The following is a 134,706-nucleotide window of genomic DNA, read 5'->3' as shown; positions in this document are numbered from 1 at the left end:
TACTTGATACTTTGACAGCTTCTTGGTTCTCTTTCCCATCACACTGAGCCTGAGCTGAGCTATCAGTCTACCACTGCAGCCTCTGAATGCCAGATAGCATGCACATCTCCCTCTGACCCACCATGCATACGGGGTCAGAGAGGTGGAATGTTAGCTGGTGATGTAGAAGGCTGGGCTTCAGGGCACCAGGGAGATGGGACAGACAGGCCAAGGACAGACTTCAGGAATATAGGCGGGCTTCTGGAATCAGTAGTGTGCATAAGCCAAGGCTCTAAACCTGTGGTACATACCCCAGTTTCCCACTGCAGCCTCTCCTCTACAACATAGTTCCAGAGTTATCATCAGGAAGTTCAAGGCAGTGGCTATGGAGACGTTAAACTGCGGGTGCAGTTTCTGATTGCCTGGTGGCTTTCTGAGCATGAGCCTGGGGACGGTAGACCAGACACATCCACAATGCTGACCTTCAATACATCCCATAGTCCCAAGTTACTGCACCTGAAGCAAGAAGACATGCACACTTCATATCTGAATAAGCTTAGAGCTTCAGATGCCTAGGTCAAAGGTACAATTCACATCTCACCCCCGGCAAAGCTGACAGACACCTTCATCCCAGACTTCGAAATGCCCCAGAAACTGTCAAGACAGGTGGACTACAACTTGACTTCTGAGCATAATTTGGGATTTATTCCAAAGTTAACAGTGTATAACCCTCTTAGCTATTCAAAGCTAGGAAAGGACTGCAGAGGAAGATGACACCCCACCCCCACCCCAGGTCCCTTTGTCCAAATGACTCCGACTTTGAAGACTCTGCAGTCTAGCCCAGGCTCCCCGTCCCGGAGCCTCATGTAAAGAACTTTCTGCTGGTGTTGTCTCCAAACAGAATCCCTCGTATCTCTGGCATCTTCTGCATGGCCGCGAGATTCAGCCGACTTTCCAGGGTGTTGGAAACCTTTATTTTCTGATCGCTGCTGTAGACCTCCACCCCTCCAGCAGCATTGGAAGGCAAGTGTTCAGTTTGGTCAACCTGTACCTCCAAATGCTTCTGGCAGAGCCTCATGTACTGAGGGATGGCTCTTACCACCGCATATTCCACCAAGTGGAGGTCCTGTGGCCGGCAGCGGACAATCATCACAGGCTCCAGCAGCCGGAGCAAGGCTTGGAGCACGAGCTTATCCAGCAGGTCCTGGTAGATTTCTTCATCGGACACAATTCTGCTGAGCCTCATCTTGGCATCCTTGAGCAATTCTAAGATGAGATTGTCTCGGGCTCTCAGGACCGTGATGCGAGCCTGGTTTCTCATGGTGGACAGCTGGATCTTTTTCTGCTGCTCGATCTGTTTCTCCTTCTTCTCAAAATAATCCATGATCTTCAGCCGCTGGGTCTGCACCAGGCGGCCCTTCTCAATGTTGAACTCTTCCTCCGCCTTGGCGTCTATCTCCTCCGCCTTCTCGTTGGCTTCCTGCTCGATGAACGCCATCATGTGCTTGATCTGCTTCTGCACATCTGTGTCCGTCAGGGCCATGGCTCCTCTCAGACACGGGGGCACAGGGAGGGCCTGGGGACCTCCTGGTGTCCTCAATGTAGAACAGAGTCTTCAGGGTATTTCTAATGTCTGCTCCCTCCCTGTGCAGAACACAGAGGAGAAAAGGAGAAATCAGAGTCTGAAGGGAAGGAGACCGGAAACTGTCTCGATAGCCCTCCGTTTGTAGATCCGTTAACCAATGTCCTGAGATGGGACGTGATTTGTAGGAAGTCAATCCTGAGAAACCCAAGCTTCACCCTCTGCCGTTCTGTTTCTGTTCACTCACTGTCACCCAATAGCCGCAAGTCAGGGCCATTCTAGTCCAGAGATCTCTCTAGGCAGCGATGACCTAAGACTCGGGTAGGAAGGCAATGGAGTGGAAATACCAAATCAAAACCTAAGCATAAAGAATGTCTCAGCATGGGGCTGGAGAGAAGGCTCAGCCATTAAGACCTGAGTTCGAGTCCTGGTATTCACATGGAAGCTTACAACCAACTACCTGTAACTCTCGTCCTAGGGGACCTGTCACCTTCTTACAGCCTCCGCAGGCACTGCCACACAGACATATATACAGACAAGTCCCCCATACATACAAAATAAAAATACCCAACGACTTAAAAAAAAATCAATGAACACATTAGAGGATGAGAAGGACGGAGGGGAATCATGAGAACCTGGTAACGCAGGACTCAATCCAGGAAGACTGCTTGGAGGCAGGAGGCTTCACAAAACCTGTTATGACCTGAGAGTATGGCTAAGTGAGAAAAAAGCACTCTGGGGAGAGGCGTGGGGTTGAAGAGGCTGAAAGGCGGTCTTTCACCAGGAATGGTGTCCAAGTTTCTGTATATATTTCAATCAGCGGGTAGACCTTTAAGAAGTCTGTGTTTGAAGGTCTCACTCGGTACCTGCTGCTCCTCATACACTGTTGTCATCAAAGTCTCTGCCAGTGTCACCTGGGATTCTACATGTTAAAAAGACTGCAAGGCTAGGGTAAGAGTGCTTGCAAACAATCCTGAGAACCTGCTTTTGATCCCTAGGACCCTAATAAAGGTGGAAGGACAGAACCAAGTCTGTGGTGTTGACCTCTGACCTCTGTGAATGTGTGGCAATGATAATCAGTGCACATCCTCCTCATTCACAGACCCTTGTCATATACACATCCTCCTCCAATGGTAATGGAGCAGGAGGAGGGGCAGGAGGAGGAGGAGGACCAGGAGGAGGGGCAGGAGGAGGACCAGGAGGAGGGGCAGGAGGAGGGGCAGGAGGAGGAGCAGGAGGAGGGGCAGGAGGGGGGGCAGGAAGAGAAGGAAGAGCAGGAGGAAAGAGAGAAAGAGGAGGAGGGGCAGGAGGAGGAGCAGGAGGAGGAGCAGGAGGGGGAGCAGGAGGAGGAGCAGGAGGAGGAGCAGGAGGGGGAGCAGGAGGAGGAACAGGAGGAAGACCAGGAGGAAGGAGAGAAAGAGGAGGAGGAGGGAAAGGAGGAGGGGCAGGAGGAGGAGCAGGAGGAAGGAAAGGAAGAGGAGGAGGAAAATCCTGGTAGAGCATTTGCTTAATAAGCACTTGACCCTGGCTTTTATCCTTGCACACCAAAAACAAACAAAACCCACCAAAAAACCCCATAAAACCAAATAACCAAAAACCAAAAATGAAAACAGAAGAAGTTAAAAGATCTTCCCTACTCGGGCCCATAAAATGCTGTCCCACGGGCATGATACGGCCATGGCACTAGTGAGCTTACAACCGCTGTAGTCGCCTGCATGGGGCCCACAGAAGACTGAACTCGCGAGCATTCGCTCTTAGACAGAGGAAGGGTCAGTGGGGTCCCACACACCCAGGGAAGCTAGCGGAAGCCTGAGCTGCTGCAGGACAGAAAGTCATTTCTTTAGTGATGTGGCCACCCACGAGTGACATCACTCCATCCACACCCACGTGAGTGATCTGGTTAAACCCAGTGGGTCACAAAACAAAAAACAAAACAAAACAAAACAAAACAAAACAAAAACAAAGTAAAATCAACAAAACTAAAAGTCAAGAAAATATGGTGACGCTTTGGTGAGAGGACAGGAGGCACAGTGGGAGGTGTGGGAGAGCGTAAGGAGGGTGAGCAGAATGTATTATATACACATATGAAATTATCAAAGAAGAAATTGATTAAAAAAAAACTCAAAAAAAATCTCATCAGACTCAGGAAAATATATGAACAAAATGAGAATATCCAAAATATAAATGGACTAAATAAATTTTTAGAGCTAAAGAACAATTGAATTAAAAAGATATTCAAGGCATAAGCAGGACTAAGATGGCTCCATAGGTAACAGCACTCGCCACCAAGCCTGAGGACCTGAGTTCAATCCACGGGACGCACATGGTGGAAGAGCCCAGCTCTGGTCAGTTTTCCGTTAGCTTCACACCTGTGCCCTGACACACATTCACGTAATTTTAAATTCTCAAAACAGCCAGGCGTGGCAACTCATCCCTCTGATCTCAGCTCCTGGTGGGCAGAGGCAGGCAGATCTCTGTGAATCTAATACCAGCCTTTCTACAGAGTAAGTCCCAGGCTGAGTAGAGCCAAGTAGCAAGTTCCTAAATAAAATAATCTTTCTGAAAAGCATATTGTTTATCTTATGTTATTTGGAGGTATACTTTTGAAAACTAAGCTTTTTTTTGTCAATAGAACAAAAACACTCCCTGCTCCCACAGAAGACATGTCAATGAAATAAGTTTTAAAAGGCTCCCCAAGATGGGCATGGTGGTGCACACCTTTAATCCTAGCACTCGGGAGGCAGAGGCAGGCAGATTTCTGTGTTCGAGGCCAGCCTGGTCTACAAAGTGAGTTCCAGGACAGCCAGGGCTATACAGAGAAACCCTGTCTTAAAAAAAAAAAAAAAAAAAAAAAAAAGAGGCTCCCCGAGTAACTCCAATCAATGGTCACCAGCTTTGGGAGCCACCATAGATGAAGGGTAAGGGGTGTGAAATGTCGGACACCTGGCCATGTGTGGAGGAATAGACACCCTAGGTGAGCCCTTACCACTTCCATGCCAGGAGCTGCTTTTGGTCTGGCGCCGGGAGTCTGATAGAATGTGGAATTTGGAACGCTCACTGGAACCTGGCACTGCGGACCCTTCTGAACAGATGATTAAGGCTGTCTGACCAGGCAGCTCGAATTCACAGAGCCAGTCTACCCCTTCGGAGGGCTGGCCAGCTCTGCCAAAAAGAGTCCAAGAGAGGGTTCCTTGGCACCTGAACTGTGGCTGGGCTTGTCTTTGCACGCTCAGAATCTCAATTAAGTAGGCACAGAGTTGGCCCCACTCTGGGGTGGGCTTCCCTTAACTGACATGTGTACAGACCCAGTCAGCCAGTTTATTAATTTACTAACGAAAAATACAGCTGCCATGCTGGTGGGTCACGGCCTCTCTTATTTGGCCTGTGGAGACAAATCGGAAGGCTGTTTAATGAGAAAGCCGTCTAACGACAATTCACCAGATGGTCAAGAGAGCCACTCCTATCACAGGCTGCTGGGCTTCTTTTCATGGTGGAGGCACTTCTCCATGCCCAGACAGAGCCAGCTTCCACCGTGCAGGCTCCACAGTGAGGCTGCCTGAAGATCCCACCCCTGCTCTTCACTGACCACACATGTGATTTTGCTGAAGCAGCCCGATCGCCCCCCCTGCCCCCCCCCAGCTTCCTCAGGAATATAATGGAACGTGACAGCATCTACATAGCGTGGCCTTAAATGAAAGGGAGGGTTTATCATAGCGGTGCGCAGAGTCTGTCTTCGTGGACGCTAATTGTCTCGGACAACCCTATTTGCCGCTCCACATCGCAGCCCCTGTTTGAACATAAAGGATCTAGAGCAGATCTGATTCTTCTAACATGTCTCGGTGTCCTTGTACCCAGTCTAGACACAGCCAGACTCTCAGAAATAGTGGGTAAAGTTCTGAATTCCGAGGCCCTGGTCTGGGGGGGTGAGGGTGGACCATCTCATAGCTAGTTGCAATTCTCCCTTCCTGATGCTGCAGTCTACAAGTCTTGTGGCTCCCTCCCTGGGCACCAGCATTTGTTGGTATTGGACTTGGAAGCAGCTGTGGGGTGAACTGGGCTGAAATTCAGGTCTGGATGGGCCAGGCTGAAATCTGGGGCTGGAGCAAATGTGTCTACAGGAACTCGGTATCCATGTCACGTGTCTGGCAGATGTGACTTTCTGCCCGTCTGGGACAGAGATTATGAGCTCACACTGGCCTGCGATTTAAGCAAAACAGCAAACCAAACTGAGGAGCCTCCTGATTGCTTTTGCACAGGCCTTGGAAGTGGCATGACCCACATGTGGGGCTGGGGCAGCAGATCAGGTCTCTAAGGCACACATACCTCCCAGCATCTACCCCACACAGTAGCAGGGTCTCTTTGCTGCTTCAGACCCCAAATGCACAAGTCCAGTTCCAATGTTTGTTCACACTGCTCCCTCAAGTAAAATGTCCACTTGTCTAAATCTCACCTTTACTTTCGGATCTAGTTTGAGTCATGCTGCTTCTTGGGCCTCTGGGCTCCTCTTTAAAATTTAGACACCCACGAATTCTGAAATGTGCCCTCCACGGTCAGTCACAGCAAGGACAACTGCAGTGCGGTCAACATTCCTTGTTTAAAAATTAACTTACTTTGTGTGGAAGTATTTGTGTCTCAGTTGGGGACAGTGACAACTCAGAGCTGAGCCCAGGTCCGGGGACCCCATCGAGGCAGGTGCAGACGGATGCTTCTTCACTGATTGGACTTGGAGTCAGGAAAAAATGTTTCTCTCTCTCTCTCTCTCTCTCTCTCTCTCTCTCTCTCTCTCTCTCTCTCTCTCTCTCGTCTTCCTACATTGCAAATTACAACACACATTCAGAAAAAGTACACAGAATGCAAATGTGCAGTTTATTGAATTATTACCAGGCAAATACTTGGAAACTATCGCTCAGGTCAAGAAATGAAATGTCGCACATTATCTGAAGGCAGGGGACAAGTTGTGGGGGGTCTGCTCTCTGCTTCCATCATGTGGCTCCTAGGGACTGAACTCAGGTCATCAGGTTTGGTGGCAAGCACTACTGAGGGATCTTGGAGGCCCTTGACACATTTGCATTTTTTCCTGACTCCAAGTCCAATCAGTGAAGAAGCATCCGTCTGCACCTGCCTCGATGGGGTCCCCGGAATACATGGTGGGGGGGCATCCCCTTCTCTGTCTTTCAGCAAATACTGGCTGAGCAGTGTGCGAGCCACTGTGTGAGCCACTGTGCAGGGATAGTCAACAGAACAGGCAATAGAGCAGATGCCAGCTCTAGTTCCCAAAGCCTTGGTGTGATGGGAGACTCAATTTGTAAGCTGGAAATCCCAGACCAGAGGGCTGGGCCCCCCACAATGTCATAGAGCTGCATGAATGAAGGGCCCTAGGCTCAGTTCCCACCCAAGCCCATCCCAGGCTCTGTTAGTGTGAGGCCCTGCAGACAGCTCAGCCTTCAAGCACATGGTTTCAAACGTTTGGGTGTTGGCAGTAAAATACAACTGGGGGAGGCAAGAGGAGGAGTGTAAATGGAAGGATGCGCAGACCTTTAGAGACAGACACTCAGACCCCTATCCCCCAAGATGAGGTTTCGGGGGATCCAGCACAGTGCCTTAATTTGGAGTAAGTCACCTGGAAAAGATAGGACATGGGTAGAAGTCACAATTGAGAATGTATCCAAATTGATAGGAATGGTCAAGACTTCATAGACACCCAGTTCTCTCTCTCTCTCTCTCTCTCTCTCTCTCTCTCTCTCTCTCTCTCTCTCTCTCGTTCTCTCTCTCAACTTTCCGAAATTGGTTCTTTGTGACTTTCACATCATGCATCCCAATTCTATTCATCTCTCTGTCCCCCCATATCTGCCCTCTGCGCTTGCAACCTCCCCTCCCCCAAAAGAAAACACAAAGAAATATAAATAATAATAATAAAACAAAAACAAAAACCATCTCGAATGGAAGCTGTGGTGTGCCCACAATACATTCTTTTGCTTCACTGCAAACGTTCGTTGTAATGGAGTCATTGGTCAAGTCATTGTGCTGGGCTTCCACACTCACACTGGGTCCTCCCCTCGGATGATACTCTGTTGTTGCCCGTGTCATGGAGATCCTGCAGCTTTGGATCTGTGGAACCAGCAGTGTCTGCATTCGCTCCAGCAGTTCATAGATGGGGTATATGTTGGGGTGGGCCATCTCAAAGCCCTGGATCTAGACCCGGGTGGTGGCTGAGTTAGTCAGCCCATCAATTCTCCTGCACCCATGCCACCAGGGCTGGGCTCTTCTGCACTGCCCAGACAAGGGGCAGGGGCAAGTCTATGCAGTCTTGGGACATCAATATGGCCCAGACAGCAGTCCAGACCAGGGGTATCCACATGGCCTTTGGTGGGTGGGTCAGGAGCCACCAACATTGACACAGACTCTTGATGCTGCTGCAGGGCCACAGATCCAGACATAACAGCAGCAGGGATTGGGACATCACAGCTTCAGGTGACAGTGCAGGCTACTCACATCTGGCTATTCCTCAGTACCCTCTTGGAAGACCCAGTTTTTAGGAGTGACTTGAACTGCCCAGAAAGGTATCTGCCACTCAAGGTGAGAAAGGAGATAGGGAAAGGTGAAGCACAGACAACACAGCTATAGGTTTCAGTTGAGTGACAGACCCTGCGGCTTCCAAATAGGATTATAATTTGCCCAAACACTGGTCTAGGAAGATCCCCCCAGGTAGTGGCAGAGGCAGAAGGTGATAAAGCAGTTAGGCGGTGTATACAGATGAGGCCAGGAATGAGAAACAAGCTATCAGGAATGAGAGGGGAAGAGAGCTACAAACTATCAGATTTGACACTTGGATGCAGCCCTCACATGGGAGAGCAGCTAAGCTGCAGGTGTGGCTGGGGGACAGCAGGAACCACATGCCATGATGTTCTCTCTCAGGAGCAAGCTGGGAGGAGGGAAAGTAGGAGAGCACACTCATTAGATCCGGAAGTAAAAGTCCACTCCCGGAGAGAAAGAGTCTGAAAAGCATCGACTTCTTCAGTGTTGATGGTGAGTCTTGGAGACTTCAGCCCAACGGCTATGCAAGCTCTGATCCAGGCTGCAGGAAGTGAAATGCCTATAGGGGCCATGCAGAAAAGGGAAGAGTGCGCCAGCCAAGGACAGGAAACATTTCTGCTAAAATAATTTACATTAAGAATCCACAATGTAGCTTCTTCTAAAAAACATCTGAGGATTGGTAGTTGAGATGCCTCTTTCTAGGCGACTGCAGTTTGTGTCGTGACAGCACAGGGTCAGATGTCCCATCTGTAAGAGAGATGCTGATGAATAGTCTGCCACCCTCACAATGGAACTGAAAAAAAAAAAAAACACCAAAAAAAAAAAAAAAAACATTTAAAAAAAGCAAACTTTGAACAAGCTTTGGAGAGTGCCGTGTGAGTTTGATATTGCAAAGCGTAGCTTCCCAGGCCTTGGCCCCAAGGTCCCTCCCTCTGACCGTCACAGAACCAGACTCCTCTAACCACCTGTGGGGAAGTGGACCTGGGTCATGAGGAAGTCCCTAGGGCACTTCTGAGAGTCTAGTCTGCAAGCTGAGAATGGCGTTGGGAAGGAACACAAGTATTTAGCCTCAGAGGCACATGGCAGCCACGCCTGTTATTAGCCCACAGCCTTAAGTGGCACTGCTCTGTCACCAAATTCACTCCCCTCATTTGTCTTTTCAGAGACACAGCTCAACCTCCGGCACAGGGGGAGTTCTGGTTTGCAAGGAAGAGAATATAAATGTCTATTCCACATTGTCCCAAGCATGTCCAAGGTCTCTTCAGGTAGTGCGAGCAGAGATATTTCGCTATTTCCCCTTTTCTTCTTTCCTTCCTTCCTTCCTTCCTTCCTTCCTTCCTTCCTTCCTTCCTTCCTTCCTTCCTTCCTCCCTTTCTCTCCCTTCCCCTCCTGCCCCGCCCCCCCCCCCCCCCCCCGTGTATGTGAGTACATGGTCACTCTCCTCAGACACACCAGAAGAGGGCATCAGATCCCATTACAGATGGTTGTGAGCCACCATGTGGTTGCTGGGAATTGAACTCAGAACCTCTAGAAGAGCAGTCAGTGCTCTTAACCGCTAAGTCATCTCTCCAGCCCCCTCCCCTTTTCTTTCCTCATTTCTTTGCTTCCCATGGAGGTCAGCATGATGCAGCAATGGCTACTCACGGGGTACACACATGAATAGCTGGCTGGTGAAGACATAGTGCCCCCTATAAATTGCCAACAGCCTTGGGGGGGTTTCAGCCCTTTGTCAGAATGAGAGAGGACCTAAGGCAATGGGGCATGGGGAGAGGGACACAGTGGCCTACCCATGCAGGGCTCCTCTTACACAGCCTAGATTGCTGGAGCACAGAGCTCCAAGAGAATTTGTAGAGTATGAGGGAGTTATATGGATCCGTCTGGGCGGCCTCTAAGACTGTTCTACTCAAAGTGATAACTATAAGGTTGTCACCATTCTAACCTGTACTCAAGTAAAAGATAAGACCAACCAGAGTGGTCTTTCGGCAACTGTGTCCCAAAGTCCCCTATATAAGACCTCCAGAAACAGAATCAGGAGGTCAGAGGGAGCCAAACACAGGCTTGTGATAACTTCCCTAAGGGAGCAGTTTAACCAAGCAAGGCAAAATTATCTTAGTACTTGTATACCCTGTTTAGCCATGAAATGTGGGATGTTATAAGCTGTAAGTTAGCTTTGGATCTATGCAACCTTCTAGAAGTCCCCACACTTAGTTAAAAGTCTTCCCATACTGTGCAGCCTGATACCAGCAATATCCAGCACCCTCTGACCTGTGGGGCCAGGACACCTGGACGTGGGAGAGACCAAGATAGTGGCAGAGAAGCAGACAGGACTGAAGAGAAGCTGATGGTGTGCTGAGGATGCTCTGCAGGAGCAGGTTGACGGGGTGTGCTCCTAGTCGGGCATTTGTTTGCTTCCTTATGTCTTAGGAACCCAGAATCCACTTTCCCCATTTACCAAGCCTCACTCAGGTCCTGAAACACAAAGGTTCGCATGTCTATGTCCCCATTTATGTGGACAATACTCCAGTCGCCTTGAATTGTCCCTTGTTGTTCTTAGACATGTGCTATTATACATGACGTGATTTTGAAGGGCAAAGAACATGTGGCCGCAGCAGGTGCTCTTATAAGGTCTGTGAGTTATATACACCCCACCTTTTCCCATTCTCTTTCTGCCCTTCTGTTCCCCCAGAGCGGATGCAGTGACACTGACTTGGTGGCAGAGACTGTCCCTTTCTAGACAGTGAAGTCCGCCATGTCTTGATCCTGAGCTTCCCAAAATATCCGTAGGAGCAGTGCACGCTGCTCTTTATAAAATCGGCCAATGTAGCACCTTTTCTTTTAAAATCAAGAATAGACTGATGGAGGCAACACTCAAATCACACTGTGCTGTCTCGGTTACTTGCCTATCGATGTGATAAAACACCACAACCAAGGCAGCTTGTAGACAAGCGTGTATTGGGGGCTTATGGTTCCAGAGGGTTAGGATTCATGACGGCAGAGGGGAGGAGCAGAAGCCAGAGATGAGTGGGAACGGTGTGTGCTGAGGATGAAGTGCCTTGTGGGTGAAGTGCATTGTGGGTGAAGTCACTAAAGGTGAAGTGCATTGTGGGTGAAGTCACTGTGGGTGAAGCAGAGGTTTTTGAAGCCTCAAAGCCCACCTAGGTTACACACTACCTCCAACAAGGCCACACCTACTAATCCTTCTCAAACAGTTCTACCAACTGGGGACAAAGTATTCAAACATATGACCAATGGGGACCATTCTCATTCAAACTGCCAAAATGTTACTTAATGCACGATATAGGATACTTTATGAAAATGTACTTCTGTTTCTGTCTTTCTTTTGGTGTGTTATTTTTAATCATAATTTTATTTCTGTAGATGTTATACACCACACAAAATCTTTTATTTTGGTTTAGATAGTCATTTACCTTGTAAAATTGTTTTAATGACAAAGAAAAGTGTCATATATTTGCCTACATATTTTACCACCTTTGGGCTCTTAATTTCATTGTATAGATCTGACTTTTCATCTGGTTACAAGCTCAGATAGATGGCTCAGTTTAGACATTGTCTGCTCTTCCAGAGGACCCAGGTTCAATTTCCAGTCCCCGGGAATCTGATGCCTGCTGCTGGCTTCCTTGGGTACCAGACCTGAAAGTGGTACACAGACATAGACATAGGCAGAACACCCATACACATGAAAAGCAATAACACAATTTTAATTAGAAATATTTAAGCCTTTTGTTATCTGAAAAAACAAGTTACTTTTGCCTTGCACTTTGGAGGGTGGCTTTTGCTGACTGTAGAATCTAAACCATGGTGCTTTCGTTTCCTTCTCTTCAACATTATAAAGACCCTCATACACGGAACTCAGGTTTGCAGACGAGAAGTTGCTTCTTGTTCTCTTTTTTCCTTTTGCTCTCCCTTTTTTTTTCCTTTTATTATCGATTTTTAGTGATTCCATTATGAAGTGCTTGTATGATGTGCTTGTATGAAACTTTATGGTTTCCCTTGCTTTGCATATGTGGAAATTCTTGATTAATAATTTTCATAAAACTGGGATGACTTGAAATCATTACCCCCTTTTTAGATTCCAAATTTATGTACACATAAAATCATTTAATGTTGCCATGTGTGAGGTGTGGGTGCATGTGTGTGCACATATGTGCACACACGTGTGTGCATGCACGCATGTGTGTGTTTCTCTATGTGCGTGTTCTTTAGTTTGGATGGTTTCTATTGCTAAGTCTCCAGTGTCAACTGTTGTTTTCTTTTCAATGTCCAGTGAATTACTCCCTTCAAGTAGTGAACACTTCAGGTCTAAAACCTCTATGTGGTTCTAAAAATAACTTTTCTATTTTCCTCCTCATTACGTTCATGCTTTCCTTTAGATCTTTGTGCACATTGTAAACTTGTCTGCTCGTTGCCTGTGTTGCCATTCCTGGTTTGTTTCTGTTAACTGCGCGTTTCCTGTGGTTGCTGCAGCATCCCACATGTAAGTGCCATCACTTATAACATTCAGAATCTGGTTGTTTTTTGTTTTTTGGTTTTGTTTTGGTGTTTTGTTTGTTTGTTTGTCTTGCTGGACACCTGAATTTTGTTATCTAAGAATACAGATTTCTTTTACCCAGCAGTGTTGATAGTGAACTTGCTCCTTCTGAGGCTTGTTTCTGAACCTTGTTGGGGAAATCTCTAAAGTCTCATTGACACTAGAGCTATATATAACCCATCTACTGAAGCTGCCATTGAATTCCTTGGACTCTTGAATTCACTAAGGTCTCTTTATACTGGCTTAGTTGAAACCCGAACATCTCCTGGAGTATTGTGAACCTTTGCCCTTTGCTGACAGTACAATAGCCACCTTGGTAGTCAGTAACAGACCAGGGGACAAGGGGCCCCTCCTATAGAAAGTTAGGGAGGCAGCAGGGCTTACACGACTCTGCCCCTTTCTCCAGGAACTTAACCCTGGACTACATATAGCTTAGTATTTGAGAAACAACACTTTTATGCAATTGGTACCATTTTCACGTTACTTACATTAAGAACAGTCTGGTTCTGTTGCTTGCTATGGTAGAAGTGAACAAGGCTACATTGCTTACATGGAGGACATTCAGTGGGGTTATCTGCTTGCCCACCCCTTCTCAGGAGGCTGGTTGCAAGCCACAGAAACCATGGCTGATTAAACAAAAAAAGGTGTGGGAGACTCCCAAGTAAGCCAGAGAGAGCATACGGGGTTGCAGAAAGACTAGAGGAACTGTTGAAGATTGATTTGATGTCCAGCACACACCGCAGAGCTTTTCCCGTAAGAAAACCACTCCCAGCACCATCACTGTCCCCCGGCTGTCCACAGTCTGTGTGTACACCTGTCACTTTGAACCAGGAACGTAAGCATACCAACCACATCTACAACCACCGCCTGCTCTGAGGTGCCACTTCCCATGTCAGGAACTGCCTTACATAGCCACCACTGAAGCTGGGCCTCCAGGGGGTGGGGCTTATAGTTAACCCAAGTTTCACTAACTTCCCAATGCTGCAGACCCTGTAATACAGTGACTCATGTTGTGGTGAGCCCGAACCATAAAATTATTTTCATTGCTACTTCATACCTGAAATTTTGCTACTGTTATGAATCGGAATATAAATATCTGATATGCGGGATATCTGAAATTTGACCCCCAAAGGTGTTGCAACCCACAGGTTGAGAGCCACTGAACTAGAAGATGCTTAACATTCAAAATGTGTTTCTGATGTTCACTGACCAAAACGTCCACTGTGACAGAATAGGGACAAATGAGTTTGGCTGGTATATGTCATTGCCACCACCTATATCTAAATACCTCAAGTATCTGTCATTTCTGAGCCAGAAACTCAATTACTGCACTCTCAGTACTGAAGCATGGGATAAAACACTGATTTCATTTCTCAGGCAAATCTGTGACCCATCTTTCTTTGAAGTTTATGGGAGGGAACAATTTCCAAATTATATTTCCAGCAATCTCCAAGGAAGTGCCCTCTCCTCCAGCTGAGCAGTGGATGGTTGATAACACGGGTCACAATGACTGCTTTCCTATGCTTAGGCATAGTGGAAGGCAGAAGACTGAAAAAAAAAAGTCCCTAAGGACACATGAGCTTGGTATAGGGTATAGCCTGAATTTCTGGGAGGTGCTAAACTGGAAAGGGGAATCTAGTTACATTCATTTGGAAATGAAAGCCAAGTGAGGTGATTTTATTAGATTTGCTCATTAAGGTCCAATGACTTTTAAGAACTTGACACCATGTTTAAGCCATTAGTACCTCAGCTCAAAATACGGTACAATGTATGTTACCAGAAAAAGGGATGCAGACAGGAAGGGAAGAGTGTGTAGGAAGGGGAAGCACAGGTCTGATACATGGTTAGAGGCCGTGACGTCAGTAGAGTGCGGGTGGCAGGAGACACCTCCGTGCTTATGTGGCTCCATCTGAAGACAGGGACAGTGTGGAAGGGGACAATCGTTTTACTTCCTTATTGATCACTTCTCAGAATGAGCTTCAGGGAGGGAGGGGAGACACCACAGAGGCTTGAAGTGAGCCTGGGCTCCATCTTGTCTACCTCCACACTGGACCTGACACACACATCTCCCATGGAAACTGTCATTTCCACTGCACCTTTTGGAAGACCTAGGGACTCGGCTAAGCAGCAACCAAGATGTGATGGATGTCACTGGCTGCCTCTCCGGCAGAGATTCTCCTTCTTAACTGTTGTCTATCACATCAGAAGTACAGAATCTAGTCAGAATGAAGGCTGTGCCTTGGAAGTAAAGGCTGAAGACATCCAAAGGGCCCCAACCCCTTCTCATGATGATGGTTTTACGAATTGAGTATATAGCCCCGGTGTTAGGTAAAAGCCACCCAGCGTTTCACTGGCTACCCTGACTGGCTTAAGGATGAAGTGAATTTAAATTATTAGATGAAGTCTAAGGCTTTAGTTTAATTAGTCAGTCAAGGAAAACCTGCTGGTCAGAGTGACAAGCAGAAGATGTCAACCCTCCTCAGGCTGTTACCAAACTCCATGGATACTGTCATGTGACCATTCTTGAACCTCACTCTCTTCTTCATGCTCGTGGCAATCCATTGTTTGCTCTTACACACTCCCCAACTCTGTCTGACCTTAGCTCTATTCTCCAAACCCATACCCTAGTCCCTGAGTGGCCTCAAGTGACAGGCCTAGATCTGTCGTTTTCCTTATCTGCTATCTTTGCTGTTTTGTCATGGAACACACAGCAAGTAGTATGAGCTTGGAAGAGCACCTTTCAAACCCTAGCCCTGCTACTCAGCTGGGAAACTGAGCAAGTCTCTGACTGTCTTTGCGTGTTTCTTACCTTGGCTATCATGTGAACATGATAAGAGTCAGAATTCCTTTGGTTATCAGAGGCTAAAAACTAACTTCAACTCATTAGGCAAAAAGGAGAGCTGAAATAGTTCAATCTGCCGATCTGAAGGAGCCAGTAAGGACTCAGGGACAGCAGGGTCATGAACTTAAAAGGGGGGGGGGTGGGGACTCAGGCAGGATGGGTAAGAGGAAAGCCTCCAGTCAAAGCACCTGATGGCAGATGTGAAGCAAGTGGTGCTGACCTAGGCCGTTGGACTAATAGCTGTCTACGAGTCCACGAGTCTTATCTTGCACAGTCATTTCAGAGATAAAGTAAGATTATCTCCATCGCTGACCACCAAGTACTCAGGGACACACAGGTACCGCACGCAGCAGCACGTGGCCAATCTCTCCCTTGTTCACCATGCCCTTGCTTTTAGGACCTCTGCTCACCTAGATGGTGCCTTTGTCTCTTGCTATCAAGATGGAGATGCATTCTCTGAATGGACGCAGCCCAGCGGGATAAGGTTTGACAAATAACCTGTCCACTTCAGATGATCCGCATGCCCGAGAAGTTCTGTGCAGCCCTTCCTCGGCCAGCATGCACTGTCTGCTTTCCCCAGGCCTCTTCCTATTACCTCAGAGCCCCAGGCCAATCATACCACTTTGCAAATCCTTCCACAGCACACCCACAGCTATGCACTGCTGCTGCTGCCGCCTCCCCGGCCCCTCCAGAAGCCTGTTCTTTATTTCCTCCCACAGTACTGATTACATTATGTAGCAACTATCTGTTTTCCCATCAGCTCCTTCCCGCTCCCCCTCTAGTGACTGTGACTTGCCAGCTCGATGTCCCCTGCCTAGGAAGAAAGCCTGGCTTCTAGTCGACCTCAATTCATGCTTGTTAAGTGGAATATTGAATGAGGAGGAGGAAGGAAGGAGTAGAGGAAAAAGAGAAGGCGGCCTAGACGGGCTCACTGTTCTCACACAGACCTGTGTCTGTTTCAGTGTTCACAGTTCGAACAAAAGGAAAAGAGCAGAGGCCTCTGGGATGCCCAGAAACAAAGTTGTTTCCTGTGCCCGAGTCCTTGACATTTGAGAACTGGTTTTGGTTTTGTTCTGTTTTACCACTTGGGCATTCTCTTTTTTGCCCATGGGAAACTGAGGGTCTTGCAGAGGTCTAACTATTCCAGTTGAAGGGTGCAGGGACTGTCAAGGCAGTGTTCTAGTGTGGGCCCGCCCCGCCCCCACATCCACCAGGTGTGACTGTCCCCAGAGCTCTAATATTCTTGGCCGTCTGTCTGGCATCACTGTGGGCCAAGGGAATGAGGTCACTGTCGCCAATGAAGTCACCACCACATGATTCATCCCACATCAGTCCTCAACTCGGAGTGTGCTCGGAGAGTCTCAGAGCTTCTCACAAGCCATCCAGGACCCGGGGTCCCTGTAAGATGAGCTCACATTTTTTTTTTAAAGCAGAAAACAGGCCTAGAGAGAGGCAGCCAGCCATACTACTAACTTATGGTGCTTGGACCCAGTTCAGCTTTCAGGCAGAGCTGGCTCCTACAGCTCTCTAACCTTTCCACAGTTCCTCCTTTCAGAATACTAGTCGTCTTCCGCAAACACAGCCAGAGCTAATGGTGATGCAAGCAGCAAACCTTCCTCTCTTCTCCTTCACGGGAAAGTGTCAAGACCTGACTTCAAGATAGCGTGATGCCTTTCTTAACCTTTCAGAATGTATGAAGTAACTTTCAGATTTATTAGTGTAGTCAATGCAAGTACGTCCACTCGAATGCAATGGACAGGGTATGGAGAGATGTTCCCCTACGTTCACAAGGAACTTTAAATACTATTCGACTTCCTGGTCGAATTGAAATCAGGGTTATGACTTGAAAACTGGTGTCCAGGGCTCGTGAAAGCGAAATGAGGGCATCACAGTAGGCATCTCCCCAGGTGGCCCTTGAACACCGGGAGTAACAGGGGACCTTTTGGTAACCACTTCACACGTCCCAGTTTCCCCCACCTAAACCCCGGGGGCAAGGGTATGAGTGACCCACGCACCTCTCAACACAGCATTTTCTACCACGATGAATTGGTGAGAGGAAAGGACTTCCCTGTCAGCAAGCTTGGGGGTAGGCTGCGGTGTGGGGTCAGTCAGCACAGAGTGAGCCTTCGCACCAGGACCGTACATTTAAAGCAGCACTCGGCCACACAACTAACTGGCTCTGGCCAGACAAGTGTTTCCGGACTTGCCAGACAGAGGCGCAGGGTTGGTGCCGAATCACTGGCCAAGTCTCAGAGCGCGAGGCTACATCATACCTCAAGGATCACAACTGAATACTTTTGGAGAGACACTTGGAAGCGAAAGGAAGCCTCGGACGATGTCGCCTCCAGGGGGAGCACAAATAACATCTGCGCTCTCCTGACAAGGGCTCGCCCCTTTGTGGCTGGTTGGGGGTGCAATATGCTGCATCTCTTAGTCACCGATTTCATAGAAAATGACTCAAGCTCGTGCTGCGAAAAGCGTGGGGTAGTGATGCTGAGGAGCAAGCAATAAGCCAGAAGTCTCAGTTTTCCAGTTCCGAGACCCACCACCCTCCCAGCTTCCGCACACCTTTCTAATTATTGTTATTAATTATCTTTATAACCCTCTTGGCCGCTGTTCCTGATTTCTAGTTGCGTGGAGCACTTGCAGGCCGACGAGATGGCTCCTGCCTTCCAGGCAGAATTTAAATATATACATCTGTATAATGTTGCAGAATTGCGTCACCGTGGAAGTCGTCGTGATTCCCCGAAAGGCCTTCACGTCTCCTCCGGGCACCGGGGCCTGCGGACGCTTCCGGGCTTTGGCCGCACTTTCGCGAGGAGCCCTGGGCTCCTTCCTAGCGGCTGCCCAAGAGCCCCTCCCCCAGCCCCCATCCTCCCGGATACGGGGCGCCTCCTCCTCGGCCTCCGCGCCCGACTCGCTGGGAGTCAAGCTAGGGTGAGCCGCAGGAGCGCACGGCAGGCGCGGGCGCGGGCGCGGGGCGCGCCGCACTCCGGAGCCGCCGGGACCGCCCTCCCCCACCCCCCTTCACCGGCCCAGGAGGGCGGGGGCCGGAGCGGCGCGGGGCGGGCAGAGCCGCCTGGCCCCTCCCCTCCGCCGCCCTCCCCAAAGTTGCCGACTCCCCTGGGGCCGGACGGTCTTATGATCCGGCGGATCCTCCTGGGGAGGCCGGGCCGGGGAGCGGGTTTGGGCGCCGAGCGGCGGGGCCAGCAGGCGGGCGCGGCGAGCCGGGCCAGGGCGGGGAGCGGGGCAGAGATCGAAGCGGCGGCGGCTGCGCCCCGGGCCCGCCGCACCTTCCCCTCCGGTCAGGGGAACCGCTGCATGGGGCCGGGAGGGCGGCCCTGCTGCGCCGAGCGGCGGCGACGGCGGACCCCCCAGGCGGGCTGGGGCTGAGCCCGGGGCCAGGGCGGGGGCTCCGGGGGGACCATGCCCCGAGGCCGGCCGGCCGCAGCATGGCTCACGGGCCCGGCGCGCTGATGCTGAAGTGCGTGGTGGTCGGCGACGGGGCGGTGGGCAAGACGTGCCTGCTCATGAGCTATGCCAACGACGCCTTCCCCGAGGAGTACGTGCCCACTGTCTTCGACCACTACGCAGGTACGCCTCTGCCCTGCTGACTAAGGGGCTGATCCCGGGCTGGGAACTTTGGAGCAACTTTAGCTGAGCCCCCTGGCTTGCCTCCCCTGAGCGTGCTCCCCTCCACCGCCGTGCCCTCTGCCTGACGGCTTCACCCCCCCCCCCCCACCAAGCTGTGCCTCTGGTCACCCCTCGCAGCAACTCCCACCCCATTCCTATCTCCCCCTTCGCCCCTTCTCCCACACTTTTCAGTCCCCTGAGCGCCCTTCTTGACCTTCCAGCTGTCTCTTCCCTTACTGCCCGAAACCCCTGTAGAGGAAACATCTGGGAACACTAGGGTAGACGTGGCTACAGGGTTTGGGAGAAGGGGGTGGGGGTGGATGGCAGGGGCCACATTACTCCTATATCTCATGCCACTTGGCAGTGAAGTGGACTCGGAGAAAAAGGGGATGTTGTCTCCTGGGGAGCACCCACATGCTTCCCAGTATTTGGGAAAGGAGCTTACTGTGGGGAACGAAAGTGCTAGACCTCAGAAAACTGTGAGCTTCTCTCCCTACCCCCACTTCTGTCCTTGCAGTCAGCGTCACCGTGGGGGGCAAGCAGTACCTCTTGGGACTCTATGACACAGCTGGACAGGTGAGTGTTTTGGCCTCTCGCCGGTTCCCTTACCCCCATCTCTCGCCAATTCTGCGTAGCTGTGAAGGGCCTTTGGAAACTGAGGTGTCTAGGTGGGAGGGTGTGTTTTCGGGGGGGGGGGCGCTGCCTCAAGATCAGGTTTTTTTTTTTCTTAAGTCGGCAAATTAAGGAAACAAACCCAAAAGAAAACGCAGACCAGCGTGAACCCCGCGATGTGAAAAGTTTTTGACTGTATGGGTCATTACGTGTGTTGCCTGGTGAGTGGGTCCCAACTCCTGTTGCAAAGTGGCAGCGGCCAATGGTAAAGCGTTCTTATTTTTAGTTGCTGATGACCAGGTCTCCCCCTCGCAGCCTCTGTCTGGGCCCTCATTGGTGAGTGGTCTGCCTGCCCGAGGAGCCTGATTGGTGGGAAATGGCATCATCTAAGAGGCTGGGAAGGCATTTGGTCCTGGTTATGTTTATTACAACATCATTGCACTCTGGGACTCCAGTCCCTGAAAACGTAATTTGTGGTGTTACCAGAGGAGCACAGGGAAAAAGAAAAGAAACAACAACCGTCAGCCACTCCCTGGGGTTGGGGCGGCAGGGTTAAGAGTTCAGCTGGAGTCTTGGAGGAAGAGCTTTCTTCCCCCTGGAGGGCCAGGTGACTTTGTGTTTTCTTTGGAGAGATTATGTGCAGAAAGGAAAGGACCGCTTCTCTCTGCAGCCTCTGGCTAGTGCTGGCAAACCAGAAGGGTCGGGCTGTTCTCCTGTAGGGTTAAGGGGTTTTCTGGGGGGGGGGGGTCCTGTCTCCCTAACCTAGCTCCACTGTCTTGCCAGACCCACTTTCTTCTGGGGCTGACTAAGGTGATGGTTTCGCAGAATTCAGCTCTGCAGTGTGCTCTGAAGTCTTTGGAAGTTGCTGTGTCTTATGCAGGCTTTAGAGTCCTGAGGATGCGCGAGCCATTGAACGGTGAACAGTGACTCCTGTCTTTGCGCTTTAGTTGTGAACAGGGGGCTGAACGGAGGCGGGGTGGGGTGGGGGCCAGGGGGAGAGAAATACCACCAGATACTATATGCTAAATATGTGTTTGATTAGATTTGCCTTTTAGCATCGTACGCTCTCAGATTCTTTACTCAAGTCTAGAAATATTTTGTGGGTTTGGGGGGAGGGGGAGGGGCTTGATTTGGCCCCGATTTCTCAACTGTTAGAGCAGTGGTTCTCAGCCTGTGGGGAAGGGATCACTATCAGCTATCCTATGCATCAAATGTTTACATTAAGAATCATAACAGTAGCAAAGTTACAGTTATGAAATAGCAACAAAATAACTTTATGGTTGGGGGTCACGGCAACAGGAGGAACTGTGTTAAAGGGGGAACAGAATAGGAAGGTTGAGGAGCACTGAGTTAGAGGGACGTCTGAGAATGGAGAGCTGCTGGCAGTGCAAAGGGTCAGAGGACACCCCTTTCACTGAAGTTGCTCAGGCCAGCGCTGGGTGTGTGTGTGTCTGATTCTCAGCTTCTAGGGCCTGTTTTGGTTAGTCTTTAGCCCCACCAACACCCCTTTCATCCGTTTTGGAGGGCAAGGAGTGGACAGCAGTCAAGTACCTCCAACTTCCGAGCAGTGCTGTTGATAGACAGGGAGTTGACAATAGTTGAAACAGTTTTTGGAGAAGAAAGTTCCCAATTTTAATTTCTTAATCTACCTCATCTTGTTGTGGCAATGGTCGTGTTTTAAACGTGCACTTCATTCAGCAAGCCCAGCTAATATTTGCCTTCTGTGTAGCAGAGACCGGGGCAACCACATGCACGTGTATGTACAGCTAAGCTCACACAGCTTACACAAGCTTGCTGCCGAGATAAAGGAGCCCGTGCCACTCCAGTTGGGTCCTGGGAAGTACCGAGGTGCCCCGGGTCAGTCAGATTGTTTGTATACCTGAAGTTTTACAGCCATTCTCTCGGTGGCAGTAGTCTGGGTGTGGATGGGGAGGGTGTGATCAGGGGTCACACATCACAGGATGGTAAGTACCACCGATGAATACTTAGGATTTGGGGCTAAAGTTATTGATACTTTCATTTGTAGTACGAAAAGGAAGCCATTATCAGACAAAATGGTAGGGCTGTTATATCATGCTAAGTAGCCATCTGGGGTATGCAAAAGAAAACATTTAAGTTATGGGATCACCGCTGCTGGTAGGAGTATATGTAAGAGTCTGAATCAAATGATGGCTCATGTGTCTCATGTATGTTTCTATGCTGATTGATAAGACTCTATCTCTCTATAAATATATATATATCAGATTCCTTTTATGATGATAATAATAATGGTAAACAAATATACATACATACATACATACATACATACATACACTCACATGTCAGGGATTTTAGGCCAGATAGAAAAAGAGGGACATCTGTAGACTTCGGGACTAAAACACCTTGGGGTCATATCTCTACCTATACTAGGCATGCAATTCTAATTGAATTTATTTACTTTCTCTGTAATAGTAAAATGTGGATAATCAGGATCTCCACGGCAGGGATGTAGGCTGCCTTAAATTCATTAACCTTTGCAAAAACAGTTGGCATGAACAGTTCTTTGTGTATAGTAGGCGTGCAAATGATATCACAAGAAATTACTGGGTTCTGCTATGGACGAGGTAATTTTGGGGGTTGGGGGTGGTCGAAAGCGGAGCACAATGTATCATGCCTGAAGTTGATCAACTCCGCAACCATGCCAGGTCCTAGAATTGTTAGCAGAGGTGTGGAGCCAGAGAAATCGTTTCAGGTTCTGTGTAGAAGTTGAGAAGCAAGGGGCATATGTAGGTTTCAGCTGGTTCTTTTTCCAGAGACAGTGGGATGAGGAGGAGGATTACAGCACTAGAAACTGTTTGACCACGTGTGGGGGTGCTTGGCATACCTACTTAAATAAATGTAGCAATGCCTCGCTCGGGTTGGCACCTCCAGTCCATGCCTTTACACTTGGCCTTCTCGACGATTCCAGTCAAGTCCATAGCCACAAGCATCACTTGCCCAGTTGACCTATTAGGAATCTACCAGTCAAGGGAGGATGGTTAGATGACCTTTGGCCTTCTTGAGCAGGCTCATGTCTATCTGACCTTTGCTGCTATCAGCAGAGAGACAGAGAGAATGGGGTACAAGAGTGTGTTGGACAGCAGGCCCCCCCATGTGCCTTGTCTAGAGACATCTCTTCGATGTTCCACTCACTCATAAGCACTGCTGCTTAAGGGAATCCCCCACCCCTTCTTGGCTGAACCTTAGATTGGTCCAAGGGCAGCGTGCCATTTTGGCTGCCAAGCGTTTTAGAGTGGAAGTCAACACAGGCACCTTTCTCTACTCTGGGGGCCTTGCAGGGAGGTCTGGCTTTCTGCCTAGGTCTCTGTGGAACTTCTCCTTTCGTGCCTGACTTTGGACCTTCAGTGAAGGCTCTGCATTAGCCCTCCGCCTGCCCTGGGAGGGAATTAGAAAGGTGGGGATTGCCTCACGGCCTCTACTCTTTTGAGAATGGAAGGAAATGGGATGAGCTTTCCCTGTGCCCAAACAAGCCAGTGGGGATCTGCTTGGCAGACTGCTGCTCTCTGCCTGCGCTCCAGGCCTGATCTCTTAATCCTTGGCAGGGAGGCAGAACCTGACACTCTGAAGAGGGAAGTGCCAAAGTCCAATTTATCCCAGGTCTCAGAATCCTGACACTCAGGAGGGTGTGTGGTGGGGTGAGTTTGGGATCCCTGAAGTTCTAGATTTAGCCACTGCCGCTGCGTCCAAGTTCACATGTATGCTGTGGGCATGTTGTTGCTCTATCTGGCAACTAAAGTTCAGGGTTGCACACATGAGAGCTATAAATATCCTTGCTCCAGTATCCCCTGGGGTAGCTTCTCAGTGACAAATGAGATTTATTTCACACTTGCCGTACCCAGCAGCTGTAGCTGCCCCCCCCCCCCCGCCCCCAGCTCTCTTCCTTCAACAAACCGAACCTCAACTGGAGGCAGCAGACAGGAGGTCCCTCCCCTCTTCTACATTTCATGGGACAGCACCCAAGAACCTAGCATAGTATGTGGGGGTGGGGTGGGGGTGGGGAGGGGCAACAGTACCGCCACCTCCTCAAATGCCTTTTAACGTTAGGTGGGGCTTGTTCAGAACACCTTTCCAGGTAGACTCTTCCCAGAGAGGAAACAGCAAGTGAGGGAGCTGGTGGGAAAGAGCCGGGTGAGTCAGAAAAACGGGTTTCTATCTACTTCAGGGTAGGTAGGTGTGCAGCACGCAGAAGTAGGTTGTAGGGCAGGACCACCCACATCCCACAGGCTTCAGGTTCCCTCGGCCTCACACTCTATCCTTGAGGGCACAGAGCATGAGAGGAACCCTGAGCCTCTTTCGGATGTGAGCTGCAACAGGTGAGATGTGTGTGGCGCTGGGCCTCCGGTCTCCCTTGGAAACACACCGTAGATTTCTTGTCTGCATTTTGCTAACCTCTGTAGAAGCTATTTATACCCTGGGCTGCACTGTATCACACAGGCATGCTTGGCTTCCTCCTCTGGATTGAGAAGGTGGTGGCCTGTCCATTCATAAGCTGTTGCTCTTTAAAGTACAGTGTGTTTTCCTGGGTGGGACTCTGGTGGTCCCTTAGGGGGTGGGGAGTGTCCTCCTGAGCCTTGTGTTGGGTCTCAACCTTTCTGGGTGCTTTGATCAGCTCCCAGCATGATTCTCCTGAGGTCTCATGACCTTTCTAGTCTTTAAACTAATATTTCCTGACTGGTATGCCAAGGATGAATGCTGCAGACAGAACAAGATGTTGTGTCAGCCTTGGGGGAGCTGGTGAAGTTGGGGACCTAGAGGGCTGAGCATGACTTGCAGTGTGTGCCACGGTATGGCCACAGAGCTAACTTTTTTTCTTAGATTTATATGTGAGTGCACTGTCACTGTCTTCAGACACCATACAGATGGTTGTGAGCCACCATGTGGTTGCTGGGAATTGAACTCAGGACCTCTGGATGAGCAGTCAGTGCTTTTAACCGCTGAATCATCTTTCCAGCTCCCCCTCCCCTTTTTAAATACTGGGCTTTGAACTTGTAGTGTCATGCCCTGGTCAGGATCTTTTTGGAGAACTGGACTTTTGTGGTTTTGTGGTGAAGTTTGGGGTTTCAGCCTAGCATCTCTCAAGGAGAGTATCAGTCTCTAGCGAGGAGGACATGTGTTAGCAGCAGCAGGTACCCCGGAGGCCTCAAACACTGCAGTGGTGCTTCAGAGAGGAAAAAGGCAGCAGGCAGAGAAACCAGGCAAAAAAACCAACCAAAGAAAAAACCTACAAATGCAGCTTAAAAAAAAAAAAACTGAACTATTTAAGACAGTGCTGGGCTGGATTTCCTTTCACACCCCAGGAGGTTGATTTTGCCCTAATTTGGCCCCTTTGGGTCGGGGAGTGGCTCTCTTTGCCCTCAGCACAGTGCTCTTCCTCTTTCAGTGCCTGTCACAGCTGGGGATGCCTGCAGGTCGCAGGTGGCCAGCTACCTCAGCTCTTCACGTGCCCCAGTGAGCGGTATGGGACCACTGCCGGCCATTGTCTCTGGGATGCTTCGTGCCTTCGATGAGCTCCAGGAGGGCAGGGCACTGAGGGTCCTCCACCACATCCCAGAGCCTAGCCCAGTGCCTCAGGATGCTAGGCACAGATGCCTTAAAATGAATTCTTTCTCATTGGCTCTCCTCAGCTAAAAGCTCTCCAGTGGCTAAGAGCACCAGGTACAGTTCCTTCCCTGGTGCTTCAGCTGTCATCCATCAGAGGATAGTGACGCAGGCATGTGGATGGTGCATCAAACTACCAATCTTGTCTCTGACTTGGCTCACTAGTCTTAACAGTTACCAGGCTCCGGCCTTTGCATCCTCAAGGTCCCCTGGTCACGAGGTAGTTTGGATGATGGGTTTTGGCTTCTGCTGCTGAACACCACCCCTTGTCTGTATTTCCCTCTGGCTATGGTCAGTTCGCCGGCCAGCTCTTCCCACAGCCTCTTTCCTTCCCTATGTGATGGGAGACAGTGGCTACCTTGCAGGTTGGCTGCACGGGTTGGGAATTACGTAGAGTTACCTCACTCTAGGAAGTGCCATACCTGCTGGGTTCTGGTGATGTCCATCTGGTGCCTGCTCTGTGACCCAGCCTTCTGTGGGGGAGAGGAAGGTGATGAGACCCTCGGAAGTGCATTGCACAGCCGGGAGGCTGAAGGAGAGGAGAGCAGCTGCAGGACCCCCGAGGGTGAGGGCTGCTGTTTTGGCTGATACAGAGAAAGGCAGGAGGTGAGAGAGCAGTGTCGGCCATCCTGGCCATCTTGCTGGCTGTGGCCATCTCCCTGGCCACCTCCCTGGCTGTGGCCATCTCCCTGGGCACTTCACTGGCTGTGGAGTCCTGGCTCTGCTGCTTCCCGCCAAAAAGCTTCCCTCTCCCAAACTGATGTCCACATCCACATAATGGGGTTATGACTACCTTCTGATAGGGTTTGGGAGCCAAGTCAGAGCTTCCTGTCTGCCAACAGAGGAATCTGCTCCCCTCTTAGGGTGGTCAGGAGGGGCTTGGGACATGTTGGGGTCCAGCCTTCCCTTCCAGTTGCTCACCCATACTCCCTGTCCCCACCCAGCTTGTGCTGGGCACAGCGGCTCCTTTCTCTCTGTGCCGCCAAGTGCAAGTCTGAGAAGCACAGCACTAAAAGGGGCCACGCAGAGGCAGAGAGCGTGTGAGAAAGCTCACACTTTGGCAGAGGTGCTGGGAAGTAGTGTGGCGAGGGCAGGCACAAGAGGCATCCTATGTGTGTCTTTGTGGTCCAGGGGTCCCCCCTCTCTCTGCCAGCTTGAGGTGTAGGCTTGATAACTAAATTAGAGACTTCCCTCTTTTGATTGACAACTTAGTAATTAGAGAGATACCAATCTGCTGTCTTGTTGCTTCTTGGTTTTAGCAGAAAAATAAGTGGAGGAGGAGGCCTTTATTGTTGCTGTTTCTTTTGTGGTGACTGGCCAGAGAGGTGAGCCAGGCTCCCCTCTAGGTCCCCAGATATCTGGAACCTCAGGGTAGATGTGGGGGCTCAGCCCTGAATGGTGATTTCCCACCATGCTAAGCTTTCCTTGCTGCCTGGGCTTTCTCATCTCTGCGTCATAGAGGAGGCTAAGTGGCGTTTGCCCCATTTTTTTTTTTTTTTTTTTTTTTTTTTTTTGCAGAGTCGGGAAGGTTAAGTGGTCTGCTCCAGGCCCAGATAGTTGGTGAAAGTTAAAAGTCTAGGATAGGACTTGGAATGACGAGCCCTGGATCCTTGCGTTAGCCGACACTAATCAGCTTGTCCTTAAGCAAATGTCTCGTCCCTGTCGCAGACTCCAGGGCTGACTGTTTTCTGCAGAAAATGCATTCACTTTTCTAGAGCCTGTGGGGTGGCTACTGGGTAGGACGTCAGGGCCTGGGACTGTAATTCTTCCAGCAAATGTTCCTGTGAACTTGAGACTTTGTCTTGCTGTTCACATGCCCCTGAACTTCCTTTAAAAGGGCACGCCTTGCGGGTGCTCAGGCCACACTGCTGATGCGTAAGTGAACAGAGCTGTCTGCCATTTGCCTCATGCCTCTCCGTGCCCACCTGACCTGCTGTCTGTCGGTCTGCGGCTTGGGCACTGGCCCGCCGTGACCTCTTAGGTGCCTCCTTTATCCCCCTTACGGTTTTCTTATTTAGGGGAAGTTGCCTCTTCACAAATGTCTGGGATGTGGAGTATACACAGTGGTAAAGAGCTCGCTAGTCACCTACACTGAACCATGTCTCGTTCATCAAGACACAGCTTCCCATGTCTTCATCGGCCACTTGCTGACCATACAGTTTACCTGCTTAAGCAGTCTGCCTGGGCACCTCCATCCGTGGGCTCCCAGATCCTCTAGCTTTGTGGTAGCTCTCTAGATGAGAGCATCTCTCCAGCTTCTCCCTCTAGCCAGCCAGTAAGCAATGTCCCTGAGAACCAAGTCTGGGCTGGGGCCTGTAATAGAAGGATAGAAGGCCAGGGTCTGCTCTTCTGTAATGAATTCCTATTGAGAGCTAAGTCAGAGCAGGACTTCCCAGGCAGACAGAGCCAGACGGCATCCCTGCATGTGCTGGCCTCTCCAAGTGTAGGCTTTTATGCCATAGCCTGTCTGGGAACTTGTTAGGCATCTCAAATCTTAGGATCCACCCCACCACCTAAATCACAAACTTGGGGAGATCACTGTTGGTCCAGACTGGATGAGGGATTCTGATACAGGCCAAAAAGTCAGAGCTGCACAAACGCGGTTTGTGAGACCTGGTGTCTTCTCTCAGCAAGCTGCCTTTGTCACCCACTGTACACACTGTCCCAGTGCCTGGGGAACATGACTGAAATTTATGCTTAATCTTCTCTCCTAAACATTCTCGTGGCCTCCTTCCTCATTTTGAACATGTGTTGGGACTCTCCACACTTGCTTAATGAATGGCCTCCTCCCAGCCTGCCTGTGGACACAGGAGGAAAATGGAGGTGAGATGGCATGTGCAAACCTTGGTTCCATGAGTGTGATGTCTGCCGGAAGGGTGTGCAAATAGTAGACTTCACAGTTATTCCTTGATTCATGCCAAGCCATGTTCTCTCATGCCTGTTAAGTAGCTCGACAGATACGGTCTCTTTAGCTGAGGCTTGTTCGTGGGGCCCAACCCTGTGTCCAGCCTGGATGTCAGCTTGCCTTTGTGTTGTCTTAGTTCCATAGATGGGAGGTGGCACCTTTCTGGTATTAAGGTCCAGGCAGATCCCAGTGGCGGAGGCAGGGGAAGTGCTGTGTTGCTCAGCACCCACCTTGGCAGTCTTCGCACGCTCTTTCATTGACTGAGCTCAGTGCTCTGTGGAGTGGCCTATCTTTCCACTCCTCTGCTCCCTTACTTTCAAATGTTATCTTTTTGTTTCCCTTAATTTTTTTTTTTTTTGGTTCCAGTCTAGAAGCACCATCCTTTGACTAGCATAATGGTGAGTAGTGTGAGCTGCTGGATCTGCAGGCCCCTTGTAAGAGCTGCCACTGAGGGTGCTTACTTCTGACTCGCCAGTTCAATGAAAGCCCCTGGTGTCTCCAGCTTAATGGCAAACAGCTGTCCTCCCTGGCCATCTGGCTCAGAGCTCACTCACTCTTATGACCTGAAGTTGTCTCTAGAAGCTTCCTTAGCCCTGAAAACTTGGGGACAGAGCTACATGTGGGGAGAGGACAAAGGAGGGGCAGAGGAGGGATGGAGACTTCTGTTCCCATACCATCCACTCTGTCCAACAAAGGAGTTACCCAGGCATCATCCAGAAAATCAAGAGAGTCATTCTGAGATGGCTCAGCTCGGTGGCTGCCTCCCATCTGAGGTTAACATAGACTCCATTTTTGACTTTTAACCAAATAACTGACTGCGCTACAACCTGGCACTTGGCTTTGTCCCTGGGTAGATCTTTATTACCCATGAAGATTGTTGAAGCCCCTAAGGGGCACTGTGTGTGATATCGCATTTTACACAAGGTTTGGAAATCGCCGTAGGAACCCGGTGAGTGTTGGATTTCAGAGAGTCTGTTAGTCAAATTATGATGGAAAAAACCGACTTTCATAAATGGCTCTGCCATTTGGAAGAGGATTCTGACCTGTCTAGACATTATCGAAGGCTTGTAAGTGGTGGTTTTAATGCATTGCCCATGAAGGCACAATGACACTCACTGCAGAGCCCAGAGCAGACAGACAGACTGCCAGATCTACTTACTGGCTGTGGGTTTGAACTGTTGTCTAGTGAGAATAGAACTGTGTGTTATGTCAGGTGTGCCTCCAGAGTGGCCTGTGCAGACCAGAGGGAGAGAGCTGTGTTGTTCAGGTGGGCCTCGACAGGCACAGACACCTCTGTGTGTCATGTGGCCACTTGGGTGACAGAGGGAGGGGTCAGTAACCAGGAAAGTGGGCAAATCTTCCTGTGGATCAAACTTTTTCACTGCAGATCAAACTGGTGATATACATATTTACTCTCACTTTAATATTTAAAGCTAAGATATTATAAATTGCAGATCATTTTTATCATCCCCTACCCCCCAAAAAACTTCACACCCATTATTGGTCACTCTCCGTACCCCCTTCCTCCCTAGCCACCACTGGTCCACTTCTGTTCTGTAGATTTGCTGGACGTTGTGTATTCAGATTTGCTCTTTTATCTTTGGCTCTTTCATTTGGCATGTTTTCAAGGTTTATCTGTATTGTAGAATGTCAATATTTCATTTCTTTTCAGCTGGATTGTCTCTCTTTGGGTCTTTTTCCACGGACATTCTTCTCCAGGCTTTGGGGGTCATACTTAGTATGGATGCAGAATGCAAAGTTCTCCTGGCCTTTGACTCCTAAAGGAATGGGGGTGCTCTGTCCTGTTCAGGCAGAGTCTCTGGAGAGCACCCCTGACTCAGAAAACGGCTTTATTGGGAACAGTCGTGGCTGGTTAAATCCATGGGTTTGATTATATCGTTCTGGAAGAGGTAAGAGTCTCGGTGGGGTTGCCAACAGGCATGAAGTAAGAAGAATACAAAGCCACGAACCAATAGGTCACAGAAGAAGAACAGCAAGCAGCCAATCAAAACTCACCGTGCAAAGATATACAAATAAAAAGATTTTTAATCTATTGGACTGGATCAAATAGGAAAAAGTGATATCCAAGAGACAGGAGAGTCTAACAGACATGGGCAACCTGTGACCTGTGGGCTACATGTACCTCAAGATAGCTATAAATGTGGACCAGGAAATATATATATATATATATATATATATATATATATATATATATAACGTATTTAAAACATCCTGAGATCTTTGTCTTCATGAGAGATTTTTGTTAACTCACAAAGTTCTTGAGTGTGAACTTTGTAGATGACATTGCTGATGCATCAAAGGCTAGACACAAGGGATGTAAAGTGAGTGAGTGAATGAATGAGTGAGTGAATGAATGAATGAAAAGGTTGGACGCACCAGGCTGTTGGGAGTAAAAACTGTCCCGCTAGCTTGAAGATATCTGACAAAGCCCCGGAATTAGCAGCGATCCTTTCCTCGGAATTTATAGCCAGAAAAAGATCAGAGTACACAGAGGTTTACATACAAATGGTCTTCACAGTGTTACTTGCGACAGTGATCAATTATGAACACATTGAAGACTGGCTTTAAAAAAAAACAATTATTAAGCACAGAATGACGTGTGTTAGGATAACAACAGCTATTAGAAACTGCTTTCACGCCGGGCGTGGTGGCGCACGCCTTTAATCCCAGCACTTGGGAGGCAGAGGCAGGCGGATTTCTGAGTTCGAGGCCAGCCTGGTCTACAGAGTGAGTTCCAGGACAGCCAGGGCCGCACAGAGAAACCCTGTCTCAAAAAACCAAAAAGAAAAAAGAAAAGAAAAGAAACCGCTTTCACAAATTCTTAAAGAAATGCAGGATGCTAATGAGGCATGCAGTGTGAAAGCATGAATGAATACTGCCAACAGCAGTGGCTCCAGCGGTGAATGTGTGTGCACGCTAAGCAGGGAGGTAGGAACAACAGAGTCTGAGCGGGGATACTGAATGATTTTAGACGGTTCTCCCCCAGGATTTTTAAAGGTCATTTTATTTGTATCAAAGTTTTTATGTGGATGCTTTAAGAGTCGGCCGTCCTTGGTAAAGGCGTTCCGACCGCTCCCTTCATGCTTCTCCTGTAGCAAGGCTGTGTCCCCTTTTCTGTGATCTCCACTGTCTGCTCCCGGGTGTTTAGTTCAGGAACAAACGTTTTGCCTTCACGCTCTGAAGGCCCCAGCTCTCTCAAGGCACTACCCACGTCCCAGGTACTAGCTTTGCAGCGGCTGTTTCATGATTTCAGGCTGACCAGTGGTGTGTTTCTGCTTGTGACTAGGTGGTCACAGGTGGGCCCGTGTACGGTGCCACACCCACTCCTGGCCTCCTCCTGTGTGGATGCAGAGGTGGGGATTGTCTTCTCTTGCTCAGCTCTCACTGCAGGCCCTCCCCCCACTCCCCACTGTGTCCCCTCCAGCCCGACCTTCACGCAGTCACCTAGTCCAACATCCTGTCAGCCTCTCCTTGAGAGTGTCCTTCATCCTTCCAGCTGCTCCTAGCAGCCTGGTGCCTCTCATGCTGTACACTTGTGAGTTTCCTGGTCACAGTCCCTTAGTTAAATCCCCACGTTCAGGGTTTCATGGCTTCTTCTGTTCCGCACTCTGCCAGAGGACATATTTTAAACAGTTTCCGGAGTGAAGAAGGTTTGTCACGGGCAAGTGTTTTGATACCAAATAGGTTTTTTTTTTTCTTTCTTTTGTCTCCTCTCAACCCTCCTTCACCAAAACAGGGTTTCTCTGTGTAGCCCTGGCTGTCCTGGAACTCACCGTGTAGACCAGGCTGGCCTCACCAGCTTTCTTGTTTGTTTCTTTCACACTTGATTGGCTTTTCTTTCTTCTTCAGAATTTCAAAGGCATAGCTTTTTCTTTTCTAGTTTCTGTTATGTTCTTTGAATCTCAAGCCAACTGGGTCTTGATCTGTCTTCAGGAACCTGGCTCTGGAAACGGTTAGGTCTTCAGTTTCACCCTCCTGAAAGGCAGCAGGCGTCTGCTGTCGGGTAGGGTCCGGCTGGCAGCTGGACACCCCCTGCAGTCTGAAAATTCATATTTTGCTTCTGGGAAACACTTTGATTCATTTCTTTTATTTCTCAACTTCCTCTCCCTTTCCTTCTCTTACCTAGGTTTAAAGGCCAGGCTTCCTGGAACATCTTCTTAATTTCCTTATATTTTACTTTCTCTGTTCATTTTGCTCTATCTTAGGGTTATTTCCTCAATCTTATTATTTGCTGGTATATCCCTATTTTGTTTTTTAAATGTGATTCTATTTTTAACATTGAACAGACTTGCTTGTTTTCTGGATGTTCCTTTTTTTCCTGCCGCTGTTGCTCAACGAGGGGTTTTTGTTCTTTTGAGACAGAGTCTCACTATGTGGCCCTGGTTGGCCTGAACTCACTATGTAGATCAGGCTGGCCTCAGACTCAGAGATCTACATGTCTCTTCCTCCTAAATGCTGGGATTAAAGGCATGCACCACCACACTCGGTTTTCATAACACACCTAGTGGTTTTTTGATGGAATATTCTCTGTAATTTCTCTAAGGATGTTAATGATAATTCCTTTGAAGTTTGATTAACTACAGTATATTGATCTAGCTTATTATTTGTTCTTGTTTTTTTTTATTATGTCTAATTTATAAACTGAATTTTATCATAGGTATGTGTATATAGGAAAAATACAGTATATTAGGCCCCACACTTCCGTGTGTTTGAAAGTCCAGGAGGATTATGCTACAGAGCGACTGGGTTTAGTGACTGTGGTATGTGTGCCTTTGGGAGTGGCTGAGTCTAGTTAAGGAAGCTTTTCCTCCATCAAGCCAATCGATGTCTGTGTCTCTGTGGGGTGCTTGCTGTAGATACAGCTTAGTCCTTTGAATGGACCTTGCTTTCTTGTGTCTGTTTTTTAGAAGTTTTTAGCCTCTCATCTCAACCCCTACCACTAAAAAAGTCTAACTTGGAATTTCTGAAGGTTCTACTCATATTTAGCACGCGGGAGATGGGTATGTGAGGGGGTTGTTTAACTCCGGTCTCCTTGTAGGTCAGGATTTTTCAACAAATGCTGCTGGTGTGGGCTGGGCTATTGTTCTTTATCGGGAGGAGGCTGTCTTGTGCACTCTGGGATGTGAGGAAGAACAACCCATGTCTGCTGTCCTCCCCACATGTGCTAATAGTACCCTCCTCCAGCTGTGCCAATCAAAATGTCTCCAGACAGTGAGTGGCATGTGTTCTCTCGGGGCACCACTACCTGTACTCACTTCCAGTGGGAAACCACGATTATTGCATGACCTGTCTAAACCTTTTCATTTTGGAATTCTATAAAGTCAATACGTTTTTGACTTTGCTCTAGAGCTAGCGCCATTGTCTTAGATTTCCATTGCTATGAACAGACATCATGACCAAGGCAACCCTTATAAAGAGAAACATTTCATTGGGCCTGGCTTACAGGTTTAGAGGTTCAGTCCATTATCATCAATAACAGGAAGCCTGGAAGCCTGCAGGCAGACATGGTGCTGGAGAAGGAGCTGAGAGTTCTGCATCTTGATTCAAAGGGAACCGGGAGAGACTGACATTCTCAGACAGCTAAGAGGAAGCTCTCTTCCACAGCGGGTAGAGCCTGAGCATAGGAGATGACCTCCCAAGCTCACCCACAGTGACACACTTCCTCTAACAAGGCCACACCTCCTAACAGTACCACTCTCTGTGGGCCAAGCATACTCAACTCACCACATCTATGTTTCCTAGAAAAGAATTATCCAACGGCTGTATGAGTTGGGACAGAATTACCAGTGTCCCGGGAATAGGTGGACGGAGCAACTGCGAGGGCTCGGTTTGAAGCACACATTCCCCACCCTTTGCAAGGTTAAAGAGTTTATTGTGGTAGAGAAGGGGATCAGAAATTAAACCATCCTCACCTTTGTCCTATATTCAGAAGAGCACACTGCCCCGGCCTCACCCCGCCAGGCCCTGGGGCCTGTGATGATGCAAACAGCCACCTGCCGGAGCCCCGCTCTGCGGGCCGCCTCAGGAGATGCAGCCCTGGATTTGCTGAGCTGCTCCAGTTTGTTCTTCTTGCCTCTAGATTCTAAAATTTTGTGCTGTTATCTCTTTCCAATTGGGCTTTTCTATGTAGTTTTATGCCTTAAGGAAATAACAACAACAACAAAACAAAACAACACCCCCCCCCAAAAAAAAAAACCTTGGTGGTACTTAGAGGGCTCTGGAGAGATAAGCGATAAATGTGTGTGTTCAGTCAGCTGGGATCTAGCTGAAGTTGTCCCCTTTATAATTAGAAACATAAATATGTTCTGGCAGCGGCTCCCTTCAGAGCTGCCTCAAGACACTGCGAAATGAATCTGTAAGAAGCTCACTTGGCATTCAGGCTTTGGAGCAAAAGTTATTGAGTGTCTCAGAGAATTTTGTCCTTTGAATCCTGCAACCGCAGCAAGGCCTTTCCCTTCCACACGAGAACCTGGCTTTCTGGTGACCAGAGTCTGTGTCCACCAAGTCCAGCCAGCTCTTGGCAATTGGAAGACTAATGTGTTCCAGCTCCGACGACGACTCTTTAGGGTCTGTATAGACCATGACTTTCTAGCGGACACATTTCCCATGCAATCCCAAATACTGTCTTTAGGTTGCAGCTGTCTGTGGTTGCCGCCGTAGAGTCACCTTGATAAGATTTGGTTGCTTTCACGTTCCCCTGTCACCTTAGTCACCAGCACTACCGATGACTGGTAAACACAGATTTCCATTCATCCAAGTATCAAAATGCATCCTGATTGCTGGTGGTTAAGTGACCTGCTGTGGCCCCTTTACGTGGACTGTCTGCAGTGTGGTTGATATTGGAAGGCTGGAAGGAGCACTTCTTTCTTTGGGGCAAGGGCAGACTGTCCTAGTTAGGGTTTCTGTTGCTATGATAAAACATCAGGACCAAAAGCAATTTGGGAAGAAAGGACTTATGTGGCTCACACTTCCACATCACTGTTCATCACTGGAGGAAGTTAGGACAGAAACCTCAAATAGGGCAGGAACCTGGAGGCAGGAGTTAATGCAGAGGCCACAGAGGAGTGTTGTTTACTGGCTTGCTCCCAATGGCTTGCTTAGTCTGCTTTTTATATAGAACCCAGGACCACCGGCCCAGGGGTGGCACCATTCACAATGGGCTGGACCCTCCCACACGAGCCACAAATTTAAAAATGCCCTCCAGGCTGGCCTGACCCCTTTCTCAACTGAGGTGCCCTCCTCACAGATAACTCTAGCTTGCATCACGTTGGCATGAAACTGTCCAGCACACAGACCTTTACACTTTCCTAGATGAGGAGACAGCATGAGCATGTGGGTTGGGGTGGAGAGGGGACACCCTGGGTGGAAGAAGTGTCCTAGGCTAAGAGGAAGGCAGTGGATTTGTGCAAGAGCATCCTGGATGGGTGAGGGCGTCAGGAGCATCCCGTGTCCATTTTGATGAGAATGGGCTCTTGAAGTGAAGCCTTGCAGAAGAGCTGTGGCAGGTCTGGAACACTCTGCTCAAGAATGTGAGTTTTCTAAAGGTCCAGGCAGGAGTTAGTGATGTGTGCAGCTCAGGGCTGTTCGCAGAGACAACAGGACTCATCTGGTGATTTCCTCCATGCCTTCTTCTAAGTCCTCCTGAGGGGACAGAGCTTCTGCCTTCTGATTTCCTGCGGTACCTAGCATGCCATGCCTCTGGTCACCAACCTGTCCCTGCACTCAGGGATTCAAGGTCTTTTTTTTTTCTTCTAGACATGTGTACTATTTAATCTCAATGGAGAACTTATCAGGTCTAACAAATATCTGTCCCTTGGCTTTTTTTTTTTAAATGGTGGATGATGAGGTCTGGTGAAATGGCTCAATCAGTAAGATGCTTGCTGTGTGAGCACGAGGACCTGAGCTTGGATTCCTAGCACCAGTCCATAAAGCACCGAGTGGGACATGTGCTGGGGAGGCAGTGGGACAGGTGCTGGGGAGGCAGTGGGACAGGTGCTGGGGAGGCAGTGGGACAGGTGCTGGGGAGGCAGTGGGACAGGTGCTGGGGAGGCAGTGGGACAGGTGCTGGGGAGGCAGTGGGACAGGTGCTGGGGAGGCAGAGAGGAGGCTTCCTGGAGGCTTGGTGACTTTAGCCAACTTGGTGAGCTCTAGGTTCAGAGATCCATCATGTCTCAAACACTAAGGTAAAGAGTGATGGGAAAATACCTGATGTTGACCTCTGGCTTCTGCACACATGTACACATGCACATATGTGCACATGCACACACAGCACACATGCACACACAGTAATAACACAGTAGCATAACTATCCACTGTGTCAGGCACTGTAAGAAACCCAGAGATGACAGAAAGCACACTGGGAATGCAGCTCCGTGAGTAGAGTGATTGCTTAGCATCCCAGAAGGCCTGGGGTACCTCACCAGTGTCATAAAATAATCCAGTGGCTTGTTAACAAGAGAACTCCATTTTCACTTTCCAGGCAGCACATGATACAACTTCCACAATGGACTGTGGGTTCTAAAGGGACTCACTGGGGGTGGGGGGGGGGAAGTGTCACAAAGCTGGGTATGGAGCCAGAACCCAAAGGCTCCTATATAATTCAGCCAGCTTATAGGGTGTGGTCTAGAATTTGGAATCTACCATGGGAACCCTTTGCTTCTGGGACAATTTAATCCCTGAGCCACCTAGAGTTGGGCTGCTGTGTTCACTGCCTGGAGGGAGGGATGTCCCAGATTGACCCCTGCCTCTGAGGTTGTATAAGGATTGGTAGAACACTCGTCTAGCATCCGTGAAGCTCTGGGTGTTGCAACGCTGTGAGCTTAAGCTTAATGCTGTGGGCGGCGTTAAGGTCAGAAGTTCAACCTCATCCTCAGCTACATAGCAGCTACACAGTGAGGAGTGAGGACAGTGGCCTCATGAGACTGGCTCCAAAAACTACAGGAAGAATAGATGTGAAGCCACTGCACAGACAGACACTGTCTGTCCATCTGGTGACTTTCTAATGGTGGCTGGTCACTCATCCACGGTAGTGCTGTCACAGTATTATCTGGCTCTGTGTTCAGTCAGTGGGAAATCCGGTCTGGACTGAATGAAGAGAGGCTGTGTGGTGGAGTGCTCACGTTTATGTATATGGTCAGCCTCAGTATCTTTTCTGAGGTAACATGTCTTACTTTCTGAGACAGTGTCTCTCACTGGCCTAGAGTTTACCAAGTAGGCTAGTTTGACTGGCCAGTGAGAGAACTGCCCGTCTCTACCTCTCTAGTGCTGACATTACCAGCAATACCATCATACCCAGCTTTAGATTCCCATACTTGTAAGTGAAGTCTTCCCTGACTGAGCTGTCTCTCTAGCCCCATTTACACACACACACACACACACACACACACACTCACACACACACACACACACACACACACCTACTTATAGCTCTGCCTCAAATCTGAAACTGCATAGAGAAGAAACTCCGCTGCAGGGATGTTACAGACCAGCAGCCACTGTGTACTAAGTGCCCTTCACACCCCAGCTCTTTTATCTTACACACACACACATGCCCTGCACACCGCACCTGCTGTGGGGATCTTTAGTAATCTAGAGAAAGGAAACAGGAAAGAGAATCTACTGGAGGCTGCACAGCTAGCAAGCCCAGCCCAGGTTCAGGTCAGTCTCAAACCTGGCAAGACTTCTGATGACAAAACTCGCTGCTTATAGGACTTTATGTGGCCTAGAGTTGTGCCCAGCTGTACTTTGATAAGCTTGTAGCTTACAAGTGACAAAGTTTCCTTGAGCCTCTGTTTCCTCCTCAGTAAGGTGGAAGCAGCCCTATCATTGGCGTGATGGTGAAGCCCAGTAAAAGCAAGACCAGGGCTGCAGGACTCCACGGAAATCATCACAGTACAGCAAGGTCAGAGCTGAAGGAAGTAATTCAGCATGGGGTAGGAGGGAGTGCCTTAGACATGCCAGGAGGTGAGCTGTGCTCCAGAGTGTGGAAGAAGTGCACAGAACAATTCTGATGCCCTTGCCTCTGGCTCCCCAGGGCCGGGCACACAGGCATGAGCACTAAAAATGGCTTATATGACACTGGTGAGGTACCCCAGGCCTTCTGGGATGCTAAGCGAGCACTCTATTCACTGAGCTGCATTCCCAGTGTGCTTTCTGTCATCTCTGGGTTTCTTACAGTGCCTGACACAGTGGATAGTTATGCTACTGTGTTATTAAGGGGATGATAACAAGGAAAAGTCCTGCGGGTAGGCACAGCTTCTGTTACTGAGTTGTCACATATACAGAATTGGACTTCCTCGAAAGACTCCCCATGCTCCTTTAGAACTGGAGGTGAATAGGGACACAGGCAGGGGCACTGACCCATTGCTGAGCACATTCTGGCCTCACTCCACACACTGCAGAGATGGGGAGAGGGACAGAGGCGTCTCAAGGGAGCAGCAGCAGAGGCAAGATCATTTTGGAGTGGGCAAGTATTGCTTCTTTCTGATTGGATACAAGAACCAGAAGCAGTGGTTGACGTCACCAGTTAGCTCATCCCACGAAAGTATGGCCCTTCTCTAGCCCGCATGGGCTCATGCTCCCCAGGGCCAAGGGTCTAACTGCAAGAGGTGGTCTTAAACTGAGTCAGAGGTCTGGAAAGAAGAGAACAAGGATGCTGGATAGACGATATCCTCTTCATCTCAGCGACATGAATGTCAAATTGATGTCAAGGCTGTGGTAGGTACCAAGATGCTGGGAGTATTTCCTGTGCAGCTCCTGGGCTGAGTGAACTTAGACTGAACTTCGTTCAGCAGAGAAATAGCCCTGTTCTCAGGAGCCACTTTGGTCCCTCCTGAAAAGTGACAATGGCAATCGAACAAATTAGCATGTCACTTGAGAGTTCAAGGAGCTAAAACACTTTCTCCAGCTCCGGCCAGCACAGTGGAGGCTAACTGAGACCTGGCTGCAGGTAACTTCCTGGATGCCCCTCCCACCAGCAGATACCTGATACCAGGCCCTGTGGGCCTGCTCTTGGGGAGGCCTGAGGGGGAGACAAATGGGAAAGAGACACTATTGTTACGGTGTCCAAAGCAGAAGCAGCCCACTGGTGCTGGGGGAGTAGAGCGTGGGGTGATGGATCTGAAGCGGCATCTAGCTGAGATCTGTCAGATGAAATGATTTATAGACCAAAGCTCACTAAGTGAGTAGGTGCTGCTGGGGTGGGGGATGGGGGTGTGTAAGCAGTGCGGGAGGGAAGGGGTGTGAACCTCCTGAGCGGTCTGCCAACTGGAGCCCTGTGCTTAGACTCCTGTGTGCGTTGGAGCTACTACTGAGGATTTCTGGATTTCTCACTTGGGTAGATGGGGTGCGTAGCCGTTTCTTTTATTGAGGTAGCACACTCCGGAGCTGCATATTTGAGAAGTGAATTTAGTTCAGAGTTGTCAACTCGTGAGGTTCTGATTAGGCCAAGAAGGGGCTTTCGAATACAGAATCCTGTCCGGAGCTACCCAGGAGATGTCTCTGCTCAGCACTGCCAACCGTGGCCCCCAACCCTGGCCCCCAGTGACCTCCCTAACGGTTTGCTCACTCCAGTTTTCTCACCTCTGCTCTGTAAAACCAAGCAGCCACCCTTCTAGAAGTGCTACCAGGAACCCCATGTCTAACCTGCCCCCCAGCCTGAGATGCCTCTCGACTTGAGAAGCCACGAGTTTTCTGGGTGGGGAGTAGCTGCTTCCGATTAATCCAGGCCACCATCTTTGTTCTCCAGCATCCAGTGAGAGCCTGTCTTGGGTCCCTGTTGACCTTCGATTTTTTGAAATGTTCAGTTCTGTGTGTGATCCTCTCACCTCCAGTGATCCAAGCTGACTCCCTGCTCAGCTCTCTGTGCCCATGGCCTTTCCAGGGGCATCCGTGACCTTCAGGCCTTGTGGCTGGCCTCTAACCTGCTCTCAGACCTCAGGTTCTCTGACAGAATCCATCTTTCCATTTAACCTTTTTCCTAGTTCCTGGGCCTTTCCCTTCCCAGCACTGACCCCCGTCTGTGCTGGGTACCATTCCTGCAGGGGACAACTTCTCTCAACAACAAGCTTCAACAGACTCAGCTCCCTGCTCCCATTTATCACAAATGCTTCTCTTCTGTTTATGCTCACGTGAACTCTATCGGTGATACAAGCGCTCTAGGGTCATGATTTTAAGTCAACATTTAACATTCTACGAGTATGAGGGATGGCTCCGGGAAAGCAATCCATCTGAAAGTTATTTATTTCAGTACTAAATTCCTAGGCTCCCGGGGTGGGAATATTCCTGAAATCATAACTTCATAATCAGGTACCTGTAATTACCATAAATACAACAACAATCACTGAAGTGACTGACATAATCATGTTTTTATTGGCCATTTGGATGCTAAGAGCAATATTGCAAGAAGCCTGTGACCTTGGGCAATGGCGGACTGGCCTGTGATGTTTCAATGCTTTGAACAAAATTCAGTTTACATTGAGATTACCTTCCTAGAAATTTTCTTTAAATGGTGCTTTAAAAGTGAATCATTTATGCTTATATATTCAGTCAAGGCAGGCCCTAGAGTTGTATAACTGCTAAGTTGTTTCCGTATTTCAGAATGCTGATACGCAAGCAGTTGCCTGGGATCCAGAAGAGAGACTTCAGAATGCCTGGAGAGATCCCATTTTCACTTGGGCAATCAAAAGCAACTCCCAGGTTCCAGAGCATTCTCCAGACAGAGTCGCCTTGCCTAGACAAAAGCCCCTTCCTAAGCCCCTCATTTTCTGCAGAAGAGCAGGAAGGCGGGCTCCGCACCTGCCTCTCCCTAGTGTGTACGCCACATTCAGTGCCTTGTTGCCAGGCATATGTTGGAGTGAATGATCCCAACAACATGAATTTCCTGCCGGCAGGTCAGGCAAGGCATCCACTCAGAAGAGTAAGCTGGCATTTAACTCCGTTCCTGGTGCTGGAGGCCAGCTGACCTCTGTTTTAGTAAAAGTGGATTGTAATTATAGCTCCTGACAGTGTACAATTTCAGCTCCAAGACCTCCCCAATCAGGGGCGTCACCTCACCCTGCACAAAAGAAAGCACTGGCCGCAAGGCTGTGGCTTATCTTTTTTTGGAAAGTCAGGCCGATCTGCAAGAAGAGCGGAAAGCACTTGTCCGGCTCTCTCCTCTCAACATATGTATGCTGTTTTTACTGCCTCTCCGCCAATGGGGAAAGGAAGCCTGCTGGACGGAGGGCCTGATTTGACTGTGTCTTGAGCCTCTGCCTTATGGGGTCAGTTTAAATAAAACAGAACCCTGCCCAAGACTTGAGTTTTATCTAAGAATATAAGTCTTTTCCTAAGGCTACTCCCAGAGTGAAAGGCAGAGATGTGGGGACCTGATGGCTTGTTCAGCCCCCTCCATTTAGAGAGAGGAAGTACAGTTCTATGAGGGTCCTTGCTGGTTGTCCTTCTGACCCACGTCATGTACTTTTCCTGTCCTTTTGGGGCTATGATCAGTCAGGTGGCCACAAAGAAGGTATTGGTGGAAAAGCCAACAACTTTTGTCTAAAGTAATTGTTAAATTAATGGGAGAGACTGACTTGTTAACTAACTCTCTCTCTCTCTCTCTCTCTCTCTCTCTCTCTCTCTCTCTCTCTCTCTCACACACACACACACACACACACACACACACACACACACGATGAAACACTTTAGAAGTCAGAATGCAAGTCTTCAAGTTCAGTAATTCTTTGCCTAGAGCTAATCAGATCCATGACTTATAAATACTATTTCATAACTAAAATGAAGGTGGAAAAAAAAGTAGGAAGATAAAAGACCAAATATGCAACATGGTTTTGAAATAATAATTGCTTAAGAATTTATCGCACTCTCAATATTATTTTTCCTCCCCAAATTTCCTTTAGTCTCCAGGTGAGGGAGGTAGTAGAAAGTAAGTGGGTGGGCTTGGGAGGCTCATCAGTGGGGGGGCTTTGAACCAGATTGATCAATGTCATCTCCAAGGGGCAAGTGGACTCAACTCAGGTTCTCTGAAAAAACAAGGTGTTGTTATTGTTCACAGTGCTGGGGATTGCACCTGAGGCTAGACACACTCAGAGGGAGCGTTCCACCACTGAGGTACCCAGCCCCGACGCTACTTATTTATTTATTTAAAGATGAAGGTTTATTGGTAGTGATGTGTGTGTAGTCGGGAGTGGGGTGACATGCACACATGAGTACAGGTGTCTGTGGAGGATAGAGGCATCACCCCCTCCTGGAGCCACTGTAAGCTGCCTGACACCTGCTCTGGAAACCAGACTCTGTTCCCCGGGGTAGTGTGCATGTGTAGTGCTGAGCCATGTCTCCAGCACCCCTAGAGATACTCTTGAGTTCATTTGTTTATGGTAATGAAGAATCGAACCCAGTAGCACTTTGCTCATGCCAAGCAAGTGCTCTACCACTCATTAAGGTGAAAAAAAAATTGTTATTTTTGTTCGACACAGTTCAATAGGAAACAAACTCAAAAGTCACAGTGAAGACACAAAGGAAACAAAGTTTCAGATGCTATTGCTACCACAGAGCCTGAGCCTGTTTGGCCTTGCACAGCAGCACCCTTTGAGGGCTGGGCTGTTTCCACGGGGCAGGGTGCCTATTTTGGGGTTCTCATTTGAAACATGTTTCAGAGAGGGACAGCGACTGCATGCACTGGAAGTGACAGTTGTTTCCTGTGTATAGCCGAGCCACAGCTGTCAGGGCTCTTTGTATAGCAGAGCCACAGTTGTCAGGGCTTGTTAGTTTTTCTAGCTCCAAGAATAATCAGCAGCTGTTTTGGACTTAGAAGGCTGGGGTTTGGCTGAAAGAATTAGTCCTCTGGCCCCACTTTCTCTCCTTCACAGAGGGAAGCTTGTGGACTTTAGTAATGGGCTATATTCCAGATGACTGGGGTGTGTAGTTTCTGGCAACAGCAGTTTCTGGCCTTCTGACCACCTCCCACTTCACTAACTGAGGGTCCCAGAAGTAAGAGGCTTGACCAAGGTCACACTCTTGTGTGCAGTCTGCTCCAGATTAGGGTCTGATTCACATGCATGCTCTGAGAAGCCTCTTATCGGTATCTCTTCATCAGCACGTTGGCACATACAGCACTCTGACTTGTAAGGAGTTCACCAACTTGTCTGCCTTGCCATGCACTAAGAGCCAGGGCCGCTTGACATTTGAGTGTCACCTCCCACCCATGCAGTCTACCTTGGGACTCACTTTTTGTGTGTTTGTGCAGCAGTCTATAGTTTCATCCCTTCAGGGATGTGGCTTTCTGGTTTTCAAAGCCCTAGTGAGATACTTGTTCATCAAACATCATTGCCTGAATTTTAAACATATATCTGTTGTAAGAGACCTTTGTGAACGTTTTGAACATATTTGGTAAGTTGGGTTTTGAGTCATGCCCTATCTTCATGTCCCTGTTTATATAAGAGCGATCCCAAGCACCTTGGGGCTGTTGAATGGTGTGGCTTGGAGTAACCGTTTATCTATTTATCTGATCCAGCCTCTACTCTGTCTGTCCTGTTGTTGTTTATGATCATCCTTTTCTATGTATGTCTTGACTGTCCAACTAAATTATAAACTCCAGAAGGCACAGTTAAGTCCTTTATTTGTGTGTGTGTATCCTTAGGGCATCTTCACGCAGTGCAATCTGAACAAGTATTTGCTGATGGCTTTGGAATAGCAGAGGCAGGTTGTCCAGTATCAGTGACAGGCATTTGTTCTTTGGATGTAGATATTCAAAGACCAGCCATATGGGAGGGAATGCCCAGGACTGCATGCAGGGAATAAGGATCCCGCCGAGGGGTGAAGGCCCATGGCCCTGCCGGCTGGGCCTGTGTGCACGAGTCTCAGACAGGGCACCTGCTTTAGCTCACTGTCATTCCTGATAGTCTCTGTTTTCTCTCGGCACACGTATCTTCTCTTGTCTGTGATTCTTGTCATGTGCTAACTGGATAATAATTTTTTATCAGTTCTGGTTTTCAGTAATGCAAAACCCACTCAATAAGCTATCAGAATGTGGGTTTCTCAAAACGGAAACCTCTGTGGTATCTAGGCGGCTGGTAGGAAGCTAGAGGATCCCCTTGGCAGCCCGAAAGTCCTGTGGACGAAATTCAGTATTTTCATGGTGGATAGTTACCCTTTAATACACTTAGCTGTGCTCCTGAGAATGTTCTAGTTAAATGTTTAAGTACCTATTTTACAAATTAGAACTAATATATATAATTGGTTTGCCAATTAGGAGGACACAGGAAACTTGGTTGAAAGCTCTGACTTGGACACACTGTCGTTTAAAAGTAAGGGCTGGCACTTGAAACTCTCACGTGTTCTGTTTGTGGTTTCTAGCCTGAGATGAGGCTCCGCAGCTCTCCTTACTGGAAGACCCACCGGCTTACCTGGCGTTCTTGTAAACACGGTGCAATGGGAAGAAGCAGTTTTATGTGATGCTGGCTACAGTATGCACGAGGGATAATTTGTTCTCTATTATTAGCCTTCTAATTACTCAGATTGGATGAAAGCAGGAGAGATCTCATTCTCAAAATAACTGCCAATTATTTAGCCCAGGATGGCAGGAAGCAGCAGTTCATTTTAGGTGGTCCAGGTTGAAGAGGCGTCATTTACGCCAACAAGTTCTGTACAAACTTTCAGTTTCCACCTGTTTTTATGGCCCTAGCTCCCTGCATGTAATTGTTCTAACAAAAAAAATGCAATTGCATAGATCCCTAGAAAGGTTTGATCTGATTGTCCTCCCTTATGTCCACATGTCTGTCACTGGGGAAAATCAGGCCTGACTAACCATGGTTATGAAAGCAATCAGTGGCTGGATTAATGTGACTAAACATTTCTAGGGAATTTGAGCTCGCCTGCTCTTTCTTTTCGCAGCCCTGCAAAGAAGGAGTACACAGAGTTCTCTTTCCCTGATGAAGTTTACTTGGCTACAAGTAAATATGCAGCCTGGCATTCTTTTTTTTTTTTTTAAGGTATTTTCCTCATTTACATTTCCAATGCTATCCCAAAAGTCCCCCATACCCTTCCCCCGACTCCCCTCCCCCCCACTCCCACTTTTTGGCCCTGGCGTTCCCCTGTACTGGGGCACATAAAGTTTGCAAGTCCAATGGGCCTCTCTTTCCATTGATGGCCGACTAGGCCATCTTTTGATACATATGCAGCTAGAGACAAGAGCTCCGGGGTTCTGGTTAGTACATCATGTTGTTCCAACTATAGGGTTGCAGATCCCTTTAGCTCCTTGGGTACTTTCTCTAGCTCCTCCTCCATTGGGGGCCCTGTGATCCATCCAATAGCTGACTGTGAGCATCCACTTATGTGTTTGCTAGGCCCCAGTATAGTCTTACAAGAGACAGCTATATCAGGGTCCTTTCAGCAAAATCTTGCTAGTGTATGCAATGCTGTCAGCATTTGGAGGCTGATTATGGGATGGATCCCTGGATATGGCAGTCTCTAGATGGTCCATCCTTTCGTCTCAGTTCCAAACGTTGTCTCTGTAACTCCTTCCATGGGTGTTTTGTTCCCAATTTTAAGAAGGGGCAAAGTGTCCCCACTTTGGTCTTTGTTCTTCTTGAGTTTCATGTGTTTTGCAAATTGTAACTTATATCTTAGGTATTCTAAGTTTTGGGCTAATATCCACTTATCAGTGAGTACATATCATTTGAGTTCTTTTGTGATTGGGTTACCTCACTCAGGATAATGCCCTCCAGGTCCAACCATTTGCCTAGGAATTTCATAAATTCATTCTTTTTAATAGCTGAGTAGTACTCCATTGTGTAAATGTACCACATTTTTGTATGCATTCCTCTGTTGAGGGGCATCTGGGTTCTTTCCAGCTTCTGGCTATTATAAATAAGGCTGCTATGAACATAGTGGAGCATGTTTCTTTCTTACTAGTTGGAACATCTTCTGGATATATGCCCAGGAGAGGTATTTCGGGATCCTCTGGTAGTACCATGTCCAATTTTCTGAGGAACCGCCAGACTGATTTCCAGAGTGGTTGTACAAGCTTGCAATCCCACCAACAATGGAGGAGTGTTCCTCTTTTTCCACATCCTCGCCAGCATCTGCTGTCACCTGAATTTTTGATCTTAGCCATTCTGACTGGTGTGAGGTGGAATCTCAGGGTTGTTTTGATTTGCATTTCCCTGATGATTAAGGATGCTGAACATACAACTTGGCATTCTTAAAAACTACATTTCTTTCTTTCATGTTTCCAATTGTCTTAAGCGGGTTGCGTTCCAAAGTGCCCAGTTAATTCCGTGATGACAAACTGTTCTCCTGTCCGTCAGGAAAGCATTTGCCCTTGAGACTCTGCTGTCGGAGTTCTGATGAGAGTGTAGGAATATTTATTTCTCAGTAAAGAAACTTCTCCATCGCTGCTGGGAGATAAAGCCAGGGACACGGGGCTTTGGGGATCATTGGAGGATTGCTGGGGAGTTGGGGAGGTCTGTTAGAGCTGGTGGGAGTCCTGCCATGCTCTAGGTGGGTGCTGGGCACTTCAGTTCACCCCTTATTTACACCTTGCCATCTTGGGGGATAATCCCCAGAGGTTTTTTGTCTGTGAGAATTGGAAATCTAAATGCTGGTGAAGGGTGATTTTTAATGAGAACATCTCACCCTCCAGACCATGCGAAGTGCAGGTTTGCCCAGAAGCCTGGCGTGGCAGGATGGGGTGGTGAGGTGTGGGCTTCCTTCCTATCTTCCTCTGTGCTGGCTGCTCTCACGAAGCTGCTGAGTGTAGACTCAGTGCACACTACTTAACCCTCCAGCTGCTCTTCCAGAACAGGTTTGTGGAATTTGTTTTAGATTTATTTTATGTGTAGGGATTTTTGCCTGCATGTATGTTTGTGTACCGCGTGTGTACCTAGTACCCTCAGAGGTCAGAAGAGAGTGGCCCATCCCTTGGGACTGGAGTTGCAGATGGCTTGGAGCTGCTGTGTGGGGACTGAGAATGGAACCTGGGTCCTCTGCAAGAACAACAAGTGCTTTTAACCCCTGAGCCAGCTCACCAGCCCCCACACATTATACTTGAAAATCATGTTTTGTTGTGACATTTCCATACATGTTTACAGTTATTTATATTTTGGTTGTATCCACCCTCCCAACTGTCATCTCTTGTCCTCTTGTCTTTCTCCCTGGGTCTCTTACCCTTCCCTAGCAGTCCCTCACTACTTTCCGAAAGTGACCAGAGTAGGAGAAGGAGTTAAAGGAGGACATTACAAGAGCAACACATTGGGCACTTAGCCACACTACTGCCTATGGTCTGACTTCTAAACCCAGGGCACAGAGGTAGTTAAATGCAAGTAGCAACTTCCACACTGAACGTAAAGGCTCGGCCTGGAGAGATGGCTTGGCAGTTAAAAGCAATAGTGGATCTTGTAGAGCACCCACATGCTGGCTCAAAGCTATGTGTAACTACAGTCCCAGGGCATCTGACACCTCCCCTGGCTTGGTGGGCATGAGGTATATACAGGCAAAACACCCATGCACATGGAAAAAAAAAAAGAAAAGAAAGAAGGAAGGAAGGAGAAACATAAAGATCATGGAGGTGGGGGATGGCATTTTCCTATTGTCCTGGCTATAGAGTTACTGCCCATTGATGAGCCAGCAACATGAATAAAGCTGCCTAGAGTACATTGTCATTGGAAAGACTAAATCGACGAGACAGAGAGTGATATCCACACTGTATAACAAGTTCCACTTTACACACTCTGCCCTTCGTTCTGTCTACAGATTTCATAACCAACTATGAAATTTCAACCAACTCTGGATTGAAAATATTTAGTGGAAATATACATAGCATGTGCAGATCTTTATTCTGCTCTTATTTCCCAAGTGTCTTACTTAAGAGTTTCTAGTGCTGCAGTGAAACACTGTGACCAAAATGCATGTTGGGGAGCAAAGCTCACATTTCACTATTGCTGCTCATCACTGAAGCAAGCCAGGACAGGATTTCAAGCAGGGCCGGGATCTGGAGGCAGGAGCTGATGCAGAGGCTATGGAGGGATGCTGCTTGCTGGCTTGATCCTCATGGCTTGCTCAGCCTTTCTTATAGAACCCAGGACCACCAGCCCAGGGATGGTCCCATCAGTCACTAATTAAGAAAATGTCCAACGGCACCATTTTAGGCATTTTCTCAATTGAGGCTCCCTCCCATCCAGTGACCCTAGCTTGGTGAAGCTGGCTTAAAACTAGCCAGGACACTAAGAAATATAATAAGACAACTCTTTGTGTTTTATTAGGTACTATAAGCAATGTATCAGCAATTTAAGATGTACACAAGGGTGTATAGGTTACATATAAGTAACAGCGCCATTTTAAAGAAGGGGCTTGGAGCGTCTGCTGATTTTGATATCACAGGGAGTTTGGAACTGATCACTCGCAAGTAAAATGAGAGTTGCTGGAACTGAAAATTCCAGCGAGAAAAGTGTCAGGTGGCCTGAAAGGAATGTACTTCAGTAGGAAAATAATGAGGCAGAAACTAAATGGATCTTTGAAATTACTCTCATAGCTCCATGTTTATATTGTTCTAGTAGTGAAGTGGGTCATTTAAGAAGGTGGTCTACACCAAAACCAGTTTCCATGAAACCAGACGCCTCCAGCCATGGCAGAAACGAACCCCTGACTCCATTCTCTTGCTAGAATGTATTGTGTCACGTAAAATAGTCCATGCAAAATGAGTCAGTCGCTGCTTTTTGTGGCAGCGACTAAAGCACCTATCAGGAAGAGAGTCATGAAGCAGCTGTTTAACCCATACAACAGTCTAGCATATTTTGGTGGGTATGGAAAGTTTGCTAAGGCAGACCACACAAGGTAGTCACAGAGCAGAAGGCATCGTTTGATCACATGTGTAGCTATAAGAATGTTTGCAGTTCTGGGAGTATACATGAAAAAAAAAAAACCCAAACAAACAAACAAACCCAAAAACAAAAAACAAAACCCAAATCACCACTACCACCAACAAACCCTGGCACTGCCCCGCACTCCAGCCCCCAGTTTCAAGCCTAGCATCTTTACTATGGCTGTCCGTCCTTACAGGTTCTTTTCCTTCCGTGTCTGTATGCGAGTCATCCAGTTTTAAGGATGAAGTCCATGAGACCATGTTGGTCAAGGCCTGTACTACTGTAATACTTGTGACACATTTCAGTGTGTGTTGTTATATTAGAATACTTAAGTGTAGAGCCCGCCTCGGTTCTGTGCAGACTTGTCAGTGAGAGCTACAGGAGTCACAGTGTATCGCCTCCCACCCCCATGTGTGTATATGCTTCTTTGCTTCTTTGTATGTTTCGATATGGGATCTCACTGTGTAGCCCAGGCTGACTAGAATTCCTCATCTCCCTTCGCCTCCAGAATGCTGGAGCTACAGCAGTGTGCACCACACCCCTCTGTTTTCTTCATTTTTATTTGATTTGTTAATTGTACTATTTTTTAAAATTATTATTGAAAAAAAAAGGAAGAAAACCAAAGCCACGTGGAATCACCTTACTTCACAGAGAGATACAATCCTGGTTGTTCTTTTGCCCTTGTAATCTAACGTAGTTATCGCTATTAATCTGTAGTCGGGTAAGTATAAATAATGACTTTCCCTCCCCTCCCCCACAGGAAGACTATGATCGTCTGAGGCCTTTATCTTACCCCATGACGGACGTCTTCCTCATATGCTTCTCCGTGGTAAACCCAGCCTCGTTTCAGAATGTAAAGGAAGAGTGGGTACCAGAGCTAAAGGAATACGCTCCCAACGTCCCCTTCTTGTTAATAGGAACTCAGGTGTGTGTGCTTTGACTTTACTCATTTAAGAAGGTCTATAGTTAGCCAGGAGGGATTGCTCTCAAACAAGACCCTGTGACTAGCAAGTGATGTGTTAAGTAAGTTTCAAATTGGCAATTCCTCTCATATTTCTACATTAAAATAATTCCCCCAAATTGTACTTGTATCTTTAAAGTCTTATTTTGTGTATTTTTTAATATGTGAAGATTAAATGAGACTATATGCATTGGTTTCTTTTAAAATACATATTATAGGACATTATTGATCTTTCTTAATTAGATTGATCTCCGAGATGACCCCAAAACTTTAGCAAGACTGAATGACATGAAAGAAAAACCTGTCTGTGTGGAACAAGGACAGAAACTAGCAAAAGAGGTAATGAATCCCTGCTGGGCTTTACACAGATGTGAAGATGAGGGCTAGGCTAGAGCACGGCTGTGCCTCAGGACCCAGTCCTATTGAGTGTCTCTCTCTCTCAGATCCCCATCAGCTCTGCACTGACACGAGAAAGGTCTGTTTCCCTGGCCGTAGACGAGAAAGAATGGGACCCTTTAAGTAACAGGAGCCAGAGACTTTTCAGTAAAAAATGGCAGAGCTGAGCTTCCAGCTTGAATGTTTGTCCACCTGTGCTAGGCTGACAACTATGACTGTAAAGGCACCTGTAGGAGGTACCGAAGCAGAGGCGGAGACTTCACACCCTTCTTAATTATTTAAACATTTGTACTGTGCCAAATTAGGCTCTGCTTTCAGCTTACACGCCTGCAGGTGCAGTTGAAGTGACATTAGGTGACAATTTAAATCTATGGTTATAGAGAAAATTATGGGTAGTTTTCTACAAAATATTTACAGATACATATAATACCTTTTAATTAAATTTACATTCTTCCTTACCCCAAAGCTAGATTCTTTTCCACTTCATATGACTATAAGATTACTGAATTCCTCTAATTCTTTTTTTTTTTTTTATTTTTCCTGTTTTGGCTTTAGTAGGATTTTTGTGTAAATGCAATCTAATAAGGTCTTTTAAAATGTGTTATGAGGAGATAGGAAGAAGCAAGAGAACTTTCTGGAGGACAGCATTTCCCAAAGGAAAGAGAAATGATTTCACCAACTCCAGGAATTCCTCGTGTTGATTTTATAATCTTGGAGAAAGGAGTAATTTCTAAATGCATAAAAGCAAAAGTTATAAATGCAGGTTGTCTGAGTACATAAATACGTGCTATTACACTGGATATTAGAAATCAGATTGCTCTGTAGGGCAGTAACCATAAAATGATTTAATCAGAAGATGGCATAGACCCTAGTGGAAAAGGGCTAAGAACATTCATCTGAAGTCACCATGTCTGAGGAAACTCCAAGGAGAAAAAATAGAAACTGTGTGTTCTAGCTAGTCATAGGGGCATAGGCCTTTAATTTCAGCACTCAGGGGGCAGAGGAAGGTGGAGCTCTGTGAGTTCAAGGCTAGCTGGTCTATAGAGGAAGTTTGAGGACAGCCAGGGCTACATAGGGGAAACTGTCTCAAAAAGCAAGCCAGCAAACAAAAGAAATTGTGTTTTCTTACTTGGCAGGTCTAACAACCCAGTAGAACACATTAAGACCCTACTGTGCTCTTAGGAGACCGTAAAGGAGTGAGCACAGTGTGCCAGAAGGGAATGTGTAGACTGAAGAAGCCAGGGAGATAAAGAGATGGAGCAGCCCAGCTACCCTGACAGTTAACCAGTCAAGGAAATGGCTAAGGTCTACACAGGGAAGACAGTGTTCTTGCCTACCCTTGGCTTTTTAACTGAATCTTAGATATGGCAAGCATCTCCCACATCAGTCTCGGGTTTGAACTCCTCAGGCAGGATCCCTCACTGTTCAGCCTTCACCCTCCTCCCGTTTCCCTCTGCTCTTTGTCCCAGCAGTCACCTGTGTCTACTCAGTATACCTTTTCTGGCCACACAGTAGGACACCTTGGCATGTCCCCAGGACCTAAGCAGTTGCTTAACATATATCGATTATCTAATATTTGATGAATGAGTTTTCCATAAAGAAATCCAGAAGGCCACACCCTAGTATTTTAACAACTGTCTCCCTCTGGGAATCGTGAAGATGCACAATAAGGTTCTTTTTATATAGCTATACTTTATAACTTCCTTTTTCACGTGTTGTTACTGAGTTGTAGAAAACCTTGATGTAACTGTGGCTTTTTTCCCTCCTTCCCAGATAGGTGCATGCTGCTATGTGGAGTGTTCAGCTTTAACCCAGAAGGGTTTGAAGACTGTGTTTGATGAGGCTATCATAGCCATTTTAACTCCAAAGAAACACACAGTAAAAAAAAGAATAGGATCAAGATGTATAAACTGTTGTTTGATTACGTGAGAAACATCTTTAGTGGCCAAGGAAACTGTCCATTTCTCCCAGAAAGCATTTGAAATGCTACAGCGGTATCCTGACCTCTTAAGGCGAAGCAGTTTAACTTGAGGAGGGAGGGAACCTGTCCTCAGCATTCTACAGAATTCATTGAGAATGTTTCAGAAAGGTCTAAGCGGCAGCGAACAGCATCTGAAGCCACAATCTACTATAAATACTTTATTTCAACTAGAAGGTACAATCTCTCAGGGGTTTCATAGTTAAAAAGCTACAATCACATCATGTTGAAATGACATTTAGAAAACAACAGTGCTGTAAATGGACTGCCCGGCTTGGACCATGTAACTTCTGCACAGCCCTTATGGAATCTGCACAGAGAAATAACTTCTCTCCTTTCTCCTCTTAATTGTTCTTGTATGTAAGCTGCTTTCTATTCCAGTAGATCCAGAGTGGCGAGATAACCAGGCCAGCCACGTAGCCAAAGGTCGCTCCGAGCGTACAGGAGATGGGCCACACCTGAGGAAAGAATTGAGATCTAAACCAACCGATGCTTTATTATCCTTGAGCACAAGTGAAGTGTAACACAAACATTTCTATAGTGGAGCTTAATGTGCTTTCTTAAAGAATGCCAAGTTTAATAGATCATAACTGCATTGATCATGAACACTAAAAATGTACACATTTTAGTTAATGTGCATTAAACTGTAACAAGGCTTCTGGCGACTGTAGATTTTAGTTTGATGTTATCCAAATTGCATGAAATACATGCTAAAGTAACATTTAAAAATTGGGTCATAGTTTGCCATAATCCTGAACTCAGTTTAGCTCTCGGAATTAGTTGGCCATTTTTCTAATTCCCACATTGGCTGTATACATCAAATGAAGTAAGTGTACAGGCTGACCAAACCTTAGAAACTCTCGGTGGTGTCAGAGGGAAGACCTGGAATCTAAGCATGTCCTGTGGGATTTGTGGGTCTCTGCTTCATAGTAAAACTGATGTCGGCTTGGAGCTGCAGATAGCATATCCACAGCAGAAGGTACAACCCACAGCTTATGCACACACCTAGTGTGAGGCAAGCACTGCTGGCTTCCCAAGACTGTTCCTCCAGCCATGCTACATTTCACTACACCAGAAATAATTAATGGTGACTTTTCTTTGTAATGCCATAGACAGGGTATGTGTGGAAAATCTTGGAAAGGAACCTTCATGCTCCTCTGTAAAGCTTATTTGGTGTACTGCAGCCATTTCTAACCCTTCTCTGGGGAATAGGCCATCCAAGTGTACTGGAGGCAAACCATCTTACTAACTGGCTGGTACCTCATTTGGCTTTCTTCTTCGGTCTGCTATGGATCTGCCTTATTCTAAATGCCATGCAACAGACAGTAGTGTAGGCAAAGCTTCCATGTGAACCACCTCCTGCAGTTGAGGGAAGCATATTCTAACCCATACATTGTTACCAGCCTTCTTTAGGTTCAAATTTGCAGTTGCTTAAACTACGACTTGTCTTTAGCAAGCTTCTGTTATCTTCCATGGTTTGTGCTTAAGCTTTGTCTATTGCACAGATTGGGTAATGGAACACTAAACATTTATACTTGAAAATGACAGCCTTAAATGTTCATACCAGTCACAAATCTAGATGTACTGTCTTGCATGTGAGCTTTGTAGGAGTTTTTAAAATATAAGCACCACGCTCCCCACTTGGTAGTGGACAGTCTACTGGACAAGAGTGTTCTCTTGGAAGTGGGCACAGTATATCTTCAGGCAGTGGTAGTTCACATTAAGTATCTCATGGCCTTATGTATGCTCAAATGGGACTTCTGTAATTTTCCCATTTAGTTTTGGTCTGTTTTTAGATAGAATTGGAAGAAACTGTATAGTTAACATATGAGCTAAGTTGTCAAACCTATGATCTGAAGGAATCAAGACAGTAAAGTATTATTCGTTTCCAAGTTGCCTGTGGAGATTTGATGGCTTGTTTTTTTCTTCAAATCTACATCTGTGAAACCCTTGACACTTGGTGTTGGCAATGAGTTTAAGTCAAGGACTTTCCTGCTCCAAGAGAAACGGATTCAGAATCTGAACGTGCACTGGTGTCACCTCAGTCTCCTCGTGTTTGATCATGGGGACAACCTCGTGCCCCAGTCATTCATGAGCTCTGAGCACTCTCTTCCGACTGACAGCAGTCATGGCTGGACGCCTCCTTCTCCAGATGGTAAGGCCTTGTACACAGACCACGTGAACTCTAGCAGACGGCTGCATCACCCGAGCCCGAGGTGCCTTAGCTATTCTACTTACCTGGATGGGGTTTGGAGTTTCCCATTGCTTGTTAAGAGTTCTTTGTGTTTGTTATTTAGTATTTCTTTTTGCAAAATCTTCTCTGCCACTTTAACCAGAAAACCAAAGATTTGTTTTCTATTCATGAGCAGATTATAGAGACACTGCCTTATTTTCAGACGCATATCTTCATTAATGGCTTAGGTTGCAGAAGAAATTCAGACTAGTCTCTGAAATAACTCTTTCAAACTAGTGAAATATCTGGGAAAGAAGATACTTTTCAAAAATATTTTATTAACATGAACTGTGTTAGTGAGCACACTGCTTCAAATAAGGTCATGTGTGAAAGAACATACAGAAAGTTATAATTGGTTAGTGTTTGCATAGGAAATTTGTTCTAAAGCCCTTTAAAATTTTTAGGGAAATCTTGAAATCTAATAGCACTTACTTTGCTACTGTATGCCCTTACTCTGTCCTTACAGGTACACTGTAGCTTACGCGTGATGATTTATCATATTACAATACGTACAGCCTGAGTTCATGCTATTTGTTATAAATTATCTTAGTCACTTTAGACATTGCTTCCGTTTGATTTTTAATTATTGGTTTTAAATACCAAATTAAATGCTGGTTTGTTGGTTGTTGTTTTTAAATGATTGTTACTTCAACAGCATCCCCTCCTGACGTATGGGGTCATAATAAAATGAGATGCGTAGTTTACTGTTTTATGTAAAGCACTGAACTTCTTACCTCAGGAGTTTTTATTTATTCCCCTTTCCTCTGCGGTGCGACTGCTCACCCCTGGCAATGTGTGAGCTCTTGCACCCCCTAAAAAGCTCTGTCAGTCAGGGTGTGGGAGAAATAACGATCCTTATGGGTCCCAGCCGCAGTCTGACTTGGGGTACCAAGTTCTGTTTGAATCACTCTGACTTCGGTATGGTTCACTGTTCTCAACACACACACACACACATTTGCACACATTCTTTAGACACTTGCCATACTTCACTTCCAAAGAACGTGGACGAAGTGAAGCAAATTCTTTTTCCACTGTTTTCCTCCTATTAGGAGGTAAGGCTTGGACCACTCAGCAATTCACTGTTATATAAAACTCAGAAATCCCTGTTATCAGCAAAATAAAATGTTTTAACTTTTCAAATAATTCCCTAGTGATGCCCCAGGCTTTGTGTGTAAAGCCTGCTGGGTGCTGCTGTGTCTCCTGCCATGCAATGCACAAGTCCTTAACTGTTGCCAGTTCTCTTTTCTGACTGTTGTAAGATGTTTAAGCCACACCACAGCACAGAAGTCTGCCTGACTTAGCCAGTCAGCCTCGTTTAATTATATTTTAATGAGACCTTAAGTTTTCCACTCAAAAATTTCCTTGTTTCACAGATAGTATTTTTATTTTCTTTATGCCACATTAAAATCTGTAGTATCTATTAGCTAGTTCAGTTGCAGAGATACAAATATTTCTCCAAATTATGATAAGCTGAAATAGCTACATATAATTATTGTTTTATGTAAGGAAAACAGGAAATTGAAAACAAAAACATTCATATTAAGAAAGCCATTCACAAGGGTTTGCCACCAAAGTGACATCATTTTATCTAGTTTCTTTAGTTTCAAATGTTTCTTAAAAATGACTCAATGAAAGAAACAGCTCATGTTACATAACAATATAACAATGCAATGCAAGTAGATAAAATTAGTAAGGGGACCAAAGGAAAACCCTATTTTAAAAGATGAGTGGCTCCATCAGGTGAGAAGCCAGCATCCTAGTTATGCATAATGCATTTGCCTCCCATGCCAGCAATCAGGAGAAGGATGGGTAAATTGAAGCCAACCATGATGTGGTTCTAGGCTTACTATGCTGCAATGACACACAGAATTCAAAAGCAACTTGGGGACCAAAGAAACGGCTTCTTTTTTTTGGCTCAAGCTTCCACATCACTGTAGGGCAGTTTGGACAAGAACTCAAATGGGAGGAACCTGGAGGCAGGAGCTAATGCAAAGGCATGGAGGGGTGCTTGCTTCTCTTGGCTTGCTCAGCCTACTTTCTTATAGAATTAGGGACCACCAGCCCAGGGTGGCACCACCCACAATGGGCTGGACTCTCCCACACTGATTACTAATTAAGGAAATGCCCTCCAAGTCTGTCTTCAGGGTGATCCAATAGAGGCATTTCCTCAACTGAGGTGCCCTCCTCACAGATGAAATCAGTTGGCACGGCTGCAAAACAAGACTTTCTCTCACAGAACCTACTCTGCTGCACTCCTGTGACCTTGTACTCCAGAGGCTGGCAGGGTAACCAACGAAGGAGGCTCACCATGAGTCTGAGGCCAGCCTGGGCTACAGGGCAAGAGACTATTTCAAAAACAAGACACCGAAAAGGAAAATAAAAATCCAACTCAATCCCCAACTCTCCCTCCCCATCCTGAAAAAGAAAAAAGAAAAAAAAAAAAAAAAAAAGCCTTGCTTTTAGGGCACCATTTATGGTCCTTCCTATAAATCAAGTGACTGTGGATTTATTTATCACTTGAACCAAGAAAGGCCAGTTTTCTCAAAGTAATAAAAATTAATAAAGAATTTATATTACCTGGCATAGAATTTGGGCAAATGAAATGTGTAGTAGTTTTTTAAAGAAATAAAATAGCTTCATAAGGCAAAAAGCACTTTTAGATATATAAGCTGTGAACTGTTTGAAAGAACAGTATGGCCCAGGGCAGATGGGTCACAGTGAAGAGCACTGCTGCTCTTCCAGAGGACCTGAGGATGATTCCCAGCACCCACATGGTGGCTCACGACCATCTGGAACTTCAGGCCTGATCCAGCACCCCTTTCTGTCCTCTGTGGACATGCTGCATACATGTTATACATAGACATGCATGCAGACAAAACACGTAAAATAAGTACTTTAGCAAAAGAGAATTTTTAAGAATGCAACAATACAAAAGAATGTGTCCCCTTGGGCTTTAGGAAGAGACTTCCTTTTGTCTTGGGAAAGGAAATGTTCGGCAGAGCCACACAGGGTTTAACAGCTCTCCAATGCGCTTTCCTAATGCGGAACACTGATGGAGATCACTGGTTTCCGTATTTGGCAGACTGGATTTGAATCTTGGCTTTGTGGGTACCAAGCATGTTGTCTCTGGCAAGCCATGTAGCCATTCTGTGCTTAGTTTGTTACAAACCCTGTTACCTGCAGGCACTCACACTCACACACACACACGGCAATAATAAATATAAGTGTAAAAAAAAATCTATGATTCCTTGTCTCCAGTTTTACCAGAATAGAAAAATCAGTATTTATGAAGCATTCATTTTTAAAAATCACAGATGCAACAAATTCTTGCACAATTTGAAACTAGAAGTCATAGGATTATAACTGAATTGGTTACTTACTGCAAAATGCCAGAGTAGAGGGTAAAACAGGTCACAGGTCTGACTGAACGAAGACTTGTGTGGTCTTAGGTAAATGGGTATTTCCCTTACCAAAGGGATTATACAATATTAAACTACATGATAATGTACAATTTACAGGTTTCAAGATTGGGAAAAACTAGTATTTAACAGAAGATGGTCTGGATTAAAGATGTGCTCATGTCAGCTAATTCTGCAGACAGGACTGTGGCAGGACTTTCCTGAGAGACTTTCCTGGCCAGGCTAACTTGTGTGTGCATGCGTATGCTCAGAAGAATTTACTGACTTTGACAGGAGTCCTGACCACGGATTCACTGCTCTACGACTAACAGGTTTCTAACTATGAGTTCTTTGCTGGAGAGAGGTCAGGGTAAATGCAGGTCAGTGTCCATTCACAATCAGCAAACCAGAGCCAGAGAGCAGATGGTCTTCACTCGTGTGTGTTCCGGTACTGGACCGCGGCATCTACACTAGGAGTACCCAGACCGCAGCATCCACACTAGGAGTACCCAGACCGCGGCATCTACACTAGGAGTACCCAGACCGCAGCATCCACACTAGGAGTACCCAGACCGCGGCATCTACACTAGGAGTACCCAGACCGCAGCATCTACACTAGGAGTACCCAGACCGCAGCATCCACACTAGGAGTACCTAGCAAAGCATTCAAGACCAAATTGAAAGGAAATGTGAGTGACCACCTGAAGGCACCAGCTTTGTCAGATAGGTTCTAACAGTCATGCAGATGAAAATCAACACAATGAACAAACCACTCAGAAGTAGCCTATGAGAGACATAGGACTGGCTAGCCTGGGCTAACCTTCCTTTGTATCAGAAAAGAGAATAATTCCTCCTCTGCAAGTTCATTCATTTCTCCTATTTACTCTGATGGCACCCACATCTGGAGGCTCACACACAACGCAACTCCAGCTAAGGTACCCAATACCACTTTTGGTCTCCATGGGCACACACAGAGAGCTGTGCACAGATATCTACAAACAAACAAACAAACAAATAGTAGAATAAGTCAGAAAATGATAGTGTATACCTGTTATCTTCCTATGGCCACATGCTACATACATGGGTGCATACACAGGGAAGAAAAAACATTCATTTTTTCAGACAAAGACACTATAAATTAGCTTTAAAGATGTTCCTACAAATTTATTAAGATTTTGGTCTAAAAATACAGACATCACCAGAGTGATCATGACATTTAGAAGAAACAATGTGGGAAAGGAACACAATTTAATACTTAAGCTATTCTGAAGAGAACAAAAGCTCTGGCTTTAAATAAAGAAACAAGCACAGAGTTTCTTGCAGTCTCCTCCGTGCAAGTGGAGCTCTGGTCTGAACCCCAGATCTTCCTCTTGCTATCAAGTGACTGCACACAGTGTGTTTCCTCCCTCTGTCCCACACTTTGCCGTTGTGGTCGGTAATAACAGGAATAAGATCTAGCTTGCTCTATAGTCCTGATTACATTACCTCTGGCATAGTACCAGATCCAGACCTGGTACACAGAGACCTACAAATGGTGCTATGTTCTATTAGTATCTGAAATGTGAGACAGAATTGAACACGATAGGAAAGTCAAGTAACTCAGTAAACTGGTTTAACAAAACACAAAAGGAACAAAAGGAAAGGAAGTCATGTAAGGGCCAGCAGACGCACCAAGACAGAGAGCAACAAGAACTCAGTAAAAACAATGACGCTTGCACTTGTGTGTGCTCAATGTACTGTCAGCGGAGCAGGTCACAGAACACAGCGGGGTGGGAGGGGGCCTCCTACCTTCTGTGGCCACCTTTCCTGCCTTCTTCACAGAGAGGTCTCTCGTCATGCACACAGACCTTTCAGCATCTACCACTAACTACTAAAATCACTCAACACTCAGGTAAGTTGAAAATAAGTTTTCATTGACATTAACTTTCAGTGGCCCATCTTTGTCACTTGAAGAAGAATCCATCTGAAAATTAAATATATACTTGAGATTTGTCATTATGGAACACAGTTGATGCCTGGACACGGGAACACCACACAAAATCAAATTGGAGTTCAGAGTAGAGAAAACACCATTAAAACATGAGACAGGTTTTGGTTCTATGTGTTCATGCATGTGTATTTTTAAAGAAACCAGATGTTCCTGTTTCTCTAAAATATGAAAAACATAACTCGGAGATGCTTGCTTAAACATATCAAATGTGCATCAGGCTGCAGGGGACAAAGAACTAAAAGCTCTCTTTTTAGCACATGCTGTCTGTGACAGGAGAGTTTGCACAGGGCCATCTCCTCACGAAGTTCTGCTCTAGCAAAGCCTCCACTTTATGAAATGCTTATCCCTATCTGATTCACCACCTTTCTGGCAGATCCTGTCAGTATTACTAACCACAGTGAGGTCTTGTTCTGTACAGTTTTAAGTATTGGCAAACAACAGTAGCCCAACAAAACCTTGTTTGCTAAAAGTGAAAAGTGAAAACAACCAAAAAGCGGCTGGTAAGAAACTGAATAAATCTGAGGAATGCCAACTTTATTCTTTCCCCAAGCAGTACACAATAGACTTTAAAAGGATCTTAGTGAATAAGCCAACCTTTAACTTAAAATATCCCCTCCCCAAAATAATAAAGTTAAACAGCCAGTGTATTCTAGCTAAATGAAATCTTTTAAATATTTTAACACCTGTAATAATTTCCAATTAGCTTATTAGAAAGTCTCTTTAAAGTCCCTAATTGAGGAGCTCAGTGGGTAAGAGGCTTGTCACAGAAGTGTGCTAAAATACATCTGATCCCCAGAACTCACAGAAAGCTGCACACAGTTGCCCAGCCTAGGCCATGGGCGCGCAGACAGGAGATCCCTGGAAGCTAGGAGAGCAGGCTAGCCTGGTGTATGCAGTGGTACTGAGGCCTGTCAGTGGACTTCTACATGTGCAGTAGCACCCATGCTTATGCACACTTTCAAAGATAAAGTCAGTTCTGCCAGGCATGATGGCCCATGCCTGCAATCCCAGGACATGGGATTTGCTGAAAGCAGGATCAAGTGTTTGAGACCAGCCTTGGTTACATACAGAATTCTAAGCAAGCCTGGGCTACAGAGTGAGCTTTCGTCAAAGACACGCCTTCTCCCAATGTCATAGGTCAAGGGAAGGCTACAGTGTTTTAAAAATCAGATGTTAATTTAAATCTAGTTCACTCTTTATTCTAAGTAAATACTGAAGGAGAAAAATTAGTAGTAAAAGCCTATATAATCTAAAAATGGAAAACTGAACTGTAATTAATGTCTTCTAAGCAAACTTAAAACACATGCTTTTAGTCAGCACATCTGCTTTCCACACTTGTTTCTACTTTTGTAATCTCGCAGGAACGTTCTAAACATGTAAGATCAGACTTCTATACAATAAAAGTGGCAATGTGTATACACACTGACATTTTATCAACTCACTAAAGCTCATTTCATACTAACTGAAAGCCATGAGTCTAGTAGTCGGAAACAATTCCTGTGCCCTTTTCAATAACTTAAGTGCTGGCTCTTCAGTCGAATGAAGCGAGATGCCGGCTAGATCACCAAGTGGGGGTCGGACTTGCTTCATGCACTAAAGCCTCCACAAGGACATGAGAACCACCACAGTCCCCCACCTTCCCAGACCTGCACATGACAGTCAGAAAGGGCAGACAGCAGACTGACTGAGAGCCAAAGGGAAGCGCAGCCCTGTGGGAGAGACAGCGTCTAAGTGAGGCACAGAAATGCACCTAAAACCAGGCACTCGGCTCACCTGAAAACTCGGGTCCTGTCAGTGAGCTACGCATCAAAGATTCAGTCCCACCCATCTGTTACCTAGGAATTTACGATTTCAGCAAGCGTGGGTATATGATTAAGTAGGATGCTTAAAATTGATGCTCTACCTGTGAGAACTGAAAACAACCTAAATGCCCATTCATTAAAAATGGTATTAAGAAAATTAATGTTCCAATTATGTAATTCTCCACTAATACACAATAACACCATAATATAAAGTTCAAAGGACAACGCATTAAAAACATGTACATGATGAACAGCATGGATGGAGAATGGGCTGCAAAAGTTACCATCAGAATAGAAATGATGGTGTTTTCCCAGTAGATGAAAAAAAGGGCTAATTGTAACTTTCTATAATAATTATTAACAAACACAGCTTAAATTTAAAAGGCAAATATATCTTCTCTTTGAGACAAGAAAAACATTCTTTTCACATTGGAAAAAAAAAGTACATTCATTTTTAATAGCATTGTTCTTTTTAGGAGAAACTGTCAGGAAAAATTCATGATGCTGTAGATTCAAGTATGTTTATTAGTGCATTATAGTAAAATACTGGCAGTAAGGAAATGATCAATAGTGAAATTTACTACATCATAAAATAACTATAAAGAAGCACAGTCTAAAACAATTAGAAATGAATGAAACAGGATTTTGGGGACAAAAAAAAAAAGGAAAGGTTAGCTGGGCGTGGTGGCGCAAGCCTTTAATCCTAGCACTTGGGAGGCAGAGGCAGGCGGATTTCTGAGTTCCAGGCCAACCTGGTCTACAAAGTGAGTTCCAGGACAGCCAGGACTATACAGAGAAACCCTGTCTCAAAAAAACCAAAACCAAAACAAAACAAAACAAAAAAAAAAAAGGAAAGGTTATGGTATTGCAGTGATGTGCTTCTGTGTCAAGTTGACAAAGTATGGAGTGCCCTGGCTAGTCTTAATTGTCAACCTGACACGGCATAGAGTCATCTGAGAAGAAAAGCAAAACTAAACTGAGGGCTTTCTCCGTTTAGACTGGCCTATGGACATGTCAGTGGGGGCTACCTTGATTGTTAACCAATGCAGGAGGACCCGCCCACCGTGGGTAGCACCATCCCATAAGCTAGTTAAGCTTAAGTCTAGAAACAAGCAAGACATCAAGGAGTATTCCTGCAAGGCCATGCCTGGAGTTCCTCACTGACCTCCTCACTGATGGACCCCAGCCTGGAGTGGGAGCCACAGAAAGCCTCCCATCCTCCCCACGCTGCTTCTGGTCAGTGGTTTACACAACAACAGAAAATACTACAACATGCTAACACATATCTATAATTTCCAAAACTAGGGAGCAAAAAGTATGGGGATCAGGAGTTCAAGGCCTTTCAAGGCTAGCCTGGGCTACCTAAGATCCTGTCTCAAAACAACCATATTTTAAAACCTGAGATAATGATGCTGGGTGATGACACATGAGTGTAACCCTACCAATGGCAAAGCAGTTAGAGTAAGGGGCCTAAGTTTCAGGCCGGTCTGGATGACAGAACAAGCTCAAGGTTGTGAGCTAAGCCATGAGCTCTTGCGTCAAAACACCAAAGGTGGGGGTATGGCTCAGTGGTAGTGTACTGTCAGGCTTCCTCTCAAATCACTTGCCTTTATTTTTAAAATTATGCTGGGAGCTGGCAGGACAGCCCAGTGGGTAAAGGCACCTGCTGCTAAACCCAAGAACCTGCTCTCTGGGTTATAGAACACACTTGGTGGAAGGCAAGAACCTATTCTGATGTCCACTCTCGCACTCTAGCATGCATGCACCCACAGACATGCACACATCAAATAAATAAAGACGTGGCAAAGCTTTTTTAAAAAATTACTTCGCAATATGCTTTTTAATATACTTCAAGATAAGTATTCAATGTGGCCATCAACCTAGATAAGAATATACAATCTAAGATTAGAAGTGTAATAACTTAAGAAGGAGAAGGAGGAGGAGGACAGGAGGAAGAGGAAGAGGAGAAGCATTTCTGCATGTATTGGCAAAATAAGCTAAGTTTAAGAACAGAGGCCAGGGTGTGACTGCTCTGCAAGATCACCAGCAGCCATGTGAAAAGCTATGGTGACACACATTTGTAATCTCAGTGCGAGAAGGTGAAGACAGGAGGACCCCAGAGATATGACGGCCAAACAGCCTAGCTACGTAATCTCCAGCACACGCACACATGCACGCACGCGCACACACACACACACACACACACAGAGTTTTAAAAAGAAGCATTCACGTTTGCATACAGAAGAAGCAGCTGGATAGTGGATGGCAGCCAACATGGGCGCCTATGGCACTGGGTCAGGTCCAGTGAGCTGTCGCCTAGACTGCTCTGCCTTCCCTCATCTTGTCAACAATGAATGCCTTGCATCACACCCAGCTTTCTTCACCGGCTTTCCTACTGCTGGGCCAACACACATTTTGTTAAAGTCTTTGAAACCAACCTGCCACGGTCTTTCCCAATCCAGTGGAATAGGAAATGCTCCAAGCCACGCTCCTATGAAACTAGAAACTGTCGTGATCTGAAGACTGTTCTCCCAAATAGATGTAACTCTGCAAGACACAACACATACGCCATTGGCAAATTATGTCGTTAATAGCTAGAAATCACACAAGCACTTGAACAAATTGATGCTACACATATATTTTTCATCCATTTAACATAATCAGCTCAAAATGACAGAACCGGGTTGGTGAGATGGCTCAGCGGGTAAGAGCATTGACTGCTCTTCTGAAGGTCCTGTGTTCAGCATGAGCAACCACATGGTGGCTCACAACCACCCATAATGAGACCTGATGCCCTCTTCTGGCACACCTGAAGACAGCTACAGTGTACTTATATATAATAATAAATAAATCTTTTTAAAAAATGACAGAACCTTGAAGATGCAAATGTCATTCCACTGGGAAGGTTCTGCATGTGCAATGTGAAAGGCAAACAATACAAAACAGCGAGGTAACAACAAACATATCCTCTTATCACAGCTCCTGAGTCCTTTCCCCACAGCTAACTGCCATTTCAAGTTATACGCCTTTCCAGAATGCACATAATTTTATCTTATGCATAACTGCATATATGAAATGTGTGTATGTATGTATTTTCCCTATTAAGGCTTAAATGCATCATGTTTAGAATACTATAATCATTATAAAAAGAAAGTATTCACCTATTGGCAATAAGTCTCCATTTCTCTTTCCCATCACCCTAAGCAACCGAGTTATTTTAGGTCTCTGGATTTGCCTGCTCTGAGTATTTCATGTAAGTGGGCACCTGTGACACGAATGCTCTTACTGATTTCTTTCCCTTAGAATACTCTTTCCAAGATTCCTCTACGGTGTGGCATGTGCCGACACTCCAGTCGCACCAGTGGGTCACACATCCTTGGATAGATACTGCAGATTTTACTCCTCCAGGCAACAGTGGATGTGCATCTGAGCTGTACTGCCCTTTGGGGTTAGATATAATGCTGCTAGGAAAATTTATGTACACATCACTGTAGGGACATGTGTTCTCATCTCTCTTGGGATTATACCTAGAAAGAAATAGCTAGGTCACCTGCTGTTTAATCATTTGAGGAATAGTTTCCTAAAGTAGCCAAAACATTTGATTTTCTCAAGTCATGTGTGAAGCGTCCATTTTTCCTACATCTTGCTAATTACCTGTGGATTATAGTCATTCTAGCCAGTGTGAAATGGTATCTCAATGCAGTAGACTTATGGTTAAGACTGCATTAAAGTCACGCTATAACAACCACTGAAGGATTTTAATCAAGCTAACAAAGTGATCAGAGCCATTGGTGGCAAGAAACAATTCCTTTCACAGTCTTTTCATTATTCTAGCACATTTGTAACTGACCTCTGCTTATTAAAATAAAAAGTACAAATATTCAAGAGGTTGACTTCAATTTTGACTGTTTGGCATATCCATGAGTGTTTGTGATCCTACATACAATAAACTTTAAAAAGAAAGAAAGAAAGATCTATAAAACTATAAAAATTCTGTAGCTTGTATTTTTAAGAAAACATATTTACTAAAAATAACTTATATAGCTTTAAAATCAGAATGAAGTCTCCTCCTCTAATTTCTATACCCTATAGAAAAAAATGTTTCATGTATTATATTTCAAGATTTTATTTCTCTCTGTACTTATAACTGTTGGATAAGACCGTGCCTTTGGGAAGTTTGTGGGAAAGGGAGCCCCTGAGAAGACGGACAGCTCCGACATAGGGCAGCTGAAACAGTGAGGCTGTTAGGGGAATTACATTTTCTCCACTCCCCTTCTTCTATGCTTCCCCTCATGTTACTCTTACAGTGTCCTCGCCTCTGTATCCCTCATTCACTCTACTATCTTCTTGGCATGAGCCACTTAGAAGGTAAATAACTCTTTCAGTCAGAACTCTCTTTAAACTTTCCTTGCACCACAGGAGCACGTTAATGACTGTCCTCTGTCTCCTCTGTACCTCTCATGTTCTCCAAGGACTTTATCCTCCCTGACTCCTTTTGTATCCCTTATTCATTCTGATTAGCTCAAACCTTTCCTTCATGCTAAAATTTGATTTTCTAACTTGCTTTATACTTCTTGATATTTCTTTTGTTGTTTTGTTCTGTTTTTGAGGCAGGGTCTTTCTGCCTAGCCCTGTATGTTCTAGAACTCACTATGTAGACAAGGCTGGCCTTGAACTCAAGAGTTCTGCCTGCTTCTGCCTCCTAAGTACTGGGATTAAATGTGTGCATGACTCAGCTGCTTCTGGACATGTCTAATGTATGTTTTATACATGTGGTTTAGGTTCTGAATTTATGTCATTGATTCTGCAATCTGGTCTTCTTCATTGTGGCTGATGTTTTCATCTTTGCTCTTTTTATTAAATTAATCTGCATAATAACATGTTTTCTGGTAGACTGTGTGAGATTTGCCTGGTTTGAGCAGGGCTGTTTTCTCCCACATCACATTACTCATCTGCCTGTGCATGTGCCTCTTGCTCTGCTGCAGTCCCACCTTCCCTTCCTGGCTGCTGCACCACTTCTGTTTCTCTCGCTCACTCTTCCCATGGGCAAGCTGTCTCGGCTACTGTTTGCTCAGACACGACAAGTAAACTCGCTCTGGTGCTGCTTCCCATCTTAACTGGCTCTATTTTCTTCCTATTATAAATCTGTATTTTCAACCTTGGATGTTATTTTAAGCCTTTTTTTTTTTTTTAAATTCTAAGTCAGAGGGAAAGAATGGAGAAGAACAAGGTAGATGCTCTCTGTGACTCAATAGTAATACTCAGCTGAAATGTAGTAAATGGTGGATCCAGGATTCAAACTATAAAAAAAATCCTGGCCGGGGTTTATGCATCCTTCAGAAACCAGATGAAGCTATTATGGTACCGTCTGTGCCCTTGGCAGAGGCCCAGTAGAAAGCAGCCCTGTAGATTCATAAAAAGCAAGGAGACCTGACAATGAGTCAGAGAACGGCTGTTGTGTTGGTGAGAAAAATCTATGGAGCGGTATTAGAATATTGGTATTAGATCTTAGTTGGACAGTGTCAATCAGCTGCCTTTGATCCCGGAGTTCTATTTCAAGAATTTAGTTTATAGAAACTCTTGCTTAAATTTTGCTGAAACAAAGATGCATCTCACATTACTTACAGTTGTTAAAAACAAACAAACAAAAAGCCCCTTGCTCAAGTTTGCTAAAACAAATATCACCTTACTTACAACTGTGAAAATGTGATAACAACATGCAATAGTAAATTAACCGCAGAATATTAATGATATGATGATTAGACTAATTTGACCACAGTGACCTAGTCTCCTTCTCAGTAATCAGGGTAGGAAGCACAAGGGAAGGAAGCTATTGTCTTCTGCCGCCTCCAACAAGGACAGGACCAGAAGAATCCCTAAGAGGCACAGCCACGTCCTATCTGTATCCAGAAGCACTCGCTGTCTATACTACAGCATAACCACACACCTTCATGGTCGAAACAACACAGCCTGAGGTCTCATTTCATTTAAAGCTAGATAATTGTGCTGTGCAAATGTGCTAGGCAAAAAGTGGCACACCATACACATGTGCATAGACAACAGTGTCCACGGCATCAGGGGAATAAAGTAAATTACAGCACAAAATTATAATTTTGCTTCAAAGTTGCGTATTCTATGAAGAAACAAAATTAGAGTACATAAGCTGTAATAATTGCCCCTTCAATAGTGTTACTAGGCTCTCTAATCTTCTGTTTAATCATTTGGGTTTTTAACATGAACTATATTTAATATTACATACTTTTACTACAAAATCTACACATTTTACTACTTAGAGTAAAAAGTATATATATAACATGCATTCATTCTTTTGTAACAAAGAATTGAGAAAGAAACTGAAACAGGCAAATTCCTATTAACTAATTCTTACAGGACCAACACTGGCTTGTTCTCATTTCACAGGTTTCCATAACAAAAGTGTGTGATTGCTGCTAACGATGTCCTAATTATAGAATATTTGCACATAAATCATAGGGCTGAGAACAGACTAAATAGCCTATTATTCTCTGAATAAACTTTTAAGGTAACTAAAGAAAATGTTATAGAACACTCTTAATGACAAAGGCCTAAGTACCTGTCCATATTATTTGACTTCACTGAAATTCCTTATGTCAACCATCAACTGTAATAAGGCCCTTTGAGTGCCTTCTATATATCAATGTGCCAACCACTTGAATGAAATTAACAGTAAGCACATGTGCTTTAGATATGTTCTCATCAAAACATGTCAGAGATTTCGAAGGATGGAGGGTGCAGCTCCCCCTGGTAACTAAGAGCATTTTACACAATTAAACACAGGCTTTCCCCAGTGAGTGAATATTAAATTCACTGCCTCTTAGCAACTACGTTTTTTTTTTTTTTTTTTTTTACCACATTTAGACCAACTGTGTAGTAGAATTTATTTTATGTGCCTGACCCTTTAAAAGACCCCAGTGTTAGTTGCATCTTGGAATTCTGGGAACAGGAGAGGCTATAAAAAGCCAGCAGAGGGTGAACTGGGGGGAAATAGGATTCAGGGGGGGAGTAGGGTTCTGGGGTAGCAGAAAGGCTGTTCCAGGAGACAGAAGAGTAGGGTCAGAGAGCAGAGTGGGAAGAGAAGACAGTTGATGAGAGTTGAGACAGGAGAGGGTGCGCTGAGCCGAGCAAGATGACACTGCTAGAAGATAGAGAAGAATACACAAAAAGTATTGAATATAAAGAAAAAAATAAAAGCTATATACGGTACCTATTTTTATATGTGTATATCTTTAGCCATTTACTCCCCTTTCACTCTTAATGTTTGTGGTGGTTTCCTCAGTATAAAATCTGTTATCTATATAAAGATGACAAAACCAGACTCGGCTGTTTCATCTACAGAACAGGCATTACTGAGAGCTTCCACCTTGACAAGATCTCTGACCAGGAACATTTTTTAGCTCAAGTGACCAATATCAGACACTTGAAAAACAGCATAAAGGAACTGACAAACCAAAGAGCAAACTTCAGTACAAAACATGGGTCTATGATGGGTGACTACTATGCTCCTTTATAAGAAAGTCCACAGGAGGGAGAGATGGCTCAGCAGTTAAGAGTGCTGGCTGCTCCTCCAGAGGTCCTGAGTTCAATTCCCAGCACCCACATGGTGGTTCAGGACCATCTGTCAAGGGATCTGCTGCCCTCTTCTGGCAAGCAGGTGTACGTGTAGACAGAGCACTCAGCACATTAGCACACAGGCTACAGTGAGAGAAGCACACTTGGTGCTAAGGAACAAGGCAACCAACAGTAGGAAACTTACAAGCCAAGCACATCCAATATTACGCATACAAATAAGAAATCAAATTACTTGTTGTCTTCAGTTTCTTCACAACACACTCCCTTGGAGTTGGTTTCATTTATTTTTCTGGAATAACTCTAAGGATAACTGTTAAGATAATGAAATTAAGTGACTAAACCGCAAAAGCATCAGAGTCGATCCTTTACTTTCAGGATGCAATTCTCAATCTCCAAAGTCGAAAGTTTAGCTTTCAGTCTACACGTGACTGACTGTCATCTGCTCAGCCCCGAATGTACACAGTGTGCAAAGACAAGCATTAAACCCATGGGTGGGAGAGGACTCAGTGGCTGAGAGCACCTGATGCTTTCGGAGGACCCAGGTTTGACTACCAGCACTGACATGCCAGCTCACAAGTGTCTGCAACTCCAGTCCCGGGGAACCCGGCACCCTCTTCTGGCCTCCTGGCACCAGGGATGCATGTGGCACACACATATATAAAAGCACAAAACTCATATACATAAAAATGAATAAACGAATGAAAGTAAATCAAACCTTAGTCATCTCAGCTAAAAGAGAACAAAGTGTTAATACTGATTTGAAGCTGGGTGGGATGCCATGTCAGTTCAAAGTAGGCCTGCTCACCCTCAGCATGCCAGACTCATTTTATCGAAGGTAACCACACTAACGAATGTGGAGCCACAATGCCTTCTGCTCCACCCAGGACCAGGTCCATGTGCACATCACACGGAATTAGCTGGCGGAGCCTTACTCCTCTCTGAGCATCTAAGTGCTGCACTTGCTGGTCTGTTTCAAACCAACAGTGACTACTGAGACAGACGGTCCGGGCTGGAAAAGGGATACACAAATGCTGCTGGTATTTGTTAGCCCACTTAACAAACACTTGCTATTGGATTTGATTGTCTTCCTCACTCTGCAATAACCCTGAAGAGCACATATTCGTTTTAGTTAGATCATACTACATATGAGAATTCATGGAGTGAAGCAGGTTGTCTGAGATGACCACTGTGTAATGAAGGGCACAATCCACTTTCTGACCTTGGACTACTAGCTTCTTCTTTCTGAATCCAAGTTCCAGCTCCATGGCTTACTGACTATGGAACTAGAGCAAAGGACTCAGCCTGCAAGATGGCCAGCATCTTCATAAAGAATGTGGTGAAATGTCTCTGAAGAACAACACAAAGTTCATGAAAAAAGTTATTAAAATCTGTTTCTTATTTGATTTTATTTCATTATGATTTGGCATCATATATCCCATAGGCTGGTAAATGGCATGGCTTTTATTACAAACTGACTTTTTAACCACAGTCCTCTGTCAGCTTACTGATTACCTTCAACTAGTTGCATGTTGGAAATTTTGCAAGGGTAGCTCTTATAGTCTAGTGATTTTTGGTGGCATCTAAGAAACCTAGCAACCTCTATTACAGCCCTAATTTTCAGAAACCAAGAACAAATTCAATATCTATAACTCAGCATCAATAACTCATACTTCTCACTGTGGGTAAAGCTCAAATGTCACAAGCTAGCTAAGAAGTTTCAGTGAGAAGTGCTAGCTTCTCTGCTAGCTCCTCAGAGATAACGATTATTTCATAAACTTTTGTCTTCTTCAGAGATCAATGTGACCATTCCTATCACCTTCCAACTTTGAACATAAACGTTGTATCCTGTACACAAGCTTTAACCTTGGTGGGTTTTCTGTTTAACCTAAGTGGTGCTAAGAATATCACTCAGTTGGTTAGACTACTTGCCTGCCACACATGAGGGCCAGGGTTTAATCTCTAACACTCTATAGAAAGAAATTAAATATCAAGACATGCTACAACTCAAATGAACTGTGAAAACATTCTGCTAAGTAAAAGAAATCAGTCACAAAAGATCACAACCTGCAGGACTCATTTGTCTGACACGCCCAGTACAGCAGCTCTACTGAGATAGGGACAGAAACAGGGCAGCAATAAGGACGTAAGAATGTACTTCTATTTGAGGTACTGAAAATATCCTAAAAATGATTCTGGTGACGGGTATGTATATCTGTGACTGCACTAAAAGCCATTATGTCATACTTTTTCAGTAGGTGACATTTATGGTGTGTGAATCATATCTTATATTGATTTTTAAAAATGGTGTCTCCCGTGAACTGTGAACATAGCTCAGCGAGTGTGCTGGTTAGTTAGTTGTCAACTTGACCCAACCTTACATCATGTGACAAAGGAACCTCAGGTGAGAAGGGCCTCCACAGCCTGGCCTGCAAGCAGGCCTCTGGGGCATTCTCAGATTGATATGGGAAGGCCCAGCCACTGTGGGCAGCGCCATGCCTGGGCAAGGGGGTGCATAAGGCAGCAAACTGAGCACGCCAGGAGGACGAAGCCCATAAGCAACATTCTTCCACGGCCCTGCTTGAGTTCCCGCCCTGACGTTCCTCAATGATAAACTGTGATTGGAAGAGGTAAGCTAAATACGCTTTCCTCCCCAAGCTGCTTTCGGTCAGGGTTTTATTGCAGCAGAAGCCCTAATTTACAAAGCAGGTAAAGACATTTGCTGCCAAACCTGCCAACCTGAGTTTCATCTCTCAGACCAGCTTCCAAAACTGTTTGTTCCCTGACCTCCACACATGCCCTATGGAACAACAGAACCCATATATATATATATATATATATATATATATATATATATATATATATGGATACTTGTGCATATGTACACAAATAAATTAATAATCTGTCAATCTGTGTCCCCACTGTATCAGTTTACTTCATGTATCATGAGTCCTGTTCACCCACAGCTGGTGCTAGTTCTTGGTCAGATTCCAGCAACCATCTCTCACTGCTTCACAATCATTGACAAGGAACACATTTCAAGTCTTTTCATGGGAAAATATTGTTTAGTGTAATGTTTATATGTTTTGAACCATTTCAGTGTAAACCATGCTACCGTTTTATTACGTTTCTAGCTTTTCTTTTTGTGTCATTAGTGAAGTCTCTGAGCAGATGTCTCTCACTCCATCCTTTCCTATACAAAATCTCGGTGGTCTTTGCTGACTGATTTTTTTTTTTGCAAAGTACAGCAGGTTGTAGAACATATAGGTCAAGGGACAGAACAACTATCTATAAAACCAGATGACAATGTGTCCAGCAAATATATAACTTAGACACAAAATTCAAAGCTGGCTAAATCACCAATCTAAATAAACCATTAAAGTTTCAGCCAGTTTCCACTTTTAAAATTTTCAAATTAAATAAATAAATTCCATTGGAGATTCCGTGGTAATAATGTAGGGGAGGGAAACGCACTTGTTATGCTTCTGTTCCTAGAAACTTATGATTGGTCAGCAGTTCCAGAAAATAAATAAAACACAGCAAGACCAAAGCTACACACACATATATAAAATTGTGGCCTCCCTTCCCCCAGCCTGGAACCTGCTTGCTCAAGGGTGGAGCTACCTGCTCATTCGTCCTGCCACGCCTACTGCTGGAACCTGCCTTTGCTGCCTGGAGGCACACACGTGTTCGTCCTGCTACTGGACCCTGAGTTACTTGGCGGGATATTGGGTTCCCTCCCCCTTCCTTTATAACTGAGTGTCTGGAAATAGTAAAATTGAGCTTTGATCAGAATGTTTGTTGTCTTAGCTCCATTCTTTCTTCTGCCCCGTCTAGATTCCTCTCTTTTCAGCGAACTGCCATTCTCACTTGAACCGTTCGTGTTGTGGACTGCGGGCAGGCCGCAACAGTTGGCGCCAGAACTGGGACCTGAAGAATGGCAGAGGGACGCTAAGAGAAACGACTGCTGTGTGGAGCTCCACAAGAAAGGAAAGGATCTTCGTATCGGAGCATCGGAGCAACGGACAGGTACACATGCTAGCGCTAGCCTAAAATTTCAGTTTTGTAAAGTGTTGCTGAGGATGCGGTAGGATACGAATCAAGTTTGAATCAGTGCTGACCCAACACTGTTTCTGCTTGGGGTCAGCAGCTCGTTAATCGGAACTAGATACGGAGACAGGCGGTGTGCCGCAGCTTTTTAGAAAGCTGCTTAGGTGGAAGAAGGAAGGGTTTAAAGTCATGGATCAGGCGGTTGTTTTTAGTTTTCAGGAGTTGTTTCAGGCCAGAGGAGTAAGGCTTGAAGTACAATTAGTAAGAAATTTTTTAGATAAGATAGATAGCTGTTGTCCATGGTTCAAGGAAGAAGAAACGATAGATTGTGGAACCTGGGAGAAAGTTGGTGAGGCCTTGAATATCGCTCAGACAGATAATTTTACCCTAGGTCTCTGGGCACTTGTAAATGATGCTATAAAAGATGCAACTTCTCCAGGGCTAAATTGCCCTCAGGCGGAGCTTGCGGTATCTCAGGAGGAGTGCCTATCAGAGAAGGCCTCCTCAGAAAAAGATCTTCTTAACTCAAAAATTGATAAATGTGGAAACTCTGATGATGGACTGAATTTTAACAAAAATCACTCAGATAGAGGAATTGCCCATTACCTTAATGAGAATTGGTCCTCTTGCGAATCTCCCGCTTCACCTATAGTCACCACTTCGGGAGGTGCTACTCATAGGGACACACGGCTAAGCGAGTTAGAGTTTGAGATTAAGCTTCAGAGGCTGTGTCTCTTAAGATATTTCTAGTTTAGATAATGATTAATGTGGTTCCTATCCTAAATAGTAAAATTTAAGATAAGATATAAAGCAATGCCTCTTTATTAAAGCGTTAAAGCTTGCTTTAATAGGTATTCATAGGTATTAATTGATATCCAAACTTCGTAATATGATAGTAATGCTTCTAATATTGATTTTAACAGTGATAAATTGTTTTAAACATAGGTTTTGCTTTCCCAAAGTTGTAGATATTATCCTAACCTTGCACAAAAACTTAAAAATTATGGTTAAAACTGCCATTGTTCCATTGACTGCAGCTTGCAGTTTGATTGCAAATTTAAGATTAATGCTCAGATTAAAAAGTATTTTACCTTTGAGTCAATACAGGGCTCTGGGCAGCCCCAGAGCGGCTTGTGGCCCTTTCTTTTGTTTTGCAAACAATGCCTAAAAAAGTTTTTCCCTGTGTTCAAGAAAATTTCTTTTTAACAGTGTTACAGATCTATTCAGATGTTTAAAATAATGCTTAAATTCAAAGATTTTTGCTTCTAGTAAACTGGTAATCACTAGAAAATTTTGCCTCTACGTATGGCTAATATAGCTTTACATTATGTAAGAAAAATGTTTATTGTTTCTGCTTCTTTACAAGAAGCCAAAAGTTTTAATCTTTCAGTATATATTGTTTCCTAAGTGGAAAGTATTTTATTAACTAATGCTTCTCAAGGGAAGTTTACCTTAAATCCTTGCTCTCACCCAAAAGATTCAGAGACAGTATCCTTTTATTATTTAGTGTTTTAGTTTACTACAAAAGGTTTTACAAAAAATAAAGAAAGCTTTTATAATTGTTGTTAATTGGTAATTAAAAATTATTTGTGCCCAAGACAATTCTTCGGCCAGAAAAAACATTATTGTAAAGTCATTTTTCTCATCCTCCCAGCCAATCGTTGGCCCACGTGGGCCCAACTAGCTGCTGTGGGGCAAAGTCTTAAGACACTCAGTTGCCCCTGTTCCCAACACAAATAATCTGGTTGTGTGCTGTAGATGGTGTTTTAAAATGCTGAACAATCAAATCTTAATTTATATATTAATAGTCAATGCTATATCTCTGAGCTCATAATTACTTAAAATTGTTCGTCCCTCAGATACTATTTATTCTCAAATTTACAATTGCTTATACATATTTCTAGTTAATAAATAAATAAATTATGCACGTGTGACTCTTAATAACTTTTCAAGCTTTCTAGTTACAACCGTTCCTTAAAAAAAAAAAAAAATGATTGAAAGTGCAATTAGTCACTGCCCCTTTACAGCCAAATATTTAAATGTTTTGTCCAACAAGTTATTAATTCAAAAGGTTAGATATTGTAAAATTTTAAACTTTAACCTCTTAAAAGACAAAAGAGAAAAATTGTATCCCCATATATACTATTTAGTGCATTTACATGCACACTATTTAAAACATACCTTTATTTTCAAAATTTGAGATTAAAATGTCAAATTTAATAAATGCTTTTTAGTATTTTAAAAGGGTCTACTTATTGGCTTATAGATTGATCCCAAAACAGCTACCTTATTAGGAAAGGGAAAAACAGGTTCTCTCCACAGAACTCTACAGAAGCATATTGGTAATTCATGTGCTAAGCTGACAGGTAAGTTAACTCAGTGTCCTGATTAAAAGGACTAAAAGATTAAATTCATGTTTTAGATCCATCCTTGCTTGTCATTTTTCCAGTTTAGACTAGCTTCTAGCCTTTTAACTTTATGGCAATAGTACATCAGAGACTGTATATTCAGACTTAGTAAAATTAGTCATTTAATAGAGTCATAATGATTTTTCACTCTTCTTCAGTGTGACCAGCCATTCTAACTCAATCTTAGACTGGTCTAATATTCAGTTCAATTATTAGAGATTCCTATATTCTAAATTACCTAGCAAAGTTAATTCAGAGCATTTCCCCCAAGGTCACCAAAGGCTCATCTTGCCTTCACCTTATTTGTCCTAAACTTTTTGCAAACTGACATTAAAGGTCAGTCTGCAGCGGAACACCACTGGCACCCAGTTACTTCTAATTCTTATGCATTGGTAAAATGGAAGGACGCCCTGACTAATAAATGGAAGGGTCCGGATCCAGTTCTAATCTGGGGAAGAGGCTCGGTTTGTGTTTTTTCACGAGATGAAGATGGAGCACGGTGGCTACCAGAGAGATTAATTCGTCAGGTAAACACAGATTCTGTCTCTTCTCGTAAGTATCATTCTAAAGACTAAAATTCCTCTTGTGCTTAGAATTCAGCTGGGAGTGGAAGCTCCCAGAAACTGTTTTCCTCTGAGCCAATTCCCCTACAGGAGGCCGGAGATTAGCTTTAGTTTTACAATTTGCATCTAAATAAAGTACCTTGACTTCTCCAAACAGAAAATTTACATTGCTACACTCTCATTGTTTAGATTTCTTTCTTTTCTTAAGCAGGTCAATCTACATTCTCTGGTTCTCTGCCCCTAAGAGCAAACAGGTGGTACTGCTAATCTCCCTTCCAAGGACATCCCAGCATGTGGCTTTCACTCTAAGATAAGATTTAGATTTACCAGGAGAGCTAGGGAAGTAGAAATTTCATATATTTACAGAGATTAGTTCTTATTTTGATAGAGATGGGCTTAGTCCCTTAGCTGGCCTCTGGCTTTTCACCCTTGCTGTTACTGCAAGGTGTCCTTAGTTCCTCAGGCTATTGGGAATGACAGAGATGAAGAGGAAAGACCTCCAGCTCCTATTTTAACCACAATCCATGGTGTTAATACTGACATAATTCTTGTCTAGGCCTTGCTAAATCTGAGGTTGACAAGTCTCATATAGAGACCGCGCATAGCTCAGAACTGCGCTACTGATTCATAATCATATGAATACAGTATGGGTACCGCTTGGCGCAGGAGATTACTGCGGGGAAAGGTCCAGCTTGACCGTTTCTGAGTTCCCTGTTCGACACACCTGATTTGAAGGAGGTTGGTATCTGATTCCAGAAAAAAAAAAAACAAAAAACAAAAAAAAACAAAAATACCTAAGGCTCTGCCTCCCCTCCCCAAAAGATACCAAGAGCCACAGATGTGAGTTGTTATAAAGCTCACGGGAGGAATCAGGTCAATGTCCACCCAAGTCAAGGTTAAAGGCCCACTCATCTATGGATGAAAAAAAATCATTTGATCACCTCTGTTAAGCATTGCCTATTTAAACTTAATTAATAGGGGGGAGAGAGGTTGGAGACCTTACTGTCGTAAGGGCAAGCCCTTCACTGCCTCCCACCCAAATAAAAAAGCCAACTGGCCTTGTACTAAAGAGCTGGTCTTACCCCTTCTCCCTGTTTCCCTGGCTGCCATCCAAAATTGCGGAGGATTATCAGCTCAGTGTTATTCTAAATTTGTTTAGTTAAACTCAGCCAGGGTTCCAACGCCCTACTTAAAATGCAAACAGGTAGTTACCTATTCAGCACTAATTAGCATTATAAAGTCAGAGCCTATTCTGTTAGTGGTTTACTAGGATAATAAAGACAGTCTTAGCCAAATACAGTTTACCATTAGAAAAGTTAGGGAATCCCACGAAAACAGGTTTTTTTCTTTAGCCCTAAGAACTCAGGCAGAACTATTGAACATAAATAATTTTTCTGCCTCAGGCCAGCCCTTCTTTTTTTGTTTGTTTGTTTGTTTTGTTAACTAATGGGAGGAGATGTGGCCTCCCTTCCCCCAGCCTGGAACCTGCTTGCTCAAGGGTGGAGCTACCTGCTCATTCGTCCTGCCACGCCTACTGCTGGACCCTGCCTTTGCTGCCTGGAGGCACACACGTGTTCGTCCTGCTACTGGACCCTGAGTTACTTGGCGGGATATTGGGTTCCCTCCCCCTTCCTTTATAACTGAGTGTCTGGAAATAGTAAAATTGAGCTTTGATCAGAATGTTTGTTGTCTTAGCTCCATTCTTTCTTCCGCCCCGTCTAGATTCCTCTCTTTTCAGCGAACTGCCATTCTCAGTTGAACCGTTCGTGTTGTGGACTGTGGGCAGGCCGCAACATAAAATGACTAATATTCACTCCCAAAGACAAATGTAATTTATAGAGATAGGCGACACAGAAGCCATCCTGTGTGCTTCTTGTACAGCTAAATTCCAAATGACACAAACAATACCAAGCTTACTTCAGTTTTTATACTCCCTCAACACCCTGCAGAAAGTATCTGCCTTTTTAGGTTTCATCAAATCTTCGATTTCTGACTCAACCCATCGGAGATCACTCAGTTCTCTCACAGCCCCGTTCTCTGCTACTTCCTTCCCTATTCCTCCAGCACTGGTTGTGGAATTTATATACTTTTAGTCGCTTACTGTTGGCTTGTGTCACTCTTAGCCCTTGAAAAGACAAGGTCCTCGGGGGTAATCTGAGCATTCTGGAATCCATACAGAGCTAGATAATGGGGAACACAGAGTAAATGCTCACTGAGTTTGGCTGTTGTCACAAATAGGGCAAACCCATGAGAACTAACTCAGCTGGCTTTCTGAGTTAAAAATTAACCATTTTTAGTATGTATCACTCCAAGGGCTTTAAGGAAGCTAAATGTTTATCTTAGCCATGCTGAAAATATATATGGTAGCTATAGAACTGAAATCTGGGAACACCTGCTCTTTCATATCTTACCATGAAAAATACCAAAGAAGATATTGTTAGTCTAAGTACTTGTAGATTACGAACTTCATTTTCACATTATGAAATGCTAGAAACAATTATACTTGTAGTACTTCATCTTGCTAATGTGGAGGGAGAAGCCGTGGCTATCACTGTCTAGGGCTCTTGCTATTTTCCACCTCTGTTCTCCAACCACACTGGCACTTTCTGACATCCCTGAGAGCCAGGCACTGCCTAGAAACGCTCATAGGATGAGTATATTGACACAAATAGAAAATACTTCTCTAATTCCTTTAAACGACTAACATCACTAAAGTGTAAACTGTAAACTTACCCATTTCTACTGAAAACTCTCAGCCATGCTTTGAGGTTTGGTCCTAACAAACAGAGACAAGGTACTGTAGTAAAAGTAGACAAAACAACTGCAAATAAAAACGTTTCCAGCACCAACCTAGGAGAAAAAAAAAAAAAAAACACTGTTACCTTCCAAAAGCCTTAGCGGTGCACATACACACTGCACATAGAATCACTGTAGTAAAGTGCACTCCCTACCCCAGTATCTCCTTTATACTTCACTTCAAAAAACTACCTGAGCCCCACTAAATAAGGATTCAATGAAATTACTCTACAAGCCAAATTACCTGGTTCTAATCATAGACTTCAAAATGTTAAAAATCTGAAGATTCATACTAAGGCCTTTTTGCAAAAAAAAAAAAAAAGATAATTAGCTTTCTTTCTTATCAGTTTCCAGAACTCTCAAAGTTGATCTGCCTTTTTCCCTACATGAAGAGCTAAAGAGCAGCAAATGTCACCTCAAGAGTTTATGACTGAGGTCTAACAAATTTGCATTTTGATAAAATCTTGAACTATGGAACACACTGTCCTTGCATTGATGGATAAACAGAAACCATCTTCCAGACAAGACTTTCCTGCTCTGCCTAACATAGAACAATCCGTTAGTTTAATGTGTATATACGTCTGTCTGCGTGTGTGTGTGTGTGTCTGTCTGTGTGTGTGTGTGCATCTGAAGCTACATGTGTATGTGTGTATGTAAAATCACTCCTTTCACCATCATCGTTAATCACTGCTAAATTGAAATGTCTCATATAAGAAATATTTATGAATTTAGCTTCCACTAGTTTGAAATTGGTCCAGTTTTAAACACTATTAAATTTTAATATAAACATTAGTATTTGATAATACTAATACTATTTTCTATGTCCCTTATGAAAATAACCTCAGCTACTTTAGAATGGCATTTCTGAATCACTGAAATGTTATCTATGACCAGCTTACACATATCACAATAGTGAGCTACCTGCAGACATCCAGGTGTGTCCGGCCTGTAGCCTTGGCCAAAGGCAGCTATCAATGCTTCCCAAATCATAACCTACTTACAGCATTGGCACATTTTTTTAATTTTTGGTAATGTGATCCTAGGGTTGTTAAATACAATTTTGTAGATGACCACTTTGTGTTTTAATGCCCAAAGGCTGGACATCTAGAGGTTTTTTAACAACCATGCACTTATTACTACAGCATACAGTAATGACGTTAACCTGCCCTGCTTACAATGTACAGTTGGGTACCAGAGAAAGCTAACAGCTAAAACCTGTGAAGATTTAGTTGTTGACGTTTTAAACTACACCACTGAAAACAGGACGATGACAGCTATTCCCTACCTTGCTCCCTACCTTAATCCATTAGCCAACCCCACCATGGCTCTCCTCCAGCTGCTAAGAGTTAGCATATCATTTGGAAATGCATACAGGAAGACATAAACTTAAAGTAAATATTCAAAACTCACTCGATTAGTGGTGCTCCATATAGAACAAAAATGATGTGAAGGAGAAAACAAGACATAAGGAAGCAGACACAGCATTTCAAAGCTCGCGTTACCTAAGAAAGAAATGAAGAACCTGAAGACCGCAGAAGAGAACTCAAAAGCCATAACTTCTGCCACTTTACATACAAATATAACTTGTTTCCATGATGTCTGAGATAGCTCAACATTCTTTGTTGGGTAACCTCAAATTGGATCACATGTCTTATCACATACACAGCCCTCAAAACAGACTATAGAAAAACTTAAAAGATGGGGCCAGCAAGTAGGCCCAGCAGGGAAAGGCCTCCACGGCTGATCACCTGACTTCAACCACTGGGACCCACATGATAAAGTAAAGACCTACCCTCTGACCTCAATATGAGAGCTGTGTTGTATGTACACAATTTAAAATGTTAATATGTGATTTGCAATTACATCATCTGAACTTTCGTTTTAATATTGTTTATTCTGTAATATGAATATGATTTGAGAAATTAGTTTTGCTTTTTTGATGTAATTTACCCAGTTTTGTTTGAAAATAAAAAAAAAAACAGTGTAGCATTCATTATGTTTTTGTAGGTGGTTTGTGTGTCTTTATATAACGAGGCCGCTGTGGTTTCTGTACCTCAGCACTCTGTTATCAATATTTCTTAAGTATTAGTAATGTCACAGTCACACTACAAACAGAAATCACTTTTGGCTCTTATGCTGGTATGGTGGGTAGCGTGTATTTGTGTGATATTTGTCTTTTAAATGAAAAAGAATGATATATTTTGTGTCTATGTGCGTGTACATGTGTGTTTAAAATGTTCTAACAGGGAATTAAACATGGTACTGAGTATTCAGTGAGGATTTTAATTTAACATAATTGTCAAGTGTCAGAGCATAGTGACTATCCCAGAAAAAATTAATTCTAATATCTGAAAACATTTAACTGTTTAGTCAAGGAAGGTCACATGTGAAATAACAGTTGCTATGACTTAATTTCCAATGAAGTCTAGAAAACTCCAAGCTCCAGTGGATGGCCCCACATCCATTCAGATATAGGGTTCTAGAAGTTATAACTACAAAGACTAAAGGTTATCAAGTTGCCCAGGGAGTAGGAATAGAGTAAGGAGTGAATGCATGTGATCAAAAAACAACGTGCATGTATGAAATTACCAAACAATAAAAATATGTATTTTAAAAATATAAATGGCTTAGGGGACGGTTTAGTCAGTAAGCAACAAGGACCTGGATCGATTCCTGGAACCCACCGTAAAATGTCAGGTATGGGGCATGCTTGTCCCCAGCACTGGGGAGACAGAGGATCTCTGGGGCTCACTGGAGAGCCACTCTGGCCCAAGTGGTAAGCTCCATGCCATTAAATGTCCTGGACAGAACAAGTGGACAGTGTTCCTAAAGATAACACTTCAAGTTGTCCTCCGGCCCCCCAAATGCATTTGCCCACCCACACACCTAAAAAACCATACAAAAATAAATGAAAATAAACTGCAGTGTCTTGTAAGTTATCTTCAGTGATAACATAAAACCATGCTTATATAGGTCATTTCCATTGTGACGCAGTGAAGGAGTCATAATTCCACAATGAATGCACAGCAAGAATCTATCAAACACTGTAGGAAAGTAACAGGCTACTGCTTTGGTGGGGGCGAGGGGGGGTGGGGACTTGGTTCCCTTTACACTGTAAATCACTCACGAAGGACATAGCAAAACTTCCTTCTCACACTGTAACCTCCACCCAAAAGCCAGTTAAGCCGCAGAAGCAACCCTTACCTTATGTGACAATGAACTTCTTTTAGAGGACACATTCGGTTTCACTACTAAGTACGACAAGAGATTGACAGTGGTCACGGAGGCAGAGCAGATGCACAGCCAGGTCAAATGAGCTTCCAATACTGAGAAGTTGTCCACGAAGAAGGACGGAATGAAAATGCTTAGGAAAATTGAAAATACGCACAGAAGATTGGTATACAGAAGTCTCTTGATGTCAGTATCTTTCATGGTGTTTTCTTGGGTAGCTATCTAGTAGAAAACAAATTAAGAAAAACATGTAATGATTTTTTTCCATGTCCCAAACACTTCAATACTCTAGATATAAACCATGTATTAATAATTTTCTATTGGCAACATATTTGTTTCAAAACACAACACGCATATGCAGATTTTAATCGTCACTTTAGATTTCTCTAATATGGTATACATTATCTTTCAGAGCCTCAAAAAGAAAATTCCAGTAAAAATTTAAATATTTGTGACTGGTTTCTACAAAGGGGGCATGTACCAGACACCGGGAACTAATTTTACTTTTTTTGGCGAAAATCAGGAAGATGACATCACTGCAGTTCCCAAATGACAACCAAGTATACACTTAGATATGCAAATGGTGGAGAACCATCGTAAGATGGTCATTATGCTACACTAAAGGCTCACTGTCTGTTACAGATGCTAAATTCTGGTAAAAGCAGAACGCGAGTGGGAGGAGAAACACAGGTTTCCAGTCTCTAAATACATATATTGGACCTAGAGAACAGTTTCTATGTTATACTGACTAAAGTTAATTAAGAACTTAAAAGTAACACATGTTACAATGTAGTAAAAATCGGGCCCCAAAAGTAACATCCACACTGCAGGGAAGGGGAACTAGCAGGAAAGGTAAAAGCGCAAGTCTGGGCATGGTCCTATTAGCCCTCATTTCATTCACACTATCGTTTTCAAAAGCAAATGATACTGATTAAGAAAACTGGATGAACAAGTTAGCAGATACGGCCAAGGTTACACACGCACAAGCCATTTCAAGCATCGCCTCTTTAACAAGAAGAAATCCTCCAGGGTCCGGACAAGAACGGATAGCCCGGAAAAGACTTGGGGAAAGTTTCTCAGATTCTCCCCTCCACTGCGGGGTCGAGCAGGAAGCGCGATCAGAAATCCATCCTAGGCCACCGGCAAACACCCACCTAACACGGCGAGCGCGAGCGGTACCCAAACGCAAAGGTGACACCGGCGAGCGAGTCCCCCACCCAGGACGCCACACCTGGGAAGCCACCCTCGGGACCCGCGATCCCGTGAGAACCCGGTCGGAAGGCATGGCTGCTCCCGAGCCCTCCTCCTGAGCAGCCTTTGCCCGGGTGCGGACCGCAGCTCCACCCCACCCAGGTGGCTCCGTCCCAGCCTCGGACGGCGCAGTGTGGGCAACTGGAGGTCGCCATCAGAAAGAGAGCCCGTGCGGCCGAGCCGGTGACCTGAGGTCGGTGTCCCCGAGAGAAGGTGACAGACGCCGGCATCTCAGAGGGTCGGTAGCGCAGGGCATCCTCTGGTCCGCCGGAAGCGTGGCGCCCTGGAAACCACCGCAGCGGTCCGCGGTGCGACCTGCACCCGCCCCGGGCGAGTGTGAGAAGCAACCCGCCGCCGGCTTACCTAACTCTCCCGCCCGCCGAAGGGATGGGGACACCACCGCCTCCCACCCTCAGGTGCTACAGGCTGCCATGGCCTCTGGCGCAGGCGCAGGCGCAGACCAGAAAGCGAGGGGGGCGGGGGAACTCACAAGCGCACAGCCAATCGTTGACGAGAAAGGGCGGGATAATGAGAGCAGCCCCGCCCATCAGCTCGCGTTTATCCCTCCCGCGACTTTCTAGGTACCGGATAGGCCGGAGCAGGAGGGCTGAGAGTCGGGAGCGGGCTGACGTAGCCGGAAGAGGAAGTCGTCTCCGCTGGGGCGTTGCTGTGTTTTGGCTGCTGCTCCTGCTTCGCGGGCTGAGGGCACAGGGACACCCCCATGTAAGGATGGTGTGTGAAAAGTGTAAGTTCAGGGGCTGCTTCTGGGGGAGGTGGAGGCCTGAGGAAGTTCTCTCGGGATTTCTCTTTGGTTTTCCCCTGCTGGTCTGTGGCGTAACCGGTGTCTTCCTACCCTGCCCCTCGGCCCTTCTTGCCTGTCCCGTAAGCAGAGCCTTCCGCTCTGTGTTTGAGAATGGCTTCAGTTCTGCGCCTCTTGTGTTTGTTTCTGTTGTCGTCCTCGCGCCCCTTCTGAATCTCCTCAGTTACAACTTCTTGATTGGCTCTCGGAGGCTTAAATCGGATCTTCACGATCTTTCCGGTAGCATCCAGAGTTGACAGATGTCACAAGTGTAAGTTCCAGGCTGTCGGTTACATCTTAAGATTATAAGCAATGGTTAATTTCCAGTATTATTAATATGTTCCGAATCATGTTTAAATCTTGACTTTCTGCTGTTCCTTACTACAAAACGTGCCGCATTTAATACAGATTTTATTATTTATTTATCTATTTATTTTTTGGTTTTCGAGACAGGGTTTCTCTGTGTAGCCCTGACTGTCCTGGAACTCACTCTGTAAACCAGGCTGGCCTCGAACTCAGAAATCCTCCTGCCTCTGCCTCCCCAGTGCTGGGATTAAAGGCGTGCACCACCACCGCCCGGCTAGATTTTATTTTAAAAATTACTTCAGTGGTTATCTGAAATTAAGTTAAATTGGATATCTTGAACCATCCCGTCAGTTCATTAATACAGCTTTGGGTCAGGTCTTCACCTGAAAGTCTCATCACCACCAAAGAAATCTGTAAGTAGTCACCCCTGGCTTTTAGAAAGGTCTTTTTAACCCTTTTAGTTACCATTCAGTAATTCCAATGAAACCCTTAAGATTTGTTGTAAATATTTAATTTTTTTGTAGCTGCAAAAGCTGATGATTCGTTTAAAAACAACTTTCTTCTCTTGATCTCTTTCTTGGGTTAGACAGCCTTCTCTGACAAGATTCAATTCACATCTCAGTTACTGGCAGATATACAGGACCCATTTTGTTCATATCCCCTCAGTACGTAGAACTCTGGACACAGACACCCCTCCAGAGCTGTGCCATTCTTATAAACAGTTTTTTATTCTTTTTGAAAGTGGGAAAAATGTTTGATTAAATGTGGCTAAAATGTATTTAGATTGTGAAGCCGTCCTTTGTGCTGTGCCATAAAAGGTCATTTCCTCTGCTCTTCTGAGAAATCTAATGTTTTATTATTTGTAACCTCTTAGTCTGTCTGCTCATTGCACTCACCCTGTAAGTAAACTGATATCTTGCTCATACAGAAGCTGTAATGTCAGGCATCCACCTCAGTTCTGTCTTTCCTTGTGTCACAAATTATTCGAGAAAGTTATTTGTCTCCAATTTTTTAGAGTTACTTCTTAGAACTTGGCACGTACAAACTGCTTTCCCTACTACTAAATGAACTTGTACGTGTTCTCCGATTGTGCATTTACTGAGTTCCAGGGAGTTTGGTCTCGGTGTGCTTTCTTTCCCTTGCTCTGTTAGGTGTTTGGGGACTGTTTGGCCTCAGCTGGCACATCCATACCACTGAGCATCCAGTGTTCTTCTCCACCCTGACCAGTGCCCTACTTAAACAGTACTAAGTAACTGTCCATTTGGAGCTCAGTGTTTGAGCCGTCTGTAGACACCTAGCTTATCCTTCCATCCTCATTTCCCCCGTTTCACACTCCAGTTAGCCAGCTTACTCCACATATTGTGGTACCCCTCAGCTTCCCATGCCTCTCCTCAAGATGTGTACTTTATCCACTGTTTGACTTCGTCTTCCTCATTTACCTTGCCAGACATTTAAACGGTCTCATTAGTTCACAATTATCATACTTTATTTTCCAGCTTATATTCTTACTGAAGGCTTCTTCACTTTTTAAAAAGTCTCTAATCACTTTGAAAATCTGATGAACGCTGTAGAGTCTTAACAAGAAAAAGTTATAAACACACATACAAGGTTTCTGTACAGTTCCGCCTGTATTATTTCTTTCCTGCAATCTGCCTACCAGCTCTTAAGGAACTGGTGGACCGGGCATAGCCCCTGAATCCAGGTCCATTGCTTTGCTTTCATCAGAACCTTGCATGGTGCTTTGTACAGACTAGGTGATTAGAGAATGTGGGAGGAATGAATATGTTTGTCAGAACTGTTTAAAGTATAATCAGTTAAAGCCTGTTAGTAAAGCATCGTTTTGTCCTGTAAGTTTTATTTAGAACCAGTATCTGTTGCCCACAGTTACTATCTTAAGTCTTCATTCATTGGTTTCTACCCTGGCATTAGTAGGTTCCTCCTGTAATCTGACTTCATGTCATTATGTACTTTAGGCGATACAATATATTTATCATTTTAAATTATTATTGTAAAGCTAGCAAAGAAATGGGTTCCGTTATTTTATTTCCGCACAGTTTGCTTATTAGATGACAGCTGTTCTCTTTTGCTGTCTTGGCGACCACAGGTGAAAAGAAACTCGGCAGAGTTATCACTCCAGACACATGGAAGGACGGTGCCCGGAACACCACAGGTACCGTTGGCTGTTAGGAGACAGGAGCTGGATCAAGCACTGTGGGCCTGCTCTGCTGCTTCACTGTTGGCAGAGTGCAGTGTTAGATGCTGGTTACCCTGCCCACTAAACACAGAGGGCTCGATTCTCCTGGGAATGCATAGCTTTTTTCATCATCTGAGTTACATGTACGGATTCCTCATATAGTCAAGAAGTAGTAAAATTATTATTTCAATGTATGTCTATTTGATTCAGCTTGGTAAAGTCTGTGTTTACATTTCCTTCCCACATCTAAGTTTTACATTCTCAAACAAATTTAGACTGCCTTACTTTTTTTATTAAACCGGTACAGCAAAGCCGGGCTTGGTGGCGCACGCCTTTAATCCCAGCACTTGGGAGGCAGAGGCAGGCGGATTTCTGAGTTTGAGGCCAGCCTGGTTTACAGAGTGAGTTCCAGGACAGCCAGGGCTACACAGAGAAACCCTGTCTCAAAAAACAAAAACAAAACAAAACAAACAAATAAAAAAACCAAAGTAGACAGGTGTTACACATACAAAAAGAGTGTAGTTATTGTCAAAGCACTACCTTAAGACTGAACAATAAAGCAGCTATACGGTGCTCACTAAAAACTGGGCTATTATATGAAGATTTTTAAAAATTAGAATAAGGGTCTGTGATGGTTTGTATATTTCTGGACCAGGGATGTGTGGCCTGGTTGGAGTAGGTGTGACCTGGTTGGAATGGGTGTGTTACTGTGGGTGTGGATATAAGATCCTCACCCTAGTTGCCTGGAAATCAGTCTTCCACTAGCAGCCTTTGGATGAAGATGTAGGACTCTCAGCTCTGCCTGCGCCAATGCCTGCCTGGAAACTGCGATGCTCCCACCTTGATGATAATGGACTGAACCTCTGAACCTGTAAGCCAGACCCAATTAAATGTTGTTTGTTTTTTTTTAAATAAGACTTGCCTTGGTCATGGTATCTGTTCACGGCAGTAAAACCCTAACTAAGACAGAAGCTGGTACCAGGGACTGGGTGTTGCTGTGATAGGCCTGACCATGCATTTATTTGAAATAATGTGGATTTTTGGACTTTGGATTTGGAAAGCAGTGGAACGCTTTAAATGGGGCTTAATGGGTCATCCGAGTAGGAATATGGAAGACTTTGTTGCTGGGAGTAATTTAAACTGTGTTGACTGTCCCAAGAGATTTCAAAGGAGAAGAATTTCAGAATGTGGCATAAAGACTGTTTTTTGTGGTATTTTGGTGATTGTGGTATTTTGGTGAAGAATGTGGCTACTTTTTGCCCTTGTCTGAAAAGTCTGCCTGAGGCTAAGGTGAAGAGACTCAGATTAACTGCACTGACAAAGGAAGTTTCAAAAAAGCCCAGCAGAGACTTTGTTCTCTGGTTAAGTCTCACAAAGAGAAGTTTGAACAAGCATAGCAAGCTTAGAAAGGCAAAATATAAAATATATGGTTCGAGTATTAAAGGCATACTAGGAAGTGAAATGGAGCAAAAACCTGTGTTCTAGAAAATAACAGATTAAGGGAGTGGGACCTTGGGGCAAGATCCTACCCAGCTAAATTTAGATCCAGGCATGGTGGTACACACCTTTAATCCCATGAGACGGGCATGCTGATCTCTGCATTCGAGGTCAATCTACAGAGCAAGAACCAAGATAGCCAAGCTTAGGCAGTAAAGGATTTGGAAAACATAAAGCCAGTGACAATGTAATAGTACAAGCGGGTCATGTTCTAGTTCCTGCAAGCAGCTTCAGCCATGTGGCTCCAGCTCTAAAGTTAAGAATGGAAGGAACTACTGGGACAATTGATGCTGGTTAGCTGGAGCTAAGAAATTAGCAGTGATTAAGAAGAGACCAGCATCACTGAGGTGAAATCTTCTGGGAAGTATTTTCTGGGAGCACAAAGAAGCTGTGTTCCAGAGATAGCCAAGGTTGTACCTCGTGCTGCAGCTGGACTTGGTAATGTGTAAGAGTCACCCAGGTGGTACTGGTTTTGAAGGCATGAAGGTGTCATGAAGAACAGCTGAGACTTGGCACTGTGAGAGGCCAGGGAAGGCCATTGGAGAAGGTACAGCTTCAGCTGTAGTTGATGGCCCAGGACTGAAGGGGTCATGCAAAGGATTTGAGGCTTAGCACCATGAAGAGAGCCTATGAGAGGCTATTGGTGAAGCCTAGTTGAAGTGGAACACCCCAGTGTATTGGAGATGTCAGTACCATGGGATGATCACCAAGAACAGCAACCGTAGTGGAGTGGATCAACCTGAGCTTAGAGTGCTACAGAGGGCAGAGCTAGATAAGTGATGCCAGCCCTTAGGAGGAGTCCAAAAGATCAAGTGGAATCCCAGACACTGAAACAAGAAGCTGTAACATTGAAATTGCCTTGGAGACTCAAAGATGTTAAAGATGCCAGAGCTATGGGATACATGCTGAGGAAAGCTGCTAACAGGGAGTGGAACCAGCCCAGAAGAAAGCAGTTTGTTGCATTTAACAAAGATGAAAAAGGAGTTGGAGATCTGAAGACCGCTTTGACATCAGCCATGGAGATGCAGAGTTTGGAATTTGCCCAGCTGGTTTCCTGCCGTGCTTTGGGGATTACAGTTAAGTGATTGGATGAATCTCAGAAGAGACCTTGAACTTTGGACTTTTAACATTGTTGAGACTGCTATAGACTATGAGGACTTTGAAAGTTGGACTAAATGCATTTTGCATTATGCTATGTTTAAGTATGGCCCCCACATAGACTCATGTGTTTGAACAAGTCTATGGGGGGCAGGGAGTAGAATGTGATGGTTTGTATATTCTTGGACTAGGGAGTGGCACCATTTGGAGGTGTGGCCTTGTTGGAATAGGTGTGACCTGGTTGGAGTAGGTGTGTCACTGTGGTTGTGGGCTTACTATCTTCACCCTAGTTGCCTGGAAGTCAGTCTTCCACTAGCAGCCTTTGGATGAAGAGGTAGAACTCTCAGCTCCTCCTGTATCATGGCTGCCTGGATACTGCCATGTTCCCACCTTGATGATAATAGACTGAACCTCTGAACCTGTAAGCCAGCCCCAATGAAATGTTGTTTTCTAGAAGACTTGCCTTGGTCATGGTATCTGTTCACAGCAGTAAAACCCTAACTAAGACAGGGTCATTTATTGATAGAAAGTCAAAGAGTGAACTTGGGTATTACATGTTATGTTAAATGCACAAAAGTAAATTGGCTGATATGTATGCACTTTTTCCTTTTTAATATATAGAGAGTGGTGGGAGGAAGCTGAACGAAAATAAAGCTTTGACTTCGAAAAAAGCAAGGTGAGTGAGAGCATCCTGGGGCAGTCATGACGCCCACTTTGCAAGCGTAAGCCTAGTGCAGTGAGCTCCTGCCTGCTGTCGTTGTGGCTGAGTTGGGTCGTGTTTCCATACAAAGGCAGACTGTTGGCTACCAGCGCTTCCCCACCCTATACCGTCAAATGTATTAGTGCTACTTTCTACTATTTTAACAGAAGGCATAAATTTTATTTTTATCTACTTGTTAATTTACCTACAAATCAAAGGCACCAAGGAAATGTGGAAAAGTCATAAGCTCCGGAGTTGGCGCTGAGTTTGAATCTGGACTCTGTCGTTGTAGTCACATGACCTGAAGCCTGGGGCAGTTTCTTACCCTTTCTGAAGTGCACCTTTTCATCTGAGAACGAGGACAAAATCTCCCCAATTTTGATACGTTGCTTCATTATATTAAATTTATATTTTTTTCATGAACATTCCCACCGCTATCCCATTTCCTTCCTTTTACCACAGTGAAGGATTATTAGCCAGAATGGTCATGTAGAAAGGTCACGTGATTCCTTTCCTTAAAGCCTTCCATTGGTTTTCCTTTTCCAGTAGAATAGAATCTGGGCTCTCTACCATGTTCTCACAAGGTCTTCTATGCTATGACAGCTTCCTCTTCTTCCCTAAGACCTGAATGTTTGCTGCTTCCGCGCTCCTCCTGACAAGTAACTTGAGACTTGGCTGAGATATGATCTGAGAGAGGGGTCCTTACCCACCATTTATCTCTTCCCCAGCACAGATGGCAGCTGGGATTTTCTCTGTAACCCTTGGCTTGGTAAGGTCAGGGAATTTGTACTGCTCATGTTTGGTAGTGAGAACAGTATTTGGATATAGTAAGTACTCAGTCGGTATTTGCTAGATGAATAAGTGGTCATTGTGTGGCATTATCCTAGGAATTAAACGAGATAAAAAAAAAAATGAAGCTTTTACTTTATAAAGTGCCATCCATACTATATATCGTTGCTTGATGATGCTTTCCAAGACCAGTTTTTATTAGTTATTTATACAAATTGTGCAACTTCATATATATTTAATTCCTTTATGCTCTTAAATTTTTCTGATATTTCTAAATTGTAGCTATTATTTTTGAGTATTCTAGCTAGCTTGTTTTAGAGAGTATACTACTATATTACATTAAAATTTCAGTACCGTTATTTATAATGAGCAAGAAACTCTGGGAGGCTGGAGAAATGGCTCAGTGGTTAAGAGTATACACTGCTTTTCCGGAGGATCCGAGTTCAGTTTGGACATCAAGAGGCTCACAAACTGCCTTTAACTCCACTTTCAGGGGATCCAGCACTGTCTTCTAGCCTTAGCAGCACAAACCCTGACACAAACACACATATAAACATAATTCAAAAATTAATAGAATCTCTAGAAAAAGAACAAAATTCCTGCCAATTAATGATAAAAGCTCATTTCGAGGTTAAAATGTTGTTTTAGAACAATAAAAATGTGGTTTCAGAAAAGTACTCTAAACATCTAAATTGAAACAGAAATTTTACTTACTCTTGTGGGAGTAAAGTGATTCAGTTTAGAAAAGCTAACCTCCAAAACGTACCTATTACCTAGCCGTTATGGTACATGTCGGGAGCTGAGTGGGAAGATAGTAAATGGTGTGACAGCCTGCGCTATGGAGCCAAATTCTGTCTTAAAAATCAAATGAACCAGCAAGTAAAAGGTGTCTGTTTAATATAGAAAACAGTGGGGCTGAGAGATGGCACCACTTTTCCAGAGGACCTGGGTTCAATTCCCAGTACCTATATGGTGGCTCACAACTGTCCCTAATTCTGGTCCCAGGAGATCCAGTGCCCTTTTCTGTCTCCCACAGGCACAACCCACATAACACAGAGACATTTATTCAGGCAAGACACCTGTACACATAAAATTAAAATATATATATAAAGGTAAAATAAAAATTTTTTAAAGAAAAGAATATCCCATGCTGTAGCCCAAACAAGATACTAGGACTATGATGTTTCATGGAGCAAATATAAATAGTTGTTTGAGGGGAAGGCAAACAGTCAGTTTTGGGAGAATTGTTTCTTACAAAGCTATTTGCCCTGTGTTTCCTATAGGTTACCATGTTCATGTAGAAAACCCTGTACTTGAAAATGCTTGTTAAAGTGAGGAATCATTAGGAGATGGACCTGCTTTGTTTTACAACCAACTGTAGGTGTATTCATCTATTGTTGGCTATTGAGATTAAGCCTTTTCAGTCTGGATCTACTGACAAGAGTTTTATATAACATCTCACATAAACATGGTTTCATCACCAGAATATATATTTTGTACCTTCAGAGTGGAGCAAACACTAAGCCAGGTGTGATGGCTCGTGCCTGTAACACCAGTGCTTCGGTGCTGATGACAAAAGCATTGGGAGGTCAAGGTCATGCAGCCTGGGTTCACCAAAAGAGGGGCCTGAGCTGGGAGGGGAATGGACCCGGGAAGATGGCCTGAGTTTGCTTCTCAACACCTATAGTATGCAGCTCAAAACCACCTGTAACCCCAACTCTAAAGGACCCGAACCCTCTGGCTTCCATAACTACCCCTGCACACGAGAGAGAGAGAGAGAGAGAGAGAGAGAGAGAGAGAGAGAGAGAGAGAGAGAGAGAGAGAGAGAGGAGAAAGAGAAAAGAAGAAGAAGAGGAGGAGGAGGAGGAGAGGGAACATATGGAGTCCTTCTTCCTATTTTTAGTAGTTGGCTTACCCATATATAATCCCAGCACTCAGGAGGCAGAGGCAGGTGAATCTCAGTGAGTTTAAAGCCAGCCTGGTCTACAGAGTGAGTACCAGGACAGCCAGAGCCATACAGAGAACCCCTGCCTCACACACACACACGCATTTCTATTGTAGTATGACTATTTCTCTTTTTTTTTTTTAAATTCTCTAGGTTTGATCCATATGGAAAAAATAAGTTCTCCACTTGCAGAATTTGTAAAAGTTCTGTACACCAGCCAGGTTCTCATTACTGTCAAGGCTGCGCCTACAAAAAAGGTATGCGTTTTTAACTTAATTTTTTGACTTATATCAAATCTGTCTCATTTGCCATTGCTTTGAATAACAAAGGAATAATAACCTTTCATAAATTGTTAGTCAAATGCTCCTTTTTACTAAGATAAAATAGAATTTAAAATAAATTTATAGTCAAAAGGATATTCCTTTTTCTTATGATGTTTTGATGTTCTTAAAGACTCTTTGTGTGTCTGTCTGAGTGCGTGTATATGTACATGTATGTGCAGCTCACCTAGGCCTTAGGCATGTGTGCTCACAAGCCACAAGAGGGCACCATGTCTTTCTCTCTTACTACACCTTTTGAGGTAGGGTGTCTCCCTGAACCTGAGGTGCCTTTTTCTCAGTTGGGCTAGAAGCCAGCAAACCAAGGTTCCTCCTGTCTGCACCCCACTTGGATCTGAAATTATGGGCATTTGTGAGAGTGTGGACGTTGAACTCCAAACTCTGGTTTATATGATTACAGAGCAAGTGCACTTACCCGGGGAGCCGCCTCCCCGTCCCACTGAGTGACCTTTTAAGCGTTAGATTGGCACAAATAAACCAGGCAGCTGCACTGCTTGCTCACACACACGTTTTCTTTTGTTTCAGGCATCTGTGCGATGTGTGGTAAAAAGGTTTTGGATACCAAAAACTACAAGCAGACGTCCGTGTAGATATGTTGATGAAGACCCTGACTCTCTAGGATTGTACTTTGTGCTTCAACTTTTCAAGGCATAGCATGAATGGATGTCCATCTTACAAAATAACCAGTTTGAAGATGAATGATTCAGTCTGAAGCAGGGAAGTTGATCAGTATTGATTTGTCTGCTCTCAAAAAGTTCTGAACAGCAATGATATGCCCAGTTTTCTGCCTTAAGTGGTTATTTTCCTTGTGAGCATTTTACTGAACTAGATAAGAGACAAAATTAATGAATAAGGTGTTCCCGACTTCTGTACGCACTGTCTACTCAACATTATCCATATAATTCTTACCTAATCCATGCATTTATTTATAGTTACTGCAAATGTGAAATTACTCATCCTTTTGCTCTGAACTTGACATCCAGACCTCAGACTTCTCATTTATTCACAACATCACAGTTCTTAGAATGAGCAGCACCTTAGTTAAGTGCATTTTCATGAGCTATAAATTATTGCAGAGTGGTTCCTTAGTGACCAGTCCTGCCGCAAGTCTAAGACAAGTTGCGTTTTTTATTTATATTTGCTGTTGACACTAAAGTCCAACATGTGACTGAGAGCCACGGGGCCCAACTGTCCAGGCATGCACTGAAGTTCAGAGATGTGCATTCTGTCGGCATTATCTTAAATTCAAATGAGGATAAATTTCTTCTGTTTCGGAATGCTCTTTGAAGCAAGAAACAAATCTTTCCTTAACACCCCTCCACCCCAGCTGCCACTCCCTCAGAAATAAAGCAAGCAGCCTGGCCTTTTGTGTCTTCAATGATGTCACTGTAGACTGCTAGGAGATTATTTTTGAGGTTTCAAATGAAAGTTTTTCTTGTTGCCTTCTTAGGATTGGGTGTTCCTCCTTTAAAACCCTCAGCTTACTTGGAGACACAGAGCGTATTCTGTTTCCATCAGCAGGATCTTAAATACACATCACTAGCCAGGCAGTAGTGGCTCACGCCTTTAATCCCAGCAGTGGGGAGGCAGAGGCAGGCGGATTTCTGAGTTCGAGGACAGCCAGGGCTACACAGAGAAACCCTGTCTCAAAAAAACCAACCAAACAAAAAAAAACCCTTCTGTGTTTAATTAACATGATTTGGGAGTGGTGGTTGGGTTTTAGTTTTTTGAGACAGGGTCTCTCTACATAGCCTTGTCTGTCCTGTAGACCAAGCTGATCTCTGGAAGTGTTGGGATTTTTAAGTCATGAAGGAGCCAGTGGCACAGATCTGTGGGTGTGCTGTATTCACACAGGTCCTTACCCTCCAGCACAGGACGGTCTGTTCTGATTGTCCCCCCCCCACCCCTTAGCCCTGCAGTGAGTTGTTTGTCCAGATGTCCCTGGTTCAAGTTGTAAAATGTCTGGGCAAACCCAGCAAACAGTTAACATGTGATTATTATTTATCAGCCTGTTCATACAGGGCAAAGTCCGACAGTTTGTGTGGTGTTGCTTCCCTCCCAGGTCACTTAGTGAATGAAGCTGAGTGCTTTTAAAGTTCAATAGTTATTGGATTTCTGCTTTATTATTTCTAAATGTTTGTACATAAAGTAGAATCTGAGCCTATTTCAAAGCAGTGATTATAGCCCAATAATAACCATAAAGTTGGGAGCTGAGCTAAAATAGTGGGGAGTCAGTGGAAGTAAGATACAGGTTTAAACACAGCAGGGAGAGACCGGCTGGACTAAGCAGAGTGAGGCCTGTCCCCGCAGGACTTTTCAGTGTGGTAATAGTAGGCCTTTCCACCAGGGGGCAACGATGCTCTTCCTGGGTTTAATTTGCAACCATGCTAAAATATTTGCAGTTAAAGCATCCCAAAGATCAAATATGTAGGCTTAAGTCCCAGATAATATTGTGATAGCCAGAGAAGTTTATCATCAAACGTGTAAAATGTGGAAACAAGGGCAGTGGCATTTGCCTGAGTGCACGAAGCCCTGGGTTGATTCCCAGTACTGTATGCACTAGGTGTGCTGATCAGCACATGGGAAGCAGAGCCAGGAGGATTACAGGCTAAAGGTGACCCTTGACTATATTACAAGTTTAAGGCCATGAACTACATATAAGTAGCTTAGGGACTACACTATACAACGTTTGGCATTCCTTAGCTCTGTGAGACTCTTTAATAAAAAGTGGGATGGGCAGGGGTGGGAGGTTAGTGGTTAAGTGCGCACAGCTCTTACCCAGATGCTGGTTTCCTTCCAGCATCTACACGGTGCCTCGCAGCCTCGCCTCTGGCCGCCATAGTCTCCTGCACACACATGCAGGCTCACACACACAAATAAAAATGGATCTTTAACTCTGGAAAATAAGTTTAAAATTTTGCTAAAAGGCAATCTTCAGAACAAAGATGGAAAATATTAGAAAACAAATCCAGCAACACAAAACAATGTTTTGTGACCTTGTGGGCTTATTCAGGGAATTCAAGGATGGCTGACAATTTTTAAGCCTATTAAAAGTACCCACGTTTGAAAATAAAAGGAAAGCTGGATGACGTCTCTGTGTGGGAAAGATTATCTAATAAAGTCCAATAGTCAGGGCTGGAGAGATGTCCCAATGGTTAGTCACAGTGGCTATAATTTTATACACACACACATATTTCTAGCCCCTATGAAATAAACTAGGTCCTCTTGCAAATGCCCATGGCCCCAGGACTGAGAAGGGTAAGGACAGGAGGGTTGGTCACTGCTGCTTGAAGACTTGAGCCCCAGGTTCAGGAACAGACACTGCCTCAGAGGAACTGGAAAAATGATGAAGGGCACCTGATGCCCTTCTTCTGACCTCTGCTTCTACAAATGGGTGAGCGCACCCACACATACATGCAAATAGATAGATAAATAATGAAATATTCTAAAACCTAAGGAAAGGAGTTCCTTAGCCTACTAAGGTGACAGAAGGCCCAGAACAAATGTCACAGTTAAATGTAAAAGTTAAATGTGTTTCTTGAAAGAGAGGCGCCCGGCTTTGACCTCATGGGGAGTCATGTTTGCGTAAGCTTACTCTTGCCTCTTTTGTTCAAAGCGCTGCTTAGGAAGGATGCAGAGGAACCCTTACTGTAAGGATAGCTTAGCCCCAGGATGAAGGTGTGGTCTCTCCAGGGCTGCCTCTGAGGCCTGGTTCTCAGTGGGGACTTAGTATTATCCTGCTTCAGCCTCCAGAATGATGGACATCAACCACCACAGCCAGTTCACTCTTCAGCTCCCAGCCCCCAGCCGTGTGGGCTTGCACACTAGATATGACAAGGACACATGAGGATGCCAATGGAGGATTTCTGGAACGTTTTCTGTGGCCCTGCTGCCTTTCTAGGACGCTGCTCTGCATCTTTGCCCTGCCACACTGCCTTAACTCTAGCCGTGGCCCCCACTCAATAAGATGATTAGGCTCTGCTTCTGTAGGAGTCTCGGCCCTGTGCTGCCTATTCTCCAATATCCAAAACAGTTTTCACAATTTTCCCCAGTTTTAAAGAATTAATTGGAGCAGACAGGTAAATATGGCCCTTAGTATTTTGTCATAGTCAGCCAGGACCATTACAGATGGACTAAGATGTTTGTTTTGATAAAGCTCTCCATCCCAGTAAACCCATGGTAGGCTGAAAACGTTACAAACACACCCAGCAACCGAACATCACAGCTTACAGCATAGCTCACTGGAACATCAGTTGTCATCCCCCACCCGAATTCTCCTCCCACATGCCGCTGCCAGCATCTCGAAAAAGCATCTTCCTACCTCTCACTAGCCTGGGGAAAGCTCAGCATTCCAGAGCCAAGTACATTTCTTCTGAATGTAGAGTGCTTCCTCACTATCCTAAATTCAGAAGATGTGATGCCAAGTTATCATAAGCGGAGACCTGTCAGTGGGTTTATTGGGGCTGTGGAGTATCACTAGCCCAGACTGGCCTAGAACTCTAGATTCAGCCTTAGCCTCCCAAATGCTGGGATGAACAGGAAAGCACTCCCCATGTCTGGCTTGTCTTGTACAGTTTCTTATGTTCCCCGCCCCCCACAGACTCCTCCCTCTTCTAGTTGCTTTTCTCATTTCTGCCTCCCTATTTGTAAGTAAGCTTTCCCTGACCTTTTTGGCCATTTGTCCCATGGGGACCCAACAGTGAAGAGACTTAGATTGTTCAGCAGCTCTGCTTACAGCGATGGCCAGCTTCCCCAACAGTGTCACTAAATGATACCTTTGACTGGGAAGAGAGTAACGAGCAGTCTTAATTCCTCTTGCCTGGAGGTTCACGTGGAGGGAAAGAGCCTAAGCAGTGAGTGTTTGGTCACTGGCTCTTCCTGCTCTAAGGTCCAGTGCACACCATCAGCTGTGCATGGTGAAAATCTGTTTCCCCAGCTCTGGCACCTCTAGATGTTGGCCATAGCATGGAATGGGCGATACTCCTCCGCCAGAAGTATGCACAGGTGTTTGTGCTGCAGGGTCAGAAAATCACATGATTCTCATTTGTCCTTCATTCAGCCAGGGTTCTCTAGGTCAGCTTTCCAGCCACTTCCAGAGGTGCCATAAGGTTGTGAGCCAGTTAGCACTCAAGTGTATGCCAAACCTGTCCCCATCCTTAATGCCATCGCAGTTTGGTTTTTTTTTTTTTTCCAGCAGTGACAGGTCTAATGCCACTTGTTTCTCTCCACCCACTCAAAGCTGCGTCCTTCGATGCCTCCCTTCATTATCTTTGGGGTTCACACCATTTTCCCCCAAAATATCCATGCTACTTTGTGAGTTTCTTCTCATTACATCAATGACCAGTACATATACACATTAAGCACAAACATTTTTCTTGAGCCTCAAAAGAATTGGTCCTGATTGAGAATTGACGCAGGGTGGTCAACCAAGGCTTGTCATGTACAAAGTAGTCTCAAGGAGATGGTGCAGGTTGTCATAAGGGCCACGCCTTAAATGTAGTTTAATAAAGCAGAGGTTGTGGCTTTATGGAGGCTGCTTGGCTGAGGCTCCTGCAAACCCTGGATCCAGGTAATTCTGCTGATCTGCATATGTGGCACGGTGATGGGTTCCTTCTATCATCTTCCTCCCTGGTTGTTATTCTCCCAGGGTAGCCTAGTTTGTGCTCTGAGCCCAGAGAAAACATAACAGCAAGAAACAGAAACAAACAAGTCTTCCTTGCTTTGGTTTTAGAAGCTCCCTGGGGATGAGAAAAAACAAAGTAAGGGCACAGACAATGTTTGGAAGAAAGGAGGAGCCTACAAGTGGGAAAGTCCTCTGAGAAGACGGGATTTGTGGTCGGGAACTCTGTCCCATTACCCACGTTCACTTGGAAGATAAGCAGTCTCAGCTAGGTTTGTAAGACTTGGAAACTGAGAGAGTACATGTTCCCTGTGACCTTAAGTAGAGTTCCCCTGAAAGTGTCAGAACCTCAGGAAAGAGGTGTGTTCCCGTGTGTGTGTCTAAGAGCACGAGGGCACACACACACATACACACACACACAAATTTTCCTCTCCATTGCTGTGATTTAACACTGACCAAAATAGACTTGCAGGTTCTAGTTCATCACTGAGATAAACCATGGAGGGAAATACTACTTAGTGGCTATTCCCGTGACTTGCTCAGCTGCTTTCTAATAAAACTCACCTGCCTATGGGTGGCCCCACCTTCAATACCTGGACCCTCCCACATCAAATATTCATCAAGAAAATACCCACAGACATGTCCACAGGTCAATCTTACTGAGGCAATTCCTAGAGCGTCCCTCTTCCCAGGGGACTCTTAATTTGTGTCAAGTTTACAAAAACATTACCAGCACAATATTCAACAGAAATATCTTCAGAGATCATTGTTTTGGGATTCCAGTCCATGGACTCCAACAGAAGCACTGTCCTGCCATGTAGCACACCATCTGTCTTCCTTAGGGTTTCATTACTGTAAAGAGACACCATGACCAAGACAGCTCTTATAAGGGATGACATTTAATTGAGGTTGGCTTACAGGTTCAGGGGTTCAGTCCATTATCATCAAGGCAGGAAGCACGGCAGCTTTCAGGCAGGCATGGTGCTGGGGACGGAGCTGAGAGTTCTACATCCTTATCCACAGGAAGCCGGGAGCAGTTTGACTTCCAGGAAGAAGGTCTTTTCAAAGCCCACCCTCACAGTGACACACTTCCTCCAACAAGGCCACGCCTTCTAGTGGTGCCACTCCCTGGGTCAAGCATCTTCAGAGCACCACACCATCTTTTTTTGTCATCTGAAGCTTTGTCAGCTGAAGTTAGATGTCATAAAATGTGTGAACTAAGAGTTATATCCATCGTTCACAGCTTATATTCAGATATAACATTTCCCATGGAGAAAAGGTGCACAATTGGCCAATCAAAGATGTTCTGGAAAACAGGGGTAAATGAACTCTGCATCTACAGCATGCAAAGGAAGCCAGTAACAGAGGAGAGGCCCCTCCTAACAGTAAGGTGCCCCTGTCATCAGCTCTCAGAATCAAGATGTGATCTGAAAAGTGAGGCTGCTTCAGCAGCCATCTCCACCCAAAACAACCTCTTTCCTTAATTTCAAGAATGACCCTGCTTTTATGATCAGTTGATTAAAAACACAGCTAAGACGTAGTAACATTGCAAATTAATTAATTTTAATTTATGCATATTGGACGTTGTAATATGCGTGCACATTTGAAAACCCATTCATACAAATGAACACATGTTCACTCCCTCCACAGAGAGAACTCACAGCTAACTCAAGTGAGACCTGCTTGACCAAATAATTTTAATTTGTGTTTAAAATCCGGTAAGCGCGATCCCAGCGTCTGACAGAAAGCACTCCTCAAGCACTCTGCTCAGTGCACTCACAGAAGTCAGACGCAGCCTCACGACACGTCGCCCTTTTGTGTTTGCAAAGTCTTCGTGCCGGCTGAATCACAGCTTGCATTTCACTCCTCCTAACACCTTGCAATATCACAAAATATTTGCTGGAGTCTGTGAAGGGCGGCTGTGGAATTAGTAAACCAGAGTGAGGCCTTCTGACGCTCCCGCCCTCTCAGCACCTTCTGTTCCAGCGCCCGCCCGCCCGCCCGCCCGCAAGGCAGCTTGAGGACTCTGATTGCTTCGCCAGATTATGACAATCCTTGGCACCATAGCCCAGGGCAAGAAGGGAAGTAGAGGAAATATTATGGAGCCTTGCAGGTGCTGGTATAGTCACTTTACAGAATTGGATTTCTAAATGACTCCACGAAGGTGAGTTGCTATGGCAACCAGCATTCTCAACTTTTATATCTGGGAGTGAGGATAGCGTGGGCCATTTCTATTTGGGAATATATATTCTGGGTTTAATGAATAACATTCTATGCTCCTACTCCTAGGTAACCAGGGCACATGTAATACTAGACCAGGGAAGGGTCCTTAGCAACCATCTAAAGACACCTAGTTAGACACAGGAATCTGAATCGCGGGGAGTGATGCTGTACAGGGACCTGTCTACTCAGGGACCATGTTCCTCTGTTTAGAAATTTTTAGTGTCTTTAAATTTTACACCACACTGCCTTTCCAAATGGGCTCGCACAACGTTCATGAGTAGACGAGTAGGCAGGAGCCACAGGTAAGGACATAGGACAATGTCACCTCCATGAAGGTGTTAAGTCAGGTCCATCGAGTCAGGTCCATCGAGTGTGCTTGCTTCTTAGGAGATTCTCCCCAGCACAGCACACGTGGACTCCGTGTATCAACTCTCGTGAATCCAGAATGGCGAATAAGGACAGCATAGGAGTCGGGGAGTGGCCGGAGGAGTCCTGATGTATGTGACATGTATAAATTACTGATCTCCAAAGAATTACAATAAGCCACAATTAAAATGAATACGTTAAAGTCTCTTTAGTGTTTAAAAAGTTAATCCTTTGGATTTTTTTTCAAAGCCTACCTAGTTTCATGAAACTTTTTCAAATAGACATATACCAAAATAAATAAATAAATAAATAAATAAATGCTTCTGGGTAAGAGCTTTCTTCTAGTTAATAATTTATCAGCCTATAGAAAATTGAGCCGTTAGACGTGTCTGTGAGGTTCCTTGTGAAGAAGAGCAGGAGCCCCAAGTATCTATCTAGTACAACTCCTTCGTGAGCAAGACAAAAGTCCAAAATTAAATTACTACAATATTTTAGTATACTATGGTCCTTGGGAGTCTTTAAACATGTGAGGGTCACTCAGAGAGCTTGTTAAGATGCAGATTCTTGTTCAGGAGGTCTGGGTAGCACCCCACATTGCCCCCATGTTCTCAGCTGGGGTCAGTGCCTCTGATCTTTGGTTTGCACCTTGAGTAAAAAGGGCATAATTTCTTTGCTGTCTTCCTGATGTGTTTTCTGGTCACCTCTGACTTTCACAGGACTCTTTCTGACTTCTAGACTCACGGTGCTCTTGTGGTGTGTAGCATCTGCCCGGCACTGGGGTACCGTTGTGTGTGTATATATATGTGTCTTTCCTGCACACATTTCATTATCACTGACCACATTGTAAAGCCATCTGTTTGCTCAGCTCCGTGCGCGGACTTGTTATAGAATTTGGGGGTTATGCCTTGTGACCTGAGTCAGGTCCTCAATGAGCAATTAAAACAGCTAAACTATTAAGTGGAAAGCAGAAAAAAAGAGAGAGATTCCATGTGGCCACATTGGGAAGAGGAACAAAGAGATCCATCAAACCCTTCGAGTCTGTCTCTGGGGGCATGACGTAAAGTCAAAATGTAAATAGAGGCCAAGGATGTGCACATCTAAGCAGTCTCAGTCAGGATGTGGTCCTGTCCACCACTGGTCCATCATTAGTTTCATCCCGCACTGTGTGTCTTGCCAGGAGGAAAGTTCCCCTTTTGGTAGCTGCCCTTCCTTCTCCCACCATGAGATTCCTAGGCAAGTTCCCATTTCTTTGGGATCCCTTGTTTCAGAAGTCTGACAGATTGAGAGACACAGTATCTCTTTAGAGTATCTTCCTGTCTGCCAGACCAGTTGCCAACTTAGTTGCTGAATGAATGAACTTAGTAGCTAGATGTTCATGAATGAAGTTAGTAGCTACTCATGAATGAAGTTAGTAGCTACTCGTGATTGGTTAATACAGAGGATTATATTCTTCTTTCCCCAACTATGCTTAGGTCACTCACAAGCTCAAGACCGAAAGGTCTTGCCCAAGAAATACTGAGTCTATTCTTATGAGCCACTGTAATAGAAAGAAGCACTAGAATATGCTAGAAAGAACTCAGATATAGAAGACAACAGATTCAGGTCCGGAGTGTTATTTTCCTGCTGCGGGTTGTGTATTTTAAGAAAAGTTACTTCTAGTTGCTTGAAATGACTTTCCTCCCTTGTAAAGCGGGCTAACTTCTCCCGTGGAAGCTGTGAGAGCTACAGCACACATTGTAAATTGCCTAGCATGGCGCTCAGTGAAGACAGATGTTATAAACTCAGCAGAATCCCTTCCAAGCAGAAATGAAAATTGAACCTTTGCCTCCGGTCTGAAAAAGCCTGCGGGATAGCGCGCGAGAAAATCATCGCGCCATCTAGTGGCTGACTACATCTGAGCCTGCGGGATAGCTTGTGAGAGAAGCATTCGCGCCACCTAGTGGCTGACTACGTCTGAGACTCACACCATCTTCTCCACGTACCCATGGGTGGTCATTTGATTAGCGTTGTTCAACAGGCATTTGTAAATGCCTGAGGGGTACCAGTCCCTGGTTTAGTTACTGAAGCTACAACAGTGAACAAGATAGACATGGCCTTGCCTTTAGAAAGTGTGTCATCAAGTAGGGAAGACTGAACATAAACAATCGACAAAAATAAATTCATTTTGTGAAAAGAAGCATAAAGAGTGCAGGGTCCCATGAGTCTAAGGTAAAGCTTGCCTGCGGAAGTGACATTGAAAGAAGAGCAGATTCTGGCCACCTTAGGCATGGAGCAGTCACTCAGCAGCATCTCCCTGGACAGACAGACATAGCAACCCCACTGAGCTCATGGCAGAGATTGGGTGCCCAGTCTAGAACTGGGCCTCTCGTGTCCTCCATTGCATGCTGACTGCACCCTCTCCATGCAAGTCGAGTCCCATGAAGCACTGCTGATTTTTCATAGTATTATCATCTTGCCGACAAACTAACCCACAGTCCAAAAAATGACCCGTGAGAGACGAGACTCAACGGTAGGTCTTTCAGCAAAGTCTTCACTCTTTCCTCTATACATGCTGTTCCCCCATCACCCACCACGGTCAAACCCAGCTCTCTTTATTCTGTATGATACTGTAGAAAGAAGACCTTCAAAGGTGCCTGGGGAGAATGAAGATGTGAAGGGGCACTGATAGTGCGGTGGGCCACATGGGAGAGGGGAGAACTGGCTAATCGCTCAACTCTGCATGACTAGAGAGTAAACCTCAGGGATCTGTCCCACCTCAGGACAGAGAGTATCTTTCGTGCTGCTCTCTGTGCTCCTGTGATTGGAGATGTATTGTAGATGCTTCCAAAATTAAAATGATATGGGGGACCATTTGGAGAAAAGACGTGCTTTCTCTGGAAACCCATAGGAAAATGCAAAATGTGCTGAACATTGATCACCAACGCATCTCTGTGAAGAATGTAGGGTTGAGGCGTTTCCTGTTAACACAGGACTTTCGAATGATTGGCCCCAGATGGACTAGACAACTGGTCCCCCTAGCAGCAGGTCAGACTGGCTATTTGATGTACCTATTGAAATCGAGCCAAGACAGATACTGAGATCTGGGGTCCATCAGAAGGTTTAGTCATAGACCACTGCAAAACAGATGGGGCAAACTTGGCACAGGTTCCTCTGTCAGAGTATGTTTGCGTTCAGCGAATGGGTTTCTTTTTTTAAAGTAGTTTTCTAAATTAGCATACCAGTTCCTACTCTGGGCATCATGGGCAGAGCCGGTTGGTCCCAGACCCAAGAGGGCTCAGCTGGAGCATAGACAGCACCATCAGGCCACCCTACACCTATCATCCTCATCTAAGTAACAGATGAGGAGTATTCCCTAACCCAAGATAACCTGCAACTATACTAGTTAATGCAGGTAGAGTGACCTGTCGGATTCAGGAAGTGTCACCCTGGCATTCTCAATAAGAGGAACGACTGTGCGGCCCTGGCTGGACCATGACTTCTGGAGGTCGGTATCCCCATCTGTAAGAATCCCTGCCAAAAGATATCAGAAGGGAGCAAGCAGAACAGCAAACAGGAGAGAACTGGAAAACAAGGCTTTAGTCTCAGAAATCAGTGTACCCGGCTATATTGCATGCAACCATGAAGCTCTCCATCCGTGTATTTACCTACCTCATTTCAGTAAGTGCTCAGGAGCCAGGCCCCTTTCCCAGGGCTTCCCACACTTAGCTCACTCTCTCCTCCTGGCACTCTTAAGAAGCAGCTGCTGTTAGCTGCTCCACCTTATGGAGGGAAAGCTACAAAGTTCTCATCTTCTACAAGATCTTAAGAGAGTTAGTTTGTTGTTGTTTCTGTTCCCCTCAACAAAATAGGAAGGATACATTATGGCATCTGCCCCATGAGGTCACTATGAGCATTAGATGTAACCAATCTACAGAGTGTACTCGGGAGAGTGCTTAAAACAAAGTAAACTTGGTATTAAACCCAAAGTACCAGACTGCACAACTGGAATCAGAAAACATGTATTCAAAAACATAACCCACAGTACAGAGCCAGGCTTGGTGGTGCTGGCCTGTAACCTCAGCATTTGGGTGACTGATGTGAGAGGGTTATAAGTTCAAAGCCAGCCTGGGCTGTGGCAAAACCCTGTCTCAGAATAAGAGGGGTGTGTGTAGACTAGTGGGCAAGAGCTCTTACTGCACAATCGTGAAGACCTGCACTCAGATCCCTGTGGCCACATAAAGAGCCAGGCTAAGGAAACTGTGAATGCAGCTTCCTGGTCCAGAAAGCTTGGGTTAGGTCCCTATGGCTGCTCTCCCTTCCCCTGTCGGCGGAAACACCATTATCCTCAGGCTTCATCTAGCCAGATATACCTTGGCTTGGCAACTGCAGCCTCTCCACATCTAATTGTAACCCCCACAAAAACATTCCATCAGCCTTAAGCTAGGGTACCTCCCCAACGAAGATGACTGGCCAGAGATGGGGACTGTAAGGCTAGAGTATTTCCCCTGCAAGAGACATGGTTAAGCTATTCTCTAATAGCACTGGGGTCCTCAAAGTCATCCCACATTCTCCATGGTGGGGGTAGGTGACGGTAATTTGGAAAGTACGAGTAGGTCTTGGAGCTACCAAGAGGAAACAAGAGCCCCTTCCTCCCTTTCAGAACAGAAACCCTTCGCTGTGGCTAATGACATGAGCTAGTCTATGGTTCTACACAACTGTGCAGCCAACCTACAGTCACTTCCTTCTCTGGAGATAGAGCTGTCCTCTCTGCTTCAGGGAATTCACCTCACTGGCACTGTTTGCTGTCAAATGGATTCTCCATCCTCTTTCTCTCCGTAATCAGTCAGCTCCTTGGGCAATCTTATTTTTATTTCCTGGGTACTTCACCCCTAGCTGCTCTCTTCCTTAAATCCCTAGCATCCAGTATTTGGGTATTCCTACTTCCGCGTAAGCCTGGCAACGGCTGGTCTGTGTAGAGGACAGGGAGGATGGCTGCATCAGACTGGGTACCTTGCATGTTAGCCCTGGGCACTTGGGTCTCAGGATTACAGATGGACGGCTGAGGCAGAGCTAAACAACCAGAAGGCTCGCCATAGAGGTGAGTTGTCCTCCAAATCAAAGTGGACTGCCTCTCCAGAACAGTTGGCCGTCGGGCCAGTGAGAGCCAGGGACCCTCACCATGTGACCTCTGCATTCTACTAGGGGAGCCTGAAGATACTGAGCTCTGCAACTGAGCCCAAGTGTGCTCCACTAGCATCACCATTGAGAGCTGTGTTTCTACTCCAGTTTGCCTCAGCCCAGTCCCATGCACACTCCTTTCAACTAAACTTTGATTCTGTTCTATAGTAACTATGAGCCAGCAATAGTCATGAGACCTTCCTACTGCCCATCACTGCTACAAAAGCACCAGACTGAAGGTCTGTGTGTGCTGGGTGTGGATGTGTGCATATGTGTGCTGGGTGTGGATGTGTGCATATGTGTGCTGGGTGTGGATGTGTGCACATGTGTGCTGGGTGTGGATGTGTGCACATGTGTGCTGGGTGTGGATGTGTGCACATGTCTGTGGGAGTACACATGCCCCTGTTCCCTGTGTGAAGACTAAAGGAGGATGTCTGGTGTCCCTTGGCCTTACCCTGTTGAGACAGGGGCCTCCCATTAAACCTGGAGCTTGCCACTTTTTGGCTAGACTGCATGGCCACCAAGCCCTAGTGAATCTCTTGTTTCTACCAGCCAGAGCTGGGGCTACAGGTATTCAGGGTCATGCCTGGCTCTACATGGGTGCTGAGGGTCTGAGCACAGGCTGCCAAGTTTGTGCAACAGACAGTCTTACCCTGAGAGCCATCTCCCCAGTTCCCATATGGAAATTTTTATGATGTGCAATGCAAGTCAGGAGGGCCTCTGTGCATTGCAAGCACCGTTGGCACAGGGGTTATAACCAGAAGGGCAGTGAACCCAGGACAGTTTTAGTCACTGCTTTGGTGGCTGGTACTTAAGTCCCTCTTGCCATGGGGCTTCGGGAACTCCAGTGTACCCTCTTACTTCATAGTGCAGAGCAGCAGACTGCGTCCTCTGACATGCTACCAGCACAGCTTTCTGCTACGACATGCTTGCCGTACACACCTGAGCCACATGCCCCATTTGTCTTCCTGCCAAGGTCTTTGGGCTGCTGGGAAGCCACCCAGTCTCTGCTGACACTCCCAGCTGCATTCTCGGGAGCTGCTCTCTGCAGGCCTCTCCTTCAGCACTGTTTTTAAAGCTGGCAGTTACCTCTTTAGCTTCCCTTTGGGGGCTTTTCTTTCCCATCAGCTCCCACCCCTCCCAGCCTCGCCAGCCCCTGGTGTGATGCCCTTGGCTTACCTCAGTTGCCTAGGACGTTCCCCCAGCTTAGCGGTGTGGATCTGAACGTAGCTTGTCTGTGGAATGGGAATTTTCTTTAGTTTGTTACGGTCTTTAAAAGGCAGGAAAGGGGGAAACAAGGACCAAGCGGGTGTTTGTTGCTTGGCCTTGTTTTATTCTTATTTTGGGGGAGAGGAGGTGTGTGTGTGTCATACACATCAACTTACAATGTCCCAGAAAGTATTATTTACCATATTTTACAGATTAGAAAGCAGAGATCAACTAACTGGAGCAAAATCTCTAGATGACAGAGAGGCAAGATGCTAATATCTACTTAGTGTAAAAATTAATGTGAAAAATTTAACATTTCAGTTCTTAAAAAGAAAACAGCTACGGGTAGCAGCCCTACAATGAGCAGGATGACTTGGGGGAAAGTCAGGGGCCTCTCTGTACTATAATTTGAACATCTTCAAGTCAGGAAAGTGTTCTAGAGAGTTCTACCAATTCTGTTCTGTGCCAGGTTAGAGAAAAAAAAAAAGACTTCAAATAAAACAAAAAGGCAAGCAAACCTGCCTCCTGCCCAGTCCAAACATCTTCAGAGCCCAAACTACACCTCCAGGCAATAAACAGCGGGTGCTGAAGAGGAGCCACCAGAGTGGCCTTCCTTCTTCTGCGGGGCAGCAGCTCTCCTGACCAGGCTTGTGGGCAGGCAGCGGAGGGCCTGCTTGCACTCCCTTGTCGTTCCCATGTTCCCCTGGGTGCTCTAGTAAGAGCCTGTGCTTATTATGTGTTGTCCCAGGTCCTGCTGTGCCAAGCAGGCTGGACTTGCATGGCCTCCCCTTCATGCTAGGAGATTAGTGTACAGAAAATAAGATACGTATGGAAAATGCGTATCTCACTGTCTGAGCAACAGGGAGAAATTATAGGAACCATAAACTGGGAGAACACTGCCTTACTTCAATTCCTGTGTGATTTGTGCTTGCCTGGCTTAGAAAGTCAAAGATCTCTGAATGCATGCAAACATATGTGCATACTTATACACACCCCTCACATACACACACACACACACACACACACACACACACACACATAGAGTGCATGTATGTAATACTAGGGATTTGTAAAGTTTTTCACCAGTCCTAGAAAATTACATTCACAAGTTCTAATTCCAAGAGCACTTCCATCATCGGAGGGACAGGCTAAGATTTGTAAATGGCTGTGAACTTGATTCTTACCTCGCAACACAGACAAGACAAAGGAGAGTCCAGGGACGATGGGTAATGAGGACTGCTAAAAACCTTTTGTCTTCACCATCAGAGGTCCCCTCCTCTACTGAGGGATCCCATCCTAGGCACACAGGTGAGGTTGAGAGCTTTTATGTCTGAAGCCATGCCTTGTTCCTGAACTTTGTACCAAGAACCACTACGGACTGGTTACAGCTCAGGTCAAGTTTTCTTTGGCTCCCTCCATCCCACTGCTTACCCTCTGTTCCCATTCCAAGCCTCCTCCTCCAGCAGCCAGCCGAGCAGCTCTGTGCAATTCAACAAAACTTAGAGGGTAGTGTGCAGCTTGGCACTGTGCTCAGAAACACAGTCGTCCTGGCAACGGGTCTACTGCAAGCTCTCTGACCTTGGGCTTCCAGAGGGACTGTGTTCTTGCTCCGTCGTACAGAAATAATGCAAGAAAATGACCAGGAGCTAACTCACGGGCTGAAACAATGCCAGGACAGTTAAGGACACGCATGTCTGTCCAACCCAGATTGTTTATTTATTTATTTAAGCTATTATTTAAGACAGGGGTGTACTGTGCAGCCTGGGCTAGTCTGTTGGCATGCCTGCCTCAGCCTTCTGAGTTCTGGGGCTAGCGGCATGCACTACCACAGCCTGCAGGCTTGAAGGAAGCATGGTTCATTTCACTTTGTACTTTACTTTCTGAGATGGGGAGGGGGCCCTCAGCAGAGACCATGGTTCTAGGTGACTTTTCCAGTCCCACTAGCTCTCTCTCTCTGTGGCTTTTGCTCCTGCACCTTGAGTTAACAACTGTCAGCTGTAATCTGAAGATGCTGAAGGACGAATTTCAGAAGTAAATATTTTCAACTTATATTAGAGTATAATTGTGTTAGGTTACTCTATCTAACTGATTAAGCTTTACCATAGAGATGTATATGTTGGGAAAAGCAGGATTTACAGGTTTAGTTCTTCTATCCGTGGCCATGGGCATCCTCCAGGGATCCTTGACAATGTGGGGCTAGTGTAGTCCAATTGTATTTGATGATAGTAACTTAATTTCTATTTTTATTAAGACTAGTTTATAAGGGACTATGAAGACATCGGGAGCTGAGCATTCTGGAAGCTCTTGGTCTGAGCCAGGCAGCTTGACTTGTGGAAGAACACAGGCCCAAGTCTTTATTTAGGACTCAGTCAGTTGAAGTTAGAGTCAGCGACACAAAGGAGATCAAAACACAGGGGCTTGGAAAGGCATAAACCATAAGGCACAGAATTAAGTGGGTAAGATATGGAAGAGGAGAAAATCTTTGCTAGGCGGAGCACCTCACTCTACAGCCTATGTACACTTTATTTAATCATAACAGCCTGGGCAACCAGACATTGTTGCCTCAATGTTCAGGTGAGCAGCAGGTGTGAAAATGCAGCCTAGCAACAGAGCCTGGCCCAAGGTGAGGTAGTGGCACGACTCTTCTCAACCCATCTTCCCAGACCATCCTCCCTGCCCATCCTCCAGACCATCCTCTCTTTCAGACCATCCTCCCAGACCATCCTCCTGACCATCCTATCTTCCAGACCATCCTCCCAGACCATCCTCCTGACCATCCTATCTTCCAGACCATCCTCCCAGACCATCCTCCCAGATCATTCTCCCAGACCATCCTCCCAGACCATCCTCCTGACCATCCTATCTTCCAGACCATCCTCCCAGACCATCCTCCCAGACCATCCTCCCAGACCATCCTCCAGACCATCCTCCCAGACCATCCTCCCAGACCATCCTCCAGACCATCCTCCCAGACCATCCTCCTGACCATCCTATCTTCCAGACCATCCTCCCAGACCATCCTCCAGACCATCCTCCCAGACCATCCTCCCAGACCATCCTCCCAGACCATCCTCCCAGACCATCCTCCAGACCATCCTCCCAGACCATCCTCCAGACCATCCTCCCAGACCATCCTCCTGACCATCCTATCTTCCAGACCATCCTCCCAGACCATCCTCCAGACCATCCTCCCAGACCATCCTCCAGACCATCCTCCCAGACCATCCTCCCAGACCATCCTCCCAGACCATCCTCCCAGACCATCCTCCCAGACCATCCTCCCAGACCATCCTCCAGACCATCCTCCCAGACCATCCTCCTGACCATCCTATCTTCCAGACCATCCTCCCAGACCATCCTCCCAGACCATCCTCCAGACCATCCTCCCAGACCATCCTCCAGACCATCCTCCCAGATCATCCTCCCAGACCATCCTCCAGACCATCCTCCCAGACCATCCTCCTGACCATCCTATCTTCCAGACCATCCTCCCAGACCATCCTCCAGACCATCCTCCCAGACCATCCTCCTGACCATCCTATCTTCCAGACCATCCTCCCAGACCATCCTCCAGACCATCCTCCCAGACCATCCTCCCAGACCATCCTCCAGACCATCCTCCCAGACCATCCTCCTGACCATCCTATCTTCCAGACCATCCTCCCAGACCATCCTCCAGACCATCCTCCCAGACCATCCTCCAGACCATCCTCCCAGACCATCCTCCCAGACCATCCTCCCAGACCATCCTCCCAGACCATCCTCCCAGACCATCCTCCCAGACCATCCTCCAGACCATCCTCCCAGACCATCCTCCTGACCATCCTATCTTCCAGACCATCCTCCCAGACCATCCTCCCAGACCATCCTCCAGACCATCCTCCCAGACCATCCTCCAGACCATCCTCCCAGATCATCCTCCCAGACCATCCTCCAGACCATCCTCCCAGACCATCCTCCAGACCATCCTCCCAGACCATCCTCCTGACCATCCTATCTTCCAGACCATCCTCCCAGACCATCCTCCCAGACCATCCTCCCAGACCATCCTCCCAGACCATCCTCCCTGCCCATCCTCCCAGATCATCCTTTCAGCCCTTGGTCTCCAGGACAGGAAGTACTCTTTTCTTTTTACTTCAGCTTTTCAGTTACTACCTTGACAATTAAAAATAATACTCTATGAAATGAATTATAACTGCACACAAGAATACACTTACCATGCATATTACTGAAGGAAATAAACACCTTTGGACGCATCTTCTACCCAGCTGAAGGGACTGAATGCTTTATGGTAACTAATGGGTGCATGGTTACCTTCCTTGTCTCAACCCTCACCCTTCCTACCCTCAGAGGTACCTATAGCATTGAAATGTGTGATGTCTTTGCCCTTTAATGTCTATGGTCTTTGAATTAGAATGGCCCCACAGACCCATATATTTAAATGTTTAGTCACCAGGGACTGGACTTGTTTGAAAGGATCAAGAGGTGTGGCCCTGTTGGGGGAACTGAGAGTGGACTTTGAAGTTTCAAAAGCCCATGCCAGGCTCTGGCCCAGTCACTCTCTGCTTGCAGATCAGGATGTATCTCTCAGCTGCAGTGCTGAGTGAGTCACCATACTCTCTGTCATGATAACAGTGGACTAAACCTCTGAAACTATAAGCAAGCCCAGCTAAGTGCTCTGTTTTATAAGAGCTGCTGTGGTCATGGTGTGTCTCTTCATGTCACTAGCACAGTGACTAAGACACCTGGCAATGAATGGCCTCAGGCATGCTACATTCTCAGCCCTTCAACCTTTTAATGTTTCTCAGACTTTCCCCCCCCTAATTATTTCACTGACATTTTAATCCCATTAGTAAATATGTCTGTACCATACATATTTATATATGAGAATAATACCATTTTATCCCCTCAGAACTGTTTTGTGTGTGTGTGATTTATGGGGACTACTGCTCTCATCATGAGTGGATAGTATAGTCCAACTATTTTATAGGACCCACTTGGTAAACATTTCTCATGGGCAGTGAGGGGGTTCCGTAGGCAAAGGTGCTTGTCACCAGTCTGACAATATGAGAACCCAATGACTTTCTCAAATTGTCCTTTCAGCTCTATATGCATGCCGCACACCACATGCTTGGCAGCAAATGGATAAATAAATAAATAAATAAAATATATGTAGGTTTAAAAAATGTTTGCCATATCACCTCTATCTCTGTATGTATGTATGCTTTCTTACTCTTTTTCTTCTTTGTAAAGATCATTTTATTTTTTTTCTATGTTTAAGAAAACTAGCTTTCCAGGACCACTCATTGAAAGTCTACTATCCCCTATAAGCCACTGTCTCCTATAGTCACTGCCCCCTATAGCCACTACCCCATATAGCCACCACCCCTATAGCCACTGCCTCCTATAGCCACCACTTCTATAGTCACCACCCCCTATAGCCACCTCTAGTGTCTCCTCTGCCACATGTGTACAAGGGTACTCTGTTCCGCCTCTCCCTTCTGTTCTATTGTGTGCTTCTTTATTCCTGTACTAATAACAAAGTTATCATTTCTATTGTTGAATGCATTCTTTTCTTGTACTCCTTCTTGTCTCTACTAAAATGCACACAGAACAATGGATCCTGGGTTACAAACAAGTATTTGTTTAGCACTTGCCTTTTAAGTCTTTGTCCACCAGCTCAACAAAAAAGAAAATCCACCCAAACGCTTCTAATAATGAATGAGCCTTGATACTTAGTAAGCTAAGTTTCAGTCTCGATACTTAGTAAGCTAAGTGTCTCTAATGAATGAGTCTCGATACTTAGTAAGCTAAGTGTCTCTAATGAATGAGTCTCGATACTTAGTAAGCTAAGTTTCAGTTTCGATACTTAGTAAGCGAAGTTTCCCTTCTTCTTTAGAACCATCATGTCTGTCCTCTGCTCTTGGCTGTTTCCTGTCAATTTTTGTGATGGTTAGTCAGATTCCAAAAGAGAACATCCTGTATGCGAAGCAAGGGCAGGGGTAGGCAGCAAGAGACTGAGCCGTGAGAGGGAGGCCATGTGAGGGCAGAGCTGTGTCAGAACCCCCGCATGGCTGAAGTCCAGGGAGCAAGCACTCGTGGGGGCAGAATATGGCAGCCCTTTACAGAGGCGCTCAGCCAGGGTCAGAGCATGTGGCTCTCTCCATGTGTCACTAACTCTGGATGTCACTGAGCCTCTCGCTGAGCCTCCTGTGGGGAGATTTGTTAAAAACTAGAACCTCTCACTCTGAAATAGCTGAAGCCAAATAACTTAATTGTTGAACTCAGCTCTAGACTAAGAAGATAAGTAACAAAAGGAAAAACAAGACAAGAATTTGGGGTTCAGACTCATAGTGATCAATGATCCCTGCAAGGGGACAATCCTAGTTGGATCAATAGCTTCCTAAGAGGCTCTTGTATGAACCCATGCCACAGGTGTATATTTTGTTTACTTACGGTAATGGTTATTGGGAATTTACTACGAAGCTGCATCTCTTCTAAGCACATTGAGGACATAGCTAACGTAAGGACCCCTCAAAATCCGAACTGACTCCAAGTATGACTCCAACCAATGACGGAGCAGTCGGCATTTTCCTCTGAGGAAGAGATGGCTGAGAAAAAGCAGAGAATTCCCTTTATGTACAGAGCTCTGACAGTCAGTCCTCAAACTGGGCTGTGGGACTTTTTCCTAATGGATCTCACTTATTTAACCCAAATGGAAAAGATAAAAACCGGGAGTTATCAGGTTGTACCACAGAAAACAAGGGCAGACAAGATGCTGACTCTATCATCTGTGAAGACAGGAAGGCAGGCAGGAAGGGCAGGAAGATGGCTAGCTACCCTCCACACCTAGGGCACCCATGATGTGCTTGCTCGATGCTGCACGAACAAAGGCTTGGCCCCCTGCTCTGGACCAGGAAGTCCTTGGTGTCAGACACCAAGTTTTGGCATCAAGGATTTTTCAACAAGGAAGGCAGCTGCCTGAAATCCTTTGTGGAGCAAGACAGGTTATAAATAGACCTATAAATTTTTGTAAGCAGAAGGCAACAGGCTTAGCAGAGCTGCTCTTCCCCTTTGGTTCTTCCTCCACGCCTTGCCTATCAAATCCCTGCTGCCAGGCAGAGCCGGCTGCCTACTAGCCAATCCGCTGCTCCAGGAGAGCAGCCAAGGTGGAAACTTGCTTCTATGACAACCTCAGGTTGTGACCTTGCTTGTGAAAGAGAGTAAATCTTCCTAACTTACCTCTGGCTAATTGGGCAGGAGATAAAGGAGACAGAATGTAGCTATCCTCTCTAACTGGCTGGTCGCAGCATTAATCCATCCCTTGCAGAGGCAGCCTTGGCTTAGCAACAGACTGGGGAGAAAAGCTGTGTGCTGAGACCTGCTCTGTGGGCGTCTGTGTGCTCAGGAGCAGGGGTAGGGGCATGCCATCTCTTCTAGCAGATGCAGAGGCATCTGGGCATGCAGATGGAGGATTATTTGGGACCTGGAATCTGAGACTTTGCTGGGCTCAGAAACACTTGGAGACTCATTAAAGCACAGGTTTCCAGGGGTCCCTCCCAATGTTTCTGATCTGGTAGAATTAAGGTAGGGTCTAAGGACTTACGTTTCTCATAAACCACTGGATGGCACCAGTACTGCCAGTCTGAGGAGGATGCTTTGAAAACCTTTTGTTTGGCTCAACTTCCTGATTTTTGCAAACAAGGAAAACAAACCCCCCAGCAGTTGATTAAAAAAAAAAAAAAAAGATATGTCTAAGAGTCCCAAACTAGTGACTGGCTTCAGCCAGAGTAGCCCAGAGATTTCTAGACTCTTGTTCTGGTATTCCCTCTACCCCTTCAGGCTGGCAGAGGACCAGAATTAAAATAGCAAGGTGCTATTTTAATCACAAGTATATTGCCCTTTATGACTGAGAATGGCCAGTCTCATACACTGGTCCTCCCTAGCCCAACACAGGCTCTTCAGGCTCAGCACATAAGTAGCCCACTCTGGTTCATCATCCACTATCCAGTGGAGCGTCAGACAGTTGCCATAGCTGGGGCCCACTTCTAAGAGCCTGGCATCTATATTACTGCCCTGCTCTCCTTGTTAGTCAGTGAACCTGAGATCTGAGGGCTCTTGCACTGTCCACTGACTACTTTGACCGGCTCTGAGCTATAACTCTTTCTATAGCCTCCATGTGCTTTGTTTGGCATTGGTGCCTGACATTTTGCTTCATTGCCCTACTTTTCTTGAAGCGAGAATTCTACTCTGAACAATCATATATGTGGAGGTTGGGTCGGGGATATTGGCAGTGGGGGTTGGATGGTGCTGGTGCCGGTGCTGGTGAACTCTTCTCCTGGTCTCATTCCTGTGTTGGAGCATTCACCTATGCTCAAACCCGGTATCTATGCAAACCTCTACATGTTATCCATCTACCCAGAAGCCTCTGGGCTTCTCACTAGCTCTTCATTCTCCCAGGCTATGCTTTGCCAGCCAAACTCAACCTGGCATGAAATCTAAGGTAACACTGACCCTAAGCTGCCCACCTGCCTGTCCCTTTCAGGGCTGACTTCCGCAGTGAATCGGTCCCCAGCCCCATCACACCCTCACCACATTCCTTGGTGTCTTTGTGCCCAGGAGATCTGGCACAAAGGATCCCTCCAGAGAGCAAGCCTTCAAGTGATCCTCCTCAGCATGGAGAAGGAGTAGTCAGGGTCTATTGGCAGCCGTGCCCTGACTGGCTCCCTGGATCTGGAAGACAATGACCAGAAGAGGACAGAGACAGCTAACTCATCCTGGATTAACAGTTGGTTGGGCTGGCAAGATGGCCCAGCAGATAAAAACACCCTCCCTGAAGCCTGAGGATCTGGGTTCAATCCTATGGTGGAAGGGGAGAGCCAACTTCAGAAAGCTTTCTCTGCCTTCCACATATGCACTCTGGCACAGTTACACCTGCACTCATTTACCCACACACCATGCACACACACATATCACACACACCCCACACATATACACACACTGCACACACATATCACACACACACACACTATAGTGGTTTGAATTGGTTTGGCTCTCATAGACTTGTATATTTGAATCCTTGGCCCAAAGGAGTGACACTATTAGGAGGTGTGGTCTTGTTAGAATAGGTGTCGCCTTGTTGGAGGAAATGTGCCCCTTTGTAAGCAGGCCAGGCTTTGAGGGCTTCTAGTGGTCAAGCTCCACCCAGTTCAAAAGAAACTCCTGCTGCTGCCTGCAGATCAAGATGGAGAACTCTCTCATCTCTTTCTCCAGCAGCATGTCTGCCTGGACATTGCTCTGCTTCCTGCTCCCTGCTGTAATGATAATGGACTGAAGCTCTGAACCTGTAAGCCAGCCTCAATTAAATGTTGTCCTTAGAAGAGTTGCCTTGCTCATGGTGTCTGCTCACAGCAATGGAAACCCTAACTAAGGCACACACACACACACACACACACACACACACAGACACACACACACACGAACAATAAGTAAAAATGTAAAGAACAAGCTGGTTGGTGGCTGGAGGAGATGGAGAGCAAGTCCTGGGGATGTTTTGAGTGGTCCGAGTGGCACAGAGGTGGGAAAGCAACACAGAGATTCCTTCCAGAGGACTTCCCCTGCTCAGTTTGTCTGCGACGAGACAACTTCACCACCCCTTACTCCAAATATCAGTGTTCTTGTGCAGCTGTTGTGGTGACACGGAGAGATAGGCAAGTGAGACAACAGAAGTGTGACCTGCTCCGTTCACATCTGCTGTGTGCAGCTCAAGTTACATCTCAGTTCTGGGCTATCACATGCTGCCAGGTGGTGGACATGAGAAGAGTGGGCAGTGCTTCACAGAGGTGCTAGGAGTCAGCAGAGGCGAGCACTGTGAGGGACACAGGCCAGGACGGGAACACCCTGTTTGCAAAGCATTCTGGAAGCTTCTATACAACTCTGAGGTGATTCTGTGATTCACCATCACTCTGGCCATTTGAGAGCTGGCCTGACGTAAGACACAGTAGATTCTCTTCAACTTAGACTCAGTGATCTTGGAATCCGCTCTCCCGATGAGAGAGTTCAGAGGCACTATCCATTTTCCTTATCAGTGAAGGAATGAATAGAGAGTAGAAAGAAGGTGATAGGGAGAAGGCAGGGTTTGTAGAGGAGCAGATCAATACTGTTCACACACCATCCACGTGGCTATCGTCCTAGAAGCAAAACTAAAAATCTATTGTTTTCAGGGTTTTATGATTTTGAAGAAGAGAAAATAAACCCCAATCGTTTTCACAGTTTGATTTAGGGACAATTCCAAAAGCCTTCCCAGGCCCTTCCCCTCCCCCCAGCCCCCCAGATATCCCATCACTTCTCCCAGTCAGACCTTGCATTGTGTAGAGAGGGTGTGGAAAGACAGGTTGGCACTTCTGAGAGACTCCCCGAAGTGTTGTGGTGGGGGATTATTTTCTCTATCCTTTCCAAAGAAGTGTCCGTTGTCAGGGCTGGATGGATGGTTGGCATATCGCAGTGGGAATACAACTGAACCAGGGGGAGGCCTCCTGCCAAAACCATTCCCCTCTTTATTTGTCTCAGGGCCAAGAGCTGCTGGAAAGTGTCTCTCAGAGCACACCTTGGTCCTTTCTCTGAGAAAGTCCAACTTGGAATTGACTAGCAGGTCTAATTGTACCTCTGTTGGAATCCAGATCCTGGAAGGAGTGGAAGAGCTGTCTGCAGAGTGCTTGATGGATTAAATCCATGCCTTGCGTGGGCCCAAGAAGCTGTCAGGGCGCCTGGGCAAGGCAGAGCTGATCTGGACAATTCATTCCAGATGCTTTGCCTGCCTTCTTTGGATTTGGGGCCAGTTGGAGCTCCCGGGCGGTCTCCCAGGGTAGCCTCCCAGAGGGCTCAGGGCAGCCATCCAGATGGGAGGGACCAGACTAGGGATCAGTGCGGCCAGCTTAGAACCAGAGGGAAGGGCCTCCTCCTCCTCCTCCTCCTCCTGCTTTGTGGTGAGCGTCTGGATATCATTTTTCCAGCTTTTAAAAACACTAACTCTTCTCTGCTACATGCATCCCAATTCTTTTCTTTTTTCGTTTCAAGCACTTAGGGGACAATTTCAGGCGAAGCTGTTGCACCCAAATAGATTCAGATAATTTGGGACTATATGATATGGTGAAGCTCTCAGAAGGGGCTCTGCATCAATCCACTAGACAGCTAAGCATTCCCTCTCCCAACCTCTAGGCTTCATCCTCGAGCAACGAGGCTGCCAACTGCAGAGACTCCAGGGCAATGCAAGGACTTTGCAATATATTTTACTGTTTTGTTTTGTTTTGTTTTGTTTTGTTTTATCTTGTGCAAAATATATAAGGCAGATGTGGGAGATTTTTCTTCCCTGTCAAAGTCTCCCTGATTAGGTAATAGCAAGTGAGCAAAGAACACTGGTACAGGAAGAATGGATGGCAGCGTGAAGAGATGCAGATCAGAGAGCCACCCGGAAAAGCGGTGTCCTCTGTTATGTGTCTCCTCTGGCTGTGGTAGAGTTCTCTGCCGTGAAGTGCAAACCCATGTGCCTAAGGTCCTGTTACAACCACTTGGCTGCAAAGCGCTGAGCTCAGTCAGTCAGCAGCACCTTCTCTAAGCCTTCTTGTCTAGGGGAAGCAGAAAGATCATCGTCCTATGTGTGGCCATGGTGGAACAGGACACAAACCTTCCCTGCTCCAAGTAACTAAATCCCGCCTTATGGGCCCTGTCTTCCCAGAAAACAGATAGTCACAGAGCAGCCTGTACTAGGAAGCTTCAAAGAAAGGAGTCCATAAGTACTGATGAACCAGGAGACCAAAACAGGGGTCACCTGGGAAGAGAAAAGTTGTTAAAAAAAATATCCTTTCTGATCTCACAGCCAAATACAAGGTAAACCCAGGCATAGATGCACTCAAGACATCCTATCGTGTTCCCTCAGAACTGTGCTTTTGTGGAATGATACTGGACACATCTTGAAAGATGCATAGTGCAGATTTACAGTTTTATCCATCAAATTACTCTCCCAAGGTTGGCACGTTGAAGGATGGAGAAGTCTTACACACTCAGTAGCTGCCCCTTTCTATGGAGTAGTCTTACACACATGGTAGCCACCCCTTCCAATACTTCGCTTTCTAAGGTCTCACTTACTCCTAATCAGCTGAGGCCTGAAAATATTAAATGGGAAATTCCAGAAATGCCGTTTTACATTCTGGATTGTTCTGAGCAGTGTGATCAAATATGCCAACCCCACCCATTCCAGAAAATAAATTATTGCTGTACCTGACATACCTATGTTGTATATACTCCTTGCTCCCTAGTCACTTAATAGCTGTCTTGGTCATATGACTTGTGGGGCAGTGGACCTTGACAGGGGCCTGGTGCCCAGGAGCAGGTAAAGCCCCTACCATCCCTTCAGGAGCTTCAGGGCTTCAAAGCCTTTAGCTCAACCAAGGACCAGGCTACTTCTCATTATCCACTGCCCCACAATAACTACCCAGTGAAGTGGAAACATAAGGGTTCTTTGGAAAGTCAGTTGAACAGTTTTTTTTCTGGGGCAAACACATGAAGGAACGTTTCATCAAAGTGGACACAGGTGTGAAAAGCTAAGGCAGACTTGTGAAGGAATGATTCGCTGAAGCAGACACCGGAGAGAGGATGTTCTGCTAAAGCAAGCATGTGGAGGAACACGTGATGAAGGATTCTTTGTTAACCACGCGCATGTATCGGTCCGCCTTACATTGCATAGTTGAGCTACATTTGTCGGGACACCATAGAGAGAAACGCACCAAAAAAACTTCTGGTGGTGTGCTGCAGTTTCTTCCCACTGATGGGATACATGTGCTGTGCTGATGCAAGACCCGTGGTGAGTCAGGCACCTGAAGGACACGCGATGCTTGGAGGGTAATAATAAGATTTGATGGAGTGATGGAGACAGAACTTGGCTTGCTGATAAAGTTAGCTACGCAGTGCTCTAGTGAGTCTCGAGTCTTTGCTGATCTTTGCATCCCTGAGAGAGGCACAGCCGAGAACTTCTCCTGGCCTCCTGGTCCCTCCTGATGACTCAAGCCAAGGCTGTCTCTAGGCAGTGCCACCACTGCTGACTTGTGTTTGCTATCCTGACTACCAAACTAGAATACCAGTGTATCCGTGAAGTGTTTGCGAGTGGATTGAGCTGCCACGGCTAACCTGTGTACTGAACTGCCAATTTCCAAACAACACGGATGGGAGTTGCTCCAAAGAACCCTTCTAAGCAGGCCCACTTCCCTCATATCCTTTCTTCTCACCACCTCTGAGGGATGATGGCCAGAAGGGCGGGGGGGGGGGTTAAAGTGTTTAACAACCATCATTAAAAATAGGTTTTCAAAAGATTAAAGTTGCAAACCACTGCCACATAGAGTGCCCATGCAGGCTTTGGTACTCCCCTCATGTTTAAATATCCACTGGGGATCTTGGAACACATGCCCCAAAGATAAAGGCAGACAGCTATGTGTCTCAACGTCTTATGAACTACAAATGATCCAAAGAGTCTGTTTCCTAGCCGTGCGAGGTGGTGTATGCATGTACTCACAACAAGCAAGAAGCTGAAAGAGGAGGATAGGGAATTGGAGGCTGGCCTGGGCTACATGGTGAGACCCTGTCTCAAGAACAAAACAACAGCATGCTTCCAGAAATCATTTCCTAGTCGACATTGAGAATGAATAATAATATTTAGTGTGTGCGTGTATGCAGTACACACTTCATTATACAAAAATAGCTCATAAATAAACACACGTATCTATCTACAGCAAACATGTCATGACATATTCCTAGGCAGCATACACGGGTACTCTTATTACTCAAGGGACCGAATTATTACCCCGTCTTCCCTGGATGCCTCAACATGCAGATCTACAACCTTGAGGTTCAGACCCTCACCGGATTTTTGGAGACTTTCCTAGAATTTCCAGCAACTCCTTCACTCACCGCTGTAATCAACCCAGATCCCAGCACATCAGCTGTGAGGTGAAATACCAGTCAAGTTCAAGTTCAGAGTTCAGAGTTCACCACTGAACTCATCCTTGTCCACGTGCAGTCAGAAGCAAGGCCTCACCTAAGTTCCTTGACTATGAGACACCATTGACAGACTCTCACGTACTTTTCATGAAACCCATCCACTTGTAGCAGAAACACATCATTGGCACCCGCCAATTATTCTGAAATGATGTTGTGGCAAGCACATAAGGACATAATAGGTATGTTCCCCCCACCTCCAGATTCAAAGGAAGGTGTCCTGGTAATGTTTGGCAGGCCAGGAGGCCTTATATGGCAAATAATTTCCCTTGGGCTGTTGTCTGTTTTGTCACCCAGATGTTTTCAAGGGACTCAGACAGATGCTCTCTTTTTCCCACTGTCCACCGGCTCTCTCTTCTGCAACTGGTCAGGGAGGGCGGGAGGAGGTCAAGATCCCCACGCACCAGAGATCATCACCCAATCCCTTGCCTGCTGAGCAGAGGCTGTAGGAATCTACAGTCTAGAAAATACATCTCTGCCCAGCTCCAGATTCCATAGCCACCATCTCCACTTCCCCACATCTTCCCGTGAGCTCTACCTTAGATGAAGAAACAAGTGTTTGCTTAGGCCCAGAGTTTCTGGGACAACTCACTGTGCTAGAAGTTAGAAGTGACAGGCTCATTTTGTCACTGAGCTGATAGACATCATGACTCTGATGAGGAGTGTCAAGAAAACCTCCCCCAGAAGGTCGGTACTGATCCTGTGGCTGTGGGAATAGTGCCCTATTGATGAATCTGCCCACCTAGTAGTCTGTTCCTACCCACAGATTATAATTACGAAAAAAAAAAAAAAGCCACAGCCTCTGGGACCTGGACATGAGATGTCTCAGTAGGCATCTATCCTGACTTGAGGAGGCAAGGGAGAGATTGCAAAACTAATTCTTATCAAGGAAACACAGGGCTGTTCTGGTAGGCTCCTCTCTGGAATCTAAGAGCAGAGGAAATGGGTTGAAAAGAGCAAGGCTCATTCAGTCAGGAAGCTGTGGCGGAGGCACACCCTTCCTGCCTGGAGACTAAATGCCAAAGTCATTTGGCTCCAGGTAAGTTGCTGGCACAGAAAAGACCATTCATTTCCTCCTGTTCAGCACCCTTCATGAAGCAGAGGGATCTGCTACCGGGCCCGCTGCTGCCATGCAGACACACCACAAGGCTTTGAGGATCTGAGGATGCCCCTGGGGTTCAGAGCCCATTCAGTCTCCTTCCTGAAGGCTTCTATCCACGGCTTCCCTTAGGATGCCACAATGAGCCTTCCACTTGATACCAAGCTGCTGTTCCCATACTCTCTGCTTTTGTGCCTCCATTTCAGAGACTGGCAGCTGCATGCTCAACCCGGATGATCCCAATTTGCACCTCCTTGAGCTTCTCTGCCCTGTTCTGGAGCCCTAGATCATGGCACAGTGAGCACTAGAGGAAGACGATGCCCAGCTTTAGCAAGGGTGTCTGGCTTAACTGTTCTCCATAGCTGGAGCACTTAAGGAAGAGCAGAGCCAGTTTTCTATCGCCTTCCCTTCTTATTGCTCACTGTGTCCTTGTCACTCTTTTTTTTTTTTAGATTTATTTATTTATTTATTTAATGTAAGTACACTGTAGCTGTCTTCAGACAGCTACCGGAAGAGGGCATCAGATCTCATTACAGGTGGTTGTGAGCCACCATGTGGTTGCTGGGATTTGAACTCCTGACCTTTGGAAGAGCAGTCGGGTGCTCTTACCCACTGAGCCATCTCACCAGCCCGTCCTTGTCACTCTTAGGACCATGTAGAGACAATCAAGTTTCCTCCATGAGACAGTTGAGGACAATGTAGCCTCCCAGTGATACCACCAAGAGAGTTCAGGAAAACTGACAAAGCTCCAATTTCCAAAGCGGTCACTAGGCTCCCAACTTCCATCCTGGAGCTCTTGTGAACTATTTTCCATATTCTCTTTCCCCAATGTGGAAGCTAAAACTTGAAGTGCCCACTGCATGACAGGGATGAAGCAGGCCACTGGCCTTATCTCTCACAGCCCACCCACACAAGCCATCTGTCTAAGCAAACCAAAATAGCACCACAGCCTCCAGCTCCGCACCTTCGCTCCCACCCCGTGCTTGTTTGAACCGCCCTCCCACAGTTCTCTGCTTAATGAAATTTAATCATCCTTTAATCCAGAGCTCAACTGGCTTCTATGGTGCCTTCCTGACTATTGCAGCAGGAAGTCATTTGTCTTGCTCAGGATACAGTTTATATATATATATAAAGGAGCAACTGGGACTTCGCTGTGCTCTGCCTTGCAGCTTAGTGTGTGCAGGTGAATTTTATCTCCCCGAGTAAACTGAGCCTGAAGGAGACAGAAGCACTCCGCACATCTTAATGTTCCCTACCGCCTTGCAATGATAAAAAAAAAAAACCTAATATTTTGAGTCAGTAAATAAAATGGGGGATAAATGGCCTCTTCAAAATTACATGATGTTGAAACTTGAATTTACAACTCTGGGACTGATCTCCACATTATTTCTTGCAAGCCACATTGACAGTGCAGTTGCCACTTCTATTAGCCTCCCCGGAGACCCCAGCACAGCTGAACATAGGCTATCTTACATAGCAGAACTGAATGCAGTGTGGTCTGCGCTGTTTGAGCGGGTGGGCGGGCTTGAACAACTGAACTCCCTGTGTTGTTGACTGCTCCTCCCAAGGTTGCTTCCTTCTTTTATAAGTTTGAGCTGTCAGCCTGAGGTGAGATTACACAGGACGGTAATAAACCTTTCCAAGAGAACAAGACTACAATGAAAGAGTGGACCACTATTATCCTCTTTAAATCTTCTAGGTTTTATAATCACTGCCTTCTCTCACTAGGCTCGATGATGTGGTTACAGAAATACCATCTAGATCCTCACGGAACACCAGCCTGGAACACAGCCAGTTGCTTCTGTTCTTACGCTTGCCTCCTGCCATCTGGCTATCTTAGTGCTACCTGCCCTGGATGTGTCTGACTGGAGCCTGTCCTTTCTGTGATCCTGGTTGTGTCAGAACTCCTCAGAGTCAAGCTGTCTTTGTGATCAGATGATTCTGGGATCCTGGGATCCTGAGATCCTGGGCATGTTAGAGCGTCTGGGAGTGGAGCTGCCTCTGGGTGTTGTGGGGCTGGCTGTGGAGTTTGTGCCCAAGGTCTGCTCAGGGTGCTGGGCCAGAGAGACCTGAAGGGACCTGTGCCACCTCACATTTACAGACTAATTTTTCTCATTGTTTTTTGTTTCGGCTGAAGAGTTAAATGAAGGGGGGGTGGGTGGTACTGTGCTATCCTTCTATAAAGGTACTATGCTATTCTGCACCGATTCAGTACACTATATAGTAAATCAACCTGTAGACTACAGGTAATAAAATGGAGATAGGTAAACATTCCAAGTACCTCTCAGGTTGTCGTTTGGGGAAGCCAAGGTAGTATGAGGTGCCTAGGCAGTCTCTCAAGTAGGGATGACATTTCAAAGAAGGCTACGTGTATGCTGAACTGCAGAAGGTTTGCTTGGCTGAGCAGAGACAGGACCCAACTTGTTCAAAACAACATTATCAACTCTGATTCTACCCTCATTCCCTGTACTTACCAAGCAAACTTCAAATAAATAATAAATATATATTTCAAGAATTTGAATTTGGCCAAGCAGTGGAGGCACACGCCTTTAATCCCAGCACTTAGGAGGCAGAGTCAGGCAGATTTCTGAGTTCAAGGCCAGCCTGGTCTATGGAGTGAGATCCAGGACAGCCAGGGCTACACAGAGAAACCCTGTCTTGTGGGAAAAAAAAATTTTTTTTGAGTTTGAAGCAATACCTTATCAGCCTAGGAAAACAGATGTCTTGGTCCAGACTTGTTTATCTGAGTCTGTTTGCCTAAAAAAAAAAAAAAGCTACCCCCGGACAGCACAAACCGCAGTAGAACCCAGAAGTCTCAACCCAGTCTTATATCCCATACATTAACATTACATTGCTAATAGCAACGCATCTTGTGTGTTTATTCATTAATGACAATTGTTTGCATTCCTCAAATACCTTACTCATCCAAACTTAAGTACTAGGAGGTTAGAGTCAACTTCAGCGTTTGGTAGATGGTATTTCTCTAAGTATAAAAAGGATTCAACAAACCAAACAAAGCCCCAAGCCTTCTTCTCATCAGCTGCTGTGCTTGGGTGTCAACTTGTAAGATCTTAAATTGTTCATTTAGAAGACCACTGTGGTAGACTAAGAAGGAAACCTGCGGGAAGGATACATTGACTTACCCGTGTAGACAAGCTAACCAGCTCCAATTTCCCTAACAACCGACTGGCAACACTTTAGCCCTACAGCACTGATTTTGTTTGCCTCTGGTACTTGTTGGTATGATATATTTATGACTCCAAAGCATGTATTTATAACTTAAGAATAAAGTAGAAGGGGCTGGAGAGATGGCTCAGAGCAGAGGGTAAGAGCACTGACTGGTCTTCTGAAGGTCTTGAGTTCAAATCCCAACAACCACATGGTGGCTCACAACCATCCATAATGAGATCTGATGCCCTCTTCTGGGGTGTCTGAAGACAGCTACAGTGTACTTACATATAATAATAAATAAATTAATCTTTTTTTTAAAAAAAGAATAAACTAGAAGGTCTTTATATGCTCTAAAATTACTTCTTTCATGGTTCAAGGGCTCTTTCCTTCAGTTTTCACATTGGATAATTTAATAACCATTCCTGGCCACACAGCATGTAAGTGCTGTCTTCTCACCGACTATGTCTATGTGCTTGCTCAGTCTTCCTTCGATCACTTTCCCCACGGTAAGTCTTCCATTCCCACATCGTTTCCGAGGCTTTTCTGGACCCTTTCTGAATTTTTATGAATTCAATGCTATTTTTGTTGCTAGAAAAGTGGGTAATAAGCATGCATGCTGTGGACTGTTGTGATCCTGGGCTTCGCGTCCCTGCTGACACAAGTCTCTATCTTCTATCATCGATCTGAGTTTTTATCCAGATATTCCTTTACCACAGGATGCTTCTAATCTCAAAACCAAAACGTAACACTGAACAAACATTTAGCTGAATGGTTCCTTCAAAAAACTTCATCTATTGCTTCCTTCTCTTCCCTTAGTCTGGCCTTCGGTATACTATATATACACTTGCTCATCTTGAAACAAAAACGAACAAACAAAACAAAACATGTCATTCCTTTCTTGCTGCAAAGAGTAAACAACAAAGTCTCCTGATAGCCCCGACGTCTCTCTAACTAACCTCCTTCAGCTGCTTCGCCAGATCCCAGTTTTCCTATGGTCTCCTAAAGTTTCTCCCACCCTTCCACATCACTCACATGAATGATGTTTAAATGCAGGAAAGAGAAAATACCAACCCCTCCCCAGCTACAGTGTAACCAAAGCAAGGGAGGAATGGATAGATTGCTAAGTGCTATAAATTTTAGCAATTAATAGTGTCTTCTCATGAAGAACTGAAATGCACAATTTTGACATTTCATACTTCACAAATGCCGGTTGTAAGATTTGCATTTAGCAGGAATTAATCACTCTGGAAGCGGGCCCTGGTTTACCTTGTATAGAGGAAGCACACGATACACTCCTAGTGGTCTTTACTCTGATAACTACATGAAAAGTGCCCCACCATCTTGTACTTGTACTTTATGTAGACGCCTGCCAGGTGGAAGCTTGGCTAGCGTTGTGGATTTTAGGGAATGAATGGGAATCGCATGTAGACTTGGAGGGAGCAAGATAGAGTGCATGTTCTTAGGAGGACTATTAACGCTATGGATGGTCTGTGGGCGAGTATTCTGTAAAAGTCAGATAAGTTTACAGTGGAATACGTTTAATTAAGTTATTGAATTCTAGAAATAACTACTATTGTTCTTTAATGGATCTCTGTAAAATACAAAATTTTCATTAAGAAAAAATTTAAGACTGGGTGCTGGTGGCTCATGCCTTTAATCCCAGCACTCAGAAAGTAGAGACAGGAGGATCTCTATGAGTACTAGGCCAACCTGGTCTACAGTGTGAGCCCAGGACAGCTAACAGTACACAGCGAAATCCTGTCATGTAAAACATCCCTATCCTCATCACAAAAAAAAAAAAAAAAAAGAAAGAAAAAACTTAAACAAACCAAAAAGACAATTGGTAACAGCAGGTGTGCAGCAGGTGGTGTGCAGCAGCAGGTGTGTGGGAGGAGGTGTGCAGCAGCAGGTGTGCAGCAGCAGGTAGTGTGCAGCAGCAGGTGTGCAGGAGCAGGTGTGCAGGAACAGGTGTGCAGGAGCAGGTGTGCAGGAACAGGTGTGCAGGAGCAGGTGTGCAGGAACAGGTGTGCAGGAGCAGGTGTGCAGGAACAGGTGTGCAGGAGCAGGTGTGCAGGAACAGGTGTGCAGCAACAGGTGTGCAGCAACAGGTGTGCAGGAACAGGTGTGCAGGAACAGGAGTGCAGCAGGTTCTTGGAGCTTAGGAGAAACTGACCAGTTGTACACAACTTTAGACTAGTTCACAGCATCATCATTGGTCCAAAACTCATAAAGACAAATTTCCCCTGAGTTTTCTCTTCAGGCTCCTATCGATAGGTGCAATGTAAGTAGTGCTGTATGGAGATTCTCACCTAGCAAGATCAGGCCTGACTAGCTGAGACTAGGCATGAAGTTCACAACAACAGATGCTGACACAAACATCTCGGCCTGTTGATTCTAATATTCTAAAATATGTAATTAGTCACTGACTAGACTCACATCCCAGTTTGGAAGAATAAGTCAAATGTAGTGTTTTGTTTTTCTACCTTAAATGTTTGTGCTGGGTGACAAGACTCTGTGTCAACTGCTGATCTCAGAGGCCTTGGGGTTACTCATATGACATACACTTAAAGTAAAGAAAGTCTAAAATGTCAAGGGTCCCCTGCTGTTAACAAGAAGCCCGTTGGAACTGGGTCGGGGGCGGGGGGGGGGAGATAAATCAAAACAACTGTCCTTGCCACAGGATTTGATTTCTTACGGAATTTGAAGAAACGCAGACTTGTGACCTGTGGTTTGAGAAATGTACAAATAAACTTCTCCAACATATTTGGATTCAAGCTTGGCCTACAGCTGTCTGCAGCTTCTGCTTCAGATATGGCTTGTGGAAGGATTCATATGCATCCGTCTCCTGCCTGTGCCTCCAAAGGTCAGCCTGCTCCCCTCTTCTGTTCAGCGCTGAGGCAGGGCCCTGTCAGGAACCCACTGCCCTCAGTCACCAAGCCCCCAACTTTGGGTCAGAGGACAATGCACACCTTATACAAATTTTTCCAGGAATGCTCAGAGATTTTTCCTTAGCTGCTTAGAAACAGGAAGTGTTCATTAATTTAAATAAAATTCACACACATAGCATATTGTTTAGATTGACAAGGCCCCCATAAGGTTCTTGTATTTGAACATTTGGTTCCCAGTTGGTGATCTGTTTAGGAAGGATTAGAAAGCGTGGCTTAGTTAGAAGAGGTGTGTCTCTAAGGGTGGCTGTGAGGTTTCAAAGCCCATGCCAGCTTCTCTCTCTCTCTCTCTCTCTCTCTCTCTCTCTCCTTCTTGCTTGTGGGTTAGATGTAAGCTCTCAGCTACTCCTCCACCACTATGGCTGCTGGCCTGCTGCCACGTTCTTGGCCATGATGATAATGGACTAAACTTCTGCACTGTAAACCACCCCCAAGTTAAATGCTTTCATTAATAAGTCACCTTGGTCATAGTGTGTCTTCACATCAATGGCGCAGTGACTAAGACGCAGAGTACCCTCCAAGAAATTTAGAGACATCTATCAACTTTTTTAAAGTCAAAGAAGGTTCTGGAAAGATAGCAGAGGAAGAAGCAGAGTTTGACACCCTTCAGAAAAAGAGAAATTAGATAGGAAAGCTAAACGTACTTGGTAATAATTATCATAAAAATATAGTTCATAAGGCTAGAGAGATGGTTTAGCAGTTAAAAATGCTTGCTTCTCTTGCAGAGGACCAGTATTGAGTTCCCAGTACTCATATGGGATTGGGGGGATCACAGCCACCTGGAAGTCCAGCTCTAGAAGATTCGATGCCTTCTGTCCTCCATGAACACCCATGCATATGTACATACACACAGAGATACACATGAAAAAAATAATAAAATAAGTCATGTATTCATGAACATTAACATAAACTTCAAAATATTAGCAGAAGGGGAGAATCACAGACCTGTGTGTTGTCAATGCCTATTCAGGAAGAAGCAAAGTGAAGCAGGATGCGTCTAATGGAGCCAGGAACAGGAAGGCCCCAAGTAGCCAACACAGTCACTGGGAAACACAGGAACCCACACGATAACAGCTCCTAACCTGGTGAGAATATGAAGCTCACAGGGACGGTGGAGTGGCAAAGCAGGGTAGTCCCTAAGCACTCTTGAGACGGAAGGGCCAGTGCTCCACACTAGGGAAGCAGAGCTAAGACCAAGCTGGGTTATGCCAGGAAAGATAAACGAAGTCAAGGCAGGCTGCAGAATAGAGCCAGGAAACCTCAGACACAGGCACTCCGTGAGGCCAGCTTTTCTGACTGCTGAGCTATGAAAGCATGTCTTCTGAGAAAAGTTCAAGAAAACAAGTTTTACATAGAAAGGAACAGCACACAAAAAAGGATCGAGGTCAAGTTGGATTAAAAAAAAAAAAAAAACTTATGCCAGGCGTGGTGGCGCACGCCTTTAATCCCAGCCCTCGGGAGGCAGAGGCAGGCGGATTTCTGAGTTCGAGGCCAGCCTGGTCTACAAAGTGAGTTCCAGGACAGCCAAGGCTATACAGAGAAACCCTGTCTCGAAAAACCAAAAAAAAAAAAAAAAAAAAAACTTATTCATGAAAAGATAATAACAGGATAAATAAGATCAAGTCCCTAATCATGATCAAAACTGTAACCTACCACTTCAGAAAGGAAGTGAAAGCATTAGGAAGATTGCACACACGTGACAGGAGAATATAAATCATAACTTTAAAACTTACAAAGGGAGCCAGGCGTCGTGGTGCACACCTTTAATCCCAGCACTTGGGAGGCAGAGGCAGGTGAATTTCTGAGTTCGAGGTCAGCCTGGTCTACAGAGTGAGTCCCAGGACAGCCAGGGATACGCAGAGAAACCCTGTCTCGAAAAACACAAAACAAACAAAACTGACAAAGGACGAGATAGACCTTGGGAAAGGAATCAAGAACTGAAGAAAAAATTTTAGTTCAGAAATAAAAGTAAAAGAGAACACGAGAACAGATAGAAACAACTAACATTTTAAATACACGTGAGGTTAAAGACAGAAAAAAATTAAAATAGAAAGTCAAAGGGGGCTGGAAAGACAACTAAGAGCTTAAAAGTCCTTGCTGTCCTTCTAAAGGACCCAGGTCCCAGTGCCCAGGTCAGGCAGCTTACAACACCTGCAACTTCAGCTCTAAGGGGACTACACATTCTCTTTTGGCCTCTGCCCACATGTGGTATAACCCTATGCAGACACTCATGCATATATATGAATAATAATTAAGTTTTATAGTTGTGGTGGTTTGAATGTGTGTGGCCAAGGAAATGGCACTATTAGGAGGTGTGGCTTAATTAAAGTGTGTCACTCTGGGGGTGGGCTTGGAGACCCTTCTCCTAGCTGCCAAGAAGCTAATCTTCTCCTGTCTGCCTTTGGATGAAGATGTAGAACTCTCAGCTCCTTCAGCCCCATGTCTGCCTGAACGCTGCCATGTTCCCACCTTGATGATAATTGACTGAACCCATAAGTCAGCCCCAATTAACTGTTGTCCTCATAAGAGTTGTCTTGGTCATGGTGTTTGTTCACAGCACTAAAACCCTAACTAAGACAGAAGTTGGTACCAGGAGTGGGGAGTGCTCCTGCCAGGAGCTACAACAAACATTTCATTGACCTGGAAGCTCAGGAGAACCTGATCATTTTGGGCTTCTAATGCCCTTAAACCAACAAGCTAAGAAAGAAATAGCAATGTTAGAAGGGGTGATCCAGATTACCATGGAGAAATTGAATTGCCCCTCCACAATGGAGGTCATTTGGACATGATATATGACTTGTGTCAAGTAGACAAGGTGTGAATGGTGACACTATTCTTGGTTGTCAGCTTGACTACATATGGCACAAACTACATCCAAAATGGAGGATACACCTGTGATCCAGGTCTTTAGACCAGAAGACATTGGCTTTGGATCTGGATCTTGAAGAAGGTGTTCATAAAAGGCTATCCTAGTAAGAATTGGCCCAGGCACAGTGGTAAATACCCTCAATCCCAGGAGACAAAGACAAGTAGGTCTCTAAGTTCTAGGTGAAGAAACGCTTAAGTGGTGGTACATGCCTTTAATCCCAGCATTCAGAGACAAAGCCATACAGATCTCTGAGTTCCAGGTCAATCCAGAGAGCAAGTTTCAGGAAATCCAAGCTTAGGCAGTAAAGGAGTAGGAAAACAGAAAGCTGGTGATGATGCAATTGAACAAGGAGGTCATGTTCCAGCCCCAGCAAGAAGCAGAACTCAGCAGCTTTAGCCACATGGCTCTGGCTCTAGAGTCAAGGAGTAAAGGGACTACTGAAATAATTAATGCTGGTTAGCTGGAGCTAAGAAATTAGCAGTGATTAAGAAGAGACCAGCATCACTGAGATGAAATCTGGGAAGTGTTTTCTGAAAGCACAAAGAAACTATGTTCCAGAGATAGCCAAGGTTGTACCTCATGCTACAGCTACACTTGCTAATGTGTAAGAGTCACCCAGGTGGTTTTGAAGGCATTAAGGGGTCACAAAGAGCAGCTGAGGCTTGGCACTTCAAGAGGCCATGGAAGGCCATTGATGGAAGTGCAGCCTCAGTTGCAGTTGAAGACCCGGGACTGAAGGGGTCATGCAAAGAAGTTGAAGCTTGGCACCATGACAAGAGTCTATAAGAGGCTACTGGAGAAGCCTAGTTGCAGCAGAAGACCCTAGTGTGTTGGAGATGCCAGCACCATGGGATGACCACCAAGAGATGACAGAGCTGTGGGATACCTGCCAAAGAAAGCTGCTAACAGGGAGTGGAACCAGCCCAGGAGAAAGAAGTGTGCTGCAGACAACAAAGCTGAAAGGAGTTAGAGATCTGAAGAACGCTTTGACATCTGACATGGAGATGCAGAGTTTGGAGTTTGCCCAGCTGGTTTTTGGTCTTGTTTGTTCCTGTATTTCCTCACTATGACATTTTGGAATCATAATGTATATCCTGTGATGTTTTAAGGTATGGGATCTGCTTCTTGATTTTGACTTTATGAGCAGTTACAGTTAAGTAATCGAATGAATCTCAGAAAAGACTTTTAACATTGTTGAGACCGTTATAGGCTATGGACTTTTGAAGTTAGGCTGAATGTATTTTTCATTATGCTTTGGCTGTGGCCCCATAGAGTCATGTGTTTAAACAATCCTATGGGGGCCAGGGAGTGGAATGTGGTGGTTTGAATATGCTTGGCCCAGGGAGTGGCACTATTAGGAGGTGTGGCCTTGTTGGAGGAAGTGTGTCACTGTGGGGTGGGCTTGGAGACCCTCGTCCTAGCTGCCAAGAAGCCAATCTTCTCCTGTCTGCCTTTAGATGAAGATGTGGAACTCTCAGGTCCTACAGCCTCACATCTGCCTGGACGCTGCCATGTTCCCACCTTGATGATAATGGACTGAACCTATGAACCTGTAAGCCAGCCCCAATGAAATGTCGTCCCTTATAAGAGTTGCCTTGGTCATGGTGTCTGTTCACGGCAGTAAAACCCTAAGACAGAAGTCTATTTTAAAAGATATAAAGAAAACAGCAACTACTGATGGAAGGAGAAAATCTGACATATAAATATGGGGGTCCCTAAAGACTAAAACCTCAGAAAGAGTGCAGTACACCCCTTCTCTCCCTCTCTTTCTTACCTCTCTTCCTTTCTAATTCTCATGCTTGCTTGATTACTTTGAGCCAGGATCTCACACTCTGTAGCCCAGCAACATTCCTGCTTCAGCCTCAAGCACGCTGAGGTTATAGATATCTAGGTTCAGAGTCTTACTTTAAAAATATCTAAGAACACTTACTGAACTAAAAAATATTTGGGATAGGGCTAGAGAAATGGTTCAGTGGTTAAAAGCACTGGCTGTTCTTCCAGAAGATATAGGTTCAACTCCCAACACCTATATGGTGGCAGCTCACAACTGTCTGTAGCTCCAGTCCTATAGTGTGGCACTGTCTTCTGGCATCCCAGGGTACCAGACATGCACATGGTGCATAGAGCATACAAACAAAATACCCATACACATAAAACTGAAAAATGAAGACATATATATTTAGGGACTGGGGATGCAGCCCAGTGGTGGCGCTTGCTTAACGTGTTCAAACCCATGTCCAATCACTGGCATCAAATTAAATAGGGAACGGAATACTGATACTTAGGAAGAACACTGAATATGTATCTAGGACACATATTGACTTAGAATGATGAGCTAAGACACACTCACATGGCCGGGAACTCTTACGGGAGAGTGCGGACTGAACCTCAGGGCCTGGGAAGGAATATTAGTTTAGCTCCAGGTGTTTCAGGATTTCCAAGATGAATGCAGCAACAAACTTCAGGGTCTTAAGAAAACACGAGCTGAGAATTTTACAGGAAGAAAACGTACCAGACACAAAGG

The 134,706-nt window shown here is 45.4% G+C and overlaps 4 protein-coding genes and 1 pseudogene across 7 annotated transcripts; 2 read left to right on the top strand and 3 right to left on the bottom strand.

Annotated features, from left to right (window-relative positions):
* Positions 1-671: 671 nt before the first annotated feature.
* Positions 672-6,120, bottom strand: Atp6v1e2 (ATPase H+ transporting V1 subunit E2). 2 transcript variants are annotated; one of them, XM_021149639.1, is made up of 2 exons: positions 6,012-6,120; positions 672-1,623 (listed from the first exon to the last, which is right to left on the bottom strand). In XM_021149639.1, the coding sequence occupies exon 2, from the start codon at positions 1,520-1,522 to the stop codon at positions 842-844; it is 681 nt and encodes a 226-aa protein (XP_021005298.1). In that variant the 5' UTR covers positions 1,523-1,623; positions 6,012-6,120; the 3' UTR covers positions 672-841. The 2 variants fall into 2 exon arrangements, with proteins under 2 accessions (XP_021005298.1, XP_021005297.1); XM_021149638.2 differs by lacking the exon at positions 6,012-6,120 and adding an exon at positions 4,548-4,586.
* A 12,309-nt stretch (positions 6,121-18,429) lies between these two features.
* Rhoq (ras homolog family member Q) lies at positions 18,430-55,438 on the top strand. 2 transcript variants are annotated; one of them, XM_085833098.1, is made up of 8 exons: positions 18,430-19,080; positions 19,637-19,695; positions 19,834-19,850; positions 35,086-35,107; positions 49,383-49,455; positions 49,910-50,074; positions 50,354-50,449; positions 52,280-55,438. In XM_085833098.1, exons 1-8 carry the CDS (start codon positions 19,024-19,026, stop codon positions 52,433-52,435), a joined length of 645 nt encoding a protein of 214 aa, XP_085689224.1. In that variant the 5' UTR covers positions 18,430-19,023; the 3' UTR covers positions 52,436-55,438. The 2 variants fall into 2 exon arrangements, with proteins under 2 accessions (XP_085689224.1, XP_021004729.1); XM_021149070.3 differs by lacking the exons at positions 19,834-19,850; positions 35,086-35,107; positions 49,383-49,455 and having other exon boundaries at positions 18,447-19,080.
* On the bottom strand, positions 52,631-84,264 carry Pigf (phosphatidylinositol glycan anchor biosynthesis class F). Of its 2 annotated transcripts, none has more exons than XM_085833097.1 (6): positions 84,175-84,264; positions 82,534-82,782; positions 80,740-80,831; positions 79,267-79,383; positions 64,342-64,454; positions 52,631-52,942 (listed from the first exon to the last, which is right to left on the bottom strand). In XM_085833097.1, the coding sequence occupies exons 2-6, from the start codon at positions 82,759-82,761 to the stop codon at positions 52,857-52,859; spliced, it is 636 nt and encodes a 211-aa protein (XP_085689223.1). In that variant the 5' UTR covers positions 82,762-82,782; positions 84,175-84,264; the 3' UTR covers positions 52,631-52,856. The 2 variants fall into 2 exon arrangements, with proteins under 2 accessions (XP_085689223.1, XP_021004728.1); XM_021149069.3 differs by having other exon boundaries at positions 64,346-64,454.
* A 152-nt stretch (positions 84,265-84,416) lies between these two features.
* On the top strand, positions 84,417-94,840 carry Cript (CXXC repeat containing interactor of PDZ3 domain). The gene is made up of 5 exons (XM_021149204.3): positions 84,417-84,556; positions 87,021-87,086; positions 90,327-90,381; positions 93,293-93,396; positions 94,003-94,840. Exons 1-5 carry the CDS (start codon positions 84,541-84,543, stop codon positions 94,065-94,067), a joined length of 306 nt encoding a protein of 101 aa, XP_021004863.1. The 5' UTR covers positions 84,417-84,540; the 3' UTR covers positions 94,068-94,840.
* Positions 94,841-113,629: 18,789 nt separating this feature from the next.
* LOC115029796 (small nucleolar RNA SNORA40) lies at positions 113,630-113,762 on the bottom strand (annotated as a pseudogene).
* Positions 113,763-134,706: the final 20,944 nt, after the last annotated feature.

The sequence above is a fragment of the Mus caroli genome, unplaced genomic scaffold (genome assembly GCF_978045245.1).
Source record: "Mus caroli unplaced genomic scaffold, Mus_caroli_1 scaffold_18, whole genome shotgun sequence".
In the NCBI taxonomy this organism is placed as follows: domain Eukaryota; kingdom Metazoa; phylum Chordata; class Mammalia; order Rodentia; family Muridae; genus Mus; species Mus caroli.
The sequence above is the reverse complement of the archived record's forward strand: the minus strand, read 5'-3'. Positions and strand labels throughout refer to the sequence as shown.

Excerpts from the sequence above, each read along its gene's own strand:
- Rhoq (XM_085833098.1), top strand. The coding sequence starts at position 19,024 with ATGCCAACGACGCCTTCCCCGAGGAGTACGTGCCCACTGTCTTCGACC. Across the intron at positions 49,456-49,909 it reads TACTTGTGACACATTTCAGT|GAAGACTATGATCGTCTGAG; the intron begins GTGTGTTGTTAT and ends CCTCCCCCACAG. Across the intron at positions 50,450-52,279 it reads GACAGAAACTAGCAAAAGAG|ATAGGTGCATGCTGCTATGT; the intron begins GTAATGAATCCC and ends CCTCCTTCCCAG.
- Pigf (XM_021149069.3), bottom strand. The coding sequence starts at position 82,761 with ATGAAAGATACTGACATCAAGAGACTTCTGTATACCAATCTTCTGTGC. Across the intron at positions 64,455-79,266 it reads AGAGTTTTCAGTAGAAATGG|AGTTACATCTATTTGGGAGA; the intron begins GTAAGTTTACAG and ends TGTGTCTTGCAG. Across the intron at positions 52,943-64,345 it reads ATTGGGAAAGACCGTGGCAG|GTGTGGCCCATCTCCTGTAC; the intron begins GTTGGTTTCAAA and ends TTCTTTCCTCAG.
- Atp6v1e2 (XM_021149639.1), bottom strand. The coding sequence starts at position 1,522 with ATGGCCCTGACGGACACAGATGTGCAGAAGCAGATCAAGCACATGATG.
- Cript (XM_021149204.3), top strand. Across the intron at positions 87,087-90,326 it reads CGGTGCCCGGAACACCACAG|AGAGTGGTGGGAGGAAGCTG; the intron begins GTACCGTTGGCT and ends TTTAATATATAG. Across the intron at positions 90,382-93,292 it reads TTGACTTCGAAAAAAGCAAG|GTTTGATCCATATGGAAAAA; the intron begins GTGAGTGAGAGC and ends TAAATTCTCTAG.